The sequence below is a fragment of the Panthera leo genome, chromosome A1 (assembly GCF_018350215.1).
Source record: "Panthera leo isolate Ple1 chromosome A1, P.leo_Ple1_pat1.1, whole genome shotgun sequence".
Lineage (NCBI taxonomy): Eukaryota > Metazoa > Chordata > Mammalia > Carnivora > Felidae > Panthera > Panthera leo.
In genome coordinates this window covers 185,807,690-185,951,868 of record NC_056679.1, presented here as the reverse complement: position 1 = coordinate 185,951,868, position 144,179 = coordinate 185,807,690, and the positions used below count along the sequence as shown (strand labels likewise).

Genomic DNA, 144,179 nt, shown 5'->3' with positions numbered 1-144,179 from the left:
ATCAGGTGTACAGCATAGTGATTCAACATCTCTTTCCATTATGCTATGACCCCAAAAGTGTAGCTGCTGTCAGTCACCATAAAATGTTGTTATGATATTGACTATGACTATGTTCCCTATGTTGTGTTTTATATTTCCATGACTTATTCATTTCATAGCTAGAAGCCTGTATCTCTTGATCCTCTTCACCCATGTTGTCCATGCCCCCATCTTGCTTCCTTCTGGCAATCAACAGTTTATTCTCTGTATTTATAGGTCTGATTCTGCTTTTTTGTTACTTCATTTATATTTTAGATTACACATGACTGAAATCATTTGGTATTTGTCTGTCTCAGACTTAATTCATTTAGTGTAATATCCTCTAGATCCATCCATGTTGTTACAAATGGCAAGATCTTACCCTTTTTTATGACTGCATAACATTCCGGTGGAGTGTGTGTGTGTGTGTGTGTGTGTGTACATCACATCTCTATCCATTCATAAATTGATGGACACTTGGGTTGTTTCCATAGCTTGGCTATTGTAAATAATGCTGCAATAAACACAGGGTTACACATACCTATTTGAATTAGTGTTTTCATTATTTTTGGGCAAAGACCCAGTAGTGGAATTATTGGACCATACGGTATTTCTATTTTTAATTTTTTGAGGCACTTCCATACTGTTTTGCGCAGTGGCTCTAACAATTTACATTCTTACCAAAGGTGCACAATGATTCCTTTTTCACCACCTCCTCATCAATAATTGTTATTTCTTATCTTTTTGATTTTAGTCACTTTGATAGATATAAGGTGATACCATTGTGGTTATGATTTGCATTTCCCTGATGATCTGGTGTTGAGTTGTTGATCTGGTGTTGAGTTGTAGAAGTTCTTTATATATTTTTGGTATTAACACCTTATTGGATATATCTTTTGCAAATATCATCTCCCATTTAGTAGGTTGCCTTTTGGTTTGGTTGATGGTTTACTTCACTGTGCAAAAGCTTAGAAACGGATTTCTTGATTTATTTTATAAAGAGTGTGCAAACCTGCAGAATTTTACCTCTTATCTTATTGGCCTGAGTTATATGAGAAATCCATGCTTAAACCAATCACTGGAAATGGATTGACTCAACAAGATTTAACCCTGGAATTGCAAGTAGAGCCAGCATAGTCTCTAGTATTTGAGTGTGTTGACAAGGATGAAAAAACTAAATGAATTTGGTTATTTTCAGAAATAAAGAGGTAATTGGTTGTGGTTAGGCAACCAACACATCTCTTATTTTCAGTCTTGGAAGGGTAGCATATGCTCCCATCTGATGGGCATAAGGATATCACATAATTCTTTTAAATAGCTTTAAAATTTTTTTTAAATATTTTTTTATTTATTTTTGAGAGAAAGAAAGAGAGACACAGAGCACAAATGGGGGGAGGGGCAGAGAAATCCAAAGATGCAGAATCGGAAGCAGGCTCCAGGTTCTAAGCTCTCAGTCCAGAATCCGATGCAGGGCTCAAATTCATGGACTGCAAGATCATGACCTAAGCTGAAGTCGAAAACTTAACCAACTGAGCCACTTAGGTGTCCCCACACAGTTGTTTTAATATGAATTCCCCTGGCTATTGGTATAATTAAATCTCTTTTTTTTTTTTTCAGTTATTTATTGGCCTTTTGTAATTTTTCTTCTGTTAACTGACTGTTAGAACATGTTCTCATTATTCTGTTGGAATGAAATGCTTGCTGGTTATATAAACTCTTGGCAGAATAATGTAATAATACATTTTGAGTAAAATAAGTTTTTAAACATTTGTGGTCTATAGTTGGGCTTTGATTTCTTTTATATATCACTTTTATTGTGAAGGTTTCCATTCTCCTGACTCCCCATCTTTTTGAATCCTGGATTTTTGTCTTACTTAAGCTATAAAAACATTTTTTTGTGACTTTTCAAGTAAATCTAACTCATTTAAATACTTATTCTGATATATTTTGATACAAAAGTATTAGGATAAAGTGAAGGGAGAATTGTCATAAGGTACTTATTTATTAGAATAAATGAAGCATCACAGAGAGTATTTGTTAAGGACTCAGCGAGGCCTTCCTTGACCCCATCTCAATACAAACAAGTTCTCCATTCTGCTATCGCTTCTTACCCAACTTATTTAGTTTCTCAGTAGCACTTCTCACAACTGGTTTGTTTATATTTATTAGTATGTGTTTTTGTTTTTAACAACAGTCTTCCCACCTAAAAAATAAGTTCAAAGAAGGAAAAGACTATTCCCTTTTTATTCATTGCTATATATTCAGGACACCTAGAACACATTGCTTGGCACAGAGGTTTTCAATAGTATATGTTAAATAACTTAGTTAACACAAAGTGAAGTGGGGAGGTGTGTCATGAAGAAAAAGAACACTTAGCCTTCCATTGTCAAACAAGTGAAAGAAAGGAGCTATTACTCTGGACACTCTGTTTCTAAATTCTGGTTGCCACCAAATTCCACAAGTTTGGCAATATTGATCAAAAGGCAAGAATTATAAAAATACTTGTGCCCTTTTACTTGGGTGGCTGAGCTCATTAAGCATTCGACTTCAGCTCAGGTCATGATCTCACAGTTCATGAATTCGAGCCCCACATTGGACTATGTGCTAACTAGTGAAGAGCCTGCTTGGGATTCTCTCTCTCTCCCTCTCTCTCTGTCCTTCCTCCATTTGTGTTTTCTCTCTCTCTCTCAAAATAAATAAATAAACTTAAGAATACTTGTGCCCTTTGACTCAATAATTCAATGTCAAGAAATGATTCCAGAGAACCAAGTAGAGAGGTAATCATAGGTTTACACATAAGAAGTTTTTGTAAGTATTATTTACAACAGCAGATATTTGGAAATTATGTTGATGCCCAATAGAAAAGGACTAATTAAAAAATAAAAAGACATGTCAGACAAAGCATGATGGAATATTATCTAATCATCACACTTGGAGTTTTAAAGACCAAAGCAAACAACCAGCATTAATGTAATGACCAAAGCAAACAGCCAGCATTAAAAGGGGAATTTCTTTTACTTTCTTCTCTATTGTTTATATATTTTCCAAATATAGTAAAACCTTAGTTTGTGAGCATAATTTGTTCTAGAGACAATTTGTAATCCAAATGATAATTATATGATTATACATAATCATATATATGATTATATATAATTATATATTATATGATTATAATACTGTAGTATAATATAAAATATTAAAGAAAGTACAAAATAAAAGGAAAAATAAGGAAATTAACCTGCACTTACCTTTGGCAACTTTCGTGGCTGGTGTGAGGGAGACAAGAGACAGGAGGGTTATTGTGTAGGATGACTGTGATTATTACTAACAGATGTTGACTACAGTACAATATTATTAAACTCTTGTTACATACTGTGTTTAACGTAACTGGCAATAAGGCAATAGAGTGAAGGGTTTAATCCTGCAGTGAGAGAGAGAGAGAGAGAGAGAGAGAGAGAATGAGAAGAACCATTGGATCAGTTGTGATCATGTGATGTTCAGGGTCACGTACTACTCATACTGCAAGACATTGCTCATTTATCAAGTTAAAATTTATTAGAAATGTTTGCTCGTCTTGCAGAACACTCACAGAACAAGTTATTTGCAATCCAAAGTTTAATTGTAGTGCACCTGGAAAGTGGATTCCTTTTACAATCAGCAAAAGGGGAATATTATAAAAAGTATAAAGACTGATTTCTCAGAAGTAACATCGGCATAGTCCGTGAATTATTCTTAATTATTTTACAGACTATCCCCCCTGCCCCACAACTAGAAATTCAATTGACTACAATCTCCCCAATCTCCTACCTATGAGTGATACCATTTTGCAAATTGTGACTGAGATTTAATAGTTTCTTTATCACTCTATTTCTAATAGTTGCATCTAATGAGTAAGAGATGGAGGCCAACACAACAAATATCACATTTTACTTATGTATATTATTTCCTCCAAGATATTCCCAATAGCTCTAGGAGACTGAAAACACTTCTTTATTCTATTTTTTGCTCCTGTTTTTCCCACTGTTGTTTGCATAAACTATAGGAAAGAAAAACATGGGATGCCTGGCTCGCTCACTCAGTGGAGCATGTGACTCTTGATCTCAGGGTCATGAGTTCGAGCCCCATGTTGGGTGCAGAGATTACTTGAACAAAAGGTATAAAGAAAGAAGAAAGAAAGAGTAAAGAAGGAAAGAAAGAAAAACATTAGGTAGGCTTGAAAATATTTGTGTGTATTGATTCAAACAATAGAGGAAGGGCGTCAGAGTGTAAACCTCTCATCAGAACTGGATTTGACTTCACTTATTCCACTTCACAAATATCCTCTTTCCCTAGTGATCTTGTCCCATTTACTTCTGTTTAGGAATTTAACTCAACAATAACCTTTGCCACTTGTTAATGTCTTTGGCTAGAGATAAATAACCTAAGGCAGTGCGGAGGTAGTTACACAAATATAGGTTAGGTTTTTCATTGAAGGGGGCACAGTCCATATATAATGAAACATATAATTTTCAAAACCAAAATAAAAATCAAAACTTGAAAGATTATAAGTGTACTAAGCTTATGCTTATCTGCACTGGTGGTTTAGAATTTAATACCATATTAAACTGTGTTGTGTCCATTAAGCACCAAAATATCTGACTGAAAGCTTTTGCAAATAAATATCTTTCTAAGGAGCAATTATAGAATTCCTGACAAGGTATACAGAGTACTAAAGTGCACAGAGCATAAAAAACACCTCGATGATTCAGTTTAATTTTATAATGGTTCTTTATTTAATGCATGGTAGATGGGTGTAAATTAAATGATAAATGCAAGGATGTCTTTTCTTTTGACTTGAAGTTTCTCTTCAAGGACAAGCCATAATTTTAAAGGGTGGAGGAGGGAAGGAAGAAGGGGGACATGGCATGGGCGGCAGAGGATCTGAAAGAATTTCTTCCAATAGCATGGAATAGTGGATAGGGACATGGCCTCTGTTATCAAGCAGATCTAGTTCCTAAGGGAAGCTCTGACATTTATTAGTTGTGTTACTTTTTAAATGTAACTTAATCTCTTTAAGTTTCAGTTTTCTACTTGTGAAATTTACAAACACTGCTTCCTATTTCAAGGAGTTGTTGAGACTAAAGGAGATCACACATATGAACCAGCTAAGATGTACTTGGTACAAAGCATTCACTAATTCCTTTTCTGAGGCAGCTAGTATTGAGGGTTCATGACAGTGACCACTTCATCTTGTGACCCTGTCCTCTTGTCATAGTTGATTTAACAAAGGAATATATCTTACACACATAGGACCAGTTTTCTACCTCTGAGAAATGTGTATTTTCTGATGGAGGAAAACACAGAAAGATTAGAAGGCTTCTGCCTGCTTCTTTTGCCCTTTCTTTATATTATATTAGGCAGTCACTCAGTATTTCCAGACTTCAAATTATTGTTTTTAAGTTTTATTTATTTATTTTGAGAGAGAGAGAAAAAAAAAAAACACAAGTGGAGGAGGGTCACAAAGAGAGGGAGAGAGAAAATCTCAAGCAGGCTCTGCACTGCCAATGTGGAGCCTGGCACAGGACTCGAATCCATGAATCGTGAGATCATGACCTGAACCAAAACCAAGAGTTGGAGACTCAGCTGACTGAGTCACTCAGGTGCTCCAACTTCAAATTATTTTTTTGGAAATTGAAGAGGTGTGGGTGCCTGGGTGTTTCAGTGAGTGAAGCATCTGACTCTTGATATTGGCTTAGGTCATGATCTCAAGGTTGTGGGATCGAGCTCTGTGTCAGGCTCCACGTGTGGAGCTTGCTTAAGATTTTCCCTCTCTCTCTTCCTCTGCCCTTCCCCTAAGCACATGTTCATACCTGCACTCTCTCTCTCTAATAAAAATATAAAAGAAAAGAAAAGAAAACAAAATAAAATAAAATAATAAAAGAGGTTAGATTTAATTACCTGTCACTAGAGTTCATTGAACAAATAACTGTATGGTTCTGTTTGAAAACAATAGTATATAATTTATAATTTGTTTTCCTTAATTGTTGGGATTTTAAGTTCTTGAGAACTTAAAATGCTGCATGCAAAGTAAAAATGAGAATAATTTAAATAACACTGTAAATACCAAAATTGTCCATGAAATTAATTTTATTAAAATAATGTCAGACCTGGTAGAATGCTCAATTGTGAGGGCATGTAGGAAATGAAGACAGATAAGGCAATAAAGAATTAAACTCACTTCATCCTCTGCTTCCTCTTGGGTGTACAGTATGTATAAAATTTTTTTGATGTTTATTTGTTTTTAAGAGAGAGAGACAGAGCAGGAGCAGGGAGGGGCAGAGAGAGAGAGAGGGAGACCCAGAATATGAAGCAGGCTCCAGGCTCTGAACTGTCAGCACAGAGCCTGACATGGGCCTTGAACTCACAAGCTGTGAGATCATGACTTGAGCCGATGTCGGATGCTTAACCAACTGAGCCATCCAGGCACCCCTACAGTAATGTTTAATAATAGAAATCATGAGAAAAAATCATGTGGTCTTTACGCTCTCATTTTTGAACTTTCACTCCCTGGCTCTTAAGTTTGAACTCTCTTATTTTCGCTTTCCACCCACTGTGATTACCATTCTCTGACTTCATAGCATTATGGCACATGTATATGTCCATATCTCTCTCACAAACCTATACATAATAGGTGATTGATAAATGTTTACTGAAACAAATATCAAATTCAAAAATTTAAATGTTTTTTGTTTACCAGTGAGACACTTATGTAAAAATTTGCACACAGCAAATTGTATATAAAAATGTATATAGTTAAAATATTAGCAGTAAATGTTCACTATTATATTATGAAATTGCTCATTATTATGTTATGTACTTGACTGGGATTATTTTACTCACAATGATCTGTGAAGTAGTTAACAGTGTTACCCACATTTTACAGATGTGAAAACTAAGATTCAAAAGGGTAAATAATAGACCTGGGGGTATAGCTCAGGGGTAGAGCATTTGACTGCAAAAGTTTAAAAAATAGGTATTAAGGGGCGCCTGGGTGGCTCAGTCGGTTAGATGGCCGACTTTGGCTCAGGTCATGATCTTGCTGTTTGTGAGTTCAAACCCCGCATCGGGCTCTGTGCTGACCGCTCAGAGCCTGGAGCCTGTTTCAGATTCTGTGTCTCCCTCTCTCTCTCTGACCCTCCCCCGTTCATGCTCTGTCTCTCTCTGTCTCAAAAATAAATAAACGTTAAAAAAAATAGGTATGAAAAATAATTAATATAGAACTAGTGAAGTTCAGCCACTATCCAGTCAGTCAATTCTGGCAGCCACAATATAGTCTTTCTAAGTATCTATCTACCATCCCCCCATCTACCTCTCTCTCTCTCTCCTCAACTTTCAATAATTTATAACTTTATTAAAATTATATAATTACATACTTTTCAATCCTGCTTCTTTATTTAGCAAAATGTCACCCACATTTTCCATGTCACTAAATATTTTAATATAGTCTTGATGAAACACGCATATTTCCTTGTTTTTAACATTATCTTATCTTTCCTCAAATGTAAATTGTGCTGTTTTTATTTTCTTGTTACTTAACCTATGCCTCAACACAAATCAATCTTTAGCTTTTTAAAAAATTGAAGAAGCATGGCATTTTACTCAAGAGCTATTCATAAAATAAGTAACATGTGGTTCTAAAGTTAATTCTGTATGCATTAGTTAAGTATGCCTAAAAAAACAAAGCAAAACAACCAGCCCCTTTAAGTAGTTGCATATCGCACTGGAGTTTGAATTGTCCAGGAATTTTTCATTCTTTTAAAGACTGAAGCCCAAAGTCTGAAATAAAATGATAAATGACTAGATGAGTCCTCCCTGCCAGCAACTGGAGATGACAAGGTTAATAAAGTCTAAGGCAAAATGAAAATGTTTGAAAGCATAGATTTTTATATTAGGAAAGAACATTTTGTTTTTCATATCTCTTTGCTCATACTAAAAGCTTAATGCTAGCCTAGTTTAAATGAACAAATTTTTCTCAAAGAGAAATAAAACTTACAATCACGGCTTACATGTGTGTAGACTTAAAGTATACAAAGTACTTTTTAAAAAAGTAGTGAAAATAAAATAGTCAGTTGTCAGTCGGTAATTACCTGGGTAGAATCAAGATTCCAGGAAAGAAATAAGGCTATCTGAAGGGACAAGTAGGAGGTTGAGAATGTTACCAATACTATGGTTCAAACCAAGATGTATTACTGAACTAAACTCACAACCAACTGCAACTACCTACCTGAACACCCCAAAACTCTGCCTTTCAGGAGTATGCATGCCTTTCTTCTTCATCCCTGGTGTCATCAATGATAACTGGCCTTCTACCATATTGAAGAGTTAAATGGCAAGACTCAATAAAAAGTAAATTATCCTTTGAAGACAGGATAAAATAAACGGGAAAGAATCTCATATTGCAGAGGATTCAGGAAGTACTGAAACAAATATTTTATGGTGATAATCTATACTGTTGTCTTAAACTGTAAACTAAAGTTGTTTTGTTGTGGTTTGGGAGGAAGATCATTTCCCAGTCAGGAACACTGTATTTATTTCTTATCCTCACTCTGCTGTTGATTAGCTGAGTAACTTTGGATTACTCATTAAAACTCTCTTGGCCTGATTTTCTTTCTTTTTCTTTCTTTCTTTCTTTCTTTCTTTCTTTCTTTCTTTCTTTCTTTCTTCCTCTCTCTCTTTCTTTCTTTCTTTCTTTCTTTCTTTCTTTCTTTCTTTCTTTCTTTCTTTCTTTTTCCTAAAAGTAGAAACATTAGTTGACTATTTTCTAAAATCGATTTTAGGCCCCATATTATATTTCATAACTTTTTTACTGAATAATTTGATAGTGATTAATAGAAATATGGAAAGGTAATAAAAGTATTAAAGTATTTAATTTTACAAATAGAATATCAATTAACTATAATCATTTCAAAATGTTTAATTGCTTTTAAATTTTTTTAAATGTTTATTCATTTTTGAGAGACAGAGAGAGTACAAGTGGGAGAGGGGCAGAGAGAGAGTGTGGTAGAGCCCCTCCCTAAGGGATGTGGTAAAAACCTCAAGATAAGGGAAGACAACCTGACTATGTGCACATGCACCTCTGTAATACAGACTACCATTCAGACTGTATGCTGCCATATATGGGAGACAAAGGAGCAAAAATTGTACAAACGGCAAACCCCCACTGCGCTCAGGGCTCAGCCTTTTGGGTCTTAGCCTGCTGAGCCCATGCTGGCACAAATAAAGCTGCTTCCTGGAAAGGAAAGCCTTGATGTCCCGACTCTATGTGTGTGACTCACTGCTACAAGATGGAGACAGAGAATCCGAAGCAGGCTCCAGGCTTGAACTGTCACAGCCCAGTGCGGGCCTCAAACTCAAGAACCATGGGATCATGACCTGAGCTGAAGTCAGACGCTTAACCAACTGAGCCATTCACATGCCTTTAGTTGATAGCCTGTTCAATATCAAGTTCCCCAAATCAGCCATGTATAATCCCTTAGAATGCCAACAAGTATTTATCTTCTTAAATCATTTTTCCAAAATGTATATACAGTGCCCTGAAAGTGAACACCAGGCTGCCCTCCTAACAAATCTGTGTAGGGCTTGAGAACAAAAATCATGGTGTACCTACCTCTATATCACCAACACCTGGTGCAGTGTTGACACCTTAGCTGACAATTAAAAGTACTTGTTAAATGAATGACTGCATGAATTAATAAATGAACTTGAAAGCATACTGGTTACCTGGGTGTCTGGAGAATGAAGTTCAAAAGAATTTTCTTTTAGGAAAAGGATTCAAGCAAATCAGAATAAACTTTATAAATAAGTGAAGTAGTTGCTTTACTAATATGAATTGAGGAATCAATGTCAACGGAATTCTCTCTTCTAATTTTTGAGTAACCATTGCCATCATCCATCTCCAAAACACATTACTTCTTATAAAACTGACATTCCATACCCATTAAACAATAATTCTCCATTTCCTTCTCACTGCTGCCCTTAGCAACCATGTCACTTCCTGTCTCTATGGTTTTGACTGCCCTAAGTAGCTCATATAAGTGGAATCATGCAGTGTTTGTCTTTCTGTGACTGGCTTATTTCACTTAGCACTGTGTTCATAGGGCTCACCCATGTTGTCACATATGTCAGAATTTCCTTCCTTTTTAAGGTTAAAAAGTTTTCCATTGTATATAAGTACCACATTTGGTTTATCCATTTACCTATTGACACATACTGGGATTGCTTCCACTTTTTAGCTGTTAGGATTTCTTCCCTTCATTTTAGGCCACAGGTTTGGAATTCAAGAGAACCATTCAAAGGGGTGCCCAGTGGCTCAGTCGGTTAAACCTCTGACTCTTGATTTCAGCTCAGGTCATGATCTCATGGTTTGTGGGATCAGGTCTGGTTGGGCTCTGTGCTGCCAGCATAGAGACTGCTTAGGATTCTCTTTGTCCCTCTCTCTCTCTCTCTCTGCCCCTCCCCTGCTTACAAACTTTCTGAATCACTCTATCAAAAAAAAAAATATATATATATATACGTGTATATATATATATATGTATGTATATATATATATATATATATATATATATACGTGTATATATGTATATATATACACGTGTATATATATATATATATATACATATATATATATGTGCCACTCAAAGAGAATGATAAGAGTTCTTTGGAGAATGATGGGGGTGAGGGCGGAGGGATCTGCATATGACTCAGATTTTAACAGTCTAAAGACAAGAGACTATGACTAGAGTTTTCTGGTAGCAGAGGAAGAGACTGGGTGCATTGGAAACACTCTGTACTTTCAGAGCTTGGCAACAAAATTGTGTTTTCCATGAGTCAGATATGGCTCCCAGGAAAGGGAGTTGGCTGTGGGCTGTCTTGAGAGATTCCACATAAAGCCTTTCTGATCAGTACGGAGACAGAGATCTACCTGGCAATGCACAAATTTAGGGAATCCTCACCACCACTCAGATGCGTTGTCTGTACCAGAAAACTTCTGGTGGCTCTTAGTGGCTATCTCTTAGGAACACTCAAAGGTGCAATATGAGAAGATAGCAACTATGTATCTAAGGCCCTTGCACCAGATGCTGATAAACCAATCAAGTGATATCTACCCTTTGCCCTTTGTTAAAAAACAGCTAAAAGGTGTGTACATGTTTGTGTGTGTTTGCTGTGTTTATGTGGGTGCTTCTGCATTAGGGACGGAGTGAGGGAAGATATACCAAGGAAAAGCAGAAATGCCAATTTGCCTCCCCTTCTCTTTTCAGATATCTTATCATGAGGTAGGTCTCTTCACCGCAGCAGGAATGTTATACACTGGAAAATGCTTAGAGTTTGACGTTAAGTTGAATTGTACATGTTAGTACCTGGTAAATACCTAGTCATTTGTCAGCTGACAGTGCCAGGAAAAGCTATGAGATATGCCTGAAATTTCATGTGCAAGAAAGAATAATGAGCACAGAGAGAGACTTGAAATGAATTTTTGCAAGAAAGATATTATAGAACCTATGTATTAGATATAATGAGTTTGTTCTGCCTGCAGTTGGACATAGGAAACAGAGGAGGATGGGGAAAGGGTGTGCTAAGAGTGAGATGGTAGCAGTTCAGATAGTTAAACTGTAATTTCTGCAAGGGCACAAAATTGGTTTCAAGCAATTTCATTTAAATGATGCCTAGACTGGGGGTGCTTGGGTGGCTCAGTCCATTAAGTGTCTGAATTCAACTCAGGTCATGATCTCCTGAGTTTGAGCCCCACATCAGGCTCTCTGCTGTCAGTGAAGAGCCTACTTTGTATCCTCTGTCTCCCTCTCTCTGCCCCTCCTCTGCATGCACTTGCTGTCTCTCTCTCTCAAAAAATAAATAAACTTTAGAAATGAAATAAATAAATGATGCCTACACTAAGGCCTGATAACTTAGGTGCTAATAAATTTTGATGAATATTATTAAATAATAGAAAAATACATAATGATAATAGACAATATTTATTAAACTTACAATATAGCCCATCAATTGTATAATGTGTGTGTGTGTGTGTGTGTGTGTGTGTGTGTGTGTGTGTATATATATCCACACAGCAGTATTATTAGCCCATATATGGATGAGGCAAATATAATAAATCCTTATCAGTTGTGATTCACACATGTAGTAAGATTTCTAGTAAGACTTAAAACATGGATTAATTTTTCGTGTTTAAACCTCTCCCTTTTTGACAAAGGCAGTAGAAATTTTCACATATTCTCTGTAACTTTAAAGAAGCCATGTTTTAAGTGTCAATTTGAGGAGCTGAAATTAGTTTCCTCAATACAATAGTCTGAAAGTTTAAACTGAAAGGTTTTTTTTTTCTTAATGTTTATTTATTTTTGCGAGAGAGAAAGAGAGAACATGAACACCTCTGCTGGGAAAGGTGTAAAGAGAGAGGGGGACCAAGGAATCGAAGCAGGCTCTGCACTGACAGAAGAGAGGCTGATGTGGGTTTCAAAATCAGGGACTGCAAGATCATGACCCGAGCTGCTGAAGTCACACATTTAACCACTTAACTGAGCCACCAAGTCCCCTGAAAGTTTTTTCAGTTTGGTAGATCCATATCGTATTTCTTTTTTTAAGTTTCCACATTTGTTTTCTACTGATGAAAACTATGTGAAATAAACTGTGATGTTTGCAATAATGATGGGATTTATATTTATATTTTTACCACAGTTAAATTTTTTTTTTTTTTTTAAATCTTCTTCTTCTTGGGGCACTAAAGTAGCTCAGTCAGTCTGGCAGCCGACTTCAGCTCAGGTCATGATCTTAGGTTCATGGATTCAAACCCCACGTCAGGCTCTGTGCTGACAGCTCAGAGCCTGGAGCCTGCTTCAGATTCTGTACCTCCCTCTCTCTGCCCCTCCCCAACTTGTACTCTGTCTCTGTCTCTCAAAAGTAACTAAACATTAAAGAAATTAGGGGCACCTGGGTGGCTCAGTAGGTAAAGCATCCGACTTCGGCTCAGGTCACGATCTCACAGTTGGTGGGTTAGAGGCCCGTGTCAGGCTCTGTGCTGACAGCTCAGAGCCTGGAGCCTGCTTCAGATTCTGTGTCTCCCTCTCTTTGCCCCTCCCCTGCTCATGTTCTGTCTCTCTTTCGCTCCCCAAAATAAATAAACATTAAAAAAAGAAAAAGAGAAAAAATTAAAAATCTCCTTTTTTTAAAAATCTTTATTTATTTTTGAAAGAGAGAGAGAGCACAAGCATGGAGAGGCAGAGAGAGACGAAGACAGAAAATCCCAAGCAGGCTCCATGCTGTCAGTGCAGAGTGTTGGGCTCGAAGTCACAATCCATGAGATTGTGACCTGAGCCAAAATCATGAGTCAGACACTTAACTGTCTGAGCTACACAGGCACCCCTACCAAAGGATTTAATTTTAATTTTAAGAATTAATTAATTTTAAAAATTAGAAAGTTTTAATATTAAAATTAATTAATTTTTAAATTAAAAAATTTTAATTTGAAAATTAAAATTTTTTTAAAAATGAAATCAATCATTTAAAAGCTGGTTGACCTTTCAGCTGAACAACAACAACAAAAAGAATGAAATTAAACTGATTTGAAGAATGCCATAAATTATCATTATAATTATTTGCTGTTATTTTTATTTGTCCTTATTTTCCCCTGTGGTTTAAAATCCTCTTGTATGGGGTACTTGATTCTAGAGCCAGTAACAGGGAGTTCAAACTGTATACAGCTTCAGGCCTGTCTGCCCCACCAGTCCTATCCACTAACATTGCCACACTCAATGGCACTCTTGTGACTCCAGAGTCTAAAAGAAAATCCCTGGGAGGCCCATAATTAGCAATGAGAGACATTAGCCTGGGAAAAGTCTGCTTTACTGTGTCATGATTGCCTAGAACATCTGAGAATCATTACAAGGTAATTCACAGCATTGATCAAGTGCTTACATGGTGTGCCATGGTAAGTATATGTTGAGAATGCTTGTAATTTTCAGACCATGGTTTTGATATTAAAAAAAAAAATTATACGCTGTGATTTTGAAAGAATGGCCAACTTGGCATTCTTAGCATTTATGCATTGTTATTACAAATGTAAATGGACTCATTTCTGGAGCATGCTTTATAAGATTCAACTTTTAGATTTTAGCACTCATTGAACACATACCATGTTCCTGGTTCTCTTCTAGGTGGTGGATAAAGTGCACTGAAAATCAAGCAAGCAAATGCCCTGTTGTCATGGAGAACTGATGTTTTTATGTGATGGCAAGAGCATTCCAAGGAGATGAAGATAAAAGTGGAGACGCCCTTTGAGGCTCAGACTGCAGAACTCACACATCTGTACATTCTATTGGACAAAGCAAATTTAAGGTCAGTCCAAATTCAACTATGGGGACATAGACTCTTCCTCAGAATGTGGCTTGTCTAGTACCCTGAGCATTGAGGTACTTTGAGTTTCCCAGGAGACAGAAGGAGACTGAGATTGAGATAATAAAGCCAAACTTTTTTTTTTTTTTTTTAATGCAAGAACATAGACATCGACCCTGTGAATGTCATGCTGTAATTGAGGGAGATAAATCTATTCGGAGGAACTATAGATACTCCTTCCACGCCACTACCCTCAAAATGCTATTGGAACCATAGGTTGCTGAATGTTAGAACTGAAAAGATCCATCTATACCACACGTATCATCCCGTATTTTATTGATGAGAAAATAAGTCCTAGAGAAATGAAGTGAATTTCCTAACATCACAGTTGATAGAACCAAGATTCCTGACTCTGGACTCTATGCTTTCTGTATTACAACATAATGCTTCTCAAGTTTTAGAGAAGCCCATAAAAACTGTCGCTTTTTAAACTGCCATCATGTCACTCAGAAACTACATGCAATCGTGCTTAAGAGTTCAGTTTCTTAAATCAGATTGCCTGGGTTTAATATTTGCTCTGCCATGGACTGTATAACCAGTCTGTGTGTTATTAAAGGCAAATAATTGAACCTCCCTAAACTTTAATCTTCCCTTGTGGAACACTGCAATGGTAATAGTTCCTGCCTTGTGGTTTTTTTAGGAAGATCAACCAATGTCACACAGCACAGTTCCTGATAAAAATTATGCCTTTTGATAAGGATACTACTTATTTTATCCATAAAATTTTAAAATTAAAGTGAAATTAACATATAGTGAAATGCTTAGGTTTTAAGTGTGAATTTCATAAATTTTATCAGTAGATAAACCTGTCTACTAACCTTCCTAATCAAGATATAGAATATTTCCTTTATCCCAGAAATCTCTCCTGTGCTTCAATTAGCACTTATTATAGTCAAACTTTGTTCTGATTTTAGTCACATAGACTTATTTTGCTGACTCTGAAGATCATGTAACTGGAATGTTTATTTATTTATTTATTTATTTATTTATTTATTTATTTATTTAGTCCTGGCTTCTTTTGCTTAACATATTTTTGAGACTCAACTATGTTACTGAATGTATATATGTATGTGTGTATATATATTTTATTTATTTATTTTTATTTTTTTGGGAGGGGGGAGAGAGAGTACAAGCAGGGGAAGGGCAAAGGGAGAAGGAGAGAGAGAGTCTTAAGCAGGCTCCATCCTTAGTGCAGAGCCTGATGCAGGGCTCAGTCTCATGACCCTGAGATCATGACCTGAGCTGAAATCAAGAGTAGGGCACTCAACCAATTGAGCCACCCAGGAGTCCCTGTGTGTATGTGTGTGTGTGGATGTATGTATGTATGGATAGATAGATAGATAGATAGATAGATAGATATAGATACGTGTTTATATATATGTGCATGTGAGTAAGTGGCTTTTAAGATTATTGCTAAGAAATTTATTTTTCCATTTTTTAAATATGTCATGGAATCTGATTATTCATTCTTCTGTTGATTATATTTAGATTGTTCCACATCTAATAAATCTTCAACACAATTCTTATATAGGGCTTTTGGGGGGACATACATTTTTATTTTTATTTGATAAAATATCTTGATGTAGAATCACTTGGTCATATGGTAAGCAGAAGTTTACCATATGTAAGAAACTGCTAAAATTGTTGTACCATTTTACATTTTCACCAGAAAAAGAATGAGTTTTGGTTGCTCTCCACCTTCTAAAATTTTGGCATTGCCGGTTTTGTTAATATGAAAAAAATCATTGTGGTTTCAATTCATATTTGGTTAATGAGTACTGACAATGAGAAACTTTTCATGTCTCATTAGATACACATACAATTTTTTCATTAAATGCCTATTCAAGTATTTTGACCATTTTTATTAGGTTATTTGTATTTTCATTCATAAGATGTAGAATTTCTTTTTTTTTTTAACGTTTTCATCTTACTTTTGAGACAGATTGAGAGAGAGAGAGGTTGAGAGAGAAAGAGAGAGAGAGAGAGAGAGAGAGAGAGAGAGAGAGAGATTGGATGAGAGAGCAAGCAGGAGAGGGGAAAGAGATGGAAACACAGAATCTGAAACAGGCTCCAGGCTTTGGGCTAACAGGACAGAGCTCAAGGTGGGGGGTGGGGGTGACTTGAACTCAACCCATGAGATCATGACTTCAGCTAATGTCAGCTGTTTACCAGATTGAGCCACCCAGGTGCCCCAGATTTCTTTCTTTTTTTTTTTTTTCTAAATGTTTATTTATTTAATTTAAGAGAGACAGCACAAGCAGGGGAGTGGCAGACAGAAAGAAAGAGAGGATCCTGAGCTTGCTCCATGCCATCAGCACAGAGCCCCACATGGGATTGTATCTCATGAGCAGTGAGATCATGGCCTGAGCTGAAATCAGGAGTTGGACACTTAACCAACTGAGCCACCCAGGTGCCCCAAGATGTAGGATTTCTTTATGTATACTGGATACAAGCTCTTTGTTGGATATTTTCATTGGGAATATTTTCTCCCTGTATGTGACTTGACTTTTCTTTTTCTTTCTTTCTTTTTATTTTTTTCTAGTGGAATCTTTAGATAAACAGAAAATTTGATTTTTATGAAGTTCAACTTATCAATGTCATAAGTTTAATAATTTTTATACCTTCTCTAAGAAATTTTTCCTACCCCAAAGTCATGAAGATAGTCTTTCTAAAGACCATAATTTTTAGCTTTTGCAAGTATGATAGAATAAAAGGCAAAGATTATTTGAAAAAAAACTTATCCATCTGGAGGCAACCTGGCTGGCACAGTCAATAGACCATGACTCTTAATCTCAAGGTCATTATGTTTAAGCCCTATGATGGGTGTGGAGCCCTACTTAAAAAATAATAACTATAAGATAAAATTTACCCATTTTTCCAACATTATTGGTTCAAAATATTAATCCATCCCCTTTAAAATGGCTTATCTTTGTTGAAAGTCAAATGAATATGTATATGTAGAACTCATTAATTGATTCTTTTTGCTAGCTACTGAAGCCAGAAGCTTAGATAATTAATTTTTCTTCTTTTCTATATATATACAATTACAAATTTTCTCCATATCCTGCTTTAGCTCCACAAAACAAATTTTGATATGTTGTATTTTCATGTGTTTTGAAGCAAATGTGGTTTCCTCTTTGATCTATGAATTATTTAGACATATATTGTTCAATTGTCACAGTTTTTGGAACTTTTCTATTATTGTTTTCCAGTTGAATTCTTTTGTTGTAAGAGAATATATACTATAAGCTTTCAAAATTTTGAAATTTACTGAGGTTGTTTAATGAATATTTCATAGTTATGCACATTGGTTAATTTACTCTATAATTATTGAGCATACTGTTGGATAATTGTGAAGTCAGAAGACTTTTAATATTGCCAACTAGGACTGTGGGATAGATCTATTTCTCCTGTCAGTCATTGCTTCATTTTATTTTTAGCTCTATTATCAGGTGTGTAAAATTTTCTAATTTTTATGTCTTCTTTATGAATCCATCTTTTTGTCATTATAATAAATAGCACTTTATATCTTCTAATACTCCTTGTATTTATATCTATTTTCAGCCAGCATTTGCTATTTGTATTCTCCTTATCTTGTTATTTCCTCCCCATTCTGTAATTTTCTGCCTTCTTTTGCATTCATGAATTATTTTTTAGTATTTGGTTTTAATTTCTCTAATGATTTTTAGCTATATCCTTTTGTAGTATTTCCAGGGGTGCTTTAAGGGTTGCCGTATTCATCTTTAACCTATCAGTCTATTTATAGTTGCTGTTATGTCACTTCATGAAATGGAAGAAACTTGGAACAGTGTAATTTACTTAACCCCATCTCTGAGATACTTTGTGCTATTATACACATATGTGTTATTAACTCCAGAATGAGCTGTTATAATATTTGCATTAAAATTCTGGTCTCTTGGGGTGCCTGGATGGCTCAGTCAGTTAAACAACCAACTCTTGGTTTCAGCTCAGGTCATGATCTCACCATTCGTGAGTATGAGCCCTGTATTGGGCTTCACAGTCAGTGCCTGGGACTTTTTCTCCCTCTTTCTTTCTCTGCCCCTCCCCAGTGTGCACAAGTACTCTCTCTGAAAATAAATAAAAATAAACAAAAAGAAAGAAAGAAAAAGGTCTCTTTTACATGAAACACAATAAGGTATGTGTTTTTTTTTTTCTCACATATTAACCATTTTCAACGCTCTTCACTTGTGTAGATCTGGGTTTCTATATGGTATCACTTTCCCTCAGCCTGAAGAATTTACTTTATTAATGCTGTCGCAGCTCTGCTGGTGACAAATTCTCTCACCTTTCATTTATTTGAAAATGTCTTTTTTTTATGGGGGGTTCACTTTTGAAGGATCCATTTACTGGATATAGAATTCTATGTATACTTTTTTTTCAGCACTTTAAAGATGTCACCCACTGTTTCCTGCCCCAAACTGTTTTGATCAGTCAACCATCATTGCAGTGTTAACCTCTAGCAATTAAAGTGTTTCACTGTTCTCTGAATATTTTCAAAATATTCATTTAATCTTTAGATTTTATATGTGTGATTATAAAGTTCCCAGGGGTACTTTTCATTATGTTTACTCTGCTTGGAGTCCACTGAGCTTCTTGGATCTATAATAAATTTTTTATTACCAATTTTGGGAAATCTTTTGGCTATTACTACTTTAAATATGTTTCTGCTTTACTTTCTTCTCCTTCTACGATAGCTTATTAGGAGGCTTGAGACTGTCACACAGATTTTAGTAGCTCTTTTAAATTTTTTTCAATATTTTTTTCTGTGATTTTTATGTCAGATAATTTTTATTGATCTATTTTTAATTCTACTGATTATTGCTTCCATTCTGCAATTGTCAACCTGTTATTAAAACCCATACCTTTCAGGTATTATACATTTTGGTCTAGAATTTTCTATTTTTTAAAGTAGTTTCTATTTCTTTGCTGAGAGTCCCTCCTGTACACTCACTGACCACATAACTATCATGATAAAATTAGTTGACTGAATATCCCTTATTTGCAAATTACATCTCAGGTTTTGTTTATATTGAATGCTATTTTTAAAAAATATGTGTCCTATTATCCTGTATGTATAAGACTTAGAATGTCTTTATTTTTTTATCATGAATCAAACAATTCTACTATGTATCAATACAATTTCTATGTTATCAACATTCTGATTTTTAATAGTCCTCTGAAGAATGTTGATTTTTGTTTTATTAGGAGTTAAATTATTGACAAATGGCCTTCATCTTGGGCAGGATTAGTTCTATATTGTTTTCAGGTTAGTTTCAGTTTTGTCCTTAGGCTTAGAACAAATCCTGTTCCTACAGCAGAGAAGGGTCATGGTCCTTCTAGGGTTTTTAAGAAAAGTGTGATGTATTTATTATGATCCTCTAACTTGGTGGATTGAAATTCCAAACTCAGTCTCTCCTGCACTGAGTGGCAGCTGAAATACTAGCTTAGCTTTTTAAGTCTTTCTGTTTTTAACTTTTTTCCAGGATTTTTGGTGTCTTTCACCCCAAAACAAACATGTAAGGGAAGTTTGCTTACAGATTTTGACTCTTACTTCTCTGTTATTTTTTTTTCTGTGATTTCCCCCTCAGCTTGAGCAGCTCATGCATCCCCATGTCCTTCTTTGGAAACTCAAACTAATAAGATTGCTGCCTTCTGATTCTAGCCATCCTTTCTGGGGTTGAGGGTTTTCCTGGAATGTGGGACCTCCCATGCTCAAATCAGGCAAATTGGTGGCTAATAGGGACAAGTTGGTCATCCTTTAACCGCCCTCTGTGGAAAAGCCACATAATTGTACATCTCATCCAATTCAGTTTCATCTTTCTGTGGTCAGATGTTCAACACTTTCTGCTTGCTTTGGTAACTTTCTAGTACTTTACACAGTTTGTTTAATATTTTGTCCACTACTTATAATTTTTAGCATGCAGGATGGCTAGCCAATTTCTACATTACCAGGACTAGAACTGCAGTAATATACTTTGATTTCCCAAGTGTTAAGAGATTTGCTATCAACAACCAAACTGGTCCAACTTTTGACCTCATAATTCACTTTTGATAATAATAATAATAATAATAATAATAATAATAATAATGTCAAGTTATTAGTAAAAATAAAACTTTATTCAGAAAAAGTTAAACTGCAAAAAGAATCTCAAACATATTGACAATGGCTTGCTTAGATGACAGAATCAGGTAGTAGTTTTTTTTCTGTTTTATAACAATTTTAAAATTTTAATATAAATGCATATTTGCATAGGTATACATATATTATTTACAATGAAAGTATAAGCATCATAATTACCAAATAATGGTTATTTAAATATGTGTTATAAACATATTTTCTTAAAAATGGGCAAGAATAAATGTAACTAAAAGGTAATTAAAAAATAAATTAGTGGATAAGGTGTCTTCCAAATACCAGTGAATATAATATGTATTGCAAATCTTAGAAAATATATTAAAATAATTTTCTTCAGAGTACTCACCAGACAGGAAAGGTCCTGAGAGGCAGACTGAAGCCTAGCCAGGAATAGGGCAGGTAAAATTGTATACAAATGCTATAAAAAATTTTAAAAAAGTAAAATTTCACAGATTCTTTTAATATGCTGAAAGGTGTTCCGTTATTAAAATAGATTAGAATTTACAGAGACTGTTATGATACTGATAAGAGATCAATATATGAATTACTACTTTGGGAATATGATAGCATTCATTCTCTCAGGTTAATATGCTTGTCACTAAACTCAGGAGAAAAAAACCTTAAGATGCGAAATTGGAAATATAGAAGACAGAATTGTCACATCAATTTTTCATGTGCTATAAACAATATTTGCAAGCTAATGGCCTACATATGTTTGGTGTGGCTTCCTTTGTGTTTTAAAAATGGGAACATTTCTCATAATTTTATTTCTATTTCCTCTGGCAACTCTAACTAGAACAGAGCAGTGGCAACTCCATTCAGAAGGGGTGTGAACACTTCAATGTGTATCATTTCCAACCCTTAAGTTATTCAGAAACACAGCCCTTTTCTTTCATTTATCTTATTGGCTTGGTTTTGGTAGGCATCTAGCCTTAGCCTACAAAGATACAGTAGGATATCTTCATTAAAAACAGAGATACAGCTGGGGCGCCTGGGTGGCTCAGTAAGTTAAGTGTCCCACTTTGGCTCAGGTCATGATCTCATAGTTCCTGGGCTCGAACCTGATTCCCACTTTAGTCTCTGTGTTGACAGCTTAGAGCCTGGAGCCTGCTTGGGATTCTGTGTCTCCCTGTCTCTCTATACCTCCCTTGCTCATGCTCTATCTCTCTCTCTCAAAAACAAATAAACATCAAAAATTAAAACAAAACAAAGATACAACTATTAACAACCTAGCATCTTTTTGTAAATAAATGTAAACATAAAGACGGCCAAAGTTCTTCACAGTATAGCAAGGAACAAGAAAATTACAAAGACAGAGATTTATAATTTTTCTCCCCCTATTTTAATAACAATAGAAAGAAGTCACTTGCCTGCTTCCTGTGACTATTGGTTTGACTGGATTCTGTTTAAATGTCATAAAATGAGGCAGATTTTTAAGGCCTTTAGGATTCCAGGTGTGTCTGTTAGACCCTTTTTGCTTCATTGTCAGAATGAATTTCCTCAACTTCTATCAATTCTCTCTGCTTTCCTTGGGCAGAGTTTAGGGTTGTGGTTGGAATATTCTATTCCTCTGCCTCCTGGACTCCTTACTCAAGTTCCCCACCTGGAAGACTTTCTGTAGAAAAGCCACTGGTTTTGAAATGACTCCCTGCTATATGGCAACAAGGCATCTTATTAGTCCTCTTCACCTGTATCTGTTCATAAACATCTTTGCTGTGGTCTGGACTCTACTGGAAACTTGAAACAATTTTCACTTTCTTCTTATGATGAGTAATGGGGTTTCCTCTGTGGCAGATGAACTAGGATGGCACAGAGGGATATCTCCCATGTATCAGTATCCATGGTAACATTCTAAGCAAGAAGGAAGCATGCTAACACGACTCATCCACCCCAGAAATTTTCAGGATTGTCACCAAGCAGAACAACAACAACAAAAAAGGCAATTCCCACACAGTGAATAGAAATCTCCTTATATTATTAAATGTCCTCTTGACCTTTCCCCTTTGACCAACTCTCTTCAAAAAGCAGCCACTATTTTGTGGTCTATATTCTTTACTTAAACAACTATCTCAGTGTAATTATTTTCATCCTTCAAGTGTTTGTGTCTTTACATTTTCACTGGGGAAGGGGAACAAAAAAGGGAGGAGTGAATCCTGGGGAGCATAGAATTTTTTCTTGTCTTTTAATTCTATCAATGTTTTCTCCCTTCATTCAAATGGAAAATTCACCAAATCTGTTTCCCTACAGGGAGATTTAGAGAGAAACGGTCATTCCTCCCCCATCCCCCACTTCTGCCCCTCCTCCTCCTACAGTGTAACCGTGACTTCTAAGACTTCACGATTTTAATAAGGATTCTTGGCAGATCTGATGAGACAAACCTTCTGTCACTGGTGATACAGTTTAGGGGCTTGCTAAAGCATCTCTCGTTCCCATGAAAGTCAGTCTTTGCATGCTTGTGTGTGCAGTAAGGAGTTTAAAAGCGCTGGGAAGACACCACGCATGTGTTAATTCGTGCTGCAGCAGCGTGCATCACTTCCACTTTGACCTCATAGTTAATCTGCGTGATAGTTAATTGCGCAGAGACTCTTTGATTTTTTTTTAAATTTCTTTTAAACACACACACACACACACACACACACACACACACACACACACACACAGCCTTAGCCCTGCCTGCCCTCACTAAAAGAAAAAAATCAAAACAGCAAACAAATAATCCTAAAACGATGGACCGGGGGAGTATGTGTAAGTGTCAGGGGCAGGAGTATGTGTAGAGTGTGCGCGCATCTCTCTCCCTTATTTGTCTCGGTGTGCGTCTCTCCCTGTACCCTCCCCCTGCCTCAAATACATTATTCCCCTTGTCTTGGAAGCCTCTCCCAGAGCTGACGCTTTGATGGTATCTGCAAGCGTTTGTGTTGATCTTATTTCTGCCCCCTGAATATTAATTCCCAGAGCTGATGGCAACACAGCATCTCAGTGAAGGGACCTACTAGAGGCAGGTGGGGGGAGCCACCATCAGATCATAAGCATAATAATAATACAAAGGGGAGGGATCCTTTTGCACCCAAGAGGCTAGAGGCAGAGGAGGAAAAAAAGCGATGAGTCCGACAAATATATGGAGCACAGGAAGCTCAGACTACTCGACTCCTGTATTTTCACAGAAAATGACGGTGTGGATTCTGCTCCTGCTATCCCTCTACCCCGGGTAAGATGTGCTGTTTTCAGCGTTGTTTTGTTCCGGAGACGTGGGGGAGGGGGAGGGATGTGGAAATCGGGAGACCACCCAGATTTTAAACACTGTTCTGGGATATAGGGTTATAAATGAGGGGAATGTGAAAATAGGGGGGGCAGAAAAGAGAGGGAGAAAAGAGGAAGGTCACTTTCATTTATTTCTTAATTTTTTTGATTTTATTTGTTTTGTTTTAGAGTAGAAAAGCTAACGTCATGAAGACTTTGTATTTGGGGAGTAGCATTTTGATAATACTGCAATCTGATATGGAGGTGGGCTGAACTGATACATGCCGGCAATTGAGGCCATGTTGGAGGCATTTTGGGTGGGGGGTCTAGAGCAGAAAACTGCAAATGGGATCCTGGATCACACCCAGGAGATGTATGTATGTGGCAGGGAGGGGTTCTGTTCCTGTACACCAAAGTATTGCTTGCTCCTGCACCTGGACATTCTTAAGATCAGTCAGCCAGATTTTCTATTCAGTCCCATTGACCTAGCAGCAGATTCCCTGATGGGCAGACATGGTTCAGCACCAGGGACAGCAGTCCCAGTTAGGGCCAAAAGGAAAAGAAGCTTATCTAACCCCATAGGACATCTCTAATTCTATACAGGACATCCCTATAGTGCAGACAGAAGGCCAAGGGAGCCAGAGAGCACTAAAAACCTCTGGGGGTGGTGGTGGTGGGGCTATTCTGATTTCTCTACACCCTCCAGGAGGTGGGAGGAGGACTGGGGCATGGGGTGGATAATGTAGTTGATGAATTTATAGAGGATATATGGCTAGAAAAGAGGTGGTCTTGTTGCAGTGTTGAAAAATAAGCTGAACGAAGTAAATGTTAAGCCAAAATTGTGAAGTTATGCATTGATACCTTAAAGCCTTGCTGCACTAAATGGAAAATGGGTAAGGGGAAGATGAATTCCTAAAAACGCTGAGCAATTATATGCTCTGAAGTACTTTGCACCCAAATTTTCCTGAACTTCATTGCACCAAAAATATCAGGAGAATATTCTTCCACCTATAGATCATCATTTATCTACACACCTGAATAGCCCCTGGACCTCACGTACACATACCCTCAGGATTTCTAGCCAGGGCCAAAGTCAAGTTAGAAGTCCACTACTTACATTTCTTACTTTCCTCTATACTGTCATTTTGAAGTAAAGCTCTGGAAGAATTACTCTTATCTTCCTCCACCTAGCACCCCACAAAAAGAAGAGAAGAAAACTGGCTATAGAAGAAATCAAGTCATTGCCCTAAGGTTTTTGTGGGAGTTGATACTCTTGTGTAGTAGTTGTGGCAAAAGAAGACAAAAGGCATGAGGGTTAAACTTTTATTTTATTTTATCAAAATTTTCTAGTTAACTTCTCTGGTCCTCCATTCTCTAGGGTAGGTATTGGCAGATAAAGATTTCTGATAAAGAAGAGACACAGGGAAAACAAGGAGTGAAAGCCTTTTTTTTTTTTTTTGGAGTTTTTAAGCAGAGACAGGTTCTGCTTAATTCTTTCAGCACTTTTCATACCTTTGTTCTTTACTATAAAAATAGAATGTGTTTTCGTTAAGACTATAAGATTAGGTAGCTTTCTCAGAAGTGTATACTACCTTTCACTGGAAATTGTTCTATGCAATACATTTGAGTGGAATCCTGGAAAATCATTTTTTCTATTTAAAAATTATGCATATATATTTCTGTTCAGTGTTTTGTGTAGCTCTTAATTTGTCTCAGGAATTAAAGAGTTGATAGTTGCTTATGGATAGAATATCATTCTCATATTGTTACCATTTATGAAACCTGTGGATTGAAATCTAGACAGGACATAGGGAAATAAGTCTTTCCTTCCTCTTCATGTCTATCTTAGTAAACAATTTTATAACTAAATCAATGAAGATATTCTTATTTATCTCCAATAGCCTTATTTTAATGAAAAATATATAATTTTATTATTTTTCATAATAGTATCATATTTAACATGCCTTTTTGTTGCCACAGCTCTGACTTTTCCAATATTATATAAAAAGTAAAACTTTAGTGATACATTTTAATTTTCAATTCTTTGCTTAGTAGATGAGCTTTTTAGATAGCTCTAAATAATGTAAATAATGTGTAATGTAAACTCTCCAATAGGAGGATTTGCATATTTTCCCAGTAATGAGAGGGAATAGAGTCATTGCAGTTTAGTGCAGAGAATGTGATCAGAGTTTTAGTTTGCTGCAATCTCATAAAAAAAAAAAAAAAAGCCATTTGAGTGGCTGAATAGGGCCGGATGGAAATAGAAGCTTTGATGTCTAAAGCTGATTCTAAAGGAGGACAAAAAAGCATCTGGGAAAATGTAGGATCTTAGGAGCCAATTTAAAAGACGTTTGGGGGGTAAATAGTGGCAGTAGAACCACCTAGAAAGTTGAAGGGAACTTTAAGAAACAAATATTTAATTGACTTTTTCATTTATATACGTGCAAAGAATAAGTTTTTACCCCTTATTAAATTGACTAAATTTATTATGTTGTGTTTATACCAAAGGAAAACAAAGAGGATATAAAGCATTGGGATGAGGATGTTAGCACTTAATATCTCTTCTTGTGTGGGAAATATTAGTTTCTGAAACTCAGAGTTATGTAAACTGTCCTGTATCTTGTTTATAGTGCTGTCATAAGAATCACCTAAAAAACTTACCAAAATGGAGATTCCTGAACCCTACACTGAAAGATTCTCAATCTTTATTTCTGGGATGGATCTCAGGAATATTCACTTTCAATAAGTACCCTAGACCCACATTGAAAAAAAGTGGTATTTACTTTGCTGATTTCTAGAAGTTTATTTATCACCATATTTAATATTTACAAGTGCTTTGATTAATGCTATTTTATTACTCAACTGAGCATAATGAGTCAATTCATATACAGAATTTTTCATTTGTAACATTGGGCATATTATATAAACCACAAAGGATAAGGAATACCTAGAAGTAATTTTAGTAAACCCAACTCATGTGTGAGTAAACATTGGCTGAAAAAATAAAATATGCATACATGTGTGAATGTGTGTGTAATTATATTCACAAACTACATACACTCCATGTACAACTTTTCATACATACAGGTTTTAAAACAAATTTTACAATTTTATAAACTCTTTAAATGTAACTACATTTCACCTCAGAGTAAAGATACCCTAACAAGAAAAAAGAAATAGAAATTTTAATGTAATAGAAACTTTTTAGAATAAATAGGAATAAGTGTTAAAAGCAAATATATTTTTATATCTATCAGAATAAAATAAGATTTTTATAACATAATTTTTTTCAAGGATAGATTGAATAGACATGAATTTGATTAACTTTTTGATATTAAATGTAACCCTTACCTTGAAGTTTGAGCACTGAATTTTATTTCATTTATTAATTTATTTTTTTATTTTTTTGAGTTTATTTTGAAAGAGATAGAACATGAACAGAGGAGGGACAGACAGAGAGAGAAAGAAGGAGGGAGAGAATCCCAAGCAGGCTCTACGCTGTCAGCACAGAGCCTGACTTGGGGCTTGAACCTATACGGACCTTGAGATCATGAGTTGAAACCAAGAGTTGGATGATTAACTGACTGAGCCACTCAGGTGCCCCACACTGAATTATAAAAGAAGAAAACTGAGTTCAAGACTTGTAAATATTTTCTGTTTTTAGCTGTTCCCTGAACAGAAATGCTTCAGGTGACTGTTACGGTGAGCTGCTAAAGATTTTGACCCATAACCAATTTTTTCATAGTTTTAACTTTAACAGGCTATGATCCTGCTTGTAGAGAGGATCTTGTGATTCTTCACTATAACCCTGTTTGTTAACAGAATTCATCTCTAGCTACAACCTTATTCTTTCCTATATTTCTAAATCCTCCACTTGGCTTTATTTAGAAGAAAAATAATTTACTCAGCATAGTTAATTGCTTAGTTGTAGGTGTAAAATTTCAAACAGTCTACCCTGGGGCAAACATGTACCTGGAAAAAAAAAGAAAAAAGAAAAATATGATCACCCAGTATTTCTCAAAATCCAGCTGCCCATCACCATCTACACAAAATATTTGACTTATAGGCAGGAATTTAAGAATTGGCTTTTAATTTAAATAGTTACATAAATGTCTGTCTGATATCTTAGACTTCATTTAGAATAATCTCCTCAAAATATTTGAACTACAGAATACTTAATGATACAGGTCTCTGTTCTATACACTTGAAATTTGCTTCCATGTCAAAAAAATTTCAAGTTGGGAGTGCCTGGGTGGCTCAGTTGGTTAAACATCCGACTTCTGATTTCAGCTCAGGTCATGATCTCACAGTTCATGAGTTCAAGCCCCACATTGGTCTCAGTGCTGGTAGCATGGAGCCTGTTTGGAATTCTCTCTCTCTCTCTGTCTCTCACTCTCAGTCTCTCTGCTCCTCCCCACTTGCACTGTCTCTGTCTCTCTGAAAATATATAGACTTAAAATTTTTTAATGTTTTTACTTATTTTTGAAGGAGAGAGAGAGACAGAGCATGAGTGGGGGAGGAGCAGAGAGAGAGGGAGACATAGAATTTTAAGCAGGCTCCAGGCTCTAAGCTGTCAGCACAGAGCCCGACTTGGGGCTTGAACTCACGAACTGTGAGATCATGACCTGAGCTGAAGTCGGACGCCCAACTGACTGAGCCACCCAGGTGCCCCTGAAAATAAACAAACTTAAAAAAAAAAGAATTTTTCAAATTGAAGGGAAATAATGCTAACTTTGGAGACTTTATCTTTGTTGTAAATATGTTAGTAGGGCTCTGGCTCCTTGTCACTGCCACAGTTTCCTAGCCATTCCAAAACGGGCTTTTCATTGTTGAAATACAAGTAGACTTTGCTGGAATGACACATACTTGTTTTTTTAAATGTTTTTTTTTTTTAACATTTGTTTATTTTTGAGAGACAGAGAGAGACAGAGCACAAGTGGGGAGGGGCAGAGAGAGAGGGAGACACAGAATCTGAAGCAGGCTCCAGGCTCTGAGCTGTCAGCACAGAGCCGGATGTGGGGCTCGAACTCATGAACAGCGAGATCATGACCTGAGCTGGAGTCAGACATTCAACCAACTGAGCCACCCAGGTGCCCCTGGAATGACACATACTTGTAATTGAAGGGGAACAAGTACATATTGGTCTTACTACGTAGACTTTGGTTCTACAACCAAACTTGTGTTCATGGCAGGGTTTCAATGATTACAAAGGATCTTTGCTTAAAAGTATTCTTGTTTTCCCCACTATTATTTTATTTGCTATTCATATGGTTTTCCTTATTAATGGGTGGAGAGTGTAATGCCAGTGCTACTTATTTAGCATTTACATGGCATTTTATCTATAGAGTTATACAATGATTTTTTAATGATATAGAATTATTACCATATTTTGCAATCTTATCACAATACTATAAGGATTAATATGATTTGGAGTTAAATTTTATTTTTACTCCAAGCCACTAATGTGTAACTTAAAGAAGGGTTTTTTATTTTCTTTTAAAGGATATTTATTCTCCAGAATATGGGAGAAATGAATAGCAAACAACCCTCCCAGTAAAGTCAACTAGAGAGGCCTTTCATATCTCAAAACAATCCAAGTATTTTCTTACCATTAGAAAGCAAAAGGGTGGCTATACTTGTGTAGTTTGGATTATTGCCCTAAGAATGTGATTAGAGGAGTTTTAATCCTGCTGTACAACTAATATTCAAGAAGACTCAGACTAGTCCCTTAACTTCTCCATATCTCACTTCCTACAGCTTTCACAAAGAAAATATTATTTTCCTTATCAAACTCATGAGACCAGAGAAAAGAATGTGCATGCAAAAATTCTCAGAAAAAAAATAAAGCCCCAGTTTCTAGGTGTAAGTTCATACTCCTCTGGAAATTGAAGCTTAAGCACTTTGATATTAAGCTATCATATGCCAAAGTTAATTAAGCAGTTGCTTGTATGATTGAGGTGATTAAAATGTCAACCTTAAATATTAACATATTGAACATAGATACCCAGATATTGAAGTAGTAATATTATTTCTGCTTGAATATTTAGTTTAGTTGCTTCGATTTCGTCTTTCATTATTTTTTTCCTAAGGATTTTTGTAGATCTTTAATTTCATGTCTTCTCTTAGGAGATGATACTTAAAATTTGCCTGAACCTCCCAATAACAGATTTATTGAACTTGCTATGTACAGCCTAGAAATTGTGTTTCTCTTCAAACCTCATCTGTTGAATCTCTTTTCCTCACACCTGGACAATATCTAAGACAAATCCTATAAGTTTTCTCTTTATTTTAGAGTTTAGAATAATCTTGTTTTTAGGTATTAAACTCTCATCTAAATTGATCTTTCAACCTCCCAGTGAGTTTTGTTTTGTTTTTTCTTCTATTCTTTTGATCAGGCTTGACCTAGGATTTGGCTTGTTATGCTTGTTTTTGACTATTTTTTGTTATGCTGTTTTTGTTATGCTTGTTATGCTGTTATGTTTGTTATGCTCTTGTTATGCTGTTTTTGACTATTTTTTGAGATTGGAGTGGAAAGATAGAAGATAATTAAAGGAGGAGAAAGATCTTAATTAGTATTATCTGGGTGACAGATACCTAAATGTTCAATTATTCTTTCATGGGGAGATTGGATGGGTTCTATGAAGATACCCTCTTTCTCCTCCCCACTTTTGGGGACCTATAGCATCACATTATTCCCTGACATGAGTTATACTATATGATGGCTGATGTTGGATGACACCCCTTCAGCTCCACTCCAAAATATACCCACCCTGATTCCCTGCTAGCATCATCTCACCAGATAGACAGTTTTTAAAGACAATTCCAAGATGATTTTGTTTTGTTTTGGCATTCATTTGTTTTGGCATTCATGGGAAGGGCAGAGAGGAGAGGGAGGGAGAGAGAGAGGGAAGAAGGAAGGAGGGAAGGAGTGAGGGAGGAAGAAAATATGAACTGATAGACTTAGCAAACTCCCTGTCAGATTCTGGAAGTGAAGATCTTTCTAACTCTATTCACTATTGGGTCATTCAAACAAGCCTATTACCTTTAGACTTCTTCAGGAAAGAATCAGCTAGTCATTTAGACTCTTCAGATTATAGAGAATAAAGGCCAAATTTACCTAAGAGTTCTCTATCCACTCTGTTTCAGAGAGCATTAAAGCAGGTATGCAATTTTCTGTTTGGGGTAGGGATAGCAATTGCCCTCCTTAGTTTTCTCTCACAGTGGACATCTATGAGTGGATTTTGTGACTTCTTTTTTAATTGTCTTGAGATAGAAGTGGAACAAGTACCTCCATGGGAGGAGGGGATATGAAATTGCACAGCTCTTTCTACTCATAGGCCAATAACCTTCTTCTGTAAGAACACCTCTGTCATTGATTCCTTACACATCTGTTATGTGGCTCCAAACTGGGAAAAGGAAAAGGAATCCATGACCTGTTTTAGCCTTCTCTAGCAAGGTCTGCCTCTTTTTGGTGCCTAACAGATTTGTATTAAATGAGATCCTAACACTTCTTGCCATTTTTTCTCTGTTCTCGACATTGGTCGTGACAACAGGGAAAGTATATTTAATATTCTGTTCCCAGGGCGCCTGGGTGGTTCAGTCATTAAGTGTCTGGTCTGACTTGAGATCAGGTCACTATCTCAAAGTTCATGGGTTTGAGCCCTGAGTCAGACTCTGTGCTGACAGCTCAGAGCCTGGAGTCTGCTTCAGATTCTGTGTCTCCCTCTCTTTCTGCCCCTCCCCCGCCTATTCTCTCTCTCTCTCTCTCTCTCAAAAATAAACATTAAAAATTTTTTTAACTAAAAACTTGTGTTACCTTTGCAATATTTCTTCCAAGTATCCACCGGCTAGTTCACCTACTTCAAGTCTTTTCTCAAATATTACTTTCCCAATGAGGCCTACACTGATTATTCAATGTAATGTTGCAAACAACCCTCAACCTTGTACTCAAAATTCCACTTATCCTCATCTATGTTTGATCCTTCCTTATACTTCAAGCCTTAAGTAATTAAGCAGATAATTTTATTATATGTTGCTTACAGGTTTATTATTTTTTACTTTTCATTTTCTGCCTCCCTTAGCTAGAAGCCAGTATTAATGAAAGCAAGGTTGCTGATTTGTCTACTGATTTAACCCAGGCTTTTAGAGAAAGGCTTTGCCTCTAATAGATCTTTAATAATTCTTTTTCAATTAAATAATTAAAAATTCATTTTCTTTTCCCTGAAATTTGTCTTTTTTTATAAAAGGAAGAAAGAAAAGCCTTTTTATTTTCCTAACAGTATCTCACTCTAAATTCAGCATATGCAGCTGCCAGTAAAAACAAAAAAGCAAATAGGTCCTGTAGTGTAATGTAGTCCTTAAAGAACATAAGCTATGGAGCCACACTTAACCAGAATTCCAATTACTATCCCTACCATCACTTGATGGCTCTCAGCCACCTTCATGTAGTCTTAGTGTCTTCAAATAAAAAAAGGAAGATAATAATTTTACATAAGATTATTTTGTGTAGTAATTGATATGATATGTGTAAAGGGCTTCACACATGTTAATCATCCCTTGTATGTTGTCATTTTTGTTATTGTTTTTGTTACTTCTATAGGGTCTATTTCCTGGGGATATTCCTAGAAGCAGAAGTGTCTTCTCCACCTCTGTTAAACTCCAAATTTCAGGAGAGTGCAGAAGAGAGTTTCTTAATAAAAATTCTCTAGTTCTTTAGTCTCCTACCTTAACTTGTATAGGAAAAGAAAATAGGGGAGAGGTCCCCGAGTTTGTAGAATGCCTATGCTAATCATTGATTTTAGATCATTATTATAAACTTAATATTTCTAACAGATGTCAATTAGATGCCAATATAATAAGAAAATATATGCTAACATACGAAACTTCTTGAAGATAGCTTCCTTAATGATATGCAAAGCAGCATCTTTTTCCAGAGATAGTGTGACACCACTGTCTTTTAGTTTCTGAGCAAAATTACTCAACCCATTTTTCAGAGCAAACTCACGTTGTTGTCCAGCAAACCCTGGAGAGTAAGGAGGAAGGAGACAATCCAAGCTGATATTTTGCTATTAAGTGTCATGACTAACTCATGTTTTTCTTTGTGCCTAATAGGTATGATCATAGAATTAAACTCAACATTATCTGTTGTGTAGGGTACTATATCTGTCACCCAAAGTATCGTTCTGATTCCAGTTTTGCTATCTTAGTAATTTACCACCCAGCAAAGAGACTTTCCTTGTATCAAATATATTATTTAAATAAAGACAATTGGGATGTAGTAAAATATTCAGAATTTAGGTGTATAGTTAGATGAATTTTTTTCAAATGTATCCACTAGTATAACCATCCCTCCTACACACACACACACACACACACACACACACACACACACAGGTTTTTAATATATATTACTTTCCATCACACCTGTAGATTTTCTTGTGCTCCTTTCCAACTAGCTACCTGTCTACTCTCCCTTTCCTCCCTTCTTCTGGTAGTCTCTCTTGTGGCTTTTCTCACCATAGACTTTTTTTTTCCTGTTCTAGAACTTGATAGTGATGAAATCAACAGGTTGTACCTAGCTGCTTTTGCTAAACATAACGTTTTTGAGACATAATAATGTTGCAGATATTATGAGTTCCTTTTTATTGTTAAGAATCCATGGTATGAATTACAGCATGTTTACTGAGTCTTTTCTTGATGTATCCAATTTGAAGCAGTTTGGGCAAAGCTGGCAAGGACATTACTGTACAAGTGTTTCTTTGGACCTATTTCCATTTCTCTTGGGGGGATTGATGGGACACAGAATTGATTTATTTGTATATTATAAGAAATTATTGGAACAATTTTCTAATGTGTGACAGTTCAAGTTGCTGCAAGCCCTTACAACTTTAGGTATTGTCTGCCTTTGTTTTAGTTACCTATTTCTATATAAGCAGGTATCCAAAGCATATCTTACAAGGTTTCTGAGGATCAGAAATCCAGGGGTGACTTAGTTGGATGATTCTGGTTCACGATCTCTCATGAGGTTGCAATAAAGTTCTTGAACAGGGTTCCAGATATCTGCAGGTTCTGGACAATCCATTCCCAAGTTCACTCCTATATTGATAGGAAGCTCCATTTCCTTGACTGGTGGCCTTTCCATGGTGATGGAGAAGTGGAGTGAAAAGAAAGAAGAGAGAAAGAGAGAATGCACGCTCATGCGTGCAAGAGAGAACTCAAGATAGAAGCCATAGAATTTTGTAATAAAATCTTATAATTATGTACCAATACTATTGCCATGTGGTGTTAGTAACAGAGAACAATCCTGATACACAGTGGGAAAGGTTTAGGTAAAAGTGTGAATGTGTGAATACCAGGAAGATAAGGATCACTGGGGACATGTCAGAAGCTGGTAACTAAAGCCTTTGGGGTTTTAACCATTATAGTGGGAGTAAAGTTGTACCTATTCAGGTTTTTTTGTTTGTTTTGATATATTTTATTATTGATTTGTAGGAGTACCTTATGAATTATAAATAAAAGTCCTTTGTCAGATATAAGTAGTGAAAATATTTTTCCAGTCTATGGGCTTATTATTTATTGATTAGATGAACAAAATGTTCAATTTTAAAGTATAATTCATCATTGTTTCTATTCTGGTTAGTGGTTTTCTATCCTATCTAAGATATTTGCCTCCCCCAAGTTTGCAAAAATATTTTCATATTTTTTTCTAGAGGCTTTGTAATTATAGATTTCTCTTTGATCCATCTCAATTTTTTATTATTTTCATTTAATATGTTAGAGGATGAGATTCATTTCCCCTATACATTTATCCAATGGTCTTAGCCCTATTTTCTGGGAAGATTTTCCTTTTCCTATTGACATTCCTTTGAACTTTGTCAAAATGTTATTAACATGTATGTTGAGTTCTGTTTCTGAAATCTGTTTTCTGTTCCATTGGTCTACTTGACTATTCTTAAGTCAGTACCATATAACTTTGATCATTGTAGCCTTGTAATAAATCTTGAAATAAGGCACTGAATATGAAATAGATCCTTATGTATTTTTCTTTTGCAAGATCTGATTTGTCTATTTTACATCTTTTATATCCTCACATATTTTTAGTAAATTTGTCAACTTATACAAAAACAAACACAACAAAAATGTCCTGCTGTGTCTCTTTTGAAGTGGTACTGAATGTATAGATCAAGTTAAAAATTATTGACATTTTGACAATGTTAAGTCCTATAATCCATGGGCATGGTTTATCTTTCTTTATGTTTAGGTTTTCTTAAGTTCTTCTCACTAATTATATATTTCAGTGTAGACACTGCACATTCTCCTTAAGTTTATTAAGTATTTTGTCTCATTTTAAGTTATGTTTTTAAATTATTTTCTGTTTATTATTATTATATAGAAAAGCAATATATTTTGTATATTACTTTTATATCCTCTAGTATTTGTTCTAAAAGTTATTCCAGTAGTTCTTATAGGTCCCTTATGATTTTTTATATGCAATATTGTTATCTGCAAATAAAAATAGTTTTACTTCAGAATAACTTATTTTTTAAAAATTTTTTACATTTTATTTATTTTTGAGAGAGAGACAGAGCACAAGGGGGTGGGGAGTGTCAGAGAGAGAGAGAGGGAAAGAGAGAGAGAGAGAGAGAGAATCCGAATCAGGCTCCAGGCCCTGAGATGTCAGCGCAGAGCCTGACGTGGGGCTCAAACTCACAAACCATGAATGAGATCATGACCTGAGCCGAAGTCAGAGGCTTAAGCGATTGAGCCACCCAGGGCCCCCCAGAATGACTTCTTGAAATACAAATATGGTTGTTATATTGCCACATTAAATATTTGCAGTAACTCCCCTAATACCATAAGATCCAGTTGTCTTATGTAGACTTGCAGGTAATATACCATATATTTGTTATACAAAATGGAGACATTTTTATAGTAAAAGGGTATAATTATTAATAATTCTGTCAGGATCACAGGTGCCAACTGGAACTTTCCCAGGCAAACTGGGCATGTGAATACTCAATATGGTCTTTCATGATCTGATCCCTGACAACCTCTCGAGTGTCAGCTTCTGATTTTTCATCAGATACAACTTGACTCTCCCACTATATTTTACTGTTTTCTTTCAAATGCTAGTTTAATTTTCCTATCTCCTTTACACATACTACTTTCAGAGCTCTTCCCTCTCAATTTTCTTTTGAAGATTTTGAAATTCTATAATTCAGAATTTCCATCATTGAGATGTTTTAGGATTGAAGAATATTTTTAATATAAATCTCTTCTATTTCATGGTTAAAAAGGAGAGATCATAGTAAAAGATACTTAACTGAACTAATTCTTATAGTTAAAAGGATGAAAAATATCCGGTAGTGATACCTTACCTAAATGGAAAAAGAAAACTTCTTAGTCACACCACATGTCACCTCCCCCAAATATTTATATAATACAATAAACAACAAATAAAATGAACTCAATGGACAACATAATGGCCCTGTTGGCCATTAAGTACTCCTTGAAACATGTAACTTTTCAAATACCCTTGTGGTCAACAGGCCATTTACAGAGTTTCTGAGGTCCATGATAAGAGCTCCTTTTTGTAGATATGCTACCATTCCCATATACAGCTCAATTTCTCTGATGAATAAGTATGAAAGTAGACTCTGTAGAGAATCATAATAGGGAGAGAGATATTTTCTCATTAATTTTATTATTTGGACCTCAGATTCCAAGTAATCTCCTAAGCAGAATCTTAGTCGATGTTTAGGTATAAATGAAATTTATCAGAAAAATGCACATAAAGCAGAAGTTTGGAATTAGTGGTTACATACTCTGATTTAGGTGATCTGAATAGTGCCCTTCTTAATTCCTGTTTATTTTGTGAATCACTTTTTGTTTAATCCATAGCCACTTTGTTCCTGGCACTATGCCGGATGCTGAAAAGCATTGAATGAGACAAACCAGTCCTTGCTCTTGTGGAAGTTATTTTCTAGAATAAAGATGTGCTTTTAAAAGCAAAACACTATACTATTTATTATATATTATAATTATACTTTTATAAATTTACTTATAGAAAATATTCTATTCTATATTTATTTGTTTCACTTACTGCCTCTGATTTAAGGAAATTGTGTAACCAGGTAAACATTTCATGCTCAATCATTTTTTTCAACCCATAGGTCCATGTGATTCTGTCCACTTTCTCCTTGAAATAGGCTAACATGGGATGTCATTAGACTCTTGTTGAGCTTTAAATTGCTATGTTAAACGTGAATTTAACAAATGCAAAGCAGACCAATTTCCTCCTTCTTGTCTCCTGCTTTCCTGCCATAAATAAATATTTGTTGCATTCCCAATACTTGTTTGGCACTATACTAGGGGATGGAGATAAAACCATGAGAAAAATAGGTACCTTCTTAATTCTTTTAGACCTTACAGTTTAGGGAAAAACAGTACACAAACAAACTTCAAAGAGAGGTGAGTGTTGAAGAAATAAAAATTTGATATGATGGATAAAAGAAAAGAATTACTTTAGGTAGAATGGTCAGGAAAGGCCATTCTGACTAATGGATAAGAAATTGAGTTTATATGAGTATTACAAAAATTATCCATGAAAAGATTGAAGTGAAGATGGTTCTTATCATAGGTAACTGCATGTGCAAGGGTCCTGAATGGAGTAAGAACTTGGTGTGATTTAGGAACTAAAAAAAGGCCCAGATGGCTGGAGGATAGTAACTAAGAATGAAAAAGTCAGGACATAGGATTTAGGAGGCAGAAATCTACTTCCTATTACATGGAGTTGTAGCTTTAGTGAAAAAGTTGAATTATATTCCAGATAAGGGGTTTGTGTCAGGGGAAATGCCTCATATAATAACACCATCAATTTTTTTTCTTAAGGAAGAAGTGTGCCTCTATGATTTGGGGAATGGTAAGAGTTGCAATTTACCTACCAATTCTCAATTGCCTGCAATTAATGAAATTTTTTACTTTAACCTTCCTTAGAGTTATATATAGTAGCATTCTACAGTTTGTTACAGAATCTTAGTGGGATCAAGAGTTAGTTATTAATTCTGCTATTATGTCAATTATTTGAAGTGTAGTAATTATTTTGTGGCATTGTTATGAAATGATTGCACTATATTTAAATAATGTGTTTAAACAAATATATTTTATAAAGATGAATATTCTGTATCTAAGAAGTAGCAATGATAGTCTCTTATTTCCAAATTAATCAATATGACTTAAGAGCAGTTATTTGGATGACTGAATTTTAGATTTTAAGGGATTCTCCAAGAGCATTAACAAAAGTATACTTATTTCTTATCCATAAAATATGTTGCTGAACGTAATCTGTGAACAACAAAGCCATGAAAAGTAATATTCCATCTAAAAAGCTGAAAGAAATCCAAATATCATTGTACCAATTTAAAAGGAAATCACATTACCATTTCATTAATAAAATTCCTTTTTCCCCAGAAGATTTTTAAATGTTTAGACTCAATCACCTCATACTTTAGTATCTGGAAATTTCACAAATATCTCATATCAAAGAATATTTTAAAATGTTCAGTGATTTAAGTTTACAGCATAATAGCTCTTTGTTTCATTTTTAGGTTAACATCAAGCATAAATGACCTTTTTTGGTAGGGAGTTTTATGAATTTTAATACAAACATAAATTCTTGTAATTCAGTAGCAGGATACTGAATTGTTCTATTACTCCCCTTCCCAAAATAACTCCCTCCTACCACCCTTTGTAGTCAAACCATTCTCCCTCCCTTAAATCTTGACAAAAACTGGTCTTTTATTCATTAGTGTAGTTGTTTTCTTTTGAAAAATATTATATAAGTGGCATCATCTAGTTGACTCCATATAGTGCTTTTGAGATTCATCTAAGTTATCAAGATGTCAGTAAACACACACAAAAAGAGGTTCAACTGTCATAGCCATTAAATGTAAATGTACATTACGATACCAGTATACACTTATCAGAATGGGTAGAATAAAAAAAATACTGGCAAGACTAAGGGTTGGTAAGGATGTGGAGCACCTGAAACTCTTATACATTGCTAGTGGGAATAATTGGGCAATTTTGTATAAGGTTAAACATACATACTATTACTCAGCAATCTACTATTTGTATGACAGAATTAAATATCTTACGGAATAATAACTTTAAAAATGGATTACTAGATTATTTTTTTCTGGAATGCTTACACAACATGATCATATTAAGTTTTTCCAGATGAGATGGAAGTTTCTTTTATATTGACTCGAGATTGTACTCTTGACTGAATTAATCAGGACTTTTTCATTGATAGTGATATCACCGAAATGGTAACCAGCAATTTGATCTACTTTGACATCACTGGTGATTGTGTACCTGAGGATACTGGAAAGAATGGAAAGAATACCGTTAAGGAACACATGGAAGTATGGATTCTGTGGGAGTCTCTTTTTGTAGTTTGTGCATTAGGTTATCAGTCTCTTGAAAAAAGTAATAATACACTATCTAGAAAAGACACAAATTGACATTGTTATTCCATTAAGGCACTCTGTACATGATATGAATTCATTATCACTTAAAGCTTTTAACCTTATTTCCTGATACAGGATCTAAGTTTGTTAGTACATAAATGATGAAAACTGGGCTTTCTCTGTTAAAATTTTTAATTTGCCTATGAACCAGCATGACAATTTAAAATGTGCTTAAACTGGGGCAAAGTTAGGGTGATTTCAAATTCTATTGGGATTTCTTTTTTTTTTACATTGTTTTGGAATTCTAAGAACGAAAGTAAGTATGGACTCTGTAAAATACATCTACAGAGCACTTATTCTCATTTTCAGTACAGTTTTTTGTTAACATCTACAATACTTTCATAATGATTAATACAAAGTGAATTAATGATTGAATAAAAATTTCTATGATCTGGAGTATTTATAATTCCTAGTTATGTAAATTTACATTATAATGAGATAAAAATGGATTACTTATATAACAGGGATAGGGAAATTGAGGAGGAAGAAAACTGAAAGATAAGACTTGATTAATTTTTTAACGTTTTAATTATTTTTGAGAGAGAGAGACAGAGAGAGAGAGAGGGAGAGAATGAGCAAAGGAGGGACAGAGAGAGAGGGAACAGAATCCATGAAGCAGGCTTCAGGCTCTGAGCTGTTAGCGCAGAGCCTGACGTGGGGCTGGATCCCATGAACCACTGGATCATGACCTGAGCTGAAGCAGACACTTAACTGACTGAGACACCCAGGTTCCACAGATTTGATTAATTTTTTAAAGTGACTAATAAAACCTTGATTTTAAGAAAATGTTTTAGGCAGCAAGAGCCAAATAATAAAACATTAAGAGTGATCTAGAAGTAACCATGGCCACAGAGAGGGTGTTGGAAATTGTATTGACTTCAACTTAAAGATACAGTACAATTTTAGAAAATAAAGAAACAAAGGAGAGAAAAAAATTTTCCTATAATTATGCTCACTCAGATGTATGTACTCATGTTAGTAAAATTCCACATAAAAGTGAAAATTCAATCAGCCACCTGAATAAATGAGCTCCATATTTCCAAACATCTGAATATTAAAACAAAATTGGAATATTTTACTTTCTGCTCTCACAGAACAGTGTCCAAAGATAGGAATTTTCAATATATTTTGAATACATTTGAATAAACATCTGAATATATGTAGATATTGCATATAATAGAATCAGCCTTCATTTTCCTTTCTTTTCCTTTCTTTATTTTCTTTTCTTTTAAGATTTTATTTTTTAAATAATCTGTACACCCAATATTGGGCTTGAACTCATAACCCTGAAATCAAGAGTCACATGCTCTACTGACTAAGCCAACCAAGTTCCCCCATCCTTCATTTTCTTACACTAGTTTTCAGTGACCCTTAAACTAACCTAAATCTGGGACAGTTTAACCTTTGAGAGAAAGTACACAAGAGGTCCTCCTAACCACATGTGTGGCCTCCTTGCAAATATGGGAACAGTTTTTATATGTGTGACTTTTATTTTGCTGGAAGAGCAAAAGTTGTATCAGTTCTTCAAAATGTTTTATGTTCCAGAGAAAACTATCCTTCTTACTACAGAAATTAAGGTTTTGCAGCAAATGCAAAAGCATGTTCATAGAAATAACCTTACCATCAAGTTGGAGGTACTGCAGACAGAGATTAGTCATGGTCTACCATATGACAGTGTTTTTATTATTGCCTTGTGTTGTTAGTTAAGTGTTGCCTGTTTCTGACTTTTCAGGTATTTGTTTCCTCAAATAGATGAAAGGTGTTTTGATATCAGCATTGAACTTTCTATTTCTTTCCATCTGCAGTTGTGCTCTGCACAAAAGAATCTCAAATACATGCTAATTAAGTGAAGGACCAAGAAATCTAAATCTATAAGGCATTATTTCCCAAATTTGGCTACCTTCATGGTTTTTGCCACATCTCAGTGACATCTGATCATTTATTTCCTTGATATCTTTCATAAAACTGGTATCTTTTTAAAACATATTATTTTATTTAATACATTAAATAATAAAAGAAAATCTTAAAAATCATTTTTACTTTTCATAATGCAAGACAACTGCCAAGTAAATACAATGAAACCAGGGTGGTGTTATGACATTTTAAATGTATATATTACTTTCTACTAGAAGTGCTAAGCTTGATGTTCTCCTTAGAAAGCAGATTAGTAAATTGGCAAATGTGGCTAAAGACAAATTACAAATAAACCAAGACAGTGTCTTTAATATAACTGAATATGCTAAAAGAAAATTAAAAAGGGAAAAATTTCAAATTAGGTGTTTCAGTGTCTTAATGTTATTCCTATGTGACACTTAAAGCTGCCTTGTTTACCAAGGACAGTTGTCCTAAGTTCTCGGAAATACTGATATGGGATGATCTTAATAGGACATAAATTTTGAGGACAATGCTATCTTGAATTTCCAGTGTACCCTGAAACACTATTTCTAAAAATAGAAAACTGTGTATTTCTAGAATGAAGGAGAGCAGCCCCCCTTAATTATATTGGCCGAGTTTGTCACTGCGTTGTCACAGTCCGACAATAATGCAAGTGCAATGGCTAAGTTCTGCTACCTCATAGAAAAAAATTGTTGCATGAGATCAACATGTTATGGCCCCACTTTAGGGTACTGCCTTTTAAAGTTCCATATTAGTATATAGATTGCAAGAAGAGTTGTTTCACTTTCCCAAGATCATTCAGGTTTTGAAGCCATAGCTTTTACTCTGTGGCAAAGTTTACCCAAACAAGAATTTGAGAATATTATTATTTTTTATCACTTGGTAAAAAAAAATCACATAAAAATACTTTATAAATAAAGGGATAAATTAGGAATGTGCCAGTTTAATAATCATTATTATCTATATAAATATCAATGTTTACACCATAAGAATTCTAGTATTCATTGATATTTCTTTCTTAGCACAATTTACCATCAACACTTTATTTCTATTCTATCCAACAGCTATAGACAGTTGGTGTCTGGTTTCTAGAGTTAGCCATGGCCTTGTTTCCTTTTTAACTCTCAAAGACATCTTGAGTGTATGTTACCTGAGTTTTCACATGCAAAGAATTATAGCATTTAACAAAAAAGGTGATGGCAATTATATGATGGCATATTATATGAGCAGCTCATTTTAATATTAGCTATAATTGTTACATGTGTACATTTTTAAATAGAGTAAATTTTACCATGTGAATTTTGCCAACATTCAATTTTTAAAAATAACCCACATTCTCCTTGATTCATTCAGTATTTTGGAAACTATTCATTGTGTGTTTTGTCAAGTGGCAGGCACTTGGCAAATTTTCTGAAAATGACACTGTTGGAGACGGAAACATTTCTTGCTGTTAGGAACCTAATGTTCTACTTTTAACGCTCACACCTAAACCTAATTTTTAAATGCTTTGTTGTAGTTGTTATTGTTGTTGTGAAGCAAAAATGTATGCAGAGTACAAAAGGACTAAAGATGGCTCAATGAATCATCACAAAATCCATATAATCACCAACCACAACTGGCAATAAAATATTGTTAGCACCCTAGGAAACAGCCTCACCTCCTTCCTCATTTTCTTCTTCTTTCCCTTCCCCCAAAGAAACCATTGTTTTGACTTTGAGCTCGATATTTGAATTTTGCCTTTTATTAAATTTTTTAAAGGTTTATTTATTTTGAGAGAGAGAGAGCATTAGTAGGGGAGGGGGGAGAGAGAGAGAGGAGGCTAGAGAATCTCAAGCAGACATGGGGCTTAATCCCACGACCATGAGATCATGATCTGAGCCAAAATCAAGAGTCAGACATTTAACCAACTGAGCCACCCAGAAGTCCCTGCCTTTTATTACATTTTATATGCAGAAACAGCATGTGGGTGTGTGTATATGAGTGTATGTGTAGTATCTTTTGCTCAAATTTTGATTTTTCAGATTTCATTTTGCTGAATTTAGTAATAGTTCACCAATTTGTATTATTGTATAATATTATGTGAATATACTGTATTTTATTAATCCATTCTACTGAATTATGTTCTTATCTGTTTGGGTCATGTTTTGTTTTATGTTTATATCTATTACTAATAATGCAACTACGGATATTTCTGCACAAGTCTTTGAGTGGATATGTGCATGTGTTTCTTTTTGAAATAAATCTAGGGATGGACTTTTTGGGGGTGATTATCACGAGCAGACAATGCCAAAATGTTTTTCCACCAGTAGTGAATGAGTCCTAGTTGCTCCACAGTCTCCCACTTTTATTCAAGAACAGTTAAAACAAACCAACAAGGACGGTGAAGTGGCTAACCCAGAGAAAATGGAATTCAGGGATAATTCTAGACCTAACATTGATTTTCTTTTCTTTTCTTTTTTTTTTTCTGTGTACACCCCTTGACCCCAATCAGTGTTGTGGTTGCCTTTTCCACATTTCCTCTCCTCACTTTATTAATTGTCCCAATCTCCCTTGGGTGTCTGTGAAGTCCTCATGCTTTTTTGTGAAGCTAATTCCATCTTGGATACTAGTGGTAGGATAGTTAGACTAAAATAATTAATATAATCCCACCCTTGGCCTTGGATCATAGTTTCATATGTGTGAATTCCTATGTATTTGGCTAGTGATGCACGAAATTAGACTTTCTGAGGACTTCCTTCTTTTTGAGAGAATTTCTGGAAGAGTTTCTCTACGTTTTCATAGATGTAAATAAAGAGGCATAGAAGTTAGGAGTTGGAGTTAGCTTCTCCTGACTGCAAAGTCAAGCTACCTTTGCGTTGAAGCTGACACCGTGGAGGATAGAAGGGTGAGATACAAAGAATCAGAGTTTTTAAATACATAGTTGTGAAGCTAACCAGGGCACCATGAAGCTTATCCTACATTAGGCTTTATGATTATATATTCCAGTGCTCCCCAATTTAGTTTGAATGTTCTGAGACTTGCCTTGAAATTTATCTTACCTAATAAAACCCCACAGACAGTTATTTGATATGGATCGTTGGTGGTTGCTAATAAAAAAAAAAAAAAAACAGTTTGCATTTACACACTGGAATATATGTGTGTGATAATGGACTCAGTCAAATAAGCATATTTACCCACAGCTGTTAACCTAATTTTAAAACATTGAACCCGGTAAGAGCTAAGGAAATCATCACAAATAGGAAAATTCATTACCAGAATTGATACTTAGGGATTTGCTTCCTTGCTGTAACACTCCCCTTTTTGTATATCCGCACTTGGCTACACACACGGGCAGAGAGCATTCCCAACAGGTTATGCACAGGTTCCTTACATGTCCTTACTGGGAGGTACAGAATCGCATAGGCCACTAAAGGCCCTAGGTGAAAGAGTAACTGGTGCCCCAATGCTCTTGTTTACAGAACACCACAGCATCCTGTGAGTTCCCAGTCCTCTTGGACAATACAGAGTGGAGTCCCTTCCTCCCATGATCACATTATGAGTCCCCATGTCCTTTGAGACATATATTTCACCTTCCATACCTGCTCTGACACTTTTTGCAGTGGCTGGAGGACATCGTTTAAAATGAACTGGTTGATATGTATGTCTTGCTCCTGGAGTGTGCACGGCTCACCAAACTGATAAAGAGTTTGAGATGCTTGACCACATCCATGAAGTTAAATTACAAGCTCTGGTTTTTTTTTTCTTTTAATGTTCATTTATTTTTGAGGGGGTGGGGAACACAATCAGGGGAGGGGGACAAAGAGAGGGAGACACAGAATTTTATTTATTTATTTATTTTTTCAATATATGCAGTTTATTGTCAAATTGGTTTCCATAACACACAGGTGTCCTCCTCAAAACCCCTCACCCACTCTCCCCTCCCTCCCACCCCCCCATCAACTCTCAGTTAGTTCTCAGTTTTTAAGAGTCTCTTATGCTTTGGCTCTATTCCACTCTAACCTCTTTTTTTTTTCCTTCCCCTCCCCCATGGGTTTCTGTTAAGTTTCTCAGGATCCACATAAGAGTGAAACCATATGGTATCTGTCTTTCTCTGTATGGCTTATTTCACTTAGCATCACACTCTCCAGTTCCATCCATGTTGCTACAAAGGGCCATATTTCATTCTTTCTCATTGCCACGTAGTACTCCATTGTGTATATAAACCACAATTACTTTATCCATTCATCAGTTGATGGACATTTAGGCTCTTTCCATAATTTGGCTATTGTTGAGAGTGCTGCTATAAACATTGGGGTACAAGTGCCCCTATGCATCAGTACTCCTGTATCCCTTGGGTAAATTCCTAGCAGTGCTACTGCTGGGTCATAGGGTAGGTCTATTTTTAATTTTTTGAGGAACCTCCGCACTGTTTTCCAGAGTGGCTGCACCAATTTGCATTCCCACCAACAGTGCCAGAGGGTTCCCGTTTCTCCACATCCTCGCCAGCATCTGTAGTCTCCTGATATGTTCATTTTGGCCACTCTGACTGGCGTGAGGTGATATCTGGGTGTGGTTTTGATTTGTATTTCCCTGATAAGGAGCGACGTTGAGCATCTTTTCATGTGCCTGTTGGCCATCCGGATGTCTTCTTTAGAGAAGTGTCTATTCATGTTTTCTGCCCATTTCTTCACTGGGTTATTTGTTTTTCGGGTGTGGAGTTTGGTGAGCTCTTTATAGATTTTGGATACTAGCCCTTTGTCCGATATGTCACTTGCAAATGTCTTTTCCTATTCCATTGGTTGCCTTTTAGTTTTGTTGGTTGTTTCCTTTGCTGTGCAGAAGCTTTTTATCTTCATAAGGTCCCAGTAGTTCATTTTTGCTTTTAATTCCCCTGCCTTTGGGGATATGTCAAGTAAGAAATTGCTACGGCTGAGGTCAGAGAGGTCTTTTCCTGCTTTCTCCTCTAAGGTTTTGATGGTTTCCTGTCTCACATTCAGGTCCTTTATCCATTTTGAGTTTATTTTTGTGAATGGTGTGAGAAAGTGGTCTAGTTTAAATCTTCTGCATGTTGCTGTCCAGTTCTCCCGGCACCATTTGTTAAAGAGACTGTCTTTTTTCCATTGGATGTTCTTTCCTGCTTTGTCAAAGATGAGTTGGCCATACGTTTGTGGGTCTAGTTCTGGGGTTTCTATTCTATTCCCTTGGTCTATGTGTCTGGTTTTGTGCCAATACCATGCTGTCTTGATGATTAAAGCTTTGTAGTAGAGGCTAAAGTCTGGGATTGTGATGCCTCCTGCTTTGGTCTTCTTCTTCAAAATTACTTTGGCTATTCAGGGCCTTTTGTGGTTCCATATGAATTTTAGGATTGCTTGTTCTGGTTTCGAGAGGAATGTGGTACAATTTTGATTGGGATTGCATTGAATGTGTAGATAGCTTTGGGTAGTATAGACATTTTCACAATATTTATTCTTCCAATCCATGAGCATGGAATATTTTTCCATTTTTTATATCTTCTTCAATTTCTTTCATAAGCTTTCTATAGTTTTCAGCATACAGATCTTTAACATCTTTGGTTAGATTTTTCCCTAGGTATTTTATGCTTCTTGGTGCAATTGTGAATGGAATCATTTTCTTTGTTTGTCTTTCTGTTGCTTCATTGTTAGTGTATAAGAATGCAACTGATTTCTGTACATTGATTTTGTATCCTGCAACTTTGCTAAGTTCATGTATCAGTTCTAGCAGACTTTTGGTGGAGTCTATCGGATTTTCCATGTATAATATCATGTCATCTGCAAAAAGTGAAAGCTTGACTTCATTTTTGCCAATTTTGATGCCTTTGATTTCCTTTTGTTGTCTGATTGCTGATGCTAGAACTTCCAGCACTATGTTAAACAACAGCGGTGAGAGTGGGCATCCCTGTCGTGTTCCTGATCTCAGGGAAAAAGCTCTCAGTTTTTCCCCATTGAGGATGATGTTAGCTGTGGGCTTTTCATAAATGGCTTTTATGATGTTTAAGTATGTTCCTTCTATCCCGACTTTCTCGAGGGTTTTTATTAAGAAATGTTGATGAACTTTGTCAAAGGCCTTTTCTGCATCGATTGACAGGATCATATTGTTCTTATCTTTTCTTTTATTAATGTGATGTATCACATTGGTTGATTTGCGAATGTTGAACCAACCCTACATCCCAGGAATGAATCCCATTTGATCATGGTGCATAATTCTTTTTATATGCTGTTGAATTCGATTTGCTAGTATCTTATTGAGAATTTTTGCATCCATATTCATCAGGGATATTGGCCTGTAGTTCTCTTTTTTTTACTGGGTCTCTGTCTGGTTTAAGAATCAAAGTAATACTGGCTTCATAGAATGAGCCTGGAAGTTTTCCTTCCCTTTCTGTTTTTTGGAATAGCTTGAGAAGGATAGGTATTATCTCTGCTTTAAACGTCTGGTAGAACTCCCCTGGGAAGCCATCTGGTCCTGGACTCTTATTTGTTGGGAGATTTTTGATGACTGATTCAATTTCTTCGCTGGTTATGTGTCTGTTCAAGCTTTCTATTTCCTCCTGATTGAAATTTGGAAGCGTGTGGGTGTTTAGGAATTTGTCCATTTCTTCCAGGTTGTCCAGTTTGTTGGGATATAATTTTTCATAGTATTCCTTGATAATTGCTTGTATCTCTGAGGGATTGGTTTTAATCATTCCATTTTCATTCATGATGTTATCTATTTGGGTCATCTCCCTTTTCTTTTTGAGAAGCCTGGCTAGAGGTTTATCAATTTTGTTTATTTTTTCAAAAAACCAACTCTTGGTTTCGTTGATCTGCTCTACCGTTTTTTTAGATTCTATATTGTTTATTTCTGCTCTGATCTTTATTATTTCTCTTCTTCTGCTGGATTTAGGCTGCCTTTGCTGATCTGCTTCTATTTCCTTTAGGTGTGCTGTTAGATTTTGTATTGGGGATTTTTCTTGTTTCTTGAGATCGGTCTGGATTGCAATGTATTATCCTCTCAGGACTGCCTTCACTGCATCCCAAAGCGTTTGGATTGTTGTATTTTCATTTTCGTTTGTTTCCATATATTTTTTAATTTCTTCTCTAATTGCCTGGTTGACCCATTCATTCTTTAGTAGGGTGTTCTTTAACCTCCATGCTTTTGGAGGTTTTCCAGACTTTTTCCTGTGGTTGATTTCAAGCCTCATAGCATTGTGGTCTGAAAGTATGCATGATATGATCTCAATTCTTGTATACTTATCAAGGGCTGTTTTGTGACCCAGTATATGATCTATCTTGGAGAATGTTCCATGTGCACTCGAGAAGAAAGTCTATTCTGTTGCTTTGGGATGCAGAGTTCTAAATATATCTGTCAAGTCCATCTGATCCAATGTATCATTCAGGGCCCTTGTTTCTTTATTGACCGTGTGTCTAGATGATCTATCCATTTCTGTAAGTGGAGTGTTAAAGTCCCCTGCAATTACCACATTCTTATCAATAAGGTTGCTTATGTTTGTGAGTAATTGTTTTATATATTTGGGGGCTCCTGTATTCGGCGCATAGACATTTATAATTGTTTGCTCTTCCTGATGGATAAACACTGTGATTATTATATAATGCCCTTTTTCATCTCTTGTTACAGCCTGTAATTTAAAGTCTAGTTTGTCTGATATAAGTATGGCTACTCCAGCTTTCTTTTGACTTCCAGTGGCATGATAAATAGTTTTCTCCATCCCCTCACTCTCAATCTGAAGGTGTCCTCAGGTCTAAAATAAGTCTCTTGTAGACAGCAAATAGATGGGTCTTGTTTTTTTATCCATTCTGATACCCTATGTCTTTTGGTTGGCGCATTTAGTCTATTTACATTCAGTGTTATTATAGAAAGATATGGGTTTAGAGTCATTGTGATGTCCGTAGGTTTCATGCTTGTAGCGATGTCTCTGGTACTTTGTCTCACAGGATCCCCCTTAGGATCTCTTTTAGGGCTGGTTTAGTGGTGACGAGTTACTTCAGGTTTTCTTTGTTTGGGAAGACCTTTATCTCTCCTTCTATTCTAAATGACAGACTTGCTGGATAAAGGATTCTCGGCTGCATATTTTTTTTTGTTCATCACATTGAAGATCTCCTGCCATTCCTTTCTGGCCTGCCAAGTTTCAGTAGAGAGATTGGTCACGATTCTTATAGGTCTCCCTTTATATGTTAGAGCACGTTTATCTCTAGCTGCTTTCAGAATTTTCTCTTTATTCTTGTATTTTGCCAGTTTCACTGTGATACGTCGTGCAGAAGATCAATTCAAGTTACGTCTGAAGGGAGTTCTCTGTGCCTCTTGGATTTCAATGCCTTTTTCCTTCCCCAGATCAGCGAAGTTCTCAGCTATTATTTCTTCAAGTACACCTTCAGCAACTTTCCCTCTCTCTTCCTCCTCTGGAATACCAATTATGCGTAGATTATTTCTCTTTAGTGCATCACTTAGTTCTCTAAATTTCCCCTCATACTCCTGGATTTTTTTTCTCTCTCTTTTTCTCAGCTTCTTCTTTTTCCATAATTTTATCTTCTAGTTCACCTATTCGCTCCTCTGCCTCTTCAATCCAAGCCGTAGTTGTCTCCATTTTATTTTGCAGTTCATTGATAGCATTTTTTAGCTCCTGCTGGCTGTTCCTTAGTCCCTTGATCTCTGTAGCAAGAGATTCTCTGCTCTCCTTTATACTGTTTTCAAGCCCATTGATTAATTTTATGACTATTATTCTAAATTCACTTTCTTTTATATGGTTTAAATCATTTTTGATCAGTTCGTTAGCTGTTGTTATTTCCTGGACATTTTTCTGAGGGGAATTCTTCTGTTTCGTCATTTTGGATAGTCCCTGGAGTGGTGCGGGACTGCAGGGCACTTCCCCTGTGCTGTCTTGAATAACTTGCGTTGGTGGGTGGGGCTGCAGTGAGACCTGATGTCTGCCCCCAGCCCACTGCTGGGGCTACAGTCATACTGGTGTGTGCCTTCTCTTCCCCTCTTCTAGGGGCGGGATTCACTGTGGGGTGGCATGGCCCATCCGGGCTACTTGCACACTGCCAGGCTTGTGGTGCTGGAGATCTGGCGTATTAATTGGGGTGGATCGGCAAGGTGCACAGGGGCGGGAGGGGCAGGCTCAGCTCACTTTTCCTTCTGTGATCTGCTTCGGGAGGGGCCCTGTGGCACGGGGAGGGAGTCAGACCCGCTGGAGGGATGGATCCACAGAAGCACAGCATTGGGTGTTTGCGTGCTGCAAGCAAGTTCCCTGGCAGGAACTGGTTCCCTTTGGGATTTTGGCTGGGGGATGGGCAAGGGAGATGGCACTGGCGAGTGCCTTTGTTCCCCGCCAAGCTGAGCTCTGTCATCTGGGACTCAACAACTCTCCCTCCCGTTGTCCTCCAGCCCTCCCGTTCTCCGAGCAGAGCTGTTAGGTTATAACCTTCCAGATGTCAAGTCCCACTTGCTGTCGGAACGTACTCTGTCTGGCCCCTCTGCTTTTTCAAGCCAGACTCGGGGGCTCTGCTTGGCCGGCGGGCCGCCCCTGCCCCGGCTCCCTCCCACCAGTCCGTGGAGCGAGTACCACCTCTCCGCCCTTCCTACCCTCTTCCGTGGGCCTCTCATCTGCGCTTGGCTCCAGAGAATCCATTCTGCTAGTCTTCTGGCGGTTTTCTGGGTTATTTAGGCAGGTGTAGGTGGAACCTAAGTGATCAGCAGGATGCGCGGTGAGCCCAGCATCCTCCTACACCACCATCTTCCCAGGATCCTCCAAGACACAGAATTTTAAACAGGCTTCAGGCTCTGAGCTGTCAGCACAGAGCCCAGTGTGGGGCTTGAACTCACAAGCTGTGAGATCATGACCTGAGCCAAAGTCAGAAGTTTAACCAACTGAGCCACCCAGGTACCACCCAGGCATCTCTGCTTTTAGTCCTTGGTATGCGGAGATCAAATTGTTGGTATCTGGAATAACAAGCTTATGAAATTTGAATATTATTAACTTTGTGCTGAAGTTGCCATACTGTTATTGAGCTCAGGCATAAACGAATTTATTGTCCTAAAGGAAAATGAGTTTGAACAACTATTTATTTTGGGTGATCTTATTTTTTCATGAATGTACAGTAGCAGATTCTTTGGACCCAGTTTCTTTTTCAAAGCCTTGCAGCATAATGGTTAAATATTTTGGTTTTGGCAAACTGAAGTGACTAGTGGAAACATTGTGTTTCTTCATTGGCAAAATGGGGATAATTAAAGGAATAACACTGTTTTAAGGATTAAGTGGGAGAATGTATGTGAAGTTTTTAAAGTTATTCCTAGGACATGGTGAATATTGAAAAGTAGCTATTGTTGGTATTATTATTTACCTCAGAAAAACTGGTTAGCAAGAATATTTCTTTTCCACAAATCTTAATTAAGCATGCACTCATGGAATTTATAGTCTAGTAATGGAAACAGACAATAAGCAAATCAGAGCACAGACATTGTAACAAATGCTATGAAGCAATCATGGGACTGGCTATAGCGTATGAAGGTTGGGGTGGGTGACAGTGTTAGATAAAACAATAAGGGATGACTTCTATGTAAAGGTTATTTCTGTTGAAAAGTAAGAAGGGATAAGCCATACCAAATACTGGTTTAGGAGGTGAAGAGAAGAAAAGATTGTAGGAGGAAGGAGTATATGTGTAAATGTACTGGAGATTGGCCAAGTTTCTAGAACTCATCAAACTTGGGTAACATGATGATGTAAGGAATAGCACATTCTTCTGTTCCTGATGCTTTTGGAGTATGAGGATTCTCACTGGATTCTATGGCCTGATGAGAATGTGAGGTCGAATGGGATCTCTTTGAGAGCAGAGATTTATGTTATATAAGCGGTGGAGATTCACAAGAGGTAATGTTAACAGAGCAGAGAATACAATGCATAGGAACTTTTAATAGAAAAGTTTCAAAAGGTTTTATTTTGTTGACATATATGTCTTGGGAGATTTATTTTCACATATAAAATACCCTGTATTTAACTGATTGTACCTATAAAATAAAAATAAACCGAGATTTGTACCAACAAAATATTGAAGCTGATGTTAGGAACGAATGAAACACGAATTATTTAAAAAGAGCTCAAGCATAAAAATGAATGAGTTTTTGTATATTTTTTATTCTACTTACCTACATATGTCAGAGAAAGAAAAAATATAGATTCTGCCTTTATGATGCCAAATACCAGTGGGTTTTAAGATACCTGAATGAAATGACAGATGTTTTTATATCTCACCTAAGTGTTTGCTGTTATATTACCCTGGGAGGATACAATGACGAGATTTTTCCTCTCACAAAACTTAGATCCTTATTGAATTTCTGGAAATGTGAAATACATAGATTAAAATTTAAAATTCCATAAACTGCATGATTAACCTTTAGTGTCAAACATCTAGAATATGTACCAAAATTTGAATATTTAGCATCTTCTATATAATTGAACTTTCACTGAACATCAATCAAGTATTTGTTTTATGTTTTTCTTGAAAAAAATTTTTAATGTTTGTTTATTTTTGACAGAGAGAGAGAGAGAGACAGCATAAGTGGGGCAGGCACAGAGAGAGAGGGAGACACAGAATCCGAAGCAGGCTCTAGGCTCTGAGCTGTCAGTACAGAGCTCAACCCAGGGCTTGAACTCACAAGCCATGAGATCATGACTTGAGCTGAAGTCAGAAGCTTAACCGACTGAGTCACCCAGTTGCCCTCTTTTTTTTTTTTTTTTGTTTTTTTCTAAGCCACTTTTATTTTTCTAAGTAAAATCAATTTTTTTTCTGATTATAAACATGAACTCAAAACATGTTTGTAATCATGCATAAATGCAAATAATGCATAAAACTGTAAACATGAAAATAAAAATATAATAACCTAATTTACAACATGGAGACTCAGATCTAAAGGGGGAACTGGGAATCTGTATTTTTAAGAGCCTTCCCGCCACGCTCCGCCCAGGAGTACACATCACTGGTTTAAACACAGACTGAGTTGCTCAAATTTTAATGTGCAGATGAATCGCTTGTAAATGTATTAAAGATTTTGATTCAGGAATCTCAGTGGGGCCCAAGGTTCTGCATTTGTATTAATATCTTTAGGAGATATTCATGCTGCTGGTCCAAGGTTCGTGGTCAGATGGCTTTCTCACGTTTTTTTAGAAAGCTTTTAAGGATGAGGAGCACCTGGGTCAGGTTAGGCATCTGACTTCTGTTCTGGTCATGACCTCCAGGGTTTAGGAGTTTGAGCCCCACTGTTGGGCTCTGTGCTGACAGCTCAGAGCCAGGAGCCTGTTTCGGATTCTATATCTGCCTCTCTCTGTGCCCCTCTTCTGCTTGCACGTTCTCTCTCTCCCTCTCTCTCTCTCTCAAAAATAAATAAACATTCAAAAAATAAAAAGCTTTCAAGGATGAAAAATTTACAACCTTTTCGGGTATTGTCTTTGACAAATTTTGCTCAGATTACAAAAAATGTTTTTCAGGATGGTAAGTTCATTTAAGACTAATTTAAATACTGGTTCTCTCTCTTTATAAGGTTATTTTTTAAACTAAAGTGTACAAGAACAAGTAATCGCTTCTAAAGACTATTGCATTTGGATAGATGCTGTTAGCTATAAGTTCACCTTTATGTTTGTGCTCAGCACACTCAACGGTCAAGTGCATTTTCTTGAATCATTATCAATCTATTTCCACCCAGGCCTTCTTATGGAGTTAACAGTTCTGCAGAATGCCTTTTCTAATGATGAGACTTCATTTATTTCTAGACAGCCTACCTATAAATGAAGTCTTGACTCCTCAGAATTCTGAAGAAACAACCGATGTTGAATGAAAGAGGTGCTTTTTTCTTTTTTTAAGACAAATCTGGAAACAATCCCAGATTATGTATCAGTCCCATTAATTTAGACCTCAGCTGGGAAAACTCTAGAGAATAAAAACTTCATTTATTATAATGTAGGGGTTCATTATTTTTCTTCCTGGAAAACATCTGTTTTTAGTTCTTCTCAGCATGTGTTACATAAAAGCCTGGAAGCAGCTTCTATAGATTCAGGTTTTAGTTACATGGTTGGACCTGTGGGTATAAATCTAACAGTGGTCACTTTATAACAATAATTACAATGGACCTATTTTCAGGGCTGTGTGTCTGGTACTGTGTGAAACACTTAATAACCATTATCTTAATCTGACATAAAAATGTCAAAAAAATGCTAGAATACTAGCATTAACTCTATTTTAAAGATGATAACTTTGTGAAGTTTAGCAAGGTTAAATAACATGCCCCAGGCCATTAAATAGTAAGTGATAGAGGAAAGACATGCTAAATCTAGAAAGCAGAACTAGTACTTCCTAACTTCAAAATGTATACTCTTAACTTCTCAACTCTTTTTTTTTTTTAACCTCTCTCTGGCTCAGTAGGCATCCTCAAGTATGATAAAATCTGTCACTGATACTTTTATATGAAATAATCGATTTATTTACTGTTTTGGTATCTAACAGATGATGACTCTAAATAAATTATTGGTGCAATTCTACAAAGTGGTATTCTTTCTAAGCAAGTATCCTTTGTATTTTTACTTAATGCATTTTTCCTACTTGTCTGCCAGATGATGGTAACACCAGTAACACAGCACCATCATGCTTGTGTCATTTAGTTGTTAGTATGAGGAGTTGCTATAAGTGAGCAAGCCAAATGATTTAACATTTCTTCCCTTCCCTTGAAGAAACTTGAATAGGGTGCATTTGTCTGGCAGAGACAGAAAGAGACACACAGAAGGCAGGGGAAAGGAAGAGGGAGAAATTTTTTTTTAAAGACATTTTTGTATGGATGAATTAAATGGTGGTACAATTCCATAGTGATGATGTCCAATGGGCTAAGCACAATCTTTTCTTAAAGTTGTTGAAGGGATTTGAAAATTTCTTTATCAGAGAGCTGTTATTTCTTCTTAAACTACTAGGATTTAGGTCATAGGATTAGAGCTCTATTAGGCAGTGTTCAGCAGTGCTCTAGAGAAATGATGAATTGAGATCCAAGAAGGATTTTCCTAGCAGAGAACTTGCCTCCGCCAGCACCAAGGCCTTTCTCTTTGAGAGCTCCTCGAAGCTTTGTCTAGCCCATCGTCCCCTATATGGGTGCTTTATGAAATTTAAATGTTGTTTAAAGTCATTATGGCAATTGAAGTGCAAGATGTAAGGCTGGCTATGTTAGGTTTTATGCAGATGTGTGGCTCAGTTTTTATAACGTTTCCTATTTATAAAGCTTTAAAGGAATGAAAGAATGAAAGAGGAGATTACTTGCTTACTAAGTTGATCCATGCCAGTGATTACTCTTAAAACTTCATCTCCCATCCACATTCTCAAACCTGGTTAATCATGCAATCAGCTTTCGTCTGCCATATGTAGTCATCTATTTACCTATACATACACACATATACATACATATATTTTATATATGTAAATTGATGAATGAGTGTAATTGAAGAAAGATGATAAATATGGTTTGTGTGTGTATGTACATATGTATGTATGTATATTCAGGGTAATGTGGCAGTGGTTTGATTTCTGATCAGATCCATTCTTTACCATATATTTACAAAAGTAAAATGAAGATAGGGATGGGACACTTTACATTTTAAGTTTGTAATTTTAAAAATTTTACCATAAACCATAGAAATAACTAACATTCACTGAATGCTGCTAAAAATGAAAATGGCAGTTGTTGCAAGGTTTACATTGGCCCTAGATCTGAAAAATGTAATTCTCTTGTGTGGGCGGCAGAGAGAGGGGAGTTGGACCTTGGGGCAAGAGGAGAAGCAAGGTCTAGGAATTCCAATATCTTTCCAAAGTCAGCCTTAACTTCTGGTCTACTTGCGGGGGGTTTCTGCCAGGTTCAGGCATTGAAATCTGAATCACAGGATATTATGTGGCTTTTTGATCACTCAAAGTAGGTAATTTCAATTATACAATTATAGTACATTAACCATTAGTATGAGTTTTCAGATCAGGAACTTTCGCTGTAATAAAGACTGGTTTAAAGTCTACAACCAACCTCCATAGTGCCGGTTCTAAACAATCAAAGATAAATGAACCGCCCTTGCTTTCAGTGCAAGTGAGAGGAAAAAATACACATACACACACCCTGGGGGAAGAAAAAGCAGCAAGACTGAGTTCTCCTTAGTAGTTCAATTGAGAGGGGAGAGGCTTGTCTGGTGGTTTGTGGGAGTGAATCTAATTATCATTCTCTTACTTTCATTAATAGGTTGGAGCAAGTTAACTTCGTAGAGGAGGAAGAAGTAGACATTACATCTGAATTCTTGAACTACGTTATGATCATTTAAGCATTACTTAAAATAGTTTAAGCATTCACAAAAATTGTTTCTTCTTAATAAGTCCTTCATGAGGTTGGGCAGGTAGACAGGAAGAACATCAACTATGGAAAAGGCAAAAATATACTTACAGATGGGAAGACAGAGCATTCTGGAAAACTGGAGAGTACACTTTAATACATTTTAATTTACATTTATGCAGTTTAATTAGCTAGACTAACCCTCAGTGAAAAATGTCATTTTCATCCATTGTAATACCTTCCTGTAATTCTGTTTCATTTCTCCTTTCTCCCCAGTGGTCTGTGAGTAAAAGTCCTCTTGGATGTAGTCTATATGTTTCCTAACCAATATTTTTGTTTTCTTAGCCTCACCAGCCAAAAATCTGATGATGACTATGAAGATTATGCTTCTAACAAAACATGGGTCTTGACTCCAAAAGTTCCTGAGGGGGATGTCACTGTCATCTTAAATAACCTCCTGGAAGGATATGACAATAAACTTCGGCCTGATATAGGAGGTATATTAAAATATTTTGTGATATGGCACAGGCAGAGGCAAACACATTGGAAGAAAAAATTAGCATACTTTAATAATCAGAAATACTTAAATGATCATTATATGTTGTAAAGATGGATACAGAATGTATAAATAGCATTCAGGCTTGGAGGTGGGAGGGCATTGATAAATGCAAAATGAAGAAAGATGATCTTCAAGTGAGGCCTGAGAACTAGAAATTCAAAATTTCCTAGATATCTTAGACAAAGGCTGTAGAAGAAATGTGACAATTGATTTATGAAGTAATATCAAAATGTTATATGTTATATGTATATATAATATCAAAATGTTATGAAGTAATATCAAAATAATAGTAGAAGAAAGGATATATTAGTTACGTACTTCTGTGAAATAAAATATCACAACTCTCAGTAGCATATAATAATAAGCATTTATTTAACATTTTGCCAGGGGTGGTCTAATCTAAGCTAAGCCAGGTTAGGGCTACTCATTTAAGAAAGCTGTATTCTCATTCTACTCCTGGGAGCAGCAGACTAGCCAGGAGTATCTTTATCATGAAAAAAAACACAAAGAATGAGACAGAAAGTAGAAGCTCATAAGGCTTAATGCTTGGGATTAGAACTTGTGTACTCACTTATCTGTGTAGTATTAGCCAACACAAGTCAGATGGTCAAGCCTCAAGTTCAGAGGCAGAGAAGTAGCCTCACTGGAGTAAATGCAGGGGCATAGATGCAGGGACTACTGAAGAATTCAATCCAACACAGAAAATTAGGGCATGGCACTTTCAGGGAAAGTGGATAAAGATGAGAGAAAATGTACTTGTTGACTTGAAGTACAGGATGATATTATGAATCCTTGTTCATTAACTGTTAAATGAAAATGGAGCACATCCATTTGGTCATGGATGAAATACTTCATGAGTTTTAATATCATTCATCTTTGACAAATAGGTGTGTATTGAGTTTCCATATGGTTTCCTCATATTATTTGATGAGTCACACAATTGACTAAGTCATTTAGGAAGATTGATTTTGTGTTGGCTGAAGTGTATGAGAATTAAGTGGTCATGAAAGGAATCAACAGAGGGAAATATTTTAAAAGAAACTTACAATATTTGTTGCACTAAATGTCTAATTCGTGTTTCTAATGCTTAGTTTTTCTAGATCACTAAGTAGTTACTTTTTCTACATGGGTCAAGTCAGATTATGATGCCCAAAAGATTCTGGGGCTTGAAGAAAAATGGTAAAATTCAGGATATGTAGAGAAAGCTAAAGAAAATCTAAGCAGTGTTTTCTTATTTGTTCATCTTAATGTAATTTTAAAAGTTAATCAGTTTCAAAACTCTAATATGTTTAGTTACTGCATTTACGTGCTTAAAAGGAGATTTTTTGAAAGTAAACAGTTATTTAAATGTAATAAATTAGTCACCGACACTAAATTAGTTGTGAATAAATCACTTCTAATGTGGCAAAATAAATCTATTTCTAGAATAACACAGACTAAAACATTAAAATGTTTAATTCACATATCTTTATCATTCTCTTTAAAGTGAAGCCAACGTTAATTCACACAGACATGTATGTGAACAGCATTGGTCCAGTGAATGCTATTAATATGGTAAGTTTCTAATGGTTTGTCAATTTTATTAACATATTAGAGAGGAGATGTGGTATCATAAAAATAGCAAAGAATATGCTAACAAAAAATCCATAAGGGAGAGATAGTCATTCAGATTTTTTTATTGTAATATGAAGATAATTATTTTTTATAATTTGTTATGAGACTTAAATGTGATCATATGTGTACAAATTAATTTTTGTAAATATGTTATACTTTTAAAATTCAACAATCATTGCTTACTTGGTAAGTACTTGTTAATACAAAATAAAATACAGTTTTCCACTAGTTTTTGGAAAATGATGGGGTAGAGAGGACAGAGTTTGCTTCATACTGGAATTATTTGTCAGAGAAAATAGTGCATTAGATATAATGATAAAAGTAGCTTTATTATTATTAGATTCTTTCTGCCCAAATCTGACATAAGAAACTAGATTGGAGTCTAGAATAGAATAGAGTAGAACATGCTATAACATAATACCTAACCTAACATAACATAATATTAGTGATACTATAATTTTGAAATGGTGTTTATCAAGCTAGCAATAAGGACACTCTATTGAGTCAGAGAGATGAGAAACTTTAAGTGTTCTCATGTACAGTGATGGTAAAGTGTATCACCTGCATACTCCAAGCAAGTAAGTTCGTTTGTTTAACAATGAAATACCAACAGTATTCTTCCTTATAAATAAAATTTTCAGCATATTTAGCATTCTAATGCAAAATGTAAATATCTAAAAAGCTATATGGGTAGTTTATTTAAACATAGAACTTTTAACTTCAGGAGTACTAGTCCCCAGAATTGTAATTGTTATCCCAGGATCGCATTTTATGAAATGCTGGTTCAGTGAAAAAAAAATATTTTATTTTTGTGGGATTTATTTATTTATTTATTTATTTATTTATTTATTTATTTTTGCTTCTTGCCAAAATGTAGTTTAGAATTATTTAATTACTTTATCTACTGGTTCGTCAGTAATTAGTTGATAAAGAATTTCATAAGATAGGTTCCTTCCTTACTACTTACAGACAACAAATATGGAACAAAGTGTTATGTGGCTTATGCCAGTGGAAATGTAGTCAGCTACAGTGAGACACCTCAGCAGGAGGTGCAAAGAAATCGCACAGAGCGATGCAAGTGAGGCAAAGGAAGAAGATTTTAGTCTGATCCTGACAGGCTATGTTTTTTTGGGTAACCTTCCTGTTTGATGTGTGTTCTTCATTATAAAGTGGTGGTTGGTTGATGGTATTAGACAGGAAATGTGGATGATTCCCAACACTCAGCTCTCATATTCTAAGAACACTGAGTTTTTTCTCATTTATAGGCATCAGTGAAATTGTTATAAAATAATGTTAAATAATATCTAAATATGACAAACCAGAACTTGGGTGTTCAGATTCCAGGTCTAATGGTCTGAATTCACATCAAACTTACTTCTCTTTAAGTACAGTCAATAATTGCCAATTTAGTGATGTATACTTGAGCATAGTCATTATAGAATCCTGTCTCATCACAGCACTTTGTGAATGTGCTTTGTGATGGAGTTAGCACATTAGTAAAAATTATTTTTTAATTGGTTAATTTCCTCGTTATTAGTGAAATGGACAACTATAATAGTAAAAATATTTTAAAAGTTACCTTGCATTTGGTTTTTGCTATCTGCCAGACCAAAACCATTTTATGTGAATTCTCCTTTTCCATCTTCACACTACCTAACAAGGCAGGTTCTTAAAGATCCCAATTTTATTTTGAGGCAACTGAGCCGTTCTCCAGAGCTCCAGTTGAGGACTGTTTTGAGTATTATGGACTTTGTTCACTCTTTAGCAGTGATTCTGAACGTAGGTGATTGTTTTCCTCAAGGTACATGTGGCAATGTCTGAAGATATTTTTAGCTATCACAATATGCAGGGGGTTGCGTTGGGGGTGGTGGTGGTGGTGTTACTGGCATCTAGTGGGTAGAGGCTAAGAATGCTACTACTAAGCATTCGAACATACACAACACAGCCCCCACAACAAAGAATTAGCTGGCCCAAAGTAACGTGAGAAACTGCTGTACAGACACTGAATGCAAATGACTATATTACAACTATGATCTTTTGCTAGAATTCATCTAAACAGGTCTATTTTTTTATCAATTTGTCTATAAAAGATGGATGTATCTCCTTAGCAAAGCTTTTGCCTTCTTTAAAATTAAAACCAGAGTACGTTTGCTTTATGTTGGTAATGAGAATACAAATGATAAATACAAACAAATGTTCTACATTACAATTCTGTGTTTAAAATGTTCTATTTCACCTTTTTTTTTAAAAAAAAAAACAGGAATATACAATTGACATATTTTTTGCTCAAACGTGGTATGACAGACGTCTGAAATTTAACAGCACCATTAAAGTCCTCCGATTGAATAGCAACATGGTAGGGAAAATCTGGATTCCAGACACTTTCTTCAGAAACTCCAAGAAAGCTGATGCACACTGGATAACCACCCCTAATAGGATGCTGAGAATTTGGAATGATGGTCGAGTGCTCTACACTTTAAGGTATTCTTTTGAAAAAGAAAAAGAGTAATCTCTGGGAATAAAACAAAGATCACCGACACTCTCTTGAAACAAGAGGAATGAAAGAAATTTCAAACCTACATCAGGGTGTGCATGTTTGATCAAAACAGTATGTGGTAGTACAAAATTTGTATTTCTTTCTGTTTTCAATATGCTTTGCAAAGTCATAGGTAGAACTTATTTCTTTGACTAATGTAAGAACTCTGTTTTCTCACACGGACATGAAATGTCCCTTGACTTCATAAGGTTACCTGATCTTTGTGGCTGCCTTGGCTTTTGCATGTGTGTCCTGCTACTTTAAAATAAGGAGACTGAAACACAGTTACCATTGGGATCACCAGTTGTTATGCTTGGAAATGTCTCTGTTTCCAAGGAAACCATTGCTAAAGGAGAAATTTTGGTGTGGAGATCTCCTGTACCTCCTTTTCTTTTCTGCACAATAGCAAGTAACTACAATGAGTTCTATCTGCCAGCACCCACTCCCCACTACACTGATAGGCTATTTGACTTAATTTATTGGCTATTTTGGGAATAGACTTCTTTAGGGATAAGTTGAAGGAGGTATCTTTTATTTTCAGAACTTAAATATGAAATAACATTTGGGAGATTTTCTACTTAAATTCCTGTATGCCATTATCTTAGCACTTTATTTTATCTATTTATTTATTTATTTACTTACTTACTGATTTACTTATTTATTTATTATTTTAAAAATGTTTGTTTTTGAGAGAGTGTAAATGGGGCAGGGGCAGAGAGGGGGAACAGAGGATCTGAAGCCGACTCTGCCCTGACAGCAATTAGCCCAATGTGGGGCTTGAACTCACAAACTGCAAGATCATGACCTGAGCTGAATTTGGACATTGAAGCTACTGAACCATTCAGGCGCCCCTTATACTTACATGCATTTAAAATGTTTTTATGTTGAGGTTTAAAATGGGTGAAAGTATATTATTAAACATCATAATAGGTAAGTATATAAACTTAAGAACCAGACAGATCTGACTTTGGTTTTTAGCTCTATCTGACTATCAATATGAATTAGGGCAGCTCTCCAGAATTTCTATGTATATGACTTAAGGGCAGCTAGCTATCTGGTTGCAGGGGTCTTGGTGCTAGAAGGTATATCTCAAAGCTTTATTAGTAAGTTTAATGTTTTTACTTGGTTACATTTTTATTTAGAGGAATTAGGTAGGAATTGATGGAGATTATTGGAAATAAGGCACCACCACCCTCATGACACATTCCCCCACCCAAGATCAGTAACTAGGAAAAATGGCCACAATTGCAAAAGAAATTCATTGCATATAGTTTGTATTCATCATGGGTTTCATTAAATGAGAGATAAGGTAATGATTGAAATTAGAATCTAGTGGAAATCAAAGTTTGATAAATCAGAGCTCAGTCTGGCTTTTGCAAAATTGAGTCACTCACACTATCTCAAGTCCCTTTATTGTCCTCATAACTATAGTCATTTTTCAACTTGTAATAACTTGTAGAATCTCTATCCAATATTTAATTATGGAAGTCACTTCAAAAATCCCACTTGGAAGATTCAAAGTTTGAATGAGTTGTGAATCTATAGAGATGATTTTATTCTTGTAGCCAATCTATAAGTTATGAATATTTGTGCACAGATTATATATGTGTGTATCTATTTTGTATCTGCAATCTTTCTAAAGGTGTTTTCAATTTTAATAATTCCAGTTGAACTTGAAAATAATAAAATATCAAATTAATTATAATTTCACTTACAAATAAAACTAACCTTTTCTTTGGAAGAGCATATAATTTTTGAATGACAATGATTAAAACCTTCATGTTTAGAGACAAATAATCTTGGGTTCAAATCTCAACTGTGCTGCTAGTTTTGTGACTGAACAAGTTAAAGTACATTAAAGCGATAATAACATTTATTAAATGAGAGAAAAATTTATCATACCCAGTGTCACATAGATGATTAAAGGCTGAATAATTATTACTTATATTTTAAGATCAGTAGTTGCTCTATTATACCATAGAAAAATGAAATCTCCCCAATTAATAATTATGCTGAGTTATAAAATCTTTTAAAATAAATTAATATTTATAAAATAATACTTTTATTATTTCAAGATTATTCTATGTACTTTGTAAGAAATATAGCTAACAAATAAGAAATCTTAAAAATAATCAACCTACTGCCATTACAATTTTAGAGTATATTCCTACTTGTCCAAAGATGGTCAAAATATCTGGGACTCCATTAAACTTCTCCATCCTAGAGTCCTAGCCTATATCGAGATCCAGAAAATCTGTAACTTTAATAAACACCCCAGATGCAAACTAATTGAGGTTCACTGGCAAACATTTTTCAAACATGTCTGTATATGTGTATTTAACATTTCTTGTTTGCTATTAAGTATTCTTCTACTCTGTAACATCCTGTCTAATGGCTTCATAGTGTTCCATTATAAGAATGCATAATACTCCATTGTGAAATATAAGTATGTTAAAACTCACATATAGTAATTTAAATCTAACAGCTACCAAGTACTTACAAACAGAAGGTTCTGCTTTAATTAGCAGATAAGATCTGAGAATTATCAGCATTCATTTACATGCAAACAGTAAATGAGCTTAAGTTCCTAAAACAATTTGTTCTGTTAAGTTAAATATATTCACCAAGCAATCTCATGTGTGCAATTAATTTGCCAAAAAAATTACGTGGTCATAAATTTTGGAAAAAATGGAATTGAAGCCAATGAGATCCTATTGTTTGTTCTGTGAAAAGGAATGGACTACATTAAGTCTTAAGTAATTTTCTCCTGGACTTGGTGGGTTTCTTCAGGGAGAATCACCTTGAATTATCAATAGGAATATGAGATATATTCTCCAGGAACAAAGATTAAGAATAGTCATTAAAAATTGTATTCATGTACATTCTTAAAACTGTGTCTAAACTCCTTCTATTTGTGTTTCATATCCTTCTGTTTAGGTTGACAATTGATGCAGAGTGCCAATTGCAGTTGCACAATTTTCCAATGGACGAACATTCCTGCCCCTTGGAGTTTTCCAGCTGTAAGTAATCTCATTCTGTATTCTATATCCTCTCTCACCAACAGTTTCCTAATTGCAATGCCAACTAATTGGGATACTCCTAGAGAATGCAGAAACAAGCAATGTTGTTGACTTTGAAGACTTTGACAGTTACTTTCATCATAATACCAGCTTAACACTATTAGAGTGATTCCTGCAAAAAAGGATCTATTTTATTAGAATTTACAAGTAGCTTTCACTGGGACATAAATTTCTAATAAATTCGTAGTGGTTGCCTGGAGATACTTTTCTTTTCTTTTTTTTTAATTTGTGTTTATTTTTGAGAGAGAGAGAGTGCACATATAGGGGAAGGGTAGAGAAAGAGGGAAACACAGAATCCAAAGCAGGCTCCAGGCTCTGAGGTGTCAGCGCAGAACCCAATGTGGGGCTCAAACCCACAGGCCCCACATCATTACCTGACCTGAAGTCCAAGGCCTAACCTACTGAGCCACCCACACACCCCACCCAGAGACTTTTCTCAAGAAGGATTGTAAAGCCAGGCCTGAACTCAATGGAAAGGTATAATGGTAGGTTTTACATCCTTCTTCCTGGCTCCCACCTATTGGCTCAGAAGAAGAGAGTAGCAGCATCTTTGCTATTTATTTTCTCCCTTACCCAGCAGGAGGTACATAGATTTAACAGTGTCATCTGCTTATTTCAATTTCAGTATATGCGTTAAAGATAGCAAAATTGAAAATTACCCACTTCATCTGGAGTTTGAATAATATCTAGAACTAGTTATCTACCAGTGAGTAAAAGACTAATTTTTGGTGTCTTTTGGGTCTAGTCCAAATCCCAACTCCATCACTAGAGACTTGAGCAAATTATTAAATCTTGCAGTGAATCCACAATCTCAGGTGCCCAGCAGAGACTTTGAGATGTGCCCTCCCACAATATTGTTTTGTTGATGTAATATATGTAAAATGCTTGATATGCTACCTCACACACAATAGGATTCAGTAAAAAGCTCTATTATTTTTATTAATTATTATTATTATCAGGCAATAGACTATATAGCAAAATGATCTGTGATGATTCTAATACAAATTAAGCTTCATAGATAATTTCCTGTCTGAACCAAACCCAAGCTTCAGTGTCCCCCAGATGTTTGCCTCACTAATTGTTCAGGTCCACGTTAGGTTGCTCACCTCTTTCTTATTTTTGGTCTGACAACTATGCATACTAGGCAGAATGAAAAACTTATTATGAATTTTAAGTTTATATTTCTATAAGTAGAATTTCCCAGGCAGGGAGTGACAGAGACCCATACAAACCAACTAAATAATAATAGCTGTCCTTTCAAAAAGAAAAAAAAAAAAAAAACAATGATGAAAGCAGCAATCATCTGTTCATCATTACATAAATTCCAGAAGGAACTAGAGGAAAAATATCACTATGTATCATATCTATTTAGAAAAGTTCCCATTAAATTGGGGCACCTGGGTGGCTCAGTCAGTTAGGTGTCTGACTTTGGCTCAAGTCATGATCTCATGGGTTCATGAGTTTGAGTCCCACATCTGGCTCTGTGCTGACAGCTCAGAGCCTGGAGTCTGTTTCAGATTCTCCCTGTCTCTCTGCCCCTCCACAACTCATGCTCTGCTTCTCTTTCTCTCAAAAATAAAATAAAACATTAAAAAATTAAAAAAAGAAAATTTCCCATTATAAATCTTATTTCATATGTTTTACTTTATCCAAGAATGGAATATTTTTAAGTAAAATACTCCCCAAGCTTTAGGAGATGAGACTTCTTTTCTATTATTTTTTCAACTGGGACTACTCTTCTGAGTCAGATAAAATCTAGAGCTGGTGATTTCTGTGTCTTTAGGTCACTGATTGACACTTGTCTTCTGAACCCAAACACAACTTAATGTTTCTTACTGCTATCAAAAAAGTTAAATCATCAACATGTTCTCCATAGGGAGTTCCCTAACATTACTATTCTTTTTCTTGGTTCAACACATCCTGTCCCCTACCCCTTCTCCATACCAGTCTGGGGATCATGCTTTCTTTTTTCTTTCATCTTAGTTAATAAGCACACAACACACGCCTAGTTGGACCAAAAGAAAAGAAAAAGGGAACACGTTAGGGATCCTATTCCAGGTAGTCAATCAGCCTCCATAATGAAGACTTATATAGATTATTAGTTCATAAATAGTTGAGATGATGTCTAGTTTTATTTATCATCTATGTATCATTTATCTATCTATCATCTATCTATCTGTTTTTACTTGAGTTTATGCTTTTCTTTTAGATTTTATTTTTATGTGATCTCTACACACATGGGGCTTTAACTTCCAACCCTGAGATCAAGAGTTGCATGATCTAGTGACTGAACCAGCCAGGCACCCCTAGAGTTTATTCTATAATTTACTTCATAATGTTTATCCACTCAACAATTATACATTGGGCATCAGTTTCATGAAATACGTACTGCCATCATCTCCATAAACAAATACTTGAGGGAAAAAAAACAAAGAAATTTGTCTAGGGTATTATGGCTAGCAAATGGTACTGATAATCTCTACATAATCAGTGCAATACCTCTCTCATGAAGGCTTTCTGTTCTCTTGGCTGAACATAATTAACTTCCTCAGAATCTACATAGTGCTCATTGGTATCTTCCCCTTGGCATTTCTACTTACTACTTTTTTTTTTAAGTTTATTTAGTTTGGGAGGGGAGGGGCAGAGAGAGTGGGAAAGAGAGAGAATGCCAACCTGGCTTCACACTGTCAGTACAGAACCCAATGTGGGGCTCAAACTCATGAACCGGGTGATCATGACCTGAACCAAAATCAAGAGTTGGATGCTTAATGGACTGAGCCACCCAGGCGTCCCACTACTTACTACTGTTAATTGTAGATTTCTGCGTGTATTAAAATGAAGTCCCAACAAATTGAGAGAGAGAGAATAATGTAAATAGTTGAAGTTATTTTTCTCAGTCATCTTCCATTCTAAGGGCATACCCTGGAGAGGCATTTGAGTCTCTTCTTCCATTATTTTCTGTTTCTGCATGACTCTCAAAACCTTGCCTTGTTTACTCCTCATCATCATAAAATAATATCTTGCATATGTGCTATTTATCATATATTGGATACTTTTTATATCTTACCTCAGACAATGTAAAGCATGCGTATAGTATATACGAAACCATGTATAGCATATCTTCTATGCAAATTAAGTTATTTTCAAGGGTAATCTTGACCTTATGACTTTTTAACTTCTTGTTGGGATAAGATGTCAATGTATTTATTTCCTCTATTGTGATGCTCTTTAGTTCAAGATCCTTTTCTAACTTAAAAAAAACACCATTTCTCTCATACTTACCTCAGTGTCTTGTTCATGGAAGGTGGTTGCTACATACATTCATTTATAAATAATTTTAAATATGTGCTTTTCCATCTTATGGCAGATGGCTATCCACGTGAAGAAATTGTCTACCAATGGAAGCGTAGTTCTGTTGAAGTAGGTGACACAAGATCGTGGAGGCTTTATCAATTTTCATTTGTTGGACTGAGAAATACCACTGAAGTAGTGAAGACAACTTCTGGTAAGATGCTCTTGAAAGGAATTTTGAGTGACCCCTTCCAGAGTTAATATTCTGGTATAAATAATTCACAGACTTTTCAATACCTGTCTACAAATGATATGCGGAACATTAAATGAAGTGTTTTAATTTACCAGAGAAAATTATAATTGGTATTCTAGCATAATAGATAAATATAAATGGATTCTATCAGTTTGAAGCAAAATGGATTAAAATTGGATTAGTAACTTATTTGCTTAATTTCTTTAAGCAAAAATGACTAGCAATTATTTTAAAAGCAGACAATATTTATTAGGTGTAGGTGTAATGTTTCTTTTAGGAAATAAGTTTTATGGTATATTAAAATAGCAGCATTTAAAGTAATCACACAGGGAAAATTAACTTTCTGCAAATACAGAAATGTGATCATAATGGATATGGACTGATTCCGCATTCACTAATTTAATATTTTGAACTGGCTCTATCATGGATAAGGGACAGGCCTCGTTTCAAACCCCAACTGCATCAGTTACTAGCTATAGATATTGAGAAAATTACTGAATTTCTCAGGGATTAAATCTGCCAGATAACTAATGTGGACAAAAAACCTGTTTCACAGGCATACTGTGTGTATAAAGGAAAAAACAAAAAACAAAAAACAAAAAAACAAAAAAGAAGAGTGCTTAGAATGATACCTGGAACTTAGCGAGCATTCAATAAATAGTAGCTTTTACTAATACAAGTGCGTGTGGGACCTAACATGGTCAGGAGCTCAGATTTCTTAAGAGAAACTCAAAATCTTTATTTTTACAACAAGTATCATGGATTTTAATGGCATTAATTGAATTTATTTGAAAACCCATGTGGTATAATTTAAACCTATTTCAGAGACCATATCTGTCTCCTGGGTGGCCAGTATAAACCCTCTGCAATGTTGAGTACATACTCCAAGCAAATTATTCCAGCTACTCCTTTTAAAATTAAGTGAGTTAGATATGTCCCAGTTTCAAATATAAATGATGGGTTCCCAGATTAATGTCTATTAAGACATGTATTTTGATATATATTCCTGTGAGTTGAACTGTTTTCTGTTGATTTATTTGCACAAACCTGAGTTTTTTTCCTGAAATTCATAGAATATACTTTTGTGTTGACTAATTTGGAATAAGGTCTTGGTCTGCTATACATAGAGAAGCAAGTTAAGGACCCATGCAAAAATAGAAATTTAAGATTATATCTTCGTAACCATCATTCTCCAAATCAAAGTACTATCTGGTCTTAACACTATTATCAACAGTGTTTGCAGATTTCTCCAACTCTCTTAATTTGCGAAAAGAATATAAAAGAAGGTCAAAGAAATGCTTGAGTATATTTTTGAAAAGTGGCCTTCTGTTCCCTTATTCACTGCAAATCCTGAACATCAAGTACTAGAACAGTCTTTTATTTGGTCCCTAAAAAAGATTTAGGATTGCCTTAGAACTGGCTTTCCATCTGTGAAAGGAAGAACATGTGTAAAAATAATTTCTAAGTCTGCATGCTTCCAGAATGAGAAATTGGGCATTAAATTGTGTTGTATATTCATATTTCTGTAATTGCTCCAGCACCCTAAAACAGAACCCCAAAACTGATGACTAGCCAGTCTTTTTAGTCATTTGAGCCCAGAGGGGCATTAAAACCAAATGGTGGTAAGGGAAGTGTTGGCTTTATATCATAGGGCCTAAATCATTCCCTCCCCAATATTTCATCTTGAGAATGATCTAGAGTATTTACTGTCTATTATGAGATATTTCCAGAAGAAAATGACCTACTTACTTAAAGCATGGCAAGAAATATTACCAAGGTGTCACGAAGCTATTAATCTTACTAGGGAAATCAAAGGAAGACTGCATTGATATCAGATTAGTTACTGAGTAGCATGATTTAATTGATTGCATCATTTGTGAATTTTAATACAGTGGTTAGCCTCCCTGTTGGTCTTGTTGTTCACTCCCTGCTCTTGTTGGTTTGTATTTTGTGTGCAGCGCCATCTTAGTTGTATTTGTGAAGAGAAAGGACTGAATGGAAACTTAACACCAATGCTGAGAGGCAGCCTGATTCTCATGACAGTTGATTTTGTAATGACTTGAAGTTTCTGCATGACCTTTTGTTTGATTTCTGATGCCATTCTTACCTTCAAAGCAGAGCTTTACAACTAGTTAATATCTACAAGGAAGTTATAAAAACAGCTTTCTTGGGAAATTATCAGATCAAATTTATACTCCTTTTAAATTTATACTCCTTTTAAATACATTATTACAATGTGATTTTCTCCTAGACTTACCATAAATGTATATGAGTTTAAGAAGCCTTGGTCAAAACTGGGTGAGAATATCGCCTAATATCTGACCTAGCTTACTGCAAGGCTTTCTAACCTTCATTCATTCAAGCCCACCTCTCATGACTTTATTATATTCAGGTGGTGACTATACTGCTGATTCCTTAGTATTTTTTTCTTTAAATTGATTCATTATTGTTTTTAGTAAAATGAATTTTTAAAAAGAAAGTTCATATTAGGGCCATAATGAAAAAGCAGAAGCATTTGACACAATATAAGTTGATGCAAAAATACAATGAAAAGCAAACAAATGTTCTTAAATTTTAAGTGCATATATTAGTGTTCTGCAGACTGAGTATATTGAAAATGAGGGAAGGAAAGATATTTGAGAAATGGGAAATTGCAGCTGGCACCAAAGTAAAACATTTCATTGATGTAAACAGAAGAGTAGAAGGACCATTTCTCAGGAAAGAATCTTCTCACCATGTAATTCAATGTCATCAGTGACAACCTTTGCTCACACCACCTGAACCTTCTTAATTTCCCACCAGTCACATCTGTATCATACTTGAGAATAATATTGCCTTGGTGGTAGATGGATATGACTTGAAGAACATCTTTAGTTCACAGTCAATATATCAAAACAGATTCTGCATCCATGATTTTTCCTCCAAACCATGATGTCTTTATAATTGCTCTGCATCTGGGAATAGCACCATCATTGTCTCAGTGAGCCAGGCGTGAACAGTTAGAGTCATGTCTCTACCTCCCACCTCTAATGAATCACAAAGGCACTTATGCCTCTAAAGCATCTTGTGTAACTGTCCTCTTTTCTGTTGCCAGTGCCCCTGTCCTAGTTCAGGATTTGTCTGTTCCCATCTGGACTGTGTTGGTAGCCTATTAAGTTATGTCCCTGCTGTCAGTCTCTCTCTTCCACAGTCTATCTTTTACACATTAATCATAAAAGCTAGCGCTTACTGAGCACTAACTACATGTACTGTAGCAAACTTTTAATCCAAACAACCTAGTTGAATTCTCATAGCCATGGTCCTATTTCCTACACATCACACCCAAGGTATCACTGTGGATGAGGAAACAGACTTCTAGAGGCTCATTTACTGCAGGGATCAGTTACAAAACCTGGGCTATGAGTTCAAGTGATTTGCTCCTAGACTTGTGCTCTTAATTATTATGCTATTTTATCCCCACTGTGGTCTAATGGATCTTCTGAAAACACAACTTTCACCATGTTTCAAGAATTTAGTAGGTCAATTAAGCACAAGCTTTTGTTCTCAGAAACTTTCCAACATTGTTTTCTATAATTTCCCACCTTGTGACAGAACTAATCCAACTATATTTTTCTGAATATAAACAGCCAATCCTATACACACACTGAATCTTAATTTTTCTTCTCTGAATGGCTTCGCAAATCCTTTCTACCTTCTTTATGACTTTAAGGCTTAAAAGCATAGCATCTCCTCAACGAGGTCTTTACTACCTTTCATCAAAACAACTTGGAGCAATTTTTAAATGTGTACTCTTGGAGTCAGGCAGCTCAAGTTTGAATGTTAACTTGTATAAATTATTTAATATATTTAAGCTCAGTATCACCAATATTTCAGGGTTGTTCTGAGGATTAAGTAATACACTCAATTAAAAATGCTTAAAACTTTCTCTGACACACAGAAAAGACTCTGTAATAGAAGACATTCTTATTAATAATTATCATCATCGTCATCATTCCATTAACTCTCCCTCAGAGCATTTTCACCCACTTTATGAAGACATAATTTCTGCTTTGTGTTGCTTAAGGCACTTTTTTCCCTACTAATTTTATTTATTTATTTATTTATTTATTTATTTATTTATTTATTTATTTAGATTTAAATTCTAGTTATTTAACATACAGTGGCAATATCGGTTTCAGGAGTTAGAATTCAGTGATTCATCACTTACATACAACACCCAGTGCTCACCACAAGTGCCCTTCTTGATACCCCTCAGTCATCTGGCCCCTCCCCCACCCCCTCTGTCTCATGGTTTGTTTCCCTCTCTTCTTTTCCCCCTCCCCTTCCCATGTGTTCATCTGTTTTGTTTCTTAAATTCCACATCTGGGTGAAATCATATGGTATTTGTCTTTCTCTGAGTGGCTTTTCTCGCTTAGCATAATACACTCTAGCTCCATCTCCATCAGTGCAAATGGCAAGATTTCATTATTTTGGATGGCTGAGTAATATCCCATTGTGTGTGTGTGTGTGTGTGTGTGTGTGTGTGTGTGTGTGTATATATATATATATATATATATATACATATACACAACATCTTCTTTATTCATCCATCAGTCAATGGACATTTGGGCTCTCTCCATAGTTTGGCTATTGTTCATAATGCTGCTATAAACATTGGGGTTCATGTACCCCCTTTGAGTCTGTTTTTTTTAATCCTTTGAGTAAATACCTAATAGTGCAATTGCTGGATCATAGGGCTTAGGCACTTTTTATTTACCCCTTTCTGCCCCCTCATTCCAATAAATCACAAATTTCACAAAATTCACTTCTTTTAATCATCTTTGTACCCATGATGTTATTAGTATAGTGGCTTGCCTAGAGTTGTTGATGAGTAGCAATTGTAGAATTGATTGTTTATGACAATTATATTGATAAACCTGCAAAATTTCTCTCAATTTAATAAGCAGTGCAGAATTCTATTATGTATATTCTCATTACTCATTGTTTACTCTGAAGTAGAAGACTTTGTTCTTTCTGGTCATGTTGCCATTGCCAGTTCACCAAATTATCTACATGATTTTTAGTATCAGGCAGAACTTTTTTCCTTCATGTTCTTATCCTGATGTGTGGGCTACAAAAGTGGGCAAATAAGTTTCTTAGGAGAATCTGTGATCCAAGTGCCATCATTCTGAATCACAAAGAATGTATCACATTCTTCCCATGTTAGAATACCATGAAAGCTTCCATATTTTCTTTAGGATGCAAACTTCAGTGTTTCATGAAAATCCTCATAAATTTTTTGGTGAACCCATGAACATTAGATATTATTTACTTTTTTGTCTTTAATTCACCATTTTGGTTAGGATTCCATGTGCTTATTGTATTTTCCTAATTTCTATTATAAGAAATACATAAATATTAAAATAAAAAGTCCCTGTATCACTAAGTTTACCTTACTTTCCAACAGTACCGGTCAGACTACAATTTTAGAAATACCAGCTCTGTGGATAGAGTCCATGTTCATTGCTTCATTTCTAAAATATTTAAAATTTACCCTATACTTTCAAAGCTTGACCACTATTCTTCCCCCATACCCTTAACCCCCTGAGGTGTTCTGTATAGGTAGTACGTACTTCATGTCTTTGTGTCCTATATTCCTTATTTAATACCAAGCTCAAATCCAACCTTCTCTACCTGTATCAGCCTATATGTATTGGTCAAATAATTATCCAAGTAGAAAAAAAAAAAGAAAAGCTCCCACCTTCCACGATGTGTTTTAATTTAGATGTCTTTGGCAAACCAGGGAGACACTTTTGAAAACTTTACTCATAATGGAGGTGAACTATTTTAAGGGAAAGAAAAGGGGGAAAAAAGATACAAGTTAACAGTATTTTTTTTTTCTGAAGAGGTTGAAATAAACAAAAAAATTCAGAAACCTAGTTGGTAGGAGAGAAACAACTGTGCATTCATCTCACAGTCTCCTGTGACTTTGGGTCACAGTAAGTTGTGAGTTCATTTTAGTCAAAAATATACTTTCAAACTAGTTGAAGAAATGTAATGTCTTAAAATAAATCCATGAAAAACTTCATAGTAATTGAGTTTTATTTTATTTTTAAGCTTTGACTTAGAAAAAAAATTAAGTTTGGTTTCAATAGAAGAAAACATAAGAATAACGTAAAGAGAGCTGGGCCAGGAATAGCCATCTCTGGGATGAAAGTTCCTTGCTTATAATAAGATGAATGCATTTTACTAGATGCTTCTTTGAAATCCTTGTTCTTAGACCTATCCAAAACCTCTGACGTCACCACAGTTACACTATAGATCTCCTAATGTAGGAATGCCTTTTTGTTTATAAATTAAGTTTTCCTAGAATGTTCTCCATCAAGTTTTCAATAGGTTTTCAAAGCAAGTCAAATGCAGAAACAAACTCCTTTAGATTTTTAATTTAAGGGGAATAACAGTCCCATGCATGTATTTGTTTTTAGTGACATATGATGGTATATATGTTAACACAAAATTTTATGTTTTTCTTTCTTTCAGTTGTAACCCTGCAGTATTTATATATTACATTTTAAAAAGTTCCACATCCGAATTTTAAATTCCAAGGTTGCTCTGACCTTGCCTAGTGGGGAGACAGGGCTTGAGAGATAGAGAGAGGTTGCATAGGAAGTCATATGAAATCTAAGGAAAATTGTTTGGCTTCAAGGTGATACATTTTATTTATGCTTACATTCCACTGGCAAGAATATTGTATGTTCCCGTGATGATGAAATGAGTCTGGGAAATGTAGCTCAGTTGTGTGCTAGGAAGGAACAATGGGTTTTATGGTTTCTAGCATCTGTGCGACATGGTGTGCTATCATATTATTTCTCACAACAAGCCTCTAAGAAATACATTTTTTTGCTATTTGACACATGAAACAACTTAAGTTTAGAGGGGCTAAATAATTTATTCAAGGATATTCAATAAAGCAGAGTTATTTATCCAGATACCAAATTTTTATCCCATTGCCTCTCATAAATATATTAGGCAAAGAGATGAATTAATTAAAAGAAAAAGTTAATTCTTAAGCTTGAAAATAGGTAATATTACACAAGCAATGCAATGAAGTCATACAATAGCCCTATATATATGCATCAAAAAAATGTTAACTTATAAGAATAGGAATTATATTTGTATATAGCAATAACAAGTGAGAAACAATTTAGCAATGATAGCCTTTCATTTTTCAGAAGCATGTTTACTGCCTATGAGCTAATACTATTCACTTGCTTAGTGGACCAATTGGTCACTATCTAAATATGGTTTTAATTAAGAAACTGTCAGATCCAGTGTATTTGCTATTTGTTCTTATAAGAAAGGAAACCTAATAAAGGGTTTGTATGACTACTATTTACAGTAATTTTGGGGATTAATACTTTATTGTGACAGTCTGTGAGAACTAACCAGGTCAAGACATTAATTTTTATCCAAGTCTTTGGTGTTTCCTAATTCAATCGAAAATCCTACTTTGCCATATTTAAAAGACACATTCATCCATGTGACTGATATGACTACTAGAGCCCTCCTGTCGAGCTGCTCCCCCAAATAAATGTAAAATATTAAATAAGTATTAAAATATAAAAATGGGAGATATACTGAGTCTACAGACATCATGCTCTCCACACAAACTCATTAATGATTCCTTTCACTCTGTTGGATGCAATTGACTAATTTCCTCTTCTTATTTTTGCACTTTCAGAAAATAATGCTATTCAAGCATTATAGATATGCAAATTTAAGCATATCAGAGACTGAAAAGGGAAGCAAACAGCAATGAGGAAATTTTTTTAATATTTCACTTTTTTTTTTCCCAAAAAGAGTTTATTAAGAAGGTCACGACACATTGCAGTGCTAAACAGCTCAGAAAAGAATTTGCTGGACATATAAGCAGTGGCTGACCAGAATTTGTTTACCATGTTCACCTACCTCTCATGTAATCTATCTCATTCAGAAAAGCAAGAACAGTCTATTCCCGAAGGGCAGAAATAGGTCAGAAAGTGAAAGGAAAAGATAATTGACAAATATCTTAAACATGACTAAATTATTTTTTTTATATATCGATATCTCCACTGTTTAAGAAATTGACAGTGCTTCTCATTAACAGGTGAGTCACATGATAAATGTTTGATTTTTCATATTTGTCTTCCAATTTATCTTCCCCAAAATTAGCTTTTCCTTGCTATGAATTATCTATCAGAATAATGACAAAAAGAATACTAAAAATAGCATTTTCTTAAAATTACAGTTGTTCTTCCATCCCCAACACCAATTGAATTGATTTGCCCTTAAATGCTTCTCTATCAGCTCTATAAGAACATTGAAGTACAATAAATAAGTGCCTTTGTTTAGAAGATAAAGCTTCAGTCAAGAACGCTGAGTTTACTGGAATAGTTTCCAAACATGATTTCTGGTATGTTTAGGCTCACATGACTTAAAGCACTAAGCACCTGGAATTTCATTGGTAAGTGGTGAAGAGCTACATAACATATAAGACAATGTGTAATTCATGAGCTGTGTAATAGCTCCTTGTTAACCAGACAGTGCAATCATGGACATCAATTATAACCACCTAATGATTATACTTTCTTAGCTAGTGATTTCTTGCTCGCAGTATCAGTACTGAGAGTGGAAAGAGATGGATAGAGAAAGGTAAAATTTTAGGGCTAAATCTTGAAGATCAAGCCCAATTGTAATTTTACTTACAGGGAAATTACTCCAAAGAGGTAGAGTCATTGGTTGTAACTTGGTAGCCACTTGTCCAACTCCAGCTTAGAGCATGAATCATTAGACATGGATGAGTTTCATTTAATTTTAGTCAGTATTGAACATTTGAAAATTTTCATGTGAAAATCTTAAACATATTTACATCTTAAACATCTGGGTCTTCATTTTCATCTGAACATGATTGAGTAGAGTTGGATTGTGACATTTCTGAAAAGGTGAGGTGCATCATTACCAGTTTACCAAAGTCCCTGTTGTATTTTTGGGGCTTTGGGTCTTTTTTCTGTTACTGTTTCCTTATTTTGAAAACTAAGTGCATCTGTATCTCTGTGGAAAACTGGGGAAAATGAAAGATAATCCCCAAATGAGCACTTATGTATGCCTGGAAATGAAGTTTTTGTTTGTTTGTTTGTTTGTTGCTGTTGTTTTTACTTTTAATAGGCAAAAAGAAATGAACATGGAAACTATTATTCAGCCAATGTTTACTTGAGAATAGACAGTGATTTGCAGGGAAGTGCCAGAACCTATCCAATCTACATTTCACTTGCTTTTTTATATTCTACAGCTGGATTTGTCATAAATATATAGTATATGCAGTGCAAATAAATTTTAAGTTTATTTAGTTTATCTCTATAATCCACTTTCCTGGCAGATGGATTTTAAATAAAATCCTGGGTGGCTCAGTTGGTTAAGTGTCTGACTCTTGAATTCAGCTCAGGTCGTGATCTTGTGGCTCGTAGGATAAAGCTCCACATTGGACTCTTCTCTGACAGTGTAGAGCCTGTTTGTGCACTCTGAACACACACACTCTCTCTCTCTTTCTCTCTCAAAAATAAATAAATAAACTTAAATATATTTGTATATAAATAAACATAAAGTGGTGCAGTTACATAGATGGACATCTGTGCATCTAGTCTTGTCTGTATTTGTCTTTTTCAGCTCACATCTAAGCAGATAAAAGCTTGGTTGCAATTTTCCTGAACATTACTGAGTAGCAGCCTTGCATAGCCAATTGACACTTTTTCCTGTTGTACTTTCTTGAAGATTGATACAATTATTGTTCTGCAATAAAGCTCTGTTCTTTATTATCCCGGATGAAATGAGACAGCTGGATATAGAGCAAAAAAAAAAAAAAAAAAAAAAAAAAAAAAAAAAACCTGATTCCTATGTAAGAGTTGTCTTTGTGGTTGTACTATCATATTGTTGAATGACCTTGAACAGTCATATTTTGTTTTGGCCCTCAATTTCTCTGTCTCAAAAAAACAAACAAACAAAAAAAAAAAACCCAGACTATATTGAATTTGAAGCTTCTTTCACCTCTAGGATTCTGTGTTATATTTCCTGATATTTGGCAGTTTTGTTATAAAGCAATCTTCTGGTGGGCATTTATGTCCCCACAAGTCCCTAGTATAAACTTCCTAATGTTTTCTTATTCCATGAAACTTAGAAATTAACAGATCTATTTTATCTATCATGTATAGAGAACTTCAGTGGTAACCATAGGGGCAAGAGGCCCAGAGTGTTGCCATCGAGATGGTTGGTAAGTTAGTTTAGTTCTGAAAAAATGAATTTGGCATGGGAAAAATAGGCCCACAGTGGGTGTGGGGAGAGAGGGTGGATGTGAACTACCTTTATTCTGAATGATAAATTAGGAGAGGGCAAAGGTAAGACAGTGGCTTTGGCATTGCTTTCAGAGAGGAGAAAGAAGAGACACTTGGTATCCTACAACAAAAAGAACACTTGCCCTCAAGTGTGCATAGTATGACCATAATGTATTATTTTTAAGAGCTTAATTGTATAAATTTGGCTAATGGATATTGTGCTGAGAATTGGTGATCCCTTAAAATAGTATTGATCTACTACTTCTAAAATAATATGATGTACTAGCATTTGTAAGCTCTCTCTATATAAATCACCTCATTAACTTTTCACAGTATTTCTATAATGTGATGTTCATTTTCCAGGTGAGATGATTATGTATAACCAATCTTGTAGAAAAGTATGCAATGAGGACAAAGACCTTGTCCAAATCATAGAGTAGGTCACTAAACAGACAGCTTCCTGTCCAGCTTTCATCTGTGCATCTGTGTATGGCAGAATTGGACTATATTGGTCAGTTTAAGCTAGATTATGCTATGGTAGCAATAGCCCTCAAATATCAGTGATTTAAAGCTGAAAAAATATATATTCCGTTCTTTGGCATACTATTCTATTGGCTGAGGGGGCAATAGAAGAATAAAATGATTCTTAAACTTCCTGCTTTGATAAACATAAGTGATTTGGCTCATATTCCTTTGCCAAAGCAAGTCACATAGTCAAGCCTGTTGCCCATGGGGTAGAATGCATGCTTCTCTTACACAAAGGGTCACTGGGCAAGGCCTTTGTAGGGAAAGACTTGGTAGAAAGAGATAACAAATATTTGGACTGCCAAGTCATAACCAAAATTTACCATTATTATAATCCTTTCTGCTGTACATGGCCCATCCCCTGGCCAGGTGAGCAGGTGTAGCTTGAGATGATATGGCAGGGAAAAAACCCACTAGCAAGGGGGAGGAATGATGAACTCTCAAAGAAAATAGAAACCAGTTTTTAAAATGTCTCTGATTCTGAGAATTATTCTCTTTAAAAGAGACTGTTTTGGTCAAGCTTGCTTATTTTGTCAATGACCCAGCCATGATTTCCTATTTATGTAAAATTGGCTTCAGAAAGAGCAGATTAAAAGATACAATATTAACATGGAAATGATTGTAGGGTGATATGAACTGTCACATTTTATAAACATGGGCAGGATTTTCCCTGCTATACTTCTGGGACAGCTTTATTAATTACATTGAAAAACAAGTCCGTAAATATTGGTCCCATACTAAATCAAATTTTACAGATATTAGGCAGTGTAACTTCTAAGAAACAATAAACTAGCATCATCCTCTTGTCACTAGGAGGAAGTAATTGAACATGATTTAATAAAGAATGGTCACAAAATAATGAAAAGGTCAGGCTGTCTTGATTGCTGTTATTTTGTCATGATAAAAAATCTGTAGTAGTCTTGTATAAGAAAAAAGTATAAATACAGTAGTTTCAAGTAAAATTGGAATCATTTTATTTAATCTTAACAATAAAGCTATAATTTTAACACTTTCCTTTACAAACATTCTTAAAATTAATTCTGTCCCCTGTTCTATAGGTGAAGCACATGAAGTATAGGATAACAATAATTAAAACATTTTTGCGTGGCTAGTTATCAGTACAATTACAACTAATCAACAAGAATCTGTGTCCCCAAGTCACTGTTCCCTGGCCATTTATCTAAAATGAAGCTAATATAAAATGGAATTTTCATTTCACTGGCTGACGCCAAATAAGTGAGTAATAGGAGATATTTTGGTCCTAAAGATCTGCTCCTATTAATCTACGCACAGATGAATAGTGTTGATAATGAGGGGGTGGTAGTGGTGATGAGGATGATGATGAGAATGTTCAAGCCAGGTTTTATTGGGCATTTCCTGTATGCCAGGCTCAGTGCTAAGGATTTTACAAGGTTTATTAAATATATACCTGCAACAGCTTTAGAAGGCTGACCTTATTTTCATTTCTATGATCACGTAGCTAGGAAGTGGCAGAGACAGGGTTTGAACTTGTGCTCTGAGACTGAGCCATAGCATTTTTTGGGGGGTCTCATTTGTAGACAATAGCAATTTCCTTTTTATTAAGGAAAAAAGCTATTCACATCAACAGGTGTGTGTGTGTGTGTGTGTGTGTGTGTGTGTAGTATACAATAAAGGGCACATGCTTTCAAGGTACCTCATGCCCCGACATACCATAACAACCTAATATGTTCCACTATTCAAGTTGATGGCAACGTTTAGAATGTTGATAATTGGATATATCAAATTAGAGTCAGTTTTTCTTTACAAAGATAAGAATGAGGAAGTAACAGGAGCATCTTGAACAAGGCTAGTTAAAATGCTTTCTATTACTAGAAGTATTTTCTATGACTCAAAACTCTATACAAAATGACATGTATACTATATTAGTAAAACATGACTTTAAGTAAAAGTTGAAAGGAAAGAATACTTGGCTAAGGGTGATATGAGCTCGCCTTAAGTCCTAGCTGACTTTATTAATAGGTTTATATATCCGATCAAGTCATTTAACCTGTCAGATCTCACTTTGTTTATCTGTAAAATGGAAGAATTATAATTGCCCTACAAGAGTTGGTATGAGTATCTGAAAATGCCTAGAAAATTGTGAATAGCTTCGGAAATAGAGGACAACATGATCATAATATAATTGTATTTTCCCCTCTTTCTCATTCCTTTCCCTAACCTTTGAAATTCACATATTTCTGCATGATGATTTCAGGCATATTTAATGACTGAGAAAAGAAAAGTGATTTATAATTTATTGAAAGGTCATAGAAGATAGTTATTGATGCAATGATTCACTTCTGCTTGCTTTTGTAACCTTAAATTTAGACTAAAAAAAGAAAGAAGGCTGAATTTTGTCCAAAAAGGGCAGATGTGTGTGTGGGAGTGCTCTTTTAATAGCTGTCCCATAAAGTGACTTTGGAAAGATTTAGGAAATGGATGTTAAGTGGACTTGTTGATTTGATTGGCCATGACCAGATTGGGGTCTCTAACACACACACACACACACACACACACACACACACACACACACTCAAACTCACACACAAACACACGCACGCTAAATGTGTCAGAGAAATTCATTATTTTCCATTCCACAGTACCAGTAATATTCAATGCTGCAGTTATGTAATAAAGACAAAAACATGTAAGTCAAAGAGACTCCAGAATTGCCTACTCAAAGTGTCCTTATTTCTCATATTAAAAAGAAAGTCCATGGAAGTGACATGGCCAGCCTAAGGTCTCCCAACTAGTTTCATAGGAAATGAAGCATCTAATAATTGGCTTCCAGATTTCATTCCAACAGACTCTCTCAAGTCTCTCTGTTCAGTTCTATAACCAACAGACTCTCTCAAGTCTCTCTGTTCAGTTCTATAACTCAAATGTTTATGGGCAGGTCCTTTCCCATGTATCAGATATTGTGGTAAAATAAAATGAAGAAAAATAAAAACCAAAGGGAAAGAATGACTGAGTTAAGAAGATGACCTATTTCTATTTCTATGTTGGCAGAAGATGTTGCATTCAGTGCTGTCTGAGAAATAAGTCATATGTGGCTTAGCAGTGCTGATAGCATAAGTCTACATTATTAGTTAGAATCTTATGGAGTGGTGACAGAAAAACTAGAATAAGAGTTTTAAAACCCAGGTTCCACTCACAGTCTGTGTCTAACTTGCTGCATTACCTTGATCAAATCCTTTTATCCCTTTGTGTTTTAGTTTCTGTCAGTAAGATGTGCATGGCATTAGCAGGAGTCCTTTCTCATAGAGGTGTGGGGAGAATCAAATGAGATAATGGATGTGAAAATGCTTTATAACATGTTGGGAGTGCAGCACATATCCAAAGCATCATTGTCATCACTTTAACAATTACCTATAAGGCTTCCTCTAGATCTGAAGTTCCAGAGTCATGTCATAAAGCTAAGGCCTAAAGATGTATATATCTTTGTGCCAGTAAGGAAGCTGAGAAATGAAAACAAAACAAAACAAAACAAAACAAAACAAACCTGAATCATTGAATCATTGATCTCAGCCCCAGATGGGGTAAGGCTGGGAGTGTGACTCAATTCTTGCCTTTCAGTCCTGGGTCCCTGGGATCAGATTTTGTCATCAGGACTTGATGAGGATGACAAGCTGGTCAAAATTAAGGGTATTATTAAAGCAACAGGTTGTTTTGTTTTGTTTTTGTTTTTGCTACTCTCTGGGGGAAACTGACATTAAAAGATCAAGGCTAAATGTACAAATGAAAGGAAAATGAAAGTTATACTCAGTGGAAGGCACAGGAAAATGGAATTTGGATTAATGCATTTTCACCTAAAGTCAATAAAAGCCTGCTCGTTTGACAATCTTTAAGTCATTGTGGGTTTGTGAGAGAGCCAAGCAGGCTAAACTCAATGCTTTCACTTTTCTTGAGATCAAAAGTTAAACTTTTATTTATTTGTTTGTTTGTTTATTTAAATTTTTTTTTTTAAGAAAGAGTGGGGAGGGGCAGGGGAGAGAGAGAGAGAGAGAGAGAGAGAGAGAGAGAGAGAATGAGAATGAGAATGAGAAGCTTAAGCAGTCTCCATGCCCAGTGCAGATCCAGATGCAGGGCTTGATGTCACCATCCTAGGATCATGACCTGAGCCAAAATCAAGAGTTAGATACAACTGACTGAGCCACCCAGGAGCCCCAAAAGTTAGACTCTTATATGGAGAATATAGGATGGGAAACATTTTGCAATTAAAATTCATGTAGGGATTTAGAAACATATTTTAAGAAAATTATCTTTTCCTTTCAAAATATTCAATGTGTTCTCATGATTGCAAGTGTGGGTGCAAGAATAAGGACAAGAGTCAGCATTAGTGCCAGTCTCCATTCTGCCTGGGACTAAGAAAAAGAGATGCTTATTTCTTCTTAAGAACGAGTATCCTCACTGAACATTTCTTTAGGAATAAATGCTGCTTAATTTAAGACATCACAGTTATTCAGTGGGACAATTAATAACATGATTTATTTATTGAAAACATACTATGTACAACAAACTGCCCCTGGTAATTTCTATAAAACTTCTTTCTTAATCCCCATAAAAACCTCCAAGTAGATATGATCAACTACCCTCCTTTCAGAGATAAGAGAACTGTAACTCAAGGAAATTAGGTAACTTGTCCAAGCCCTCCCAAGCAGTAAGAGAAATAGAGGATTTGAAATCAGATTGAACAGGTCACATATCCCAGGTTCTTAAACATTCTACTTAGTAGAATTCCTTAGGAGGATGTTTTTGGTGAGGGACAGGGGATGAAGAGGAAGAGGGAAAATAATTCTGTAGTTAAAATTTACTTGAGAAATCACTGGAAATTGAGACCAGCATGGCCAGAACACTTGCTAGAGATGTTAGTAGATTTTGCCAAAGGCAGGTTCAACATTGTGCTTCATTTCTCTGTAGTATTCCCTCACCCTCTGTTAAATAATTAAAAGAAAAAATGGTCAAGGTCACCTGCCATGTCCCTGAATGGGTCAGCTTTTTTATTTCTTAAATGCTATGTACTGGTGAATTTCACCAACTCTAAGAATAGTCAGAAAGTCAGTGTAGATGAGGGATTCATGAAAATTAGTGGGTAAACCCGCTCAAAACATACTGCATAGAAAGATGGTTTCTCCACTGTTTTGTTTTAACTGGCCCAGGATTTTCAATCCTTTACGGAAACTGTACCTTTTTAGGAAATGTTTAAAAAATCTAAAAAAGATTTTTTTTTGCTATTGGAATGATTGATCCCTACTACCAGTGTTATTTAATTCTCTCAATTACCCCATGCAGTGGGTAAATTAGTACAGCCACTTAAAAATTTTTTTAATCTTTATTTTTGAGAGAGAGAGAGAGAGATGGAGCGTGAGCAGAGGAGAGGCAGAGAGAGAGGGAGACACAGAAACCAAAGCAGGCTCCAGGGTCTGAGCTGTCAGCACAGCTGATGGAGGGCTCAAACTCACAAAAGTGAGTTCATGACCTGAGCCGAAGTTGGATGCTTAACCGACTGAGCCACCCAGGCGCCCCAGTACAGCCCCTTTACAGATGGAAAAATCGATGCTCAGAAAGGATAAGTACCTTACCCAAGGTCATACAGCTAGTGAGCAGAAGAGCTGGGATTCAGACTCAGTTGAGACCACAAAGCCTCCCTCTGTATATCTATGCAATGCTGCTGAACTCTACCAAGAGTGGCTGAAAGCTCTGACCTCTTTGAGGTCACCTAAGTTCCGTTTATTGCTTATTTATGCAGGACCTCCTATGTTCTAAGCACCATTAATAGGGTTCAAGACAATAAATTAACCATAGTCCTTGCCCTTGAGCAGCCCACAGTCCAATGGATTGACAATGACCTGCATCTAACTGAATTTTAAATAACTTTTACATGAATCTCTATGTGACAAGACTGATGAAGTATCACACACAAAAACCCATACTTTTCACTAAACCAGAGCATGTTAATGCATACATGCTTCAATAGCATGCCATCCTCACTCTTTTTTCCCCCTGAATGAAGAAACTATTGTTCTAAAAACATCTCAAGTTCTTAAAATACATTAGTATACATTTGCAACATAATTTGAAAGTACAAGTATGCTCATTATCTTGTTTAAGAGACATTGTAGTTCTTAATTGTGACTGCTCTAGGGGCTTCATTTAGTGAGTTGCCTACTTCCATCCACCCCTCATTCTGGCAGTTGGGATGCTTGCCCCTGTACCTATGATGCTCAATGCCTCCCAGACAGAAGCTGGTGGGAGAGGTGTCTGCAGAAACCAACTGCCAGTCCAGCACTCTGAGAACAAATTTGGGGAGCATTTGCTAACATACCAGCCAGTATGGCATTTCTATACCTATGCTGGCTTAATGATGAGTAAAATTCTGAACGTTTTCTAGTTGATTTCCCTTTCATTCAATTTTTGGCCCATGTAAGTACCAGGCATGAGCCTTGTGTCCAGAAAAATCTGATCTGTCTGTAGTTCCAGATTTGATAGTCATTTAATGTTTCATCCAACCTTTCAATCCATGCTCAGTCCCTCAGGAATCCATTTTGTAATAGGTCATAGCAAGAAGGGTATCAGGAGGAAAAAAAAAAAAAAGAGTACCAAGTTCTCTTTGAGACCTATAGCTCTAGCATTGCAATTTCATGTCTAAACATGACATTATATCTACTAGAATTCTCTGTATAGTGGTGATAGTGGGAAATTACAGTCAGCACTCCAGCCTGTAGGTTTCACTTGAATAATCAATCTTTTTAGCCTCTTGGGTAAATTCTGGAAGAGGAGTCAGGTAACCTGAGCTCTGGGGCCATCTCTGTAAGCTGCATGGACTTTGGCAAGTTTCTAGCCTATTTTAGCCACAGTTTCCATGCCTATAAATAAAACCAAAATATCGTATTTAGTCAACCATAGAGAATATCTCTAATAATTAAATGAGATTAAAGTATATGAAATTGGCTTTGTAATTGCAAAGCACTACATACCTCCACAGGATCATTTGTATAGTGTTATATAAGTTCAGTTAGTTATTTTGTCCATTATTCATTTGGTAATTCCAGAGCACATTTGGTAAAGAAAATGTTTATTTAAAACATGATACTAGGTTCAAAGTTACATGAGGTATCAATCTCTCTGTCAAGCTTAAAACCTAGTTATTCATTGAAATAATTATAAAACTGTAGAGGAGAGAAAGTCTTTACTCTCCTTGTTTAATTCAACTCAAACTAGTCTACATAGCTACTTTTTCCATTCCCTCAACTAAAAGTATTGACTGATGCCCTTGGTAATTTGAACATTTGAGGCTCATGGTTGACTCTATTACATGTCTATGTAATTCTGCTGAATTTACTATTTATCCAGAGTTCTATTTTTGCCCAAATATGTTTATGAATGGCAAACTATTTTAATGACACACTAGACATTACATGAAGTCATATATTTGGGTGTGGGTTAATTGTGAGTGATTATCAAAATAATAGATATTAAAACAAATGTTATACTTCAAATTTTTAAAGTAGATGAATCTCGATTTATGGTCTATAATTTTAGGACCTATTTATGTTGGGAAGGTAACACTGATAAACAATTGGTAGAATCTTCTCCAAAGAAAGAGTCTTGGGTATATTTTTTTAAGTGGTGGATAAAGTATACTTTTTGTAAATTTTTAGATTAAAATGCACCTAAAGACAGCCTACCACAAGCTCTTTGTATTTGAGGAGAGGGCTTCTCCTTTATAAGACTGAAAGTATTGTTATGGAAGTCCATCTTCATTGTTATCTCCTTAGCAACTAGCACAGGACCTGACAAAGAGAATGTTCCATAAATGTCTATTGTACAACTGAAGGAAGACAGCTAGAGGAAACATCTGACTCCTCACCTTTTGGTAGTAAATGGCTACAGTGCAACAGACTTCATATCTCCCCAACATTGTCAAAGACAAAATCTCTCCTTGGAATTCCTGGTATTTATCTACTATTAACTTTATTTTTTTTAATGTTTATTTATTATTTTGACAGAGAGACAGAGCATGAGCAGGGAAGGGGCAGAGAGAGAGGGAGACACAGAATACAAAGCAGGCTCCAGGCTCCGAGCTGTTAGCACAGAGCCTAACATGGGACTCAAACTCATGGACTATGAGATCATGACCTGAACCACAGTTGAACGCCTAACCAACTGAGCCACCCAGTTGCCCCCTATTAACTTTAAATTTGGTCAGTTTCACATTCCTGAACCAATTGTTCTAGCCATGAAGATAGGATTGTCCCAATAATCCTCTCCATAGGATATGGAGTGGGATGAGTACTTCCCAAATTTAGTGGCTGAGAAAGAAGAGTAAATACCCAAAGGTAAGAAAGTAAGGTACTTGAGTCAAAGAGGGTGGGAGGAGATAGTAAGTAAATTATAATGATACTCATTTTCTTAAACCTTGAGAATATTTGAATAAAATCCTAGTACCAAGAAAAATAAATAGGTAAAAAGAAAAATCAGTTAAAAATATATCAGTACCAAATTTACCACTTCTCATTTAATGTAAAACCTAGAGGTTAAAAAAAATATATTTGGTATCAGAGCTTAAACAGAACATATTTTCTTGTATTCTTTAAAAAATGCATTATTGGTGGAAATGGTCCAAGGTAGGAAAGAGTGGTATTGTCAGTAGCAAAATTTACACATTATTAATGTTTACTTCGGTCACTGTATAAACTAGGAATGAAAGTGAAGCCAATAATATAAAACAGTTAAGAGCAGATTATGAGTGCTGTCTCAATCCAAAGAGATTAGATTATACTACAGTAGCAATCACATGGCCATGTCTAACTTCAAAGGGGGTGAATGGTTTTCTACCCTGGTCCAGAAAGAATATTTGTAAACTGCATAAGCATTCTACAGACACTTAGTAAAACATTTTAGGAATTAACAAAAAAAAAGATTTCAAAGTTGTAGTTATATGGCCACTGAAGCACATTTTTCTTTTTTAACTTAGTGGTGAGCAAGAGAATTTTTGAGCAAAGCAGTATAGCACAGTATAAAGAAGACTATCGTTAGAGTCTCAGCCATGCTCCTATCCTGGCTTTGCCACTCACTAGCCTGTCTTTGAACCAGTCACTTTAACCCTCTGGGCCTCAGTTTCCTCACCTTTACAATAAGACCACAAAGATGTTTTTCATAGGAATATAGTGAAAACAACAACACGATCATATGTAATACACTAAATACAATGCCAGGCAAATATTAAGTGTTTAATAAAGTATAGCTGTTAAAGTCCTCAGTGTCTTATTCACAGTAATTAATTTCAAGTAAAAGTGTTAATTTGACAGTTGTAGTTTTTATTTCATCATAAAAGTAATACAACTTGATCTCAACTAATTTGGTTGAAAGAACTTACTTATAAAGACATGAGGCTTGTTATAGATTATGTCCCATTTAGTATGAATATTATCGTAACACAAATATGCTTGATTATGGCTACTGCTCCAGACTCTTCTGAATTGTTCCATAATCCATGTCATATGCATAGTGTTCATTTTGTAAAATCTTTTTAGAAAATGGCTTCAGAACACATTTATCCCCAAGACGAGTAGGGGAAAGGATTTTATGTCTTTACTTCAATCTCTGCAGTTGATCCAAATGATTGTGTTTCTCACCCATGCAGGGCATTAAAATGACTTAAAAAGACAATTGGTTCTTTCCTCTTTTATAGCAATGTGAGGGCTCTGAAATAAAACAAAGTAGAATCACCTTGTTAATTTTTCCTTTACTCCTTTGATATTTTTAGAGTGTTTATTCTCAGAAGACATTATGGGTACTCCAGCATTGCTCCTGCTACTTACTCAAAATACAGACTTCTAGACCCCTCCTCATATCTGTAGAATTAGAATCCCTAGATGTGCAGCCCTAGACTCAGCATTGTAAACAGGATCCCAAGGTGATTCTTAGGCATAATAAAGTTTTAGAAGTGCTGCCTCAGATGCTAAGGATAAGCTGGCCTTTTTATTTCCTATTGCATAAGTGATTCAGTCCATCCCTAATAAGTTTCTTCCCATATTATATTGTGTAATGCATCCTGTATTCCTGTCTTCTATTTGCTATCATTTGAAGTCCCTCCTATTGTATTTTATATGCCTTTTAGTCCCCTGGCATATTTAGTTGTACATTTTTTATTGCCTATGATTACCACCAGTGCTTTCTAAGTAGAGGTCTTGGAATAGCTCCTAGGAAAGGAGAGTACATTGACCTTCTTCAGAAAATTAATCCAGACATGGCAAAGATACAGGGAAACTCTTGTTCTCTTTGTAGTATGATAGGAATGTAACAAAAGGTATGGCTTCTTTCTTACTACAACATCCGACCAAAGTGACTAAGAGCTATGTGGTGATGTGGGAGTCTCAATGGTCAAATAATACTGTAAAGATTCTAATATTTCAAAAGGCAGGCATCTAGGAAGACACTGATTTAACTTAGAATTATTAACTTCCAGCTGGCCCTGGTTCTTTAAACAAGCATTGGGAAAATATGGGTTCAATAGTAGGAAAAGTTGAGGTTTAAACCATAAACCCACAACTGGTCAGTTTAGTGAGTCACTCATGTGGTCTATTTTAAATGGCCATTTCTTTGTAAAATGGAAAAAACAGTATTTACTTCAAAGTTTAGTTGGATTAAATGGATAATATACAGGGCAAAATATAGTTTGGTGTTTTGTATTTTATTTAACAGAACACTATCTTCAATCCATTCTAGAATTGGATTATATTCTTAGGAAAATATCTACAGATAAGAAATCAGGATACACTTATGAGCATTATCATACACAGCTCAAGTGCAAGTTTCTTTTTTTTTTTTTTTTTTATGGATTTATTTTTTTTTTTTATTTTTTTTATTTATTTATTTTTTTAATATATGAAATTTACTGTCAAATTGGTTTCCATACAACACCCAGTGCTCATCCCAAAAGGTGCCCTCCTCAATACCCATCACCCACCCTGCCCTCCCTCCCACCCCCCATCAACCCTCAGTTTGTTCTCAGTTTTTAACAGTCTCTAATGCTTTGGCTCTCTCCCACTCTAACCTCTTTTTTTTTTTTTTCCTTCCCCTCCCCCATGGGTTTCTGTTATGTTTCTCAGGATCCACATAAGAGTGAAACCATATGGTATCTGTCTTTCTCTGTATGGCTTATTTCACTTAGCATCACACTCTCCAGTTCCATCCATGTTGCTACAAAAGGCCATATTTCATTTTTTCTCATTGCCACGTAGTATTCCATTGTGTATATAAACCACAATTTCTTTATCCATTCATCAGTTGATGGACATTTAGGCTCTTTCCATAATTTGGCTATTGTTGAGAGTGCCGCTATAAACATTGGGGTACAGGTGCCCCTATGCATCAGTACTCCTGTATCCCTTGGATAAATTCCTAGCAGTGCTATTGCTGGGTCATAGGGTAGGTCTATTTTTAATTTTCTGAGGAACCTCCACACTGCTTTCCAGAGCGGCTGCACCAATTTGCATTCCCACCAACAGTGCAAGAGGGTTCCTGTTTCTCCACATCCTCTCCAGCATCTATAGTCTCCTGATTTCTTCATTTTGGCCACTCTGACTGGCGTGAGGTGGTATCTGAGTGTGGTTTTGATTTGTATTTCCCTGATAAGGAGCGACGTTGAACATCTTTTCATGTGCCTGTTGGCCATCCGGATGTCTTCTTTAGAGAAGTGTCTATTCATGTTTTCTGCCCATTTCTTCACTGGGTTATTTGTTTTTCGGGTGTGGAGTTTGATGAGCTCTTTATAGATTTTGGATACTAGCCCTTTGTCCGATGTGTCATTTGCAAATATCTTTTCCCATTCCGTTGGTTGCCTTTTAGTTTTGTTGGTTGTTTCCTTTGCTGTGCAGAAGCTTTTTATCTTCATAAGGTCCCAGTAATTCACTTTTGCTTTTAATTCCCTTGCCTTTGGGGATGTGCCGAGTAAGAGATTGCTACGGCTGAGGTCAGAGAGGTCTTTTCCTGCTTTCTCCTCTAAGGTTTTGATGGTTTCCTGTCTCACATTCAGGTCCTTTATCCATTTTGAGTTTATTTTTGTGAATGGTGTGAGAAAGTGGTCTAGTTTCAACCTTCTGCATGTTGCTGTCCAGTTCTCCCAGCACCATTTGTTAAAGAGACTGTCTTTTTTCCATTGGATGTTCTTTCCTGCTTTGTCAAAGATGAGTTGGCCATACGTTTGTGGGTCTAGTTCTGGGGTTTCTATTCTATTCCATTGGTCTATGTGTCTGTTTTTATGCCAATACCATGCTGTCTTGATGATGACAGCTTTGTAGTAGAGGCTAAAGTCTGGGATTGTGATGCCTCCTGCTTTGGTCTTCTTCTTCAAAATTACTTTGGCTATTCGGGGCCTTTTGTGGTTCCATATGAATTTTAGGATTGCTTGTTCTAGTTTCGAGAAGAATGCTGGTGCAATTTTGATTGGGATTGCATTGAATGTGTAGATAGCTTTGGGTAGTATTGACATTTTGACAATATTTATTCTTCCAATCCATGAGCAGGGAATGTCTTTCCATTTCTTTATATCTTCTTCAATTACCTGCATAAGCTTTCTATAGTTTTCAGCATACAGATCTTTTACATCTTTGGTTAGATTTATTCCTAGGTATTTTATGCTTCTTGGTGCAATTGTGAATGGGATCAGTTTCTTCATTTGTCTTTCTGTTGCTTCATTGTTAGTGTATAAGAATGCAACTGATTTCTGCTCAAGTGCAAGTTTTTACCCCAAGGAAGTGAAACTGTTGAGCAATTTATGAGTAACCTCTGTGAGTGTCAGTGACAACATGAAAGGTGGAGTGAATGATAAAATATAAATGTATAAGCTAAGAAATAGAAGACAGGAATCTTGTAAAAGAAATTCTGAAGGGTCCAATTTCAAAAGTTGCTCATTTGTGTCTTTGTCTTAACATTCTTAATCACTTTATGTACATATATTGAATTCTTAGACTTCAAGCACAATCTGTTCATTAGAAATGGAGAAGTTGAGGCCTAATGAACACTGGGTTAAATTGTGACAGAGCTAGGGTTAAAACACCATGCTTTTATTGTTGTATCTAGTGTTTTATTCACTACAGGAACCACATCACTTGATGATACCTGCACCATAAATGTACATACTTAAAATATTTTATGAGTTTATTCTTTGCTTTCCCATCTGCAGTTCATGATCTTATATTTTAAGCCTCATTTCCAGTAGTGGCATTACAGGCCCCACCAATGAAACTGAGAAAAAATCCTGAAATTTTATTATGGGGTCTGTGAAATTCCATGAGATGGAAATGACCTGTTAATGACTGACATTTTATTATCTCTTAAAATATAAATCATATAAGCCAAATAACAATTAAATAGATATTTCTAGACAACATATACCACCTAAAACTTTGCTTACTATGGCTTTTACACCTGCAACAATATTCTGCTTTTTTATGAATGCTTTTTATTGAAGTATAGTTGACATAAAATATTAGTTTTAGGTGTACAACACAGTGATTTGACAATTATATACATTATGAAATACTCACCATATGAAGTGTAGTTACCATCCATCACCATGTTAAATTATTACAATATTATTAACTATACACCCTATGCTGTACTTTTCATCCCTGTGGCTTATTTATTCTATAACTAGAAGTTTATGCCTCTTAATCCCCTTCACCTGTTTTGCCCATCCTCCCACAATCACCAGTTTGTTCTCTGTATTTATGAGTCTATTTCTGTTTTTTGTTCACTTTTAAACATTTATTTATTGAAAGAGAGAGAGAGAGAGGAGGGGTAGAGAGAGAGGGAGAGAGGGAATCCCAAATATGCTTCGTGCTGTCAGCACAGAACCCAATGCGGGGCTTGATCTCATGAACTGTAAGATCATGACCTAAGCCAGAGTCAAGAGTTGGACACTTAACCAACTGAGCCACCCAGATGCCCCTGTTTTGTTTTTTATATTGCATATATAGCAAAATATTATGGTATTTGTTTGACTTGTTTCACTTAGTATAATGCCTTCTAGGTCCATCCATGTTTTTGTGAATGGCAAGATTTTATTCTTCTTATGGATGAGTAATATTCCACCATGCCTGTGTGTCTGTACTCGTGTGTGTATGTGTGTGTGTGTGTGTGTGTGTGTGTGTACCACATCTTTATCAATTCATCTGTTGATGGACTCTTAGGTTGCTTCCATATCTTGGCTATTGTAAATAATGCTGCAATAAACTTAGGGGTGTATGTATCTTTACAAATGAGTGTTTTTGTTTTCTTCAGGTAAATACCAGTAGTGGAATTACTGGGTCATATGGTAATTCTATTTTTAGTTTTCTGCAGAAACTTCATACTGTTTTTCATAGTGGCTGCACCAATTTATATGCCCACCAATAGTGCACGAGGTTCGCTTTTCTCTACATCCTCCCCAACACTTGTTATTTCTTATCTTTTTGATACTAGCCATTCTGACTGGTGTGAGGTGTTATCTCATAGTGATTTTGATTTATACTTTCCTGATAATTAGTGATGTTGAACATCCTTTCATGTGTTTCTTGAATATCTGTGTATCTTTGGAAAAGTGCTTATATTGCCTGCCCGTTTTTAATAGGATTATTTGTGGGGTTTCCTTGGTGTTGAGTTCTATGAGTTTAAAAAATATATATTTTCCATATTAACCCCTTATTGGATATATCATTTGGAAATAGCTTCTTCCATTCAGTAAGTTTTAGTTTTGTTGATGGCTCCTTTGCTATGAAAAATCTTTTTAGTTTGATATAGTCCCAATAGTTTATTTTACCTTTTGTTTCCCTTGTCTAAGGTTAATGTCCAAGAGATTATGGTCTATGTTATCTTTAGGAATTTTATGGTTTCAGATCTTATATTTAGGTTTTTATTCCATTTTGAGTTTATTTTTATGTATGGTATAAGAAGGATCCAGTTTCAATCTTTTGCATCTACCTGTCCAGTTGTCCTTGCACCACTTACTGAAGAGGATCCTTTCCACATTGTATATTCTTCCCTCCTTTGTTGCAGATTAATTGACCATATATGTGTAGATTTATTTCTGGGCTCCTTTATTCTGTTCGATTGATCCTTGTGTCTATCTCTGGGCCAATGTAATTATTAAAGAATAAAGCACATAGAGTAAAGTGCAAAAACAATGTTTTCAGCTTGATGAATTTTTACAAAACAAACACACTCATGTTTTCACCACCCAAATAAAAATATAGAATAATACTAACACCACAGAAGCCTTCCTAATACACCTTCTTGGTAATACCTACCTACCACTACCTCAATCCCTATTCTGGTTTTTTATTTTCTGAGCTATGTTTTTTATCAGGTTTTGAAATTTACATGACGTTTTATCAGTTTGATGTTTACATGAATGGTATAATATGGTATGCAAACTTTTTCATCTAGTATCTTAGATTCAATACATTCTTCCATGTTCTGAGCAGCAATAAATCATTTCATTGATATGTAATATGCAATTTCATTAATATACCACAACTTATTTTATGCATGATGAACATTTTGATTGTTTTACTTTTGACTACTATAAATAACATTGCTATAAGCATTGATATGCATATCTTTTGGTGCATTTATGCATTACTTTTGGATATATAACCAAGAGTGAAATTTCTGGGCCATAAAGAAAGCAGATGTTCAGCTTTTGTAGAAACTGCTAGTTTCCCAAGTGATTCTATCACTTTACACTTTCGGTATAAGTTTTAGATACTCTACATTCTAGCCAAGTCTTGGGATTTCCATGAAAAGTTACTGTTTTAAGTTTTAATTTTAATTTTTAGCCAATCTGATGGATGAATGGTGGCATCACTTTGTAGATTCAACTTTGATTTCCATAATGGCTTCTGAAATACGCTTATTGGTCATTTGCTTATTTCTCCTTGCAAAGTGCCTGCTCAAGACTATCCAACTTTTTTGTCTTTGTTTTTCTTACTTGTTTGTGGGAATTCTTGAATATATGGATTCAAGGCTTTTGACAGATAGATATATGTCTTCTCCCATTCTCTGACTTGCCATTTAATTTCTCCGTGATGCTTTCTCATCAATAGTAGTTCTTAACTTTAATGTAACACAATTTTATTCTTATGGTTAACTGCCTTTTGTGTCATGTTGAAGATCTCTCTGCCTATCCCAATGTCAAGAAGAAATTTTTCTATGTTCTAGAATTTACATTTTATTGTTAGACCTTTCATATTTACATCCATGATCCATCTGGAATTGTTTTTGTGTAAGGTGTCATGTAGCAATCAAGCAACATACTTAACCAAATGTATATTCAATGATGTTATCAGCATTTTTTTTTAAAAGACTGTCTTTTCCAGATGCAGGTTAGTGGCAATTGTATAATGGGTTAAGTGACCATATATGTTTCTTAGAGTAAATGTAGTATGATTTTCTACCTTTGTGCCAGTGTCACATTGTCTGAATGACTCTAGTTTGTAAACATCTTGTTACCTAATCTAATTATCTAATAATTCCTCAGATTGATTTTTTTGGTTACCATATAGAAAAAATATCATTATGTTTTTCTATAAATTTTAAAGCAATATTATCAACTTTAAAAATACCTGAAATTATAATTGATGCTGTATTGATTCTATAAATCTTTTATGGACAGCTGGCATCTTTATAGTATCAACCCTCTATGAACAAAGTATATGTCTCCTTTTATTTAGATCTTCTTAATCTGTTACTTAATCATACCTTTTGTGTGGATGTCTGTGTGTGTGCATGTGCATGCATGCATGTATAAGTCCTGCACGTTTTTCATTACACATCATAAAAAGCACATTATAAGACAAATAGAAAAAGCCCAAGAAGGAGAAAGAAAAGAAGGGAGAAGAGGAGGAGAACAAGAAGGAAGGACAAGAATAATAAGAAAAACAAAAGCAAAAACAAAAAGAGCAAGAAAAAAGAACACATACAAATAAACTCAGACCAATGTTGCTCATGAACTTGGAGGTAAAATTGTAATGAAGGTGTTGACACATCTACTCCAGTGTTATTTAAGAAGAATATTATTTCATGACCAAGTCAAGTTTATTCTTAGAATGCAGAACTGGCTTAATATTATAAAATCAATAATTACATGCTAAGTTTATCACAGTCCTAAAATAAAAAAGGATATATATATGATTCTATCTCTGGATGCAAAAACATTCATTTAGAAGACTTAACGTTAATAATAAAAATTACTAGTAAACTAAGAATAAAAAGGAATGTCCCCAATACAATAAACAGCATTTAAAAAAGAAAAGAAAAAAAAAAAAAAAAAAAACTAAGGCAAACATTCAGAGGTGAAATATTGAAAGATTCTCTCCAGAATAAAAACTCAGTAAAATCACTAAATCAATGCCAACAGAAAAATCACTATTATTTCTCTATATTAGAAATAATAATTAGAAACTCAACTGAAAGCTTAGGTTGTTTTCCAGATTCCCCTTTCTGGTCTGTCCTGGAACTCCATTTTTTTACTGTCCTAGCAACATGAAAGTGCTGAATCAACAAATATAAGTGACTGTAGTTTTCTTTTTTCTAGAATTTTGAGAGAGGTCCTGGATGCCTCCTTTGTTACCTGATGCCTTGAAACTATGTGCTTTCATTTCTTGTCAAAAAACTTTATCCATTTTATTTTTAAAAATATATTTATACTTTTGTCTCATCAGGAGGTTTGGTGTGATATAGGTTCTTTTTTTACAGTTTAAAATGGACATCTGTACGATTATTTTTTTCTTGGTCTTACCATTACTAACATCCTTTAAAAGTTTATTTTTGATTTTTTAGTCAATTGTAGTTAAGTCAAAATTACCTTTGAATAAAAATTTGTCTTCAATTTTTGATGCTTTTAATCCCTAACTTTATTATTTTTCATACATTTCCCTTATAATTTTTGTTGGTGTTCATTAAGGTAGGAACATTGTCTCTCGGTCTGTGTTTTATACCCTCACATAGAATCTGCCATATATTCTCAATAAATCTTTCTGAAAAATTAAATTACTCTCTGATTCTACAGTGCATATTCATTTTATATCTTAGTATCTCTAAAATCAAGACACCTTTTATTTTAAAAAATTTTTTTTTAACATTTATTTTTGAGACAGAGAGACAGAGCATGAATGGGGGAGGGTCAGAGAGAGGGAGACACAGAATCTGAAACAGGCTCCAGGCTCAGAGCTATCAGCACACAGCCCGATGCAGGGCTTGAACTCACAGACCGGGAGATCATGACCTGAGCCGAAGTCGGCCGCTTAACCGACTGAGCCACCCAGGCGCCCCTAAGACACCTTTTAAAATCTATGTTATTTTGCAATACCTGTAAGATAAGTAGATTCTGATACATACACCCAAGAAACCACCAATATTAACATTTAATATTAATTAAAGCACTTTAGAACATATTAAACATGATAATCATTAGATATTTGAGAAAAAGTAATTATGAGGAACTGAATTATTAGTATTCTGCAGATGACAAACTGAGATTTGGAGAAGTTAAGAAGCTTGCCTCGTGTCACTTAGTATGTGGCAAAGCCAAGACTTGAAAACAGGCCCTTCTGACTCCAAAGAATGTACTTAATCATTGTGTTAACACTTTCATTTGTGTGTAAAACATTTAAAATAACTCCCACTAGAGGGGCACCATCTTTAAATTATAAATCAGCACAAAATCTATGAGGAAAGTCAATCCCTTATGTTCACATATCAAACCAGGGCAGTAAGCAACAAGTCGAGATTAGGACAGTAAATTAGAGTTAAAGCAATGCTCAGTATAGGCTTAGAGATGCAAAATAAACCAGAACAGGCTCCCTAGAAGATTGCATGCTTGAATGGGGTTTTAATGTGAGATTTTGTTAGGCTGAGGAGTGAGGAGAAGCATTTAACCAAGGATAAGAGCTCAGATGTATGAAGGACCAAGCTTATTCAAACAATTGTGAATGTTGAGTGTTTAAGGAATCCAATTAGTAACATGACATTTTTGCCTCTCCTGTTCTAAAACAATTGAAAAAGTAAACAAGTAAATGGAAAGCGACCAAAGTGTTTTCTTCATTACTGGCAAAGCTGATCTTGTTTGTTTGTTTGTTTAAAGTTTATTTATTTATTTTGAGAAAGAGAGTGCATGCAGTGGAAGGTCAGAGAGAGAGGGAGAGAATTTGATTTTGAAAAATCTCACATATACCTATGTGAGCGTGAGCTTGACAATACTAAACCCCAGAACTAGAATTACCCATCCAGAAGAACTAAGATTACCCATACCTGGATAACGAGTGAAACAGGTTGTCCTTTAGGAACTCACTGCCAAGAAGGAGGAACAGGAAGGCACTGAGCAATGACTGTCCAGCTTCTTCTAAAGCTCACCACTCACCTAAACAATTCCATCTTCCCTGGGATGGATTTAAATTCTATAGAGTGGATAGTAGTGTTATTCTAATGAAGTTCTTTCACAGGGTGGAAAACATTGGGAGTGGAGATGAAGCATACTTTCAACTTGGTCTAACTTGAAAATCTATACATAAAAATCATAAAAATTGACTCCCTTTCTTAATTTTCTACTTGGCACATAATGCTAGAGATCCAGCCCTTCATTCCTAGCTTGCCTTAAATATTTCCAAAAGCCATGAAACAGAACTGAAATACTGCCATACAAAATAGCTCAAGGGATCTCATAAGTCATCCAGAAAGAGCATTTTTTAAGTGCCTTTAAAATGCCTTTAAATAAGGTACACTGTTCTCAGTTCCTTTTGGAATAGAGGGACATGTTTGCACCTAAGCATATTGAAAAACTGAATGCCAGACAGGGTTTCTCAGATCGCATCATGGTATCTTTCCAAGTGTACCTCCTATGTGTTCAGTAGTTCAAATAATTAAGTCTGAAAACAAAAGGCCTTGGGATAAATATTCTATATCCTAAGATTTTCACTTTCTGGGAGAGAAACAACTAGAAAAATTTATGGCCTAGATACATATGTTTTAATTCCTAGAATTTATATTTATTTGTTTCCAGTTGAATCTTTGGGCCAACTATGTTTGGTGCTAGAGTCCTTTTAAATTCTCTGGATATTCAATATTATCTCACTATTTCCTCATGTATCCTGTCTAGCATTAATTTTTGTTTTTATGAATAATTTTAAATTTTGTTAGGAGAGTAAAATAATAGGCATTTGGGTTCTACTGACCAAACCATTTCCAACCAAGGTTGTGGGTAACATGGGCACTAAGGAGGCCTCATTGTAACATAGTAGTTATACTTTAAGGTCTGATATATAAGGTTTATTGGGGTCCTATACACCATTTTGGAGTTAAGATTCTCAGATTTCTAGATACTACTTGTTAATTACTGCGAAGTTCCTAAGGCAAAAGGATTCTTGGGCTGTCTCAGGAACATCAAGAAGATCAGCGAGACTAGAAATAGGCATCTAGTACAAGGAATTTTACTTTAACCAAGGTGGTGGTTTTCACAGATGCATGTGATGAATGGCAACAAAGTTGAGTGAGTATAAGGGGATGGTGTAATGATCAAAGAATTTACAAAGAGTAAGGGAGGAGAGGGTACTGAGGAGACAAGGGAGAATAAAAAGCTTATAGAAACTATGGATTGAAGGTCCCTGTTGGGTCAAAAGATTTTGGAGACCAGAGTACCAGAGAAAGTTAACTAGAAACAAGAGATTTTAGTCACATAGTAGGATTCAAAAAGTAGAGATTATGGAATAGTTGCAGTTAATTTTTAAAAAGTGGTGTTGCAGAGGTGCCTGAGTGACTCAGTCAGTTGAGCATCTGACTTCGGCTGAGGTCATGATCTCACAGTTCATGGGTTTGAACCCCACATCGGGTTCTGTGCTGACAGCTCAGAGCCTGGAGCCTGCTTCAGATTCTGTGTCTCCCTCTCTGTCCCTTCCCTGCTCTCTCTCTCTTTCTCTCAAAAATAAACATTAAAAAAATTAAAAAAAAAAAAAATAAAGTGGTGTTGCAGTGCCACATAAGTGGGTGAATAAAGTAGCACTGAGGTCACTGTCATTATATCAGCAGACTAGAGGAATTTAAGGAACTCAAAGAGTTTTATAAAGATCATACAGTGATCTTTGACAACTCAGAATTTACATAAAGGATGTCAGAGAGTGAGATAGTGAGCCAAGAGTTAAAAATCTTTAATAAGTGGGAAATGATCTGAGCATATTGATTAGATATGGAACACTCAAGGTGGCTACTGCTGGGAGTGTTGTTGAGGGTATGGCTAGGGAGAAGTTATCTGTGTCTCCTCCTTCAACCTTACAGATGAGGAAAGGCATTCTGGAAAATTGTGTTTATGCCAGTATGTGATCCTGGCCTCTCCCCAACTGATCCGTGACAATTGGAAAAGGCTAGGGAAATCACAGTCTTACACTACTATGTGGATTCACTCTTGACCTCAGTTGTGGGTGAATGAGCTTATACCAAGTGTGAGACTCTACCTGAAAGCTTTAAATAGAGTTGAAACTTTAGAAGAAGGCAAACGTTATCATGAGGTTTCCCTATTCACCGTGATAATGTGGCAGAAGGCTTAGGGAATGCTGGGCATTGCTCTCAGGTCGAATTCCAAATTCCTTAGCATAATATATGTAAGCCTCAATATCTGCTTCTCCAAGCATTCTCTCTCTGCCTTCTTCACTATCCTGAAGCTCTACCTGATACCCACAGAACTGTTTGTAGTTTCCCAAATATTTCAGGCTCTCACATGCCTCAGGGAATTTGCACTTGCTGTTTTCTTCTACATAGCATTTTCTTGGATTCTTCACCTGACAACTCTTTCTGTCCTTCATGATTCAGCTGAGATGAAGCAACCCCTGACAATGTTTACACCTCTCTTCCTTCATTCTCTTCTTTTGTGGCACTTGTAACAGTGTTATGGATTACCTGTTTACTTCTCATTGTACATGAGTGGCACTTTGTGAGCTGAGAAGTTCTCATTCACCCATGTATTTTCAGTTCCTCCCACTGGGAGTGGCTTATAGCAGATGATCAATAAACATTGGTTACTATAAATATATTTAATTTCCAATAGTAATAAATATTCCTTAACTTTTTAAAACTTACAATTCCAAAATTTCAGAGGTAATTCCCAGGCATCATTACCTCTGCAAACCTATCATTATTAGAATTCAACAGTCGCACTATTAAGAGATGATAAGAGAGGAAAACAAGTAAGTACAAACACATAAGTAATAGAAATTTAAGAGACCATGATTGCCTGAAGCTCCATGATTCATGTTAAGGATTGTTTTTAGCAAAGTTATCAAATCTCCACACACTGACAAAGAGTGTGTTTTGAACATAAATGTCATTTTTCTTCACAGGAAAATCTTCACTATTGCATACACCTTAGATATTTGGAGTAAATGGATTTTCCTTCAAAATTAAAACTGTGCTCAAAAAAATTAAGATTATTCTAGGTTCGTATTAGAATGTTTTAGTCTGTATTTTCTCTCTAATCATCTATGTAATCTGTTTAGGATTTACAACTAAATCTAAGATTTGTATAAGATACTAGAATTGGGACTATTCTTATTCATCATGTAATCCAACCATCACTGGAATCTCATATCTCCAGATGTGAGCAGTACTAAGTTTTGACTTTATGGTGGTTTAGGCTGTCAGCCTTCTCAGTTTAGTTTCGGTGGCTCTGGATATGAGGCTGGACTCATGAATCCCAGAGATCCCAATTTTGAAAATCTTGTCAACTGAGTTAAAGCATTGTGTCTACAGGAATCCCCTATAAAATGCAATGCTGCTAGGAAAGATAATCATTTAGACCCCTGGTCTATCATATTGTCTTCCTTTCTACTAGATAAGTCAAAAGGGAGGGCATGTGACACAGAAAAGAGTTGAGTGTAGATGTGAAGAAACGTGTTCCATGGAGTTAAGCAACTTATCTTAAGTTGTATATCTATTAAGAACTAGAGTTAAGGTGTATATCCAGAGTTGATCTCAAAGCCCACACTGTTTTCATTGCATAAACTTGACTAGAATGTAGAGGTTGCTCAAGGCAAGCAGGTCAGACAAGGTCCTGTATGAAGTAGGGCAGGGGGCAGAAAGGAGATCTTTGGCCACACAGGACAGAGAGCATCAGGAGGAAAAGACCAGAGAAATGGAAAACATAATATACAATTTCAGCCTTTATCATGTTTTTTCTTAGATCCTCAGAATTAACCAAAAAAAGGGAAAACCATGTTTTCTTGTAACTACTGGTCCAACCTTCTGAATGCTCTTCCTTTCCTGGGGATTAGAGAACATGGCTACATGCCAAGCCATGTTTTCTCTCCTGCTTAGCTATCCCGAGTTCTCTTCCCTGGCTGAGATACAGGTGAGGAGGTGGATTGATTTCAGCTCAGATTTTCATCTTGGTCATTCAACCTACATTCTGCAAGTGGCATTATTTTACTTCTGCAGGCAGAGAGACAGTCAGTCCCTCCCTGGAGGACAGTTGACTAAGTGTGGAGAGACTGTTGGCATCCTTCCCCTTGTCTGGGTTTGTTTTACATAATGGCATGTCACAGCTCTTCAAGGAACAATGCTAGAAACTGCACCGGTTTCCCTTCCTGTGACATGTAATGAGGAAACGTAAGTACTTGCAAAATGCTGTTGCTCCAAGCTCAGCTCCCAGCAGGCAGATAATCAATTTTCTCCAATGCCAAGTTCCTTTCTCTTCTCTCCTCTCCCTCTTACGCCACATTACACATAGTAACCTATGACAGAGGATCACTGATAGCTTCCAGTTCTCTGGGAGGAAGGTTAAGGAGTGAGGGCTTCCCTCTCTTCATTTCTAAGATGCAGCTATTGAACAAGTTGATATCTAGAATTGCATATTTCTGTCGTTTTGGTTATTGTGTTATTTTGTCAGTGCATGCAGCAAAAAAATATGTGCAACACTTTTAATGGAAATTCAGCATGGAAATTGAGAATCAGCCTCCTGGAATTCCATATTTTAGATCTGATGCTAACTAATTGTGTGGTCCTGGATGTATCATTTTAACCCTGAGCTTCACTTACAGCTGGATTAGATGATCCTTGAGATGTCTTCTAATTCTAAAGTCTAAGCTACATGCATTCTCTTTTTCTATTAGTACATCTTTCACTTAACTCTAAAGCAATAGTTGTTTAAAGGAATTACTCTAGAACTAGGAACAAAGAGAATCTGTCTGTATTCTATTCTTTATCAGTGTCTTTTCTTAACAAGAACAATGGTCAAACTCTATAGAGGAGCCATGAGGGGTTGCAGGGAATGTTTATGTCACCAAATGTTTTATGTCTTTCTCCAAAGATGAGCTATAGAAGAAGGATACCCTTTGAACCCTGTGGTAAGCTGTTCTTTTCTTTCAGAGATTTCAATTTGGTAACAGCCAAAAATAAGTAAAAGAATAGCCCTAAAATGCCTAAAATATGGTAAAAATGTAGTCCTCAAAAAGTCTTCACTTTGTCTCAGTATTGGCCAATAATTAAAAGCCTTTTATAAAAGACTTCCCTACTAAAAATGTTCTAGGTTCATTGCATAGTGAGGTCAAAGGGCAGTAGGGGTCTTTGGGCAGTTAGTGAGCCCCCCTGCCATCTGCATATCCACTCCTGGCAACTGGGGTCTCTCTCAGTGCAGGTCTTTGGTAGTTCATTTTGGCCAAAGTCATTTTAGGATTGCTATTCTATATCAAAATTTTAGGGTGCTCATAAAATATGGAACAGTTTTTAAATTCAAACACTGTCTCAGTTATGCCACTGGGAAATCAAGGCTCTAATTCACTTCAGACATATCCTGCACCAGGTTCTACTTCATTTTTAATTTCAGATTTGAAAGTTAAATGTCAACAGTTCCTTTAAAAGTAACCATTGTTTTTTGAAAACACATCTGCCCCTGTTTCATTTCAAGCAATGTTTTCTTCAGCTTTTGTAGAGATGGCTCTAACTAAGCTTTGAGCACTGTGTGTGTATGTGTGTACAGGACACTGAATTCTTCACACTCATTTTGGATTTCTCACGTGGATTATTTTAGTCATCAAAACATTCAACCTTGATTGAATGACTGTTAGGGCATGATGTTTCCTATTTTCAGACTGTTCTAGTTCCTTGTACTTGATTATTCTCCCATGATGAGCGCTGGTATATCAGATTTAGCTTTTCTTGTCCCTTATTAGGAACTGTGTTAATAGTGGCTGCCTCACGTAATTTCTAAATTGGGCACATCGCCTTGTGTTGTATTTTTATGATCTTACATGAAAAGAATCTATATTGGAAGTAAAACCTACCCCAATAATTTTTGGCCTTGAGTCTGCATTAAATGGTAGAATTCATGTTCATGCAAAGAATGGCTGGGGATGTCTGCCTTCCTTACTTTATGTTTAGTCAGCACTGATCTCAGATAATTCTTTATTCAAGTACATTAAAGTCAATCAATCTGTAATGAAATAGTTATGAAAATAGATGTATATGTCTACTAAGTATAGTTTAATACTTTATTTTGCTAAAATGCCTTAGTATAATATATTTGATAAAATTTAGTATGCCTGAGAAGTTTAACCAGTTTTTCTTATTTGTTTTACTTGGCCAATTTTTATCTGTTTTTTGAGGGTCTAAGTTTTTTCTGTGCCTATAGGTGTTGTTGTTTTTGTTTGTTTAACAAAACTTTTCCGCTTCTAACTTGCCTGGTATTTATCTCTTAAGAAGAATTGGAGAAATATTTGCCATTGATATTGATGTGTAATACAGATGTCTTCTTCCAGCAGGCTGGTTCCTATTCCCTCTCTCTTCATTGTATGACTACTATAAGAGTCTGTCTTCCATAATTCAGTTTATTTGAGATACACATTGTAGTGTACCCTTAGTTACTAATGAAATTAAAATCTTATAGCTTGAAAACAAGATGAGCTGCATGTAAGCTTGGTGAATTTGACATTGTGGCAGATTGCAGATTGTTCACCAAAACATACATGGCAAACAATAAAAGAGAGAGAGATCTTCTCTTTTTGCAGAGCGGAAGTCTTAAAACATGGCCAGGAGTATCTTCCCTACCAATATGAAGATTAAATATAGTAATATTTAATTTAAAGCAGCTATTTTCAATTCTTTAATATCCTATAGCTTGAAAACTAGGTTTTGTGAATTGTTCCAATTACTTCTTCGTGCCATCAAATCTAATATGTTGTCAAAGAATTGGTTGGGCCAAAGGAGCTATAGATTAGTGTTAATAAATTCTACAAATCACACATCCTTTAGAAACTGATTGAAAACAAAGAGTGGCATTTTTTTCTTCCTTCCAAGAAGGTTATAGAAGGGAAGCAAGGGACTTCAATTTGCCATTATTTAAATACCAGATTCCAAATAGGCTACAATTTTATGAATGTCAACATCAAATCCTCCTTGAGAGATCTCTTGGGATCAGCTGACAAGAAGTTCTTGCCTCAATGCTGAGAGAACAATATTTCTTGGCAAATAACAGCTCTCTACAATTAATATTTTTTCCTTCTTATTTGCAAACCATAAAAATGGTTACTCCACAGAAAGAATTGGTTAACTCTGAAGTTTATTTAGGAACTCAAGCATGGGAAAGGAGAGAGAACATCTAATTAAATGTTTAATGCATAAAACCATACTTCAATTTTACAACTCACAATTTAGTTATTCAAATGACAGTATTAATGAAAATAAGAAAGCTCTCGGAGGTAAATTGAGAGACCTAGCTTCTGGTGAAAGTTCTGTGGTGTGACCTTTGGCAAGCTCTGGTATTCCTCAGAGGTTTACTTTCTCATCTGGAAAATGAAGGAACTGGCCTGATCTCTAAATTCTCTTTCAGCTTTGACACCCTAGGATCAAATCCAAATTCTAATTCAGCAATGAAAGTAGTGAAAACCCTCTATATAATGAGGCCAAAGACACTTTCAGTTTTTGGTGAGCAGAGCATTACACCATTGTTCTTGATGCTAATTAGACATGGAATACCATCTGTGAAAATAAAACAAGTGCCAACTCAAAAAAAAAAAAAAAAAGAAAAGACTTGGAGGGCCTTTAATAATCTCTTATATCAATCCTGCAATAGCAGAAGCCAAATATGAGGCAGATACCTACATACATTGGTTCACATTTCTCTCCTAGAACATTTGCTCCCAGAAGCCCATTTTGTTCAAAAACACAATTCTTTATCTTCCCTGTGGACAGAGAATGCTGAGCATCAACCCCCTAATCTAGACTATCCTTCATAAAGTGAAAGAGACACAACATTCCATGTGGCAAACAGGTCGATGCTAGAATTCATTCTCTGACATACGAAGCAAAAAGCCTTGAGATGTGAATCAGTATAATCAGAAAATGGATATGGTTGCATGCTTTTCTCAACTCTTTATATTACTTTCTTTTATTAATCAAGTCACAACAAGGGCTTTTTGGTGGATAAAAGGAGATGACTCTGTCTCATGGTTGAGTAGAAGACACATGTCATCTCAGCCCTGGGGTGGAGTCTTGAGTAGATAGTGTCAGGTATTGAGTACAAGGCCTGCTGACCCCTACTAGGGGCATTCTTATATCCTGGCTACACTGTGGCTTCTTAAGTTGTTATGTCTGCAATGGAGTCTTTTCAGGGGAAGGAAGATGATAGATTGTTCTGCTCTCTTGTCTTTGACTCCAAGGCCATTACAGTGCAAGAAAAGAGGTTCTGTCAGATGTACAGCTATACAATTCTTACATTTAAAATCAGAGAAGGAAGGAATGAGACTAAGATTTGACTTCCTGATGGTGGAGAAAATTGAATGTTTACTGTAGATACAAATCAAAACCAACAGCTCTGATCTAAACTAGTTTTTCAAGGTCATAAGACCCTCTCAGTTCAGTGAAAACATTAGGAAAAGGAAAAAAAAAAACAGTAATAAAGGTCAGTAACATTTATTAAGACCTAGGATGCCTCAGTCCCTGTTCCAAACACTCTACAGCAATCATTCCCCTTAACCTTCACTAGAATTCTAGTAGGTACGGATGACTATTATCCCTATTTTTCCATGTGCTGAAGCTGAGACCAGACAAGTTAAGAAACCTGCTTAAGGTTGTCGAGCAAATTAATGCCAAACTAAGAAATAGCCAGTTTTTATTTTACTTTTTGTCAAATATTTCTTCATTTTTCATAGATTTTAGAACTCCTGTTGGTGAAATTTGAATATATGTTTCAATATGTAGCTTTAAACATCCCTAATAATAAATTTAATATTAAAAGAATAATTAACATTTTATGTAGGGTCTCCACAAGATTCATTATCTAACTGATTTAGTTTTATCTTATAAAAAAGACAAAAAAAAAAAAAAAAAACAGAAGGAAAATGGATTTACCCAAGATCACACAACAAGATCATAAACAGGCAGGAATTAGAGCATAGGTCTGCTGACTTTGAGTCTAATGCTTTCCCTACCAAAATAAAGCTTCCTTTCTCAGAGAAGTTGAGTGTTTTAGAACTCTATGTAGTTTTATATGATTTACAGAGTTTTAAAAACTATATTAGTAATGATTTTTACCAGACATCCTAAAAGTTATCTTGAATATCACAAAATGTAAAACTTCCAGGGTGAGAGAATTCCAGTGGAGGATGGGGGTGGGAAGCTTTAAAATTGACTGCTTGGGCATTGAACAAAGAGCAAGTGAGGTCAAGTTTTTAAGCTTACAGTTTTGCAGAGTATCCCCAGGAGTGATTTGACATCTTGGGGAACATTTTGTGATTTGACCTTTTGCAACCATTGCCTGCAGTTGCCTGAATTTGGATGTTCTTTTTCCAGCTGCTTTCAAAGCTGTTTTAGAAAGCTTGGTGTTCTGATAACATTAGGTTTCTCAACTGCTGTGGAGTCTTTTCTTTAAGAAAATGTCAGTGCCTGGGTTAGATTAATCAGGTCTGGCTTCAAACACAAAATTATGCCGGGCCCATCAAATAAATAAAAACAAGAAATTACAATATTTCTACTGACATGGTTATTTCTCCAGAACAGTTTTCTGGGTTTGAATTAAAGTCATTAACAACCTTTTGCTCTTTGCCTCCTGATTCTGAAACCATTTGTGGCATACATCTATAAATCCAACAGATAGAATTCTAATATCATCTTTATTGCTGGTAGCATTGATTTGGAAGATACATTTGTAATCACAGTCAGGATTCTTACTAATTTATCATGCATATCTAACTTTTGGCATCACCCAACTCAGAGGAGAAGTTGGTGTACAAGACCAATTACTCGCTTAGAATAGCTGGCTGAGAACAATTCAGTACCTAAAGTAGGGACTGAGTAGGACAAACTTCTAGATTAGCCTCTAAAAATTAGTCCTTGGCTTGACTCAGGAGACCTTACCAAATGGAGAACAGATGCAAGAAATTATTAGATCTATCCAGTAAGGAAACACCTAAGTGGGCATGTGTCTCAATTTTGCCTATCAGACAACAGAACGAATGAAGCAGAAGAAAGAGTGGAATCTTTACTTTCCAGTATTTTCCAAAAGTGTGGAAATTCCTGTTTAATAGGTGAGGGAAAATAGAGGAAACTGGCTGCCCGTGGCTAAAGACTCCATTCTTCATGAACAGACCTGTGGACCATGCCTTTCATATTGGGAAATCTTGTTTCTTTCTGCAGGTCACAAGTAGAATTTCTGTACTTTTCCTCTGTGAAGTGCAGTCTCATCATGTACATGTCAGGATGGAAAAATATAACATATTGACCCATTTGCTGTGGCCCTGGGATCACAACTGTGACAAATCAGTTATAACCTCTAATTACAAGGAGCATGAAGTCCTTCCTCATCGAGCACTTACCTGTGGTTGGCTGGAAGTAAACAACTGCTGCTTTTCTTAGGATTTCTCAAATATCCAGTGATACCTCTATTAAGCCAGTTTAATTTTCTTGTTCAAGTTGACAGATTTAACTATGCTATGGTGTGTGCTTCTTATGGGTATCTCTCTCCTGAGCCATTGACAATATTTCCAGTCAGCAACTTAGAGCCATGAGAGCTGAGTGGAATATGAATTCAAATTTTAAAATCTCCCCTACAATGGGACTTCTCAAAGAGAGAAATTAGGAGATCTGGTGGTGTCACAGTACATACATAAAAGGATATTTTGTCACCTTTGACTACCAAGCTATTGATATATAACTAGTCCATACTTCAGTTACATATTGAACAGTGAATCATTGAACAGATGATTTTTATGACACAAATCTGTGAACTATGTTCAAATGATGGTATTAATGATTTTCATGGACACACTGATGTTCATACAAACAAGAACAAGACTGAACGCTTTACTATTATTCCTGATGGTTGCAGGTAGCCTTTTAACAAAGGATAAAAAATATATAGATATCACCTCAGGAGGAAGCTCACTTACCAATGCCATAGAGATTATTTTGCAAAACAACTGTATCATCGTCTCTGAATTTTACAAAGCACTTTTTCTACAATTAGCAAATGTGGTTTTCACAACAGCCTTAGCAATAGGTATGATTATCTCTATTTTACTGGGAGAATGTAAACAACTTGCCCTTGTCTCTGAACCTTGTTAATGTCATTAGTAGTAACTTGAATTCTGGAACTGGATTCAGTATATTTCCTGCTACTACAACCTACTCTGAATTTACATAAAACATGTTTTAGTATCTAGTCAGAAGTTTGTAGGAGTTAGATTCAATTATGCTGAGAAATTGCATTCTTTTTGGATGGATCAAAGTGGCAAACACATTCATTTGTATCTTCAGCTTTAGACTTCTGAGCCAGAGTTTTTTATTTATATAAATCCCGAGGTGAATTTATTTGCTACATTGTTGGAATTTGACAATGGACCCAAAACAATGAATTGTATTACAAAAGGTCACACTGAGCTAAGAAATTGTGGTGGCTTCTTCAGAGGGTGAGAAAGAGAAGTGATTTACACTAGTAAAGAGAATTTTCTAGGACAGAAATACAGAGAACTGAGTTATTAGCAAACACTTAGGTTCACTGCACGAATCTAGAGAAAACCACTCATCTCTGGAATCTTTACAAATATTAAGCTTCCTTCTATGTGAAGCTATTCTCCAGGAGGAAATCTCTAGTATGGTTAAGTTTCCATTCTCCTAAAAGTAATTTGCCTATCATAAAAGGTTCAAGAGCAAACGAAAAGAATTTTTCTCTTTGTGGTTTGAGCCCCCAGTTATCCAAACCAGCTTTCTGTATTAACTATATTCAATAATTGCTTGACTTTCTATTTGTGTGTTTGCATTTTGCTTTTTTTCCATGATCCTAGCCATTGGCTCAAAATAAACAGGCTGTGGGGCACCTGGGTGACTCAGTCAGTTAAGTATCTGACTTCGGCTCAGGTCATGATCTCACAGCTTGTGAGTTTGAGCTCCGTGTCAGGCTCTGTGCTGACAGCTCACAGCCTGGAGCCTCCTTCAGATTCCATGTCTCCCTTGATCTCTGCCCCACCCCTGCTCACACTCTGTCTCTCTCTCAAAAATGAAGCTTTTTTTTTTTTTTTTTTTAAATGAACAAGCTGTTTACTATAAAAATAGTGTTGCTTTGGGAGGCAGAAGTTTGGAGTCTGCCACAAGATAGCTCTGGGTTCTTAGATAAAACACCAAACTTCTTTGATGGATCTCAACTGCCCCTCTATCTTTAAGAGGATAGAATAGGTTGAGATAAATTCTCAGACCCTTTCTCACCAGTTCTCTTTTGGAGTACTATTTCCTCCATGCTTGTATGTGCCAGAATGATGTTAATAATATTACATAGATTATGCTAGTTTGTACTAATAAATTACATTAATGGGCTCTTTATTATGTGCCATGAATTATACCAGACACTTTACATACATTCACTCGTTTCAGGTTCAAAATAACCCTATGAGGTGAGTTTTCTTAGTATCCCTACTTAACACGTAAGGAACTTGAGACTCAGAGAGTTAAGGCACTTTCCCCAAATCGCACAACCAGTTAGTGACAGGACTAGGACTTTTGAACCAAGCCAGTCTGACATCACAGTCCTTAGAGCAGATGTTTTTGATGTACCCTCCTTCCCATCTTCTCTGAGCTGGTGTATCCATCCTCCAGGTGTTGTAAGGGGTGACTGCTGACAGCTCACCACTGTTCCTTCTCTCCAGAATTGCCTTTGACCAAGACAGAACCATCTCAACAAGGAGATTAAGACCATTACACTTTAGCCTGCAGAGTATACGTGGCTGCTGCTCTTGCCTCCAGGTGGCACTAACTCTGTGGTGTACTTGGTTCCAGAATCTCCTAGAAGCTTTCCTCCTTAGGGTGAAGCAAATCAATGCTTAGCAGTTTTTCCCACTGCCAGTTCTTGCTTCCTTCTCTCACTCCCCTTCTTCTGAAAGCTTAAACCCACAAGTAACTCAACCCAGCAGGAATTCTTGACTCCACCTCTGATTCTAGGGAATATAACTTGAAGCAGATGTCTTCAGAATCCTATCCTCTCTTTGCTCAGTGGAGAAGTCAGAGGGAGACTTTAAAAGATAGATTTAGCCTAGAAAAAAATTTAAAAATTATAAATTATACTTTAATTTTCCATTTTAATTTTTCAAATTGTTATTATTTTTCCATATATGAGTTTAAAGAAATAATAGATGGAATAAAAATGGCGACGTTTTGAAATGAAAACACACTATTAGACTTAATGGAGAAGACTGATTGATCTGTTTCAGCAGCCAAGCCCCTTTGTTTTCTTCTCTCATTAATTGAATCTGGCTGAGAAACTCAAATCACCAATTGATTTTTTAATAAGCGTAATGCAGTCACTCTGATATAACTGATTTCCTATCCCTTTTTTCTTCTTGGCAAGTGGTTAAGATTGCTAACAGCTCACTGTGACCTTATATTCACATCTCCAGGGATTAAGTTCAGCAAGGTGTCCACTAAAAATATTTCCAGAAGCAATAATTTCTAAAGTGAAGCTTAATATTTTTAAAGCTCATGGTGATCTCTGCCTTGTTCTTAAATGTTTTTGATATAGAGCTCACCCAAGATTTTCTGCATGACTTTCTAAGCTAAAACATTTATTCATTTAACAAATAATTGTTGAACTCATTCTGTGTACCAGGCACTGTACTAGATGCTGTGACTAAAATAGATGGATAGGTATGGCTATTTCCCTCGTGGAACTCGTGAACTAATTATAGATTGTAATCCAACATTCACACCAATCATAGACTTTGAATTGTGATCAGTTCTCTAATAGTCATACCTACTGTGAGGTTTTACTGAAGACATTAGATCTATTGATTTCTTTGATGATGGGATAAATTAATGGACATCTGAAGGCAGAATGGAGTTAATTAAATAAAATAGGGATATTAGAATTTTAGCCAAGACAATCAGCATATGAAAAGATCCCAAGGCAAGAAGTAGCAGGGCCATTTAAGGAATCACAAGAACCCCAGTTGGAGTGCAGGGAATACTATTTAAGATGAGGTTAGAGGCTAGAGTCAGGGGAAAGACCATACAAAGTCTTAAAGGGCAAGTTAAAGGATTTTAGTGTGTACCGATATCATTGGATCCTTATTGAAGGGTTTAGAGGAATGTATATGTGTGTGACATGATCAAAGGAGCAGGGGGTATTCCAGAAATTGGAGGTAACAGGGAAATGAAGACATAAGAATGAGCAATACCCCTTGGCAGAGTAGAAAGTAAATCAGGTTGGGTGGGCATTAAATGGAGAGATGATAAATGGTGTGAGATACAGCGGGGATCGTTCAGTATGGATCAAGGTAAAATGGACCAGAAGCATATGTTAAGCAGTATGGATTGTATACTGAGAAACATGAAGGGAATGGCATGAGCAGAAATGCATTTTAGAAAGATTGGTCTAAACTAGCACTGTCCAACTGAGTTTTCCAAGATGAAGTAGCTTTTCTAAAATCTGTACTACCGCAATATAGTACTTACAAACTGTGTATAGTTACTGAGCATTTGAAATGCCCTTGATGAACTGGAGGAATAGATTTTTGAATTTTGTTTAATTCTATATTTTACTTAAGGTAACTACCATCTTAGCACAAGTCTAGTCATAGTACAGAGCACGTGTGTATGGTAGTGTGGTGGTGTTGGGACATTGGGAAATTGGAATGAGGAAAAGGAGCAAGGAGATGAGCTAGGAATCTGAGAGAGACAGAGGAGGTCAGATCTTCCTGACAGAAAGATCATAGAAGTGTAAAATGAAAAAGATTTAATTTACTTTGTCTAGGGCTTAAAGAACATGGAGGAAACAGTGAGGTTTAGGTTAAATTCAGATTATAGACAGCCTCTCATGCCAGACTAAGGGGTCTGGACTGTGAGGAGGAACATGGATCTCTTTAAGGCTCTCAAAGATTGGAATATTTATGCAGAAATTTCAGAAATGTTTCTTGCCAGAAACTTAATTACGGTACTGAGCACCTGACTGGCTCAATCAGTTGAGCATCCAACTCTTGATTTGGGCTCAGGTCATGATCTCACGGATGATGGGATGGAGTCCCATGTGGGGCTCCACACTGACAGCACAGAGCCTGCTTGGGATTATCTCTCTCTTTCTCTCTCTGACCCTCCCCCACAGGAAGGTGCACTCTTGCAAAATAAATAAATAAACTTAAAAAAAAACATGGCATGTTATCATGTATATGTTTTGATAGACCCTTTGCCATTGAGTAGTGATGCCATATCCCTAGGTCTTTCTTAGCCTGAGGAGTCTTTGATGGCAAGGATTACAGTTTAGTCGTGTTTCCCTTCCCCTGACTTCACAGGATCTAGTTACTGAAAGAATGTTGAATGTAATTCCAGAAAAGTTAATAGGACTCTGAGCATCATTGGGAATGGTGGGCAGATGATGGACACAGAAACACATGGGAACAGCTTCTATAGAAGTTAGCAGCCATTTACCATTTAAATTTTGAAGTCATTACTTCCCCATAATACTCTAGACTCCATAAGCTCAGGGACTGTGATTCTGCCCAAGGTATGCTACTCATTCTTTTGAGCACACAACAAACCTGGAGAAAAACTTCATGCCACTTGAAAGGCAATATTTACAAAGCATTTTTTGGGGAAAAAGTATTTATTCTAGATATCTTGAAGTTAAATATGTTTTTGAAAAAGCTATTTCCATATTACCTTTCAAAAAGTGAAGTATACCCCCACCTAGAGTGTGCAGCTCTTTGTTTACATGTTGTCTGTACTGTAAATTATTTGTCCCCCAATGTAATAGGCTGAAAATGAAATACTTTCACTTGGCCTTTCACTGATCACTACCAAAGTTGAGACTCTTCATTTATCCATTCATTTGCCATTCATTTTGTTTAACCTAGTTAAAAATTTGGGTTTCTTTTCTCAATGATTAATGGGAATTGTTTATGTATCAGTGATATTAGCCTTTGACTTCTTATTTTGGAGATAGATTATTCGGTTGTGGTATTTTGCCTTTTAAAATTGCCTAAAGCATTCTTTAAAAAAATTTTTTTAAGTTGTCATCTGTCTGTCTGTCTATCTAGGTAAGTAAACTCTCTCCCCAACCTGGGACTAACTCACATCCCCAAGATTGAGAGTCACATTGCTCTACCAACTGAGTCAGCCAAGCACCCCTAAACCATTCTTTATAATATGGGAGTTGTACCTTTTAAAAAAAAATTTTAATGTTTTGTTTTAGTTTTGACACAGAGAGAGAGAGACAGAGCATGAGCGGGGAAGGGGCAGATGGAGAGGGAGACACAGAATCTGACTCTGGGCTGTCAGCACAGAGCCCCATGCACAGCTTGAACCCACCAACTGTGAGATCAGGACCTGAGTCAAAGTCAGATGCTTAACCAACTGAGCCACCCAGGTGCCCCATGAGTTCTTTTACATGCTAAAGATGTAAATTTTTTTCCATTATGCTTTTTATGTTTTATGCCTTTTTACAGTAAGATTATAAAGATATTCTCTTATAGTTTTGCCTTGTGTAGGATTTATATCTCTTGTAGTTTTCCTTGTGTAGGATCACGCTTGGATCTTCAGTCCATTTTAAATTTATTTTTGTGAGGTGATTTACAGATCTAATTTAAAAACAAACTCCCCAAAGGAAAATGTGGCCAATCAACTCTCTTGCTTTCCTATGGCCAAAAGCAACCTCAGAGAAGGATACCACAGATTCAAGTATTTAATAAGGGGTGATAAAATTAGATCTAATGCATTGTCTCAATACATGTCTCTATCTTAATTATAGTCAAAAGAAAATTATCTTTTCCCCATTTAATCTATTTAATTTAGAATAACTTGTGAGATTCCATTGGTCTTAATCTCCATATTCCCTAATAGAATGCTCTATGCATAGCAGTGATTCAAAAATGTTTGTTGATTTAAATAAAGAAGAGACTATGAAAAAAAAATGTAAAGAAAACCATAGTACTAATAATGCCTTCAAGTCAATCTAGTAGAATAATATATACTCTATTCAATGATATTTAAGTGGAATAAGAGTCATGAGTGAGGAACAAAGTGAAGTATTTGTTTTACTCACCGTCCTGACAAAGTATTGATGATGTTGAGATAATATACGCAAATCATTCAGCCCCAGTGTCTGTACACAGTAGGTCCTTGTTACTATATGGTAGGTAACCAGAAAATACTTGTTTTCATTATTTCAGATGTTCATTGGGGTGGAAGACTTTTCTATTGTGGAATCTTTAAGTTTTTAGGAAATAGTTTTATATATGAAATAAAATACTAAACACCGTAATAAATGCTGAATTTTAAAGGTTTAATATGATTAACAACATAGCTTAAAAAAATGAAATTCATTATTAATTGACATTGATGGTCTCTTCATAAAACCAGACATAAGAAGCTTATAAAACAATAAAGAAAGAATGGACCTTAGTGGGTGTCATTCAAATTCTTTCCTCTCTTTTCAGTTATGGCTTGTGTCTATTATATGCTAAATTAGGACACAAACAGGGACTAAACTAATTTATAAAATGCTATGACCTTAAATATATGTTAGAATAAATCAATAGATGAAATATATTTGAAGTGGGTGAAATAACCACTTTTGACTTGGTTGGCATTTAAACCTTTTGGGCTTAGGAATCACTGATGTGGCACTTTCAGAGGATTTGATTTTATAGGCTTCTTGGCCCAGAGTTTTTAAAAATACAAAAAGGGATGTGGCCTTAGAGATAAGACAGGCATCAGGCTGTCACTGTGAAGCTGCTTTGCTTTTAAATGGCCTGTTCCCACGTTTGAATTCATAATCTAGTGGTGGAAAAGCTTTGGATTTTCTGGCAAAGATGAAAGATGCTCAGAAGCTATTACCTTAAAATAGAAATTGATAGATAAATAAGCTATGGAAGTTTAGATTCTGACCTGAAAGGAAGTGGAGAATTGAATTAGATAATTATCTTGTTAACTTCAGACAAAATTAAAGTTCACCTTTAGGAGAATCAGATCATTAATGCCAAAGTATAGATTCTCATTCACTTACATGATACGAAGTAAAACGAAGTTACTAATATTGTGTAGATTTATTTAAAATATAATGTGCAGAAAACTCTCAAGGACTCTGAAAATAGGGAGAAAAAGTGCCACTGAATATTAATTATTTAAAAAGAAAACCTTGCCTTGTTTTTCCTATCTAGCATATGAGAACTTGAATTTGCCTTTGGTGTTCTGATCAAAGAAACAGGAAAGAAAAAGACAGACATTCCTAGGGATAATCTCAAATGAAATGTTTTTACTCCACAATCATAGCCCGTGTCTGTTATATTCTAAATTAGAAGAAAAGCAGAGACCAAACTAATTTATGAAATGCCATGACTTTACAGAGCTTAAGTTCAGATAAATCGACGGAGAGAAGCATAAACTAATCAAGACCTACTTACTATCAGTGAGAAATTCCTACCTTTACGTCTTCAGGAATAGTTGCTAAATAATGGCTACTCATTGATCTCTGAGAGGGAACTTGTGGTCAAATGGAAGCTGAATTTCCCAGTTAGTGTCTGGGTCACTGTCACTGACTTAACCAAGCCTGACTTGGACAAATGACAGTACATTAATCCACCAAAAGGCAGTGTTAGGAGGTTTCATAACCCCACTTAGGAAACTGCAGGATGAGAGGAAAGTCATTACTCCTTGGAGGAGTAACCAAGGGGGTTTCCTGTCTCATCAGCTTGGAAGGGTGTGGAATGACACTTGCAAGTGGGAAGGAAGACCTGGACTGAGGAGTCATAACTCATTCTGCTAAGTCAGTCATCTCTGCCTGAGGCTTCTAAAGTACTTGATTTTCAAATCAAATCTAAATCTCCTAAATAAGTAGAGAAACATAGGCACAAAGCCAAATAATTAAACCAAAACACAGGATTTGTATTTTGTTCTTTATGTATTCTATGACAAATTATAATTCAGTAAAGAAAAGAAACAAGATTTGAGAAGTGGTGTCAGGTTCATCTCCCATTGCAAGAGCAGACATAGTCTTTGAAACTAATATTCTCTAAGAGTGTAAAGAAAATATAAATGTATAGTAACTGAAGTGTGTCTCCATAGCATATTATCTAGTTAAAAAATGTAATTCCCTAAAATTTCACTTGGAATCATACAAAATGCAAGACATGATTCTTTCTTTTGATCATTCATTCAACAAATGTTACTGAATACCTATTTGGAGTCAATTAGGATGCTAGGTACTGATAGTGCAACGGTATGCTAAAAGAGACACTGTGAACTCGTGCAATAAATTCTAATAGGACACATATTTATAAAAATAGCCACACATATGAATGAGAAACTAAGAATTGCAGTGTTATGAAGGAAAGCCATAAGATTCAATGAAACATGAGAAAAATGTCTCAGCATAGAAATTTGGTTATAAACCGGGTAAAATAGGTACTTACTGGTGTCAGTCACCAGCATATTGTTCTGTGGCTTGCATAGAGAAAGGTCCTGAGAATAAGAGGACATTGTTACAAATCTTAGGGTTCATTATAGGCACTGTTTCCTTCCCTACCCAGGAAGCAAAAAGTTTTATATTGTATATATTTAAGTAGGCATCCAAGGCACCATCAAAAAACACCTCAAAGAAAGAAATATTATCAATATGCTCGAAAGGTTTCCTTTCATCTAGTGGTCACATTACTTATGAAAGGATCAGAAGTCAGTTTAATCTGTTTTTTTTTTTTAACCCAAATGGGCAAAAGATAGTTTTCAACATACCCCTTGTACAGAACTCTCAAATGTGTGAACATGAGAATTCAATATATGCTTATTTTCAAATGCTTTGCAGTTTTTTACTGAAGTATAATCGACATAAAATAACCTACTGGCTTTAGGTATACCTCATGGTGATTCGGTATTTTTATACATTACAAAACGATCTCCATGATACATCTAGTTAACATCTGTTACCATATAAAATTATTACAATATTATTGGCTATATCCTTACGGCTTATGTTTTATAACTAGAAGTTTGTAACTCTTAATCACCTTTACCTATTTCACCTACACCCAACCCCTCCCCACTCTGGTAATCAGTTTGTTTCCTATATCTATGAATCTGTTTCTGTTCTGTTTTTAGTTTGCACGTATAAGTGAAATTTGTCTTTTTCTATTTTACTTAGCATCATACCCTCTAGGTTCATCCATGCTACTACAAATGGCAAGATTTAATTTTTTATGGTGTAGTAATATTCCATTGTACATATATTACATCTTCATCAGTTTATCTATGGATGGACACTTAGGTTGCTTCTATATCTTCGCTATTGTAAATAATGCGGCAATGAATATAGAAATGAATATTTCTCCTCAAATTGGTGTTTTTGTTTTCTTTTGGTAAACAGCCAAAAGTAGAATTGTTAGATTGTATGGTATTTCTATTATTGATTTTTTGAGGAACCTCCATACTGCTTCCCATATTGGCTGCACCAAATTATTTTCTCGGCAACAGCACACAAGGGTGGTTGACTTTTCTCCACATCCTTTCCAATAACTTGCTATTTTTTTCTTGTCTTTTTGATAATAGCAAATCTGACAGGTATGAAGTGATATATCACTGAGGTTTTGATTTGCATTTCCCTGATGATTAGTGATGTTGAACATCTTTTCTTGTGCCTCTTGGCATTTGTAGGTCTTCTTTGGAAAAAATGTCTTAAGTACCACCCATTTTTTTCATTGGATTTTTTATATTAAGTTATGTAAATGCTTTATATATTTTGGATATTAACCTCTTATCAAATATATCACTTGCAAATATCTTCTTCCATTCAGTAGGTTGTCTTTTCATTTTGCTGATGCTTTCTTTCACCACTGAAAAGCTTTTCAGTTTGAAGTAATCTTGTTTATTTTAGCTTTTGTTGTGCTTGCCTGAGACTGGTCCAAAAATATGTTTAAGACTGATGTTGAAGAGCTTACTGCTTATGTTTTCTTCTAGGATTTTTGTGGTTTCAGGTCTTACATTCAAGTTTTTAACCCATTTTGAATTTATTTTTGCATATAGTGTAAGGTATTCATCCAGTGTCATTCGTTTGCATGTAGCTCCAATTTTTCCAAAACTATTCATTGGAGACTCATTGTACATTTTTGCCTCCTTTGTCATTGACTAATTGACCATATCAGCATGGGTTTATTGCTAGGCTTCCTATTCCAAATGCTTTTCAGTTTTGATAAGGGTTTGCATGGTGCTATCTTTGTTCTGTTCCAGGAGATTATGTGGTCATGTCTGTCTACTTTGACCTGAGCAGAAGAATGGGATACTTCACCATCCAGACCTACATCCCCTGCACACTCATCGTTGTCCTATCCTGGGTATCTTTCTGGATCAATAAGGACGCTGTTCCAGCCAGGACTTCTTTAGGTGAGACACATTCCTTTGTGTTTTAGTGTTTCAAGTACCCAATATCAATAATCTTCATTCCCCTAAGTTGATTTGCTTTTACCTCAGTCAGCAATTACATAGAAATGCTGTTATGTTATGCTGTGTTATGTCATGTTATGTCATGTTGAGAGAGAGGCAGAGAGATAGAGAGAGACAGCGAGCAGGAGATGGAGAGAAGGAATCTTAAGCAGACTCCTCACTCAGTGCAGAGCCTGACACAGGGCCCAATCTCATGACCCTGATATCATGATCCGAGTAAAATCAAGTATCAGACACCCAACTGAGATACCTAGGTGCCCCTACTATTTCATTTTGAAGAAAACTAGCATTAAAAAAAGTGTTTAAAAGTTTTCTAGTTCTAGTTTTCCTTAATTACCTTCATTTGCTTTCTTTGGTAAATTTTCTTAATAAATTTCAATTAACTAGGAAAAAAATCAAACTTCTAATTTCAACAGATTTTTGTTTTGGTCTCTGGGCAGCTATATTTTGGAGCTGCTCACACAAGCTCATAAGAGCTCATTGTGTTTATTCTTTCCAAACGTTGTATTGAGAGATGTCACATTGGTAGACTGAAGTCAGCCAAGGTGAGAGTATTAACATCATGGAAATAGGCAAACACTAAAAATCAGGACTGCCTTTTTTTCCCCAGTAAATTGTCACACATTTACCAGTGCATAACTGATGTCTATTAATTCCAACATCCATAATTATTATGACATTTGAAGACATATACACAGCCATTGGCTCTGTGTAGAAGAACACATTTAAAATGCCATTTTTGAAAAAATACCTGTAACATTTTTGGAACACCACCATTCACCCCCCACCACACACACACACACACACACACACACACACACACACACACATACTTTTAAGATTATTTGAGGTTGCTTGATGTATTGTATATGTGATATTACCTTGGATTTTCATACATCTTTCCTCATGTGAGGAAGAAGGTTCACATAGATTATTACAAAGCCACAGACTCACAGGGACATTACAGTCTAGGTCCATGAATGATATTTTCATACTACATAAAATCCCTTAGATAACTAAGAATAGAGCTGTCGAAAGATGAATTATAAAATCACAATCCTCTTTCATCAGCTCTGTGAAAACTAGAACCACATCTCTTGCTCAGTCTTTGGCTAGAGAGTCAATACAATTGCAATAGTCAGGAGCTTGGGTTTTAAAATCCAATAAATCTGGATTTCAACCCACATGTATAATATAACCTTGAAAATGCTCTTTAATTTGTATAAATCACAGTTTCTTCAAATGGAGAACATATATCATTTTCTGTACCTAACTTGTAGGGTTTTATTAGGTTACATAAAGTATTCTATGTAACACATATGAAATATAGTAAGGCCTTAGAAATGTTAGCAACTACAGGTGACCCTTGAATAATGTGAGGATTAAGGGCTTTGACTCCACCTGTGCAAAAATCAATGGATAACTTCTAACTCTCCCAAAACTTAAGTACTAATAGCCTATTGTTGACTGGAAGTCTTACCACTAACACACACATTGTATGCTACATGATCTATGTACTGTATGATCTTATAGTAAAGTAAGGTAGAGAAAAGCAAATGCTAAGAAAATCGTAAGGAAGAGAAAATACAGTACTGTGCTGTTTTTATTGAAAAAAATCTGAATAGAGTGGACCCATGTAGTTCAAGGGTCAACTAGATAGTCATTTTCAGACAAAATGACCTGTACCAGGTTATTAAAACTGAGGGCAAAAGATATTATGGGAAGAAGACATCATTTGCATGTTTATCCTCTTCTAAACCTAATTTATTTTCCCATCTGTTTCAAAATAATTTTATTTTGATTTTTCTGTTATATGGAGTACTTTATTACAAGTCCTATTCAAAAGTTATGAGATCTTGTCTGATACTTTAAGCTGAAACAAATCCAAAATATGTTGAGACTATTACTTTAGGACCATTATGTCACTGTGATTAGAATGCATTGCATTACATGCTCACATGTCTGTCTCTCACAACAGAATGTAAATGTTTTTTTCATTCCCAGTATAGTGCCTGGTGCATAGCTGGTACCTCAGTGATTATTCAAGTAATGTATGCTCTTAAGAATGGATGGAACAAATGCATTAATGCATTTCAATCTACCCCTATCAAAGATATTTTAAGGAAAAGCTTTTAAATCAATCTCTTCTCTTGAAATTCAGACTTCCACTGGTCAAAACCCCTCTTAAGACCATTTGGTCATTCATTTCGACCACCCATTAAGTGAATGCTCATTGGCAAAGCACCATGGTAGGAGAAGGGATCTAGGTGAGTGAGCTAAGGAATGAGGGAGAGGCCCCTGAACAAATAGCAGGTAGGTGTTCCTATTTGTTAATCTTTGACTACAAGTCCTGCATGTTTAATATAGCACCTGTGCCCTTTCTGCTCTTTACAAGTGCATATAGAAGTTGAAATGACAATAAAAATTATTATCACATATTTCAGGGGTAAGCAGAGGGCTGCAATGTTAAATGACATTAACAAAGTCACGGGACCAGCAGATAGTACATCTATCTGCACCTTGGATAATGGGACTTATATTTGCTCTGTGTGTGAGGCCTTGTTGAAGGCTGTAGTGGGGAAAGGTGGGCCAGCTGAACTGACACAGTTTCTCTGCATTAACTTTGCTGTCTTCTCCTGATGTAGAACTTCTTAAATTTAACTGTGCATTTAAATCACCAGAGTGCCATTAAAAGTACAGCTGCCTCAGTCCAATCACAGGACATGTCGATTTCATTTTTGAAATCATGGCCTGGGTGTCAGGATTAAAAAGCAATTTTGCAGGTGATTCAAATGTGTGATCATATTACCTTTTCCAGTGTTTATAACCTAGAGTTAAACCAGATGACTCTAAACCCCTGTGGATCATAAGTTTCTTGCTGCAGAATAGTGATAGGCAAGTTGTTTAGTAAGTGAGATAAATATACCTGTGTGGCTCAGATTCTGGCTGCTTTCTGAGCTCAGACCACAAGGGCATGGGGGGAGCAGTTATTTTGGAGCTTGTACACTTGAATGTAGTTTGGTATGCAGGCGGTAGCTGGTAAACCTTAATCATGATTTAATGGATGAAATGGTAAAAATACCAGTTGGTATTTTTCACCTAAGTAACCTGAGCTACTTAAGTACCTATTTTTCACCTAAGTAATGTGAGGTAACATGTCTGAGAGCTTACTTGATGCCAAGACTGGAGGAATTGATAAAACTTGTGGATGTTTTTCATCCATCCCAGGTAAGAGAAGTCTAATTCTTTGCTTGGCAAAACTGTGCTTAAAAACCACCCCCAGCTATCTTGTTGGTTGGTAAATGAGTTAAAACTACACTTGTCTGCCACTCATTGTTCTCTTTCCTGAGGCTCCCAGCAGAAACTTGAAAATATCATGGAACAGTTTCCTTAAGGTTCTTCTTTTAAATGGCTGTGATGAACTTCCAAGTAGCCTAAATAACATTTTCTCAACTTGCTTGATAAGTGTTTAACTTACATGTCAGATCTGTCAGATTTTCTGAAGTGAATTTATCTATGGTATCTACTATAAATACTGACATTTTCACTCCTCCATAGGTCAAGTGTGGCTTGAGGCCTGAATGTGAAGGGAAGGTCAGGTCCCAATTTAGTTTTTAAATTCTCCTCCCCCAAATATCAACTGTAATTAAGTAGTCAAGAACTTCTACATGAATTAATGCATAGACAACTAAAGTGAAGCTTTTTCAGTTTGAGAAGCAGACTATTCTTCTCTAAAATAAATATCTTACATTTACTGATATCTTACTAGGAACTGACAGTTAATGAACATTACTTAATCTTCATGAGAATACTGTGGGGTCTGCCCCTCTCCACACCATCCCAGTTTGTAGAGGAGAAATTTGGCCATTGCTGAAGTTCTACCATGGCAATATGGAAGACCCACAGTCCACATCATCCCAGATTAGGAATATACACTAGCTTCCAAGTGTCTGGGGCTTCATGCTGCATATTAGATACATATTTGTAGAGAACGAAATAATATAACAATGTGGGTCAGAACATAGCATTTTATTTATTTATTTTTTTTACTTTTTTTTTTTTTTGAGAGCGAGACTGAGCGAGCATGAGTGGGGAGGGGCAGAGAGAAGAGTGAGACACAGAATTCAAAGCAGACTCCAGACTTTGAGCTGTCAGCACAAAGCCTGACACAGGACTCAAACCCATGGACCATGAGATCATGATCTGAGCCGAACTCAGATGCTTAACCTACTGAGCCACCCAGGTGCCCCAGAGCATTGCGCTTTAAATCAGATTCCACAGGCTTGCATCTCATCTCATCTCTGTCACTTACTACCTTGGACAAATTTCTTATTTTTTCGGTGCTTTTTTTCACCTGCAAAAAAAAGGGATAACAGTGATAATCCTCATTGTGAGGATAATACATCAAGTGCCTGACACAGTACCTGGCCAAAGAAGGAGATCCATAAATGTTAGCTGCTTTTATGTGCAGTTAAAACTCTCTCCTCCAAGTCATCAATATGAAATCCTATTTTCAAATGTAGGGTAACTGTCTCTGTCCTTTCATGTATACACTATTCATTGATTGCTTCATTTATGAACTCAAAAGATATTGAGTCCAAGAACTACACTTGTCCATAAAATTACAAAGGACATTAAGATAGAGGTCTTTTCTGTTGTCTCAGAGTATACAGACTAGGAAGGGAGATGGGTTATTCCATAATAATAATATAGGAAAGAGGATAGGATTTATAACTGCAGTTCCCTGATCATTCCTCCCTCTCTGTGAAAGGCTACTCTTTTCTGTGAAGTGATTTCAGCCAGCACAGATCTTTCCCCTCTTGAGAATTTCATAACAGAAAATCAGAGGAAACTTGATTTTAACTAAGACATAATGGCCCAAGAAAGCCACATGGTTCTTGTGACTTATTTATTCTGTAACTGGAAGTTTGTACTTCTTAATCCCCTTCACCTATTTTGCCTATATCCCTCCCCACCTCCCCTCTGACAAACACCAGTTTGTTCTCATGAGTCTGTTTTTATTCTTGTTGTTGTTTTCTCATTTGTACATTTGTCTTTAGATTTCACATATAAGTGAAATCATATGGCATTTGTCTTTGCCTGATTTATTTCACTAAGCATAATACCCTCTAGGGTCATACATGTTGTCACAAAAGGAAAGATTTTATTTTTCTTGTAGCTGAGGAATAGTCCATGGTGTGTACATACCATGTTATCTTTATCCATCCATCTATCAGTGGATACTTGGGTTTCTTCCATGTCTTGGCTATTCTAAATGCCACCGCCAATAACCATAAGGGTGCACATATCTTTTTGAATTAGGGTTTTCATTTTTTTCAGGTAAATGCCCAGAAGTGGAATTACTGGCTAATGTAGTACTTCTATTTTTAGTTTTTTGAAGAACTTCCATACTGTTTTCCAGAGTGGCTACACCAATTTACATCTTTAACAACAGTGTGCAATGGTTCCTTTTCCTCCACATCCCTGCCAAGACTGTTATTTCTTGTCTTTTTGATACTAGCCATTCTGACAGGTGTGAGGTAATATCTTACTGTAATTTTGATTTCCATTCCCCTAATAACTAGTGATGCTGAGCATATTTTCATGAGTATCTCGGCCATTTCTGTGAGTCATCTTTGGAAAAATGCCTATTCACATCATCTGATCATTTTAATTGGATTCTTTACTTTTTTAGTGTTGAGTTGTAGGAGTTCTTAATATATTTTGGATATTAACCCCTTATCAGAGATACCATTTGCAAATATCTTCTTCCATTCTGTAGGTTGCCTTTTTGTTTTCTTGATGGTTTCCTTTGCTATGCCAAAGGTTTTTAGTTTGATATAGTCCCAATTGTTTATTGTTTCTTTTGTTTTCCCTGCCTGGAGAGACATATTCAGAAAAAAAATATTGCAAAGGCTGAGGTCCATGAGTTTACCAGCTATGTTTTCTTTTAGGAGTTTTATGGGTTCAGGTCTTACATTAGATCTTTCATCCATTTTGAGTCTATTTTCGTAGATGATGCGGGAAAGTGATCCAGTTGCATTATTTTTCACATAGCTGTCCAGTTTTCCCAACACCATTTATCAAAGAGATTTTCTTTTTCTCATTGCATATTCTTGCCTCTTTTCCTGTAGATTAATTGGCCATATATGCATGGATTCATTTCTGGGCTCTTTTCTTCTGATCCATTTGTCTATGTGTCTGTTTTTGTGCCAGTACCATACTCTTGACTACTACAGCTTCATGGTATTGTTTCAAATCTGGGATTGTGATACCTCCAACTTTGCCTTTCATCAAGATTGCTTTGGCTATGAAAGATGTTGTATGGCTCCACACAAATTGTAGGATTGGGAAAAATGCTTTTGTTACTTTGACAGAAATTGCACTGAATCTGTAGATTGCTTTGGGTAATAGGGACATTTTAACAATATTAGATCTTCAAAATCATGAGCATGTTCTATCCACTTATTTGTGCTGTCTTCAATTTATAATCATTTTCAGAGTCAGGTCTTTCACTTCCTTGGTTAAATTTATTCCTAAGTATTTTATTATTTTTGATGCAATTAAAAGGATTTGTGGTGGAGTCTTTAGGGTTTTTTGTATGTAGTATCATACCATCTGCAAATAAGTAACAGTTTTACCTATTCCTTACCAATTCAGATACCATTTATTTCTTTTTCTTTTTTAAAAATTTTTTTAATCTTTTTTTTTTTAATGTTTATTTTTGAGAGAGAGAAGGAGAGCGTGAGCAGGGGAGGGTCAGAGAGAGAGGAAGGCACAGAATCTGAAGCAGACTCCAGGCTCTAGGCTGTCAGCACAGAGCCCAACACGGGGCTCAAACTCACGGACTGTGAGATCATGACCTGAGCTGAAGTTAGATGCTTAACCAACTAAGCCACCCAGGCGCCCCCATTTCTTTCTTTTTCTTATCTGATTGCTATAGCTAGGACTTCTGATACTATGTTAAAAAAACATGGTAAGAGTGGACATCCTTGTCTTATTCTTCAGCTTTTCACCATTATGGTGTTGGCTGTGGGTTTTTCATATATGGCTTTTATTATGTTGAGGTACATTCCTTCTATACACATTTGGTTGAGAGTTTTTATCATGAATGGATGTTGAATTTTGTCAAATGCCTTTCTGCATCTATTGAGATGATATGATTTTTTAAAATGATTTTTATCTTTCATTTTGTTAATGTAGTGCATCACATTGATTGATTTGCACATACTGAACCATCTTCACATCCCTGGAATAAATATCACTTAATAGTATTGAATGATCCTTTTAATGTATTGTTAAACTCAGTTTGCTAACATTTTGTTGAGAATTTTTGCATCTATATTTATCAGGAATATTGGTCTGCAATTTTCTTTCTCTCTCTCTTTTGTAGTGTCTTTTCTGGTTTTGTTATGAGGGTAATGCTGGCCTTATAAAATGAATTTGGAGCATTCTCTTCTCTTCCATTTTTTGAATAGTTTGAGAGGAATAGGCATGAAGTCATCTTCAAGTGTTTGGTAGAATTCATCTGTGAAGCCATCTAGTCTCAGACTTTTGTTTGTTCGAGTTTTTTTGAATACCAAATCAATTTCATTACTAGTAATTAGCCTGTTCATTTTTCAAATTAAAAAAAAATTAATGTTTATTTTTGAGAGAGGGAGAGAGAGTGTGAGCTGGGGAGGGGCAGAGAGAGAGGGAGACACAGAATCTGAAGCAGGCTCCAGGCTCTGAGCTATCAGCACAGAGCCTGACACAGGGCTCAAACTCACAAACTGTGAGATCATGATGTGAGCCAAAGTAGGATGCTTAATCAACTGAGCCACCCAGGTGCCCCATTAGCCTGCTCATTTTTTAAAAAATTTCATCCTGAGTCAGTCTTAGATGATTGTAAATTTCTGGGAATTTATCCATTTCTTCTAGGCTATCCATTTTTTTGGCACACATTTTTCAAAATAGTCTGTTATTTTTTATATCTCTGTCTTATCAGTTATAACTTCTCTTTCAGTTCTGAGTTTGAGTCCTTTCTCTTTTTTTCTTGATTAGTCTTACTAAAGATTTCTCAATTTTATCTTTTAAAAGAACAAGTTTATTTCTACTCTGATCTTTATCATTTCCTCCCTTCTACTAACCTTAGGCTTCATTCTTCTGTTTCTAATTCCTTGAGGTGTAAAGATAGATTTGAGATTTTTACTTGAGATTTTTCTTGTTTCTTGATGTAGGCCTGTATTGCTATAAACTTCCCTCACAGAACTGCTTTTGCTGTCTCCCAAAGATTCTGAACCATATTATTTCTATTTTCATTTGTCTCTAGGTATTTTTTTATTTCTTCTTTGATTTCTTTCTTGACTCATTTGTTCTTTAGCAGTAGGCTTTGTGTTTCTTCCAGTTCTTTTCTTATAACTGATTTCTACTTTATTTTTTATAAAGTATTTTTTTAAGTTTGTTTATTTTTGAGAAAGAGAGAACTAGCAGGGGAGGGACAGAGAGAGAGAGAAAGAGAGGGAGAGAGAGGGAGAGAGAGCGGGACAGAGGATCCAAGCAGGCTTTGTGCTGACAGCTGAGAGTTTCATGCAGGGCTCAAATTCACAAACTGTGAGATTATGACCTGAGCCCAAGTTGGATGCTTAACCAACTGAGCCACCCAGGTGTCCCAATCTCTACTTTCATATAATTGTGCTTCTTAAATTTATTAAGACTTGTTTTGTGGTACAATGTGTGTTCTATCCCTAGAGAATGTTCCATGTGCACTTGAAAAGGATGTGTATTCTGCTGTTTTGGGATGGATTTTTCTGTGTATATCTATTAAGTCCATTTGGTCCAATATGTCATTTAAAGCCACTGTTCCTCTAATGATTTTCCATCTGAATGATCTATCCATTGATGTAAATGGGCTTTTAAAGTCCCCTATTATTATTGTATTACTGACAATTTCTCCCCTTTATGTCTGTTAATATTTATATGTTTAGGTGCTCCTATGTTGGGTGTGTGTAGATATTTACAAGTGTTATGCCCTCTTGTTGCATTGGTCTTTTTATTATATGTAATGCCCTTCTTTGTCTTGTTACAGCCTTTGCCTTAAAGTCTATTTTGTCTGAAAAAAAAGTATTGCCATCCCAGTTTTTCCTACTTTCCTTTTCATGAAATATCTTTTTCTATCCCTTCACTTTCAGTCTGTATGTGTCTTTAGGTCTGAAGTGAGTCTCTTTTAGGCAGCATAAAGATGGGTCTTGTTTTTTGTTTTTTTTTTTTAATACATTCAGTCACTCTGTCTTTTGATTGAAGCATTTAGTTCATTTACATTTAAAGTAATTATCAGTAGGTATGTATTTATTGCCATTTTTAATTATTGTCTTCTCATTGTTTTATAGTTTTGTTTTGTTTTAATTTTGTTTTAGGGACGCCTGTGTGGCTCTATTGGTTACGCATCTTACTTTGGCTCAGGTCATGATCTCATGGCTTGTGAGTTTGGGCTCCGTGTTGGGCTCTGTGCTGATACCCGGGAGCCTGGAGCCTGCTTTGTTTTGTGTGTGTGTCTTTCTCTCTGCCATCACCCACTCTCTCTCTCTCTCAAAAATAAACATTAAAAAAATTTTAAGTAATAATATTTTTAAATGTTTATTTTTGAGAGAGACAGAGCATGAGCAGGGGAGAGAGAGAGAGGGAGACACAGAATCCGAAAAAGGCTCCAGGCTCTGAGCTGTCAGTACAGAGCTAGACATAGTGCTTGAACCCATGAACTGTGAGATCATGACCTGTGCTGAAGTCAGATGCTTACCAACTGAGCCACCCAGGTGCCCCTATACTTCTATCTTCTTTTGTTGTCTTCCCTCATAGTTTGATGACCTTCTTTAGTGTTATGTTTCAATTATTTTCTCTTTATTTTTTGAGGGTGCATCTATTTTAAGTTTTTAGTTTGTGATTACCATGAGGTCCATATATAACATCCTAAGTATATAGTAGTCTGTATTAAGTTGGTGGCTGCTTAAGTCCAAATACATTCTGAAACACTACATTTTTACTCTCCATGTTTATGTATATGATGTCATATTTAACATCTTTTTATTTTATGTATTCCTTGACTAATTTTTGTAGATAGAGCTGATTATACTAATTTTGCATTTTAACCTTCATACTAGCTCAATGATTAATTTGCTAACTTTAATGTATATTTGCTTTTGCCATTGAGATTTTTCTTTCTTTCATAATTTTCCTCTAGGTATAGCCTTTTATTTTCCACTTAAGAAGTTCCTTTTACATTTCCTGTAAGGCCAGTTTAGTGGTGATGAAATCCTGTAACTTTCATTTGTCTAGGAAACTCTCTTTCCTTCTACATAATAGCCTTTTCTGGTGGAGTATTGTTGTTTATAGGTTTGTTTTTCCTTTCAGCACTTTGAGTATCATGCTACTCCCTTCTGGCCTGCAAAGTCTCAGCTGAAAAAATTAGCTGATGCCTTTAGAGGGTTTTGCCTGTTAGGTAACTGTTTGCCCTGCTCTTGCTGTTTTCTTATCTTAAATTCTGCCATTTTAATTATGTGTCATGGTGTGGACCTCCTTGGATTTGCTTGGGACTTCCTGGACCTGGATGTCATTTTTCTTTCCCAGATGAGGGACGTTTTTAGCTGTCATTTCTTCAAATAAGTTTCTATTCCCTTCTTTCTCTCTTCTCCTCTGGGACCTCTATAATGCAAATGTTAGTATGCTTGTGTTGTCTCAGAGATCCCTTAACCTATTCTCATTTTTTCAAATTCCTTTTTCTTTTTGCTGTTCAGCTTGGGTGCTTTCCATTACCCTGTCTCCCATCTCACTCATCCGTTCTTCTGCACCCTCAAATCTTCTGTTGATTCCTTCTAGTGCATTTTTAATTCCAGATATTATATGCTCTGACTAGTCCATTATGTTTTCTATTTTTTTTTTTTTTTTTAATTTTTTTTTTTTCAACGTTTATTTATTTTTGGGACAGAGAGAGACAGAGCATGAACGGGGGAGGGACAGAGAGAGAGGGAGACACAGAATCGGAAACAGGCTCCAGGCTCTGAGCCATCAGCCCAGAGCCTGACGCGGGGCTCGAACTCACGGACCGTGAGATCGTGACCTGGCTGAAGTCGGACGCTTAACCGACTGCGCCACCCAGGCGCCCCGTTTTCTATTTTTTTGTTGTTGTTCTCATTGTGTTCACTCACCCACCTCTCAAGTCATGTGACCATTACTTTGAACTCTTTTCCAGGGATTTTGCTTATCTCCATTTTGTTTAGCTCTTTTTCTGTGGTTTTGTCTTTTTTGTTTGTTTGTTTGGAACATACTCCTCTGTCCCCTCATTTTGTGTAATTCTCTGTGTTTGTTTTTATGTATCAGGTAGGTCAGCTATATCTGATCTTGAAATTAGTGGCTTTATGGTGAAGTCATCCTGTGGTGCCCCACTGCATAATATACCTTTGTTTCCAGAGCCAGGTGCCCCAGAGATATCCCCTGTCTGTGCATCTTCCTGTTGTGGCTGTACTGCTGTGGGCACATTGGTGGGTGGGGTCTGCCCCTCACACAGCTAGCAGAGAGGCCTATTTATAGGGGCAATAGATTCTTTGAGGGGTCACTGGTCCCAACTTAGGCTACCTGGCCAGTTATGTCAGGACAGCAGTCACTTTGGAGGGGTGCCTGCTGAGGAGGGTGGATTATGTGGGATGGACCTATTGAGGAATGAGGGGGTGGTGCAAGTGCTGCTCACAAAGAAGAGAATTTCAGAAATGGTCCTTGCAAGCATCCAGACATCTAGGCTGAAGCATGCCAAGAAAAATGGCACCTGTCAGTACCTCTTTTCCTGGAGAAAGCTTCTGCAGATTTCTGACCCTCTGGAACTATTTGAAAATCAGTCATAAATATCCTTTTCAAACTGGTTCTTCTGTGTTTGAAAAGTTGGCACTTTTCTTACTGCTTCTTCAGTGCTGGCTCTTTAAAAGTCAAGACTTGGTGTCCTATAACCTTCTGGCTCTCCTGGAGTTAAGCCATGCTGATTTTTTTAAAAAAATGTTTATTTATTTTTATTTTGAGAGAGAGTGTTCACAAGTGGGGCAGGAGCAGAGAGAGAGAGAGAGAGAAATCCCAAGTAGGCTATATGCTCAGCATGGAGCCCAACATGGGTCTCTTATCTCACAATTGTGAGATCATGACCTGAGCCACCCAGCTGCCCCAAGCCCTGCTGATTTTTAAAACCAGACATAGTGACTCATCTCAAGTGTAGGAGCCCAGGGCTGGGGGGCCCAGTATGGGGCTTGATCCCATTGTTCCTCCATGCTTCTGATATCCCTCCTACTTGTTGGTAGCTGCAGCAGTTAAGTTCCTCAACATATCTCTGTTCCTCTTACCCTTCTTGATGTAGCCTTCTTTTTATTACTTTAGCTGTTAGAGAAGATCTGTTCTGCCAATCTTCAGGTCATTTTCAGAGTGAGTTGCAATATAGGTAGTTGTTACACTTTGGTATATCTGTGAGGTTGGTGAACTCATGATTCTTCTACTCCACCATCTTCTTTCTATATCATAGCCTTTAAAAAACTCATTAATCAGAATGTGTCACTTAGCACATCTCCTCTATTTAACAGCATTTAATGGATCCCTTGTATTTTAAATGAAATGAAAACTCCTTTGCATGCTATGCATGATACAACTTCTGTTATCCCAGTATCACCTTGACACCCCTGCCTCTCCCCAGATGCTAGGTATTCTATTTTTTTTTAAAAAAGACATAGTGTCCCTTCCTCAATATCTTCCTTTTACTCTGCAATTAGCTAAAAGTTGGTGTCTTCTAACTTTTTAAGCTCCTTAACTATCACCTCTTCAAAGATGCCTTTCCTTAGCATTCCATCGAACTAGGTTTTCAACACCTATGCTGTTATCCATGGCATGAACCATAATTTGTAATTATACTTTTCTTTGCTCACTTGATTTATAGTGTTCTTTGTCACTAAAATGTAAGGTACATAAGCTCAGGGAACATGTTCATCTTATTTTTCAGCATATACTCAGTGCTTGTCATAGTAACTGATACATGGTAGGCAGGCAATAAATATTTGTGGGCAGAGCGAATGGATTACACCTGTGCCTCCTTTCCCTTATTGAGGTTGCTTTTCAGCAGTCACAAAATAAATTTTGTTTCAGTAGTGACTCAGTTACCCAACTTGCTGATAAGGTCACATGGTCTGTTTTACTGTACCTTTCTTCAGGTATCACCACTGTCCTGACAATGACCACCCTCAGCACTATTGCCCGGAAGTCACTCCCCAAGGTCTCCTATGTCACAGCAATGGATCTCTTTGTATCTGTTTGCTTCATCTTTGTCTTCTCTGCTTTGGTGGAGTATGGCACCCTGCATTATTTTGTCAGCAACCGGAAACCAAGCAAGGATAAAGACAAAAAGAAGAAAAACCCTGTATGTATCATTTCCCATTGGGATCATGGAGATTTTTATGTAGAAGCCCACCTGGTTTTGTTTTTGTTGGGTCTTAGTCTGTCTGCAGACTAAACCTCAGTGATTTGGGTTCCAAAATGAAAACAGAATGTATGAGTTTGGCTAGGACATAAGAATTCATTTTGGTCATTAGTTATTTGGGAGAGACCTGATTCATGAAGGAAGACTCCCACTCTTTTCATTTCATGGGAATTATAAATATTGCTGACACCTGCATTTATTTTCTATTGATTGTCACCTTTCTGCTCCTTACAATAACATTCTTAAGTTATTGTTATTTTAAAATAACATTTTCATTCAAGGCTTTCCACTAGGAAGCCATAATGTTCTTGAAACTTCAAAGATCACATTTTTGCAAGTAATTGTCTCTGTGCATGTTACCACCAGAGTACTACTATTGGTTTCAAACAAAAATGTATATCATTTTGTTTTTAAATGAAATGATACTCTATTGTTTGGGCAAGTTACTTAGCCTCTGAGTGTCTTTGTTTACTCATATACAAAATATGTATTTTTTTATAATAATTACCTCAAAGGGCTACTGTGGAAATGAAGGTAAAAAGCATTACATGGTACCTTACAAATGGAAGTCCTTACCTTTAATAGTTGATGATGATGATGGTTGATGTTGATGATTTATACACTAACCGACAAGGATTGATTTCAATGATTTGGAAAAAGGTAGGATGACTTCACCTTGCCATCAAACTTTAAATAAAAAGGCACAGATAAACAAGCCTAAAGCAATTATCTTTTAATATGGACATTGAAGAGAGCAAGTATACCCATTTATGCACCTGAATATGGCTGGCTGGCTCATAGGAAGCCCTGTGGAAGTTAAGGTCCATTCCCTTCTAAGTCAGGGGCAAAGGAAGTCACCCTAGCCTCCTCAGTTTATAGCCCTTCCTTGTCTGCTGTAAGGGCCATGAGGGCCTTGATAGTGGCTAGTTATCTGGCCCACCAACTTAGGGGGAACTAAATTATAATGAGGAAATATAGCTGATTCTAGGTTGTATCCTGATGGATCTCCAGGAAACCTGGTGAGATTCTACAAATGGCATATATTTACTTGAATGTAACAATTTGCAACAGGTAAAGAAAAAAATCATCATTATTCTTGGTAATTAAAACAGAAATGCTTATCCTTAATTTCCCAACTATTCACTATGCTTTATGCAGTCCTTTCCTTCCCTTTCTGTTTTGCTTGTCTTTGCATTTCTTCTAACCTTATTTTATTTTTGTTGTTGTACTTTTAAAATTATTATTTCTCCCCATTCTTCACTTTCCATTATTTTTCCCAAGAATAAAGTTCTATACCATTCAGCATTATTACCTTCCAGCATTAATAAGGATGTGAGGGTGTGCTTTTAAACAAGAGTCCTTCGGAAAAAGCCTTTATGCCCTAACAGCTATATGATTGCAGAGGAGATTAAAGAAACTGAAAAAAATTAAATTATCTGAGAATTTCATGGACTTCCCTATTTTAAGACAATCAAATGATTTATCAAAACAGGAAAGAGACCAAGCTGTGAAGGAAAAGCTGAAACCTTATTTTTCCATTTAATATGCTCTTTGGTTCATTCTATTAAGACTTACCTATTAAGGCTTCTTTGACAATAATTAGAAAATAAAAATCACAATACTTCTATGCAGGGAAGCCAGGCTATGGAAAGCTTCCTCACAAGTGGACAACACTGGCTTTTATAGTTAAGTAATTGTGGATTAATTTATTAAAATCCCCAAATTCCATTTTCCAACGTTAGGCATATACTTTATTCCAAGTTCAGAATTGTCCTTCTGTGTTTATAATTTCAGTTCATTTTACTTACTATGTTTTTAAAATGTATTTTTAATTTGTCTTATTTTGTCTTTTTCTTTTCTTTTTTCCTTCTTTTAATTAAAAAAAAAAATGCAATTCTCTTTTCTGTCTACAAACCTAAAGCTTCTTCGGATGTTTTCCTTCAAGGTATAATGTTTTTGGAATGAAAATTCACTGCATGCAACTGCTGAATTTAATTATTAACGCTTACATGGTGTTTCGACTTCTTTTGTTTTTTAGTGAGTAGACCTTTAAGCATTCTACTAAAGATAAGGGCTTTGAGATGAAGAAAGCTTTATAGATTTCCAGAGTTGAGTCATCAACCCTACACTAATTCACAGAAGTGTTGACCCTATATGAAGCTCAAAAGCTGCAAACTCTATGAGATGTCCTTAGAAAAGAGGGCCTCTTTAAACATCAAAACCAAAACTTATCCTCTCTTCCCAGATAAAAATAGGATCCAATTTCACTGACAGCACCTAACATATATACTATATATGTTCTTAAAATGTAACTCTGTAAATCTGAATTCAAAATAAGATTTGTTTTTTGTTAAGTAAATTTAATAATCTCCATTGGTCTGAACCCTACCTGTCAGTTTTATAAAAATAATACTCTGTGAAATACTTTAAGTTAAAATATCCATCCCTTTCCTCTAGAATAATCCAGGGGCCTTTTGGCTCTATCATGCAATACTGCAATGATATTTCTTTTCCCAGTTGAATTTTGATAATTTTCTCAGAGACACTGGGATTTGTGTTTATAATATCCAAAACAAACTCCTCCAAATTAAATTAATCATTGAGATTTATAGTTATTTCATAATTAATATGATAGCAAAGATCAAATTATCATTCAGTTTATTGACATTAGTTTCTTCTCAAATGCTAAAAAGGTGGTAGCATTTTTTTTTTCTGAATGTTGACTCACATATAGGTAAACATTGCTGATGTTCTAAAGCTTCTAGATGGTAAATGTTAGACAAAGCACTATATGTCTTTAAAACATAAGCCATACCATTTGTGGCCTATACTTAGGAAACTCCTCCATTTGTATATATTTTAACATTTTCTTTTAATAGCATTTAGTACATTATACTTTGCTCAGTGTAATGGGGTTTACCATTTGCCTATAGGTAAGCATGACACAAAATTTGAGTTCAAAATTAATGCATTTTATTTCTCTGTTCTACTCACATGCAACACCATTAAATGCCTTCATGTAACCAATCTCACATCTAATATTTACTAGACTAAGATTCCATGTAGTTGTTTGATTTAAATCTTTAAACTTTGAGTTCTTTTGGTGTTCAATCTTCTTGCTATAGCTATTAGCTTGATGGTATTATTTTCAGCTGCACTGCTTAAGCTCAAAATTTGAAATCTGCAAATGTGCTATCCTTCTAAGTTCAATTTTACCATTGTAGATCACGATGTCATAGCAATTTCCTGAGTACTCATTTTCAGATTCATCATTCACATTGGTGACATTGTGGAGACTTAATCTAGGATTTATCAAGTATATCTAATTCTTCTTCCCTACCCTTGTCTCAGGCTCCTACCATTGATATCCGCCCAAGATCAGCAACCATTCAAATGAACAATGCCACTCACCTTCAAGAGAGAGATGAAGAATATGGGTATGAGTGTCTCGATGGCAAGGACTGTGCCAGTTTTTTCTGCTGTTTTGAAGATTGCCGAACAGGAGCTTGGAGACATGGGAGGATACATATCCGTATCGCCAAAATGGACTCATATGCACGGATCTTCTTCCCCACTGCCTTCTGCTTGTTCAATCTGGTTTATTGGGTTTCCTACCTTTACCTGTGAAAGAGGTATGGGTTTTATTGATGTAGGTCTTATTCACTAAATCTCATGGAGAGGAGATATCCTTTCTAAAGTCCACTTAAATAATCCCCTGTGTGGTTTATGATAATTTGAATTTGTTTCTATGTTCTAACCTGCTAAATTGTATTAATGTCATATTGTTTGCGCCCAACTCTCCTGTGGTAAGTGTAATTTGAACTCTAATGTTTGCTGTGTTTCAAACCTGCAAGGCAGAGTGAAATTAGAGCAAGAACACTGAATTCAACAAGATACTTTCAGCTACAACAACTGAAATAGTGAAAGCCATGACTGTTTACAGTGGTGGTGTCCTTAATCAATTCAAAATACAATTAGATGCAAAATGTCCAAAACTGTACCCTATGTTCATTTGGGGATAGGTTGTGGTAAATTTGATCCCAGTAGAATATCTCCCTCATTTGAGAAAAATCACAAGTCACTTTAAATATAAGAACCTAGACTAGAAATCTATTACACCTCTATCCCAAGATAGGAAGAAATTTTCCTCCACATCACATGTACAATGATGTAAATATTTCAATAACGTAGAATGCTTCAAGTTTAATGCATGCATCTCTTTAGATCCAAAATAAATGGAATGAAGTTAACATCACAAAGCATTGTCTTTTATTCTGTGTCTTTGGGCAATAAAAGAATCATGAATGTAATGATAAGGGTTTGGGTTTGGAATTGGAGGGAGGAATTTTCTCTACCTTCTCCCTCACGCATGAAGATTCAAACAGCTTTTTTTTTTTTTTTTCTTTTCCTTGTAGGACATATTAGAACACTTTAAGTAAAATATAGACTGAATAATTGACATTTGCCACTTCTAAATATGCCCAATTTCATAGAGTATAAAGTAATTGTATGTGCTTGCCGCTATTTTTTCTTCCTTTTAGGTTGATAGATTATAACAGAATTTATTCTCCATCTCAAGATCTGCTTCTAGTGATTGTGAGTGCCTTGTGGGCAGAATCCTTGTCATTTCCTCTTTGGGTCCTCAGCACCTTATATAGTGCCTGGCACATAGTTGGTGCTCAACAGATAGGGTTTGAAGTAAATTGGCTTCATATGCTTCTGTGAATCTCTCTGAGCTGGCCTGGAACCAGTGACTCAACTTTTGAACATAGGCATGGTCAAGTGATACTTGATCTTGTGAAAATGAACAAAAGGATCCAAAGAACTTTGCCTAAAATAAATTTTTGATAATGAACAATAATAGCCAAAGTCCATACTCCTTTTAAAATAATACTTAAGTCATATGTTTATGCAAAAAAAAAAAAAAATGAGTCTACTAGGGCATAATTAGAGTTTGTATATTTTTTTTCCAGGTTTGGGGATGAGTTAGCTTTGACCCATCCACAATTCCACTTGAAGACATAGGACAGGCAAGAGCAGGATTCATACCTGACTAGTGTTCAGAATGTTGTTTTCTATGGTCTGTAAAAAAAAAAAAAAATGCACTGAAAATTAACTTCTAAAAATAAAACAAGAAATGAATGACTTACATGGAGGTTGAACCTATGACTGTGGCTTCTTTCAACTAAATGATAATCACATGAAGTGGTTGTCCCAGACTTCAAACATGATGAGTTGAGCTCCACCTTTAAGTATTCATCCTGAATCCCCTTTTTTCTAAAATAACACCCTTTGTCAGTTCTTCTTTATAGCAACCATTTTTTAAAGTCAGAATTCAATCATAGCCAGTATAACTTGATAGATAATCTAAAAAGAGTAGAAAAGAAAGAGTGGCTTTGTTATAAAGCTATGTGAAGTCCTCATTGAGTCATCTGGATGAATCTTGAAACACATTTAGCTGCCAATTTTACAAATCTTTAATATATCACTACTCTCATATATAACCTCAAAGACATATAAATAGAATTAATTATTTTCATGTTTTGAATTGTTAACAATTTAATGTTGACTCTTTAGGAGAGTTGTCGGCAAATTTTCAATGGTGAGAAACACATTATTGTCAACTTGAAATGTATTCTGTAATGGGGACACGCAAAAAAAAAAAAAGCTAGCTTTCCAATGTATGCATAGTACTGGCAGTATGAATATATGTTATATATAATCTTAATTATTAGCTGCTCCTCATCTGTGTATTTCAAAACCTTTTCACAAAGGGAATTGCCTAATATGTGGACTTTTCCAATAAAAATGCTGCATTCTAATTGATGGTGGCATGTCAGTGGTCTGGTTGGACTTGTTTGTCGTGACTTCTCTCCAGTAGCATTCCCCAATGCCGCTTTCCTTTTATGTGAGCTTTATTTGTGAGCAGTGTGATCATATTATGCATGGTGATGCTCCTCACTTCGAAGAAATTAAGAGATATATTTGAGGTGTGAAATGGAAATGGAAGGAAGTAATAACATCAAGTAAGTAAAGCTCAAGCCTTCTGTACCTCCAAACTTGCGGTGTGGTTAAGAATACGGACACTGGTGTCAAACATAATTGGGATCCCGACTCTACCATTTGCCTGTTGTTAGACAGTTATTAATTCATCCTTTATAATCCTCCATTTTATCAGCTAAAAGGTATAATAATGCCACCTCATGTAGTGACACTCAACAAATGATCAAAATGTCTTCTTTCACTTCCAGGGCCTCCGATATTCTGCCACCATGATCCTCCCACCTCCATCATATAAGCTGTCTTTAAAAATATCCAACAATACTCACATATGTCTTAATGTGACTCTGCAGCATGAGGTTTCATTTTTAAAGAGTATTTGTATTGCAAACATTCCTTTAAACTATAAAAATCTGAGAGTCTCTTATTGAAGAAATCTTACAGATTACTTTTAAGGCCAAAGAACCTTTCCCTGTACCCCCAAACTTAAAAACATAGGGAGATATGCTCCAGAGACAGTGTCATATTTTATTGAAGTCCTCTGAAATTCTCAAAAGAAAGTAGCATAATCCTTTACAAGCACAGCTGCCCTAACCTTCCTCTGCCTGCATCCAATTTAGACATCTTTCTCACCTTCTAGACATGTTTAAAAAACAATTTCACTTAGGTCTTGTTTTCTGTCTAACTCAATGCCTTTATATTTAGCTGAGTGCGTATTCATTGTATGGCCTTCAGCCCCCTTTTTAAGTCTCATATTATTCTGACTAGTAGCAACAATTTTTGTCTGTGATGAAGGTCAAATTAAATTAACAAAATGATGCGGTCTTTGGGGATTGTGTCAAAAATTGCTGTCTGTATGCTTTGTCACTATGAATTTTTGTCAAATGTGTAGGAGAAAGGATGACCTAGACCAAAAGCTCTGCTATGTTTTTTAGTGCTGGTTGAATTGCCAAAGGTCACACAGCCAGTTAATGGCAAACCTGGGAGAGGCATCTGACCATTGCTCTTTCTACTGGGTCATAGAGCATTTCAGGATTTGGAAGTAAAATTCTATAATACTTTATCTTTCTGTTAATACTTGAGGATCCGCCAAACTTGAGGATGCCTTTCTTTGATCTTGACCTCGCTTTGAATATTTTATCGCAATGAGACAGAAGTTTTAGAATATGTAGTAAAAGAGATAATGTGATAAATTTTGCATTTCTTTTATTCTCTTTCTAATGTAATGATCAAACAATATTCGGTGTTACCTGCTGCTTTCAGAATGCTGTTTGAAAGAAGACATCTCCAGTTATCTGAAAAATTCCAGACCCAGAGTTGGCCTTTGTCCCTTAGGGCTTGAGACAATAGACAACTAAAGATTTTCCTATGGCTCCTTGGTATAGGCTCATTATTTCTATTATATCAAGAAAGTGCTACAACTGCTTTATTGTTACCAGTTCTGACAGTAAAAATCATAGGCCAATTATAAATCCAGTTGTAACTTTCTTCTGCCATTTGGGATATAAACATTTTCCCTTTTTATTTTTAGAGCAAAATGGAAAAGCAGAGGCTGTTTCAGTTTACCTAGATTCAAATCCAGGCCCTCTCAAGACCTATTATTCCTGAATAGGGGATAATAATGGCTTATAACTAATAATTTTAGTGTAAGGAGTAACTGAGTTAATACCAAAGAAGGACTGCATGTTAATAATTTTCCTCAGCACAGAAAAGAAAGGGCATGATATCTTAGTCTATGTTGCTTAAGAATATGGATTATCATTTATGAAATTAATTACTACATATTCCCACTTTGTTGGAATAATAAACATAGATAATAAACAATACATATCTTTACTGACATGCAATACTTGGGAAATTCATGTATATAAAGAATAGAGCCAAGTACTAATAATTACTCCCAAGTGGAACAGTGTATCATTTTAATTACCATAGATGATACATATAAAGACACAAGTGTAGCTATCTTTTAAAAAGTAAAAAAGATTTCCCTTAAAAACATGGAAATGTGTAATGGGATTGCTAAATAAACTTAAGTGACATTATCAACAAAGGTGTAGTTCCATCTTAATATAGTACATTTTTATAAGTCAATAAATTATTTTGTAGCTAATTTATAAAACCCTTAAAGAAATCAACATGAGGACTCAATCATAACTGAGGACTCTTGCCATTTAAAGAAAAACAAAATGTCACTGGGCCTGGGATAGAGAATTCAAGTCACATCTGGGGATGTTCCTAACTATTCTTATCTTGGGAGACTCAGTCTCATATGTAAATGAAGGTAATTGGTCTCTTCTGACTGATGTTAATTCTATCACACCTCTGCTAATGTTACTGATATCATCTAACATTCAGACCCTCCTAAACTCTGTCATATCTTCCACACAGTTGTCTTGACTCATTTGTCCTATTTCCTCCTTGAGTCTTTTCCAAAACAGTGACACATTGCTGGAATGCCTTTCTCTGTTCACTTTCTGAAGAGTTGCTAATTAAAGATTCTACCTAGTCCATGGAGACTTTCCAGTCTGACTAAAGTATGATAGGCTATTTTCTTTTATTTCTTTCAGTATTTGATGGGATTTTTGAGTAGCCTTATCCTAATGTTTACCTCAGCTAAGTACTTATATTTATTTAATCCTCTTAGTAAACAAATTTTAAATGAACAATTCTGTAACAAGAATCTGATATAAATAATTCAGCAAAATTTGCATCTTAAACCAGGTTGTTTATCTTCTATCTCCCTGCTCTATGAGTTTGCCTCTTATTTTTTTCTGTCACTTGTATTTTTTATTGGTCTGAAAATAAGTCCCTCATCAAAGAAGTTTTGATTAAGCATCTGTAAAATCAACTTAATATAAAGCTTTCAGTAAACACATATCAAGAGCCTCACATAGGGCACTGTAAGTATAGGAAGAAATAAATTTTAAGGCATTCTCTGCTTCAAAATGCCCTTAATATGATAGAGAAGTCAGATAAGAATATAAGTAACTAAAATGGAGCTGCACTAAATAGTTGTAGGTAGAGGAAATTACTATTCTAACTGGGTGAAACTAGAAAAGATTTTCTCTGTAATACAAAGCATTCCACCATATGTAAGGAAGGCTCATTACTGCTTTAGAACTTTCTCTCTGAACACTAATGAAAGCCTTGTAGAAGTTTTGAAAAAATATGAAAAACTAAAAAAAAAAAAAAAAAATTATCCTAATCCACTAGCAAGAGTTAACCACTAAAATCATCATTTATTTTTTTCCTTTATATAGTGAGACACTAGCTAGCTAGCTAGTTAACTATATAATAGAGGTATAAACATGGATACAAACAGAAGGATAGGTATAGATATAGATCTGTTTTGTAGCCTGATTTTTTCACACAGTTATGCATGTATTTATGTACATATATAACAAACAGTTTCTGGTATTCTATTTTTATATCAGATAGCAATACCATAATTTATTTAGCCAGTCCGTATTCTGAAAATTTATGTTATTTCTTAACATAATTTCTGAAAATTTTATTGTTATACACAATGATACAATGAATATCTATATTTATCTCAGGCACTGAGATATAGGCATTTAACAGCGTCTTAGCAGAAATCAAGATGGCACACTCAAAGGGGATAAATGAAAAATTAATGAAATTATTCACAAAGGTCCACCAGTAAAAGGATGATGTAGTATCATGGGAAAGCCATTATCATCTGAGTTTCCTATTGCCATTACATCAAATTACCACAAATTTAGTTATCTAGAACAGCACAAATTCATGATCATACCTCAAAGTTTGTAGTCTCGCTGGCTAACCTAAAGGTGTTCTCTGGGCCAAGTTCCTTTCGGAGGCGCTAAGAGAGAACTGGTTCTTTGCTTTTTTCAGGTTCTAAAGGCTTCCTGCATTTCTTGGCTGATGGCCCTTTTCCATCTTCAAAGCCAGCAATTATATCAGTCCAATTTCTGATTCCTTCATCATAACTCTAGCTCCAACCTCCTGCTTCCCACGTATAAAGGCGATTGTGATTACACTGGGCCCACCTACATAATCCAGGATAACCCACTCATCTCCATACTCTAAGCTTAATCACATCTTCAAAGTCCTTTTTAATAAGTAAGGCCTCATATTCACAAATTTCAGGGATTAGAACATCAACATGTTGGGGACACCATTATTCTGCCTACCACACCACTCTAAGTCCTGAAAGTACAAGAGGAAGGAGCAGTATTGGAACCTAGAAAAACCATAGAACAGAAGCTACCAACAGGAGCTGTGGCTTTAGATAGATGATATAGCTACTGCCAAACAGTGGCCAGGCAGGGAGGGAGGGTGAGAACAAGTACCCAGAATTCTCTCCTCTCCTACCTAAAGCATCTCATTGGTCAAACCAAATGGAAACTAGAGAGCATGGAAAACCAGCTAGTGTGGACTAGAGAGATTAGCCTCGTGGGGTATACCTCATGGTGAGAAAGCCTGGAGAACAGGTCTAGAGAAATTGATAGAAATTACCCAATAAATCTCTCCAAAAATTAGTACATGTGGTGCATGACAAAGCCTCTTTATTTGCACAACAGTCATCATAACTCTGATTATGAAGGTTAAATTTAGGGGGTGCTTGGGTGGCTCAGTGGCTCAGTCGGTTAAGCATTCAACTTTGGCTCAGGTCATGATCTCATGGTTGGTAAGTTCAAGCCCTGTGTTGGGATCTGTGCTGACAGCTCAGAGCCTGGAGCCTGCTTCAGATTCTGTGTCTCCCTCTCTCTCTGCCCCTTCCCCCACTCATACACTGTCTCTCTCTCTCTCAAAAATAAATAAACATTTAAAAAATTTAAAGGTTAAATATAGGTCTTTTCAGTTGATGCCTAGTCTATGAAAAAAGTAGTCTTTAAAAGGAATTTTATTGGAGTACTAAAAACTGATATATTTTATACCGTGTATTCTGTTCAACATGAA

At 35.8% G+C, this 144,179-nt stretch overlaps 1 protein-coding gene across 6 annotated transcripts; it reads left to right on the top strand.

The window, feature by feature from the left end:
- Nucleotides 1-23,712: 23,712 nt before the first annotated feature.
- On the top strand, nucleotides 23,713-137,494 carry GABRG2 (gamma-aminobutyric acid type A receptor subunit gamma2). Of its 6 annotated transcripts, XM_042947516.1 has the most exons (12): nucleotides 23,713-23,819; nucleotides 56,956-57,107; nucleotides 58,656-58,723; nucleotides 61,044-61,264; nucleotides 64,257-64,339; nucleotides 67,767-67,904; nucleotides 85,929-85,959; nucleotides 86,437-86,444; nucleotides 119,546-119,698; nucleotides 132,970-133,175; nucleotides 135,157-135,180; nucleotides 136,587-137,494. In XM_042947516.1, the coding sequence occupies exons 1-12, from the start codon at nucleotides 23,713-23,715 to the stop codon at nucleotides 136,860-136,862; spliced, it is 1,467 nt and encodes a 488-aa protein (XP_042803450.1). In that variant the 3' UTR covers nucleotides 136,863-137,494. The 6 variants fall into 6 exon arrangements, with proteins under 6 accessions (XP_042803450.1, XP_042803467.1, XP_042803460.1 ...); XM_042947533.1 differs by lacking the exons at nucleotides 85,929-85,959; nucleotides 86,437-86,444 and having other exon boundaries at nucleotides 56,965-57,107; XM_042947526.1 differs by lacking the exons at nucleotides 85,929-85,959; nucleotides 86,437-86,444 and having other exon boundaries at nucleotides 119,549-119,698.
- The last annotated feature ends 6,685 nt before the right edge of the window (nucleotides 137,495-144,179 follow it).

Excerpts from the sequence above, each read along its gene's own strand:
- GABRG2 (XM_042947516.1), top strand. The coding sequence starts at position 23,713 with ATGAGTCCGACAAATATATGGAGCACAGGAAGCTCAGACTACTCGACT. Across the intron at positions 64,340-67,766 it reads CCCCTTGGAGTTTTCCAGCT|ATGGCTATCCACGTGAAGAA; the intron begins GTAAGTAATCTC and ends ATCTTATGGCAG. Across the intron at positions 67,905-85,928 it reads AGTAGTGAAGACAACTTCTG|GTTCAAAGTTACATGAGGTA; the intron begins GTAAGATGCTCT and ends ACATGATACTAG.